Source organism: Pseudorca crassidens, chromosome 20, assembly GCF_039906515.1.
Source record: "Pseudorca crassidens isolate mPseCra1 chromosome 20, mPseCra1.hap1, whole genome shotgun sequence".
Lineage (NCBI taxonomy): Eukaryota > Metazoa > Chordata > Mammalia > Artiodactyla > Delphinidae > Pseudorca > Pseudorca crassidens.
This window is the reverse complement of record NC_090315.1, coordinates 27,133,835-27,278,013: the sequence shown is the minus strand read 5'-3', so window position 1 is coordinate 27,278,013 and position 144,179 is coordinate 27,133,835. Positions and strand designations below refer to the sequence as shown.

Below are 144,179 nucleotides of genomic sequence, written 5' to 3'. Positions count from 1 at the left end.
CTCTGTATCCAGTGAGTCATAGAGCCCTGAGTTTTCTACTGTCTGGTTATCTCAAATCTGGTGTTGCTTCTGTCTCTCACTCATTTTCACATGTACGTTCAGTCCTTCTCTTTTACTTTCTAAGTGTCTATCTGCTTTTGGTCTCTGCCTCCTCCCTTCAGTTTTTCCCACTGCCATTTAAGGGAGCTTTCTAACATAGGTGACTTAAGGCCTTCAGTGTAAAGTCCCAAGTTCCTTGACATAGAGATAGTAAGTACACAGACCCTTCTGGAGCTGGCTTTTGTTACTTTCCTGTCATTTTCAACTGTGTACTTGCAAGTGCCTGTGTGCACCATATTTTGTCTTCCAACTAAGTAAGCTCTGTAATCTCAGCCTAGACATCACTTAGCTGAGGCACTCTTCCTGGATCTCCCCACCTTGAATTGGATGTCATCTTTCCGTGTTCCCATAGCACTTTCTGCTTGGCCCTACTACAACCATATCCTCCTGAGCTATGATTTTTCTCTACTACTTTGCTTCCGCAGGTATAGACCGCAGTCTCTATGAGGACTTTGCCTTGATCACCCTTGTTGGTCTAGAGTTTAGCACTGTTGCTGGCGTGTAGTTGGTGCTCAGTAAATATTTATTGAATGACTGATACCTTCTCAGTGTTCAATTATGCTCTTCTAGCCTTATCCTCCAGCATTTCTTCTTTGCCATATCTGGTTAAACTGGATTCTTTTTGTTTCTTGAACATTCAACACACTTAAACACCTCTGTGCCTTTGCTCATGATTGTACTTGATCTCTCGCTACTTTGGGCACATGACTTAACCTCTCCAAGCCTTAGTTTCCACTAGCATGTGAACAGCTATGAAGCATATTGCTGCTCCTTGCTCTATGTCCTAAAGCTAGAGTAGCAGTGTAGCTCAGTGGTTAAGAGCCAGATCTGGATGTGTCTCTTGCCTCTATCACTTACTAGTGTGTTTATGATTTTAAGCTCAATGAGAGCAGAGACACTGCCTAAAAGCAGGGACACTTGCATTTAAAAGCACATTACTTAACACAGAGAAAGTGCTTAAATAATTTTAAAAATTAGTTATTTAATTTCTCTATTACCACTTACATTCTAGTAAGGGAGAAAAGAATTACAAATTGTGATATGTACTGTAAAGGAGTAAAGAGTAGTGGTGGGAGGGAGACTTGCTGTGAGAAGTGGTGATATTCAAGCTACCTTAAAAGGATAAGGAGCTAGTCCTTTGAAGGAGAGAAGGGAGAACATCTCAGATTGAAGGAGCAGCGGAGGTGAAGGCCCTGAGGCAGGAGTGAACATGGACTGTTCCAGGAACTGAGATAAGAGAGTGTTTCTGGAGCAAATGGATGAGGGGGAGAGATAGGCAAGGATCAGATCCTGCAGAGTCAAAGTAAGGAATGTGAATTTAAGTGTACTGAGAAGGCATCAAAAGATTTTAATTAAATTAGTAACATAATCTGCTTTTAACTTTTAAGATTGCTTTAGCTGTTTGGAGAATAATTGGTTAGAAGGCCATTTCTTTGATCAGGAAGTACCGTAGTTGATTATAACCTGGATTAAGGTGGTGGCTGTGAAGATGAAGAGAAGTGGATGGATTTGAGATGTATTTTGGGGACAGAATTAACAGGGCTTGCTGATGGATTAGATATGAGAGGTGAGGGAAGGAAAGAATTAGGTTGTTTCTGGCATGAGTAATTGTGTGGATCATGGTGCTATTTACCAAGAATGGAAACACTAGAGGGGGCGGGGGGTGGTGGTACAGATAGCAATAAAACTCAGAAAATGGAAGGATAGCAAATAAACTCAAAGTTCTGATATGTTGGATTTAAGATATCTATGAGACATCCAGAATGATCCAGTGAGGCAGAAGGAATATCACAGAAGCCAGATGGGAGATAGTAGAGCATGTTCGGGTGTTAGGAAATGGTCCAGTAGAAAAAGAGGGAGACATTGATGTGAGAAAGGGATAATAGAAGGAGTATGAAGTCTGAGAAGGTGACAGGACACTGCCCAAGGGCCTGGGTCACTTCTTCCATTCTAAGGGGAGGAAAAGGAAGTGGTAAGTCAGCATTTGATGGCTTCTGTTGTATTTTCTAAACGAAGTATGGGTGAAGCCATCGGTTGAGTATTTATAGTTAGTGATTACTGTACTATGGTGGGTTAAAGACATAGTAGAGAGACATATATTGAGAAACTGAGCAGAGGGGAGGAGAGAAGAGATTCTGTGATGTGTTACCAGCTATGACACCTGATACTTATTGTTCTCAGGAGATTCTAGAATACCTAGAGCAATAGTGTTACTTCCCCCCCCTCAGTGTAAACTTTTTTGATGAAGTGTAGGATAACTACATATAGAAAAGTGCTCAAATATTAAGGATACAGCTTGATGCATTTTCACACACTATCATGACCAGCTCCCATGTGTCCTGTTACTTTTATTTTGATTTTTGGGTGTGTGTGTGTGTGTGTAAATCTTCAGGAACTCTAGACTGAATGATATATCAATAGATAATACAGTCCATTTGGGGGTCAATTTATTCTCTAGGTTTGAGCCACAGTGACCAAAATGATATTGGCAAAGACCTTTTATTAGGTTTGAGGTTGGCCAGTCATGTTGAACTTACTTGTGGCTTTTGATTTTATTTTGAATAGTAGGGGATTGGGAGCACATGGAACTAGAAAGAGAAGTGGAGGAAAAAATCTTTGGAGAACTAATTTATATTTATAAAGCAGATATTGCCAGTGAGAAATAGTCTCTTAGAAAATTAGAAAAATTTAATGCCAGTCTTGAATTTTATAGGAAGTATTATACTGTACTTGTTATAGTTATTATTGTCATGTTGACAGGCTTAGGTAGTAATGGTTGATACAGTGAAATTAAATACACTGTACACTACATTTTTTACTTCAATTTTTGGTTTAAATGAAGTAATCTAATTGTTAAAAACTTGCTTTTTCCCCCTTTGTGTTTTACCTTTTAGCTCCTTTGAACTCAGCTGAAGTTGAGTTGTGGCTTTTTTGTTTGTTTTTGTTTTGTCAGAGTCCCTGATTTAGTTTTGTTAGGGACAGCTTTGGATATGTTGTTAATACAGATAGTTCTGAGTTAATCTCTGTAGACTGTGTTCTTTTGATTTTGCTTGGAGAGGTGAGCAGATAAATTTTGTCTTAGAATTAACTTTTAAAATGCTAAATTTAGGTATTTTTTATAAGTATAAACTAAAATATATACATATTTGAAATATGTGGGTTTTAAAAAATGTGAATAAGCTGTTTTTTAAATAATTTTTTCCCTATAAGTAAGTATTCATCTATTTGAGGCATTTTAAGAAAAAAACTAAGAAAAAAAGAATGCAGTAGGCAAAATCAACTCTTGATCTCTCAGTGTTTAAATCTGTGTATGAAGTCACTAGCAATTCATTAGCAGGAAAGTGTGGGGACACAAAATATGCACTAAAATTTAATTATTATTAATCACCAAAGTAATATAAATGTTTTATGGAACATTTGAGAAATGCATACAGAAATGCAGCCCCCACCTTCCTCATGATTGTTCATAATGTGATAATTGAAAAGTAACCATTGTAGACATTTTGGTGTAGTTTCTAGTCTGTGTGTTCCACATTTTTTTGAGACAGCCATAGACATTTTAAAGTCCGTTTCTTTGATCTGACTTAAATCCTTGTAGATATTTTCCCATTAATGATTACCACTTGTCAGTAACTATACATGTTTGAACTGCATAATTCCAAATGATGAAGTTTGTGCTTATAGTCTATATCCTTCTGTTCTTGATATTTTGTGTACTTGTAGTTCGGTGGTCCCATCTCTGTTCTCTGTGATTTCTGGTTCTAAACTTGACCTCCTTTCCCCCTTCTCTAAACCCTTACCTTAAGTCTTTAAACCACATTCTGCAATTCGGATGCCCTTCTGGTTTCTTTTCTGTCCCGTTACATGGTATGTACACACATGAGTACATATATAAAAATAGACAGCTATGTCAATGTCCATATTTACTTAATTCTTTTTTTCTCTTTTAACATAAATGGGATTGTAATATATCCTGTGGGCTTGTTTTTTTTCTCCACCTGTTTAAACAGTTTGATTCTTATATGTTAGTAGTTATGAGTCTATCTTTTTTAAAAGAAAAAAAAGGCAGCATCGTGTTCTGTTGTATGGACCATAATTTAATCACTTTCTTAAGCTAGGGCTGTTTTCAGTTTATTTGCTCTTACAAACGGGACTGCTGTAGGCATCCATATGTATACAGCTTTGCCAATGTGTAAATCATTGGATAGACTCTTGGAAGAGAAACTACTGGGTCAAAGAGTATTCAAACTTTATATTTTGAAACAAGCTGCCAAATCTTATTAGAAGCCTTCACAGTGGACATTTCCAACAGTGTAGGAAAGTCTGTTTCTACACATCTTATGTAATACTTGGAATCAAATCTTTGAAAACAAATTTATAATTTTTTAAGTAATGCATGCAGTTTGTGACAGTTCTCACATCAAGTTTTTGAATTTCTTTTTCTTTTAGTCTAAAGAGTTTTACATGTACAATAATTAAAAATCAAATATTTCACTAGGCTTATTTTTTAAAGAAAAACTCCCTGCCCCTACTCCTCTCCATGATCTAGGGGATGTAAATAATGTTTTGAAACCTTGCATCGTTATTCTGCCCTCAATACTTTTAGGATGATTTGGTTGGGCACAGAATTTCTAGAATGTTAATTAATCGTTTTCTTTGTGGATTTTAAAAAGTATTGCTCTGTTGCATCTAGCTTTGGATATTACTGCTCAAAAGTCCAAAGCTCTTTTGCCTTCTAATTTATTTATTCATCTAACAAATATTTATTGAACCTGTACTGTGTGTCAGGCATTGTTTTAAATGTTTGGGACACATCATTGAACCAGACAGATTCCCGTTTTCCAGGTGGTGAGGGGGGCTACAACAACAAACATAATAAGTAAATTGTATAGCCTGATAGAAGGTCATCCATTTTACTGACAACAACAGAATAGAAATGGAGGAGGGGAAGGGAAGAGGAAGAGAGGTAGAATGGGCAAGGATTAGGAGGAGGGGTCAGTGGGCACAGTGCTGGGCACTGTTTTAAATAGAGGGAACAGGGTAGGCCTCATTGAGAAGGTAATATGCAAGCAAAGATTAGAAGAAGGTGAAAGAGTTAGTCATATGGGTGTCCCTGAGAAAAGTATTTTAAGGTAGAGGCCCAAAGGAGCAACCTAGCCTTATGGAACAAGGAGGCTAGTACAGTGAGTGAGGGAGAAAGAGGTAGGAGATAAAGTCAAAAGAGTAATGGGACACATCATCATATTGTGTAGGGCCTTATAGGCTGTTGTAGGATTTATCTATTACCTGCACATGGGAGATTTTAATGGATTTTTTTGATTGCTGTGCTTGGAATCCGCGGGTGGGGTGGGAAACAAGGGTGGAAGCAAGGAGACTGGTTAGAAGGATATTGCAGTAATCCAGTTGAGAGATAATGAGGCATAGACTATATAATAGTAGTAGAGGTAGTGAGGAGTGGTTGGATTCTGGATATAGTTTTCAAGGAGGTACAGTAAGATTTCCTGGTGGTTTTAGATACAGGATGTGTAGAGAAGAATCAAGGATGACATGAAGGCTTAAGGCTTTTGGACTGAGTATCTGGAAGCATGGAGTTTCCATCAAGTGAGGGGAAGGCTATTGGTTGAGTAGTCTGGGAGAAGGTAAGGAATTCAGTTTTGGCCACCCCGCTGTAGGAATGTCTAGGAGGGTGTACACATCTGGGGTTTAAGACACATCTGGAGGGTTTTTGGATATAAAAATCTTGAAGTCCGTGGCAGTATCAGTGGAATTTTAAAAATACAAGAGTGAATGAGATCACCAAAGTGGGCCATGGACAACTCCCAAATTCAAGACTTTGGGGAGAAGAGCAGGAATCACTACCAGGCAGGAGCCAGTGATCTGATCAAATCTGTCAGATGTTGGTGACAGCTCAAAACTTACAAATTAAATACAAACAAAACTACAAAACCAGTAAAATTCAAATTATACTAATTATGAAAGTATTGAATACTGCCTGCTAAATTGAAGTCTTGAAACAACATGAGTTATGGAATTGACTATTATGCTGTAAGTTCTTTTTGAGTTGAGCACACCAAAATTATCCCATATGTTGTGGTCACCAGATGATGCATTTTCTTACCAATGTGTAAGTGCTTCAGTGAAAACCATGATGTCATTTGGGCTTCACTTCACACAAATGCATCATTTATATATTAGGTCCCCCTCTGTATTTCTCTTTAGCCTCCCATAATTAGAGTACTGTAGTACCAACTTGGAGCTAGTGTGACCATAAATGTAAATAGGAACATTCATTTACATGGCTAACAGGTGGATTCAGATGATTCAGAATGTGCTAATGCTGTTTTTTAGATGATTAAACACAGGAAAATAAAACAAATTTTTGTAGAGAAATGTGGCACCCACCCCGAGAACAGAATCTTAGTTTGAGGAAAATTAGAGTCTAAGTTAATTCGTGTGTTATATCCTTATTTGAAATAACTAAAATGATTTGGTTAGAATTTCAGATGCGATGCTTATGAAGACACAGATTATAACTCCTTCAAAGGAATATAATTTCTTTTGAATAAGGCTCCATGAATTTTTTAATATGGCATTTCCCCCTATAAATTCCATTATTTTTCTGCAGTAGTAGTAAAGAGCTATCAATATCAGTGTATTGATATTAAGACTCTGGTGTGACTTTTTACCTCATTTCTTTAATTTCTTCGTCTCAAGCAATGTGTTCTTTTCTGTTTAGCTTAGTTATCACCAACTCTTCATAGGTTACTACCAATTTAGATATGCTTAAAATTTTTGTTCTCTGTATTTATGTGTGTATTTATTTATCGTTATTTGTCAGGAAAAATGGGAAGATGAATGTTACATTGCAGAACTGGGTACAAGATATTTTATGAGGAAGATTTAAAAAGCATAGCTTAACATCAAGATGGAGCAAAAGAGCAAAGATCTACTGGAATGTGTGACAATTTTACATCCTAAGAGAATATAAAACATAATCAGGGTAGTGAACAGTTGTATTCAAACTTGGACATGTAACTAAGTGAATAGTATTTGGCTGCTTTTATCTAGACACTGTAAGCTTTGGTTATATCGCAGTAGTGACTGTGTTGTAATCATGACTGACATGGTTTCAGTAATTTCAAGTGAATTCCCCAAAATTCTATTTAGTGATATGTGGTAGGACATAAAAAAGTTGAGAGCCTATTTTTGACCCTCTTCCTGCTTCTTTTACTCTTTTTTTTTTTTTTTTTGGCCGCACCATGTGGCATGTGGGATCTTAGTTCCCCAACCAGGGATTGAACCTGCACCCCGTGCAGTGGAAGTGTGGAGTCTTAACCACTGGACCGCCAGGGAAGTCCCCTGCTTCTTATATATTTCTCTGCTCTTACCTCTCTTCTCGATTCTTTGCTTTGATTTAATGTCTAATGGTTTAATGGCTGTTAGATTATACCACTTTGATACAAAAAATTTCAAAAAGCAACTTACTTGCTATGACTACAGTTTTAACTTAAAGAATTTAGGGGACTTTTTTTTTTTTGGTCAATTTTTATAAACATTGAAGATTAGTTGGATGCTAAGTTGAATATTCTGTGCCAGAGTGAGAAGATTATACATACTTTTTTTTAGAGTTATTTGAAAGAAAATAAGATTCAGGAATGAAGCAGTCTGGCTCTGTTCTTATTACTTCTTAATTTTTCTGATCTTCAATTTCCTCATCTGCAAAATGGAGATACACCCTTCTTTATGAGTCTTAAATAAAGACTGTATATGAAGCTGCTGACATGAAGCCTTACAGGTTGGTAGATCCTCAGTTTGAAGCTTCTTTCAGAGCAAACTCTGTTATCTTTATCATGTTTCCGACAGTCCCAAGTTGAGGTTATGAAAATGAACACAGTACGTTGAAACAACAGTTTTCAGTAAAATCCTGTATAATCTGGGTCTTTTTTTTTTTTTTTTTTTTTTTTTGCGGTACGCGGGCCTCTCACTGCTGTGGCCTCTTCCGTTGCGGAGCACAGGCTCCGGACGCGCAGGCTCAGCGGCCATGGCTCACGGGCCCAGCTGCTCCGCGGCATGTGGGATCCTCCCAGACCGGGGCACGAACCTGTGTCCCCTGCATTGGCAGGCGGACTCTCAACCACTGCGCCACCAGGGAAGCCCTAATCTGGGTCTTTTTAATTTAGTGATTCCTTGCAGGGTTCCTAGTATGGCTCTGTAAACATCACTGAGTGTGTTGTTAATAATATACCAAATGTTCCCACATACTTGATCTCAGTTAAAGTCCAAAAATCTTGTTGTTAGTTTTATTGTTTCACAAATGAGCAACTTGAGACCCAGGATATTGTAGTTTTGCCCAATATCAAAGTAATTAATATAGGTATATGCATAGGTATATTCTTAAGGTAGGTTACCAGTGGTGCATTACTAAAAAATGAAACTACTACCTAGGAATGAATGGGTTTATGGAACTGTGATGTCACAAACAAATGTTTTGAAAACTTAGAGAATTGGTGTGAAAATATATTCAATTTTTTAGACTGTGTTTATGGTGATAAAATGATTAACTTCACCATATAGTGTTGTTATTATTTTTTAAAACAGACTTTATTTTTTTAGAGCAGTTTTAGATTCACAGCAGAAGTGAACAGAAGATACAGAGATTTCTTGTATTCACCCTGCCCCATCATTATCACCCAAAGTCCATGGTTTACATTAATGGTTCTCTCTTAGTGCTATATATTATATGAGTTCTGACAAATGTATAATGATATGTACCCACAACTGTAGCATACAGGATAGTTTCACTGCCCTAAAAATCCTTTGTGATCCACCTCTTCATCCCCTCCCTGCCCAGTCTCTGGCAAATACTGATCTTTTTACTGCCTCCATAGCTTTGCCTTTTCCAGCATGTCATATAGTTGGAATCATACAGTATGTAGCCTTTTCAGACTGGCTTCTTTCACTTAGCAGTATATATTTGTTTCCTTCATATGTTTTTGTGGCTTGATAGCTCATTTTTTAAAATTTCTGAATTATATTCCATTGTATGAATGTATCACAGTTTACCTCTTCACTATAGGAAGACATCTTAGTTGCTGCCACGTCTTGGGAATTATGAATAAAGCTGCTGTAAACATCTATGTGCAGGTTTTTGTGTGGACATAAGTTTCCAGCTCCTTTGGGTAAATACCGGGGAGCATGATTGCTGGATCTTATGGTAAGAATACGTTTAGTTTTGAATAAACTGCCTTCCAAGTGGCCGTACCATTTTGCATTTCCACCAGCAATGAATGAGAGTTCCCGTTGCTCCACATGTCCACCAGCATTTGCTGTTGTCAGTGTTCTGGATTTTGCCATTCTAAAAGGTGTGTGGTGATACCTTATTTTTGTTTTAATTTGTATTTCTCTGATGACAAATGATGTGGAGCACCTTTTCATATGCTCCTTTGCCATCTGTATATCTGATGAGGTGAGGTGTCTGTTAAGGTCTTTTGCCCGTTTTTTAATTGGCATGTTCGCTTTCTTGTTGAGTTTTAAGAGTTCTGTGCTGTATTTTGGATAATATAGTCCTTTATCAGATATGTCTTTTACAAACATTTTCTCCCAATCTTTGGTTTGTCTTCGCATTCTCCTGACTGTTGCAGAGCAGACATTTTTACTTTTAATCAAGTCCAGCTTATCAATTGATTCTTTCCTGGTTCATGCCTTTGGTGTTTCTGAAAAGTCATTGCCAAACCCAAGGTCATCTAGATCTTCTCCTGTGTTGTTATCTTCTAGGAGTTTTATAGTTTTGTATTTTACGTTTAGATCTGTGATCCATTTGAGTTAATTTTTGTGAAAGGTGTAAGATTTGTGTCTAGATTCCTTTTTTTTTTTGCATGTGGATACTCAGCTGTTCCAGCACCAATTGTTGAAGCCTCTCTTCATTGTGTTGCCTTTTGCTCCTTTGTCAAAGATAAGCATAGTGTGTTGTAAAATAGTGTTATTTAAAGTGAATTTTAAATCTTAGTTGTGAATTCACTCTCTTTAATGTTATAGCAAGTAACAGATATATTCTACCTTAGGGGTCATCAGGGATGAGTGAGTTGTGGTTGTATACATGTTATTTCTTTTATTTGGAATCTTTCATACTGTTGTACTTGATTTATTCATTCCTTCCAGAAATATTTGAGTACCTGGTCTGGGCTGGGTACTGTCCTAGGTGCTGGAGATAGAAGCGTGAGCAAAATAAACAAGGTCTATGCTGATGAAGTTTATATTGTAGTACAGAGCTCTTGAACCAGAAGTTAGTGGTTCAGGGATCCTGGGAGTTCTCAAGACCCTTTGAGGGTCAAAACTTTTTTTCACAATAATGAGACATGAGAGTAAAGTGAGGTTCCCAGAGGCTACATGACATGTGGTATCTTCACAGATTAATTGCAGAAGCAGATATTAAATATCCAACAGTATTTTTTATTGCATCAGATATTAAAAAGATTTGCAAAAAATATAAAACATAAACACTCTTCTCCCTATTATGGAAGATAGTTATTTTTCATAAACATTTTATGTAATAGATTTTTAATTGTTTTGTAAAAAATGTGATGGTAATTTTAACAAATATTTTTAAAGTTCTTGGCTTGAATTTCTAATATTGTAAATATTAATACATATAAACCACATTGACAAAATGCTCTTTTGGGGTCCTCAATAATTTTTTAAAACTTTAAAGCAGTAAAGACATTTTTTTCTTAAATGGCCAGATAGGTTTAGCTTTAGGAGTCATAGGATCAACTTTTTATTTAACTTCATCCTTGAAAGCAGTCACAGATAATATGTAAATGAATGGGCTTAACTATGTTCCAGTAAAACTACTTACAAAAACAGGCAAGTGATCTGTAGCTGTAGTTTGCCAGTTACTGGTGTAAAGGGTTCCTGGTACCAAAAAAGTTTGAGAATTGCTGTTATCAGTGAAAAGCTGGTATTGTGGAGAGAAAGACGGGCAGAAGACAGACAATAAGTAAGTTATTTAGTAAGAGAATTTCATATGGCAAGAGATAATATGAAGACAGTAAGAAGGGTGATCTGGCCTTTAGAAATAAAGTGATCAGGAAAGGCCCCTCTAAGGAGCTGACGTAAGGTAACTCTTATTTTTTCAGGTTTTATCTCCCATCTTTTTTTTTTTTAATCTCTCCTGGCTACATTGGATCTCTCTTGTGTTGGGAGCGAAAGCAAGACAGTTGAATCTTATTAAACTTAAATTCAGAAAAGGTTAATTTTTCAAGTTGAATTAGAAAATATCCAAAGCATATCTGCTTTGAAAGGATCTAGGAAATTATAACATATTGCCCAGATTAGAACACTGACCTACTTTATACGACATCTAGCAAGTTAACTTCTCTGTATCATTTTTCTCTTCTGAAAATGAGAGAGCTGGTTAAGATCTTTTCCAAGTCTAAAATTTTTCATAATGTCTGTTTGCCTAGGATGCCATTTGTCACCTCTTCTAAGTCCTCCTCGATAGATAGCTCCAACTTCCTTTTTTTTTCTTTTTTCTTAAAGTAGTTCTGTGATCTGAAATATTTATTTTGAAATCTATTTTCCTGTCTATAATGCAGGGGGTAAATGCTTAACCTGGAAGCTCATTGAGGACAATACCTGGTACATAAGTATGCTTATTAATAAATATTTGGGGCAGCTGTTTTAGTGAGAATGGAGGAAAGTCCCTCCTCTGCCTCAGTATTTAACTTGCTGACCCTGGAACCATTTAGGTTATAGCAGTAAGAATGAAACCAACCAACAATGAAGCTCCAATGAGGGACATGAAAACTTTAATAGAGGGGTTAAGGAAGTACAAGAGCAATGCAGTATGAATTTATGTGGCCATTCCAACTTCAGGGAAAGGAAGGGGAAGTAGCCGTTCCTGCCATCAAACTCTCTGTTCCCTTGTTGGAAATTGAGGATCTACATAATTAAATTCTTTAGCATACCAAGAGATAGGTAACTTTAGCAAAACCAAATTTATGAATTAGAATTTAATGAGTTCTCTTGGAATGCAGTGCAAAACAAAGATTGGAATTATGAGAAAAAAATATATAAGTGACTTGAAGATAGATCCAGGAGAGTCAGTATCAGGATTATGTGAAGAAAAGAACTGAGTAATGGTAAGAGTCGAAGAACAATTAGAAGAAAGGTCCACAAAGGTAAAAGACTTGAGTCTTGGGATTGAAAATACTCACCTCGTGTTTGGCAAGTGCTGATGGCATGTATCTAGATGTTTTGATGAAAATTTCTTCCAAAGATAAGAGTCTTAGAAGCTACCTGTCAGGGTAAAAAAGGTTACCTGCAAATGAATGAAAAAAAAATGACATTAGATTTTTCATCTACATAGTCACATGTCAGAAGACAGCAGAATTTATGTAGTTCTAGGGGTAAAGGGTGTGAACTAGAATTCTAAGCTTGTGCAAGAGCTTCAGATTGTTAAGACTGAGACTTAATTGCTTACATGCCCTTTCTGAAAACTTTTTTGAGGTACTATGGCCATACCAAAAAATGAATCATAATTAAGGATTCAAGGGGAAGAAAAAGATGGGTATTTGTCTTATGATATAGTTGTGAGAAATGAAATCAGAATGTTTGCAGTTAGGTTTAAATGATTGTTTTGACAAAAGTTTTGAAGTTTAGTACAGTCTTTATCCTGGCAGGTGGGAAAGGGAAAGTTTCACTATTAGCACATTAAATGACCTGCCTTGTTTTGGGAGATGTTAATACTTTTATTCTTGATGTTAATATAGATTCAATGTGAAATAAAAATAATAAGGATAATAGCTAGTAAAATAAAATTAGGATGTAGAATCATGCTTTCCAATAGGACTTTCTTCAGTGACAGGATATGGTGATACTATTTTGCATTCCCACCAGCAGAGTATGAGAGTTCCATCTCTTAGATGTGTCACAGGCATCTCACTTCTACTTTGCATTTCATCCATTATTACAGTTTGGTATCTAGCATAGTGCCTAATGGGTTCTGGTTAAGTATATGTTTTTTTTTTTACCAGGTGTAGAAGCCTCAAAATACAGTGTTAGGCATTAAAAAGCAAATGTACTTTGCTTTACACATTTAAGTTATGGTTTGCATTTTCCTCTCCGTTTACTGTCATCACCTTTGTTCAGACTTCTGGTTTTACAGGTCTTCTATCAGGTCTTTTGTCCTGGGCTTTCCCCACTTCAGATCATCCCTCTTACTGGACACATAACTCTGATTCTGTGGCTACAACGTCTTCTGAATTATCTTCAGGAAAATAGAGCTTTTAGGAAAATACTTTGTATAATTTTTTAAAATTCCTATTACTTTGGTGCAGTTCTGGAAACTAAAAATAGATGGCTTAATTTTTTTCTTGGCATTATGGTTTTATAACAAAGTTTGATTTTTAACTTTTGGCATTTTAAGCTGTTGAATTTTAAGGAGACTTGCCTTAGTTTTAATTTCGTCTGAGGTAGACAAACCATTAGGATGTGGACATCTTTGAGGGGGGCCATTATTTGCAGGCCGCAGTAACTTTAGTAAAAGGCAAGAAAGTGAAAAGCACAACATTGTTGTGTATTCATTTTAATCAGAGAAATTCTTCATCAGTCATTTATAATTTATAATAGGAAACAAAGTTTCCCCCATGAAATTGAGAATAAAAGTTTAAGACTACTTCTGTCATAAGTTTGTGAATGTGGCAAAGCAACGATTAAATACTCTGAAATTACTAAGGCAACATTAAAGGCTGATTCTAAAATGTTTTTATCTAAATTAAAATCTGTTTAAACTTTATACTAAACGGGGCCTGAGATGTAGGCTTTATTTTAGAAAGGGTAGGTAATAGTGCACTCTTGGTAAATTTTGGATTTTTGCTAACTTTGGATTCTATGGGCTTGTCTTAGTGTAATGTAGTTTTTGTGAAATTTTCCCTTGTAAAACCAGTTTAAATAAATGTTTTACCTAGTGGAGAAATTCTGTATTGTGCTAAAAATTAGTTAAATGGCAGTTGATCTTTGGTATACATTTTTGATAACCTTACAAGCTAAAGGCATCTTTTAGAGTATATATCTGGAACCCACAAGTTCTATGTCTCTAACTAATTGATGACCTCAGGCAAAACAAGTTAACTTTTGGAATTGTGTGAGTACGTAACATATTTTGGAATATGTACCACCTATGATATACATAACTTACCCGTCTCCCTTAATCCAGACAAAAGCCATGCAAGGCTGGAAATATTGTCCCAGTTTTACAGCTGAGCGGGTGGTGAAGACTGGGTTTGAATCCAAGTGTAGATGGCTCCAGAACACTCACATTTTTACTGTCCTGACTCACTTGTTGCGAGGTTTGTCCATATATTAATGGCTTTCAGATAGTGTTGTAAGGATCTGTATAGGTCCTTTGGAAGTTTGGGAAAAAATTTTTCTTTGGCTTGAGAAATCTGTCATCCCTTTTATTTGTTTTACACATTTAGACTCTGTCTTAATTCTGTTTGGAGTTTTTCCTGCCTAAAACATTTTAAGTCTCCTGCTGTAGAAACCTGAGACTTAACTGTTGAATAGAATGAATATGTATTAGAAAATAAAAACCTAGGTAATAGTAATTTATATTTGTCAGTGAACAGACTATTTTCAATTATATTTCTATTCCTAATATCAAAATGAGGTTGAGGTGACTGAACACACTATATAGGGTGGGTAAGTGATTAGAGTTAAGATTTTATGCTGAAAATGGGCAATCTACAATTTGCAGCATAGGGTTCACTCCCCACTACCAGCTCTTGCTGCCTTTAAAAGGCTGCCCTAAGCATGATGTAATGACAGGTTAAACCTCTGAATGCCTGAGCTGACGCAATGCAAATCTGAGGCCCTGGACTTTATTGGGGCAAGGGTAATGCTTGTTTAAAAACAAAACAAGCTACTCTGTTTAATAAGGCCGTTTAAGTTGGCTTTCCTAGAGTGGGAAGAGAATAAAATCTCAATTTGAAGGTTGAAGCAGTTTAATATGGTTATGTGTGTTTACTACTCTCACTGCGAAGTCTTCTCGAAGGGAGAAGGGGGAGTTTAAAACAAGGTGCGGTGAAAATGGGGAAGTGAGTTACAATTGAGGAAATAAGGTAGTTGACGCCCGATAAATAGTTATTGAACGAAGTAGGGAGAATGTTTTTACTGTATAAAAATCTAGCGTTCTCACGGTTAACCGAGAGAGTGTACTGCAGAGAAGAGTGCTTGTCTGGCCACGGATTTCCCATATATTCTGTGCAGATCTTGGGTTGAAACCAGCCGAAACCAACCGAAATTGCCTATATCTGACTGTTTGGGCCTACAGAAGCGGAGTGTTTCTACCTACTTGTAAGCTGGTGGAAATGCTGTGGCGTGTGCAGTGTCGCCAGGTTCGCGGGGATCTCGGGTTTATTCCGGCTGGGTGGCTGGTGGGAGTCGCGCGCTGCTTGTTTTAGAACCGCCCTAGGCTGAGTGGGGTGGAGCCTTAATCCCCGCCCGCCCGCGCGCCCCCCCCCCACCCCCGTGCGCCGCCCCGCCCTTCGCCCTCAGAGGCAGCCGCCGCCCTGAGCACAGCACAGTCTGAAACTCTGCGTGGAGCGGGCCCTCCCAGCTGCGGGCCGGACCCTGCAGCAGTAGCTCGAGCTGGCACCGAGACCGCAACTCTTCGTCCGGTCGCTTCCACGCACCCTACAGTCTTGTCCTTCACCGAGCTGGCTGGAGCCTAGCCGATGAATTTGGGGAAGATAGACTTCCGAGACAGACAGACGAAGGTTTAGGGCCCAGCAGAGGACAGCTCGGCAATGGCTCCCATTTTTGGAGACGCAGGCGAATTTGAGCTCATGGGGAGGTGTGGTCGGCTCCTCTTGAGACAGGATGGGGGCTTCAGTTCTCTGCCTCTGTAGCCAGTGCTTCTGAGGAGTATTGAATGCAGTGTATGGAGCAGGGCACGTGCCTTCCCTTCTTGAAAATTTGACCCGGGACATGTTTAGGAACAAAAGGTGTCCAGGACGGCCCTCTGTTGCAAGTCGTCTTTACTTCTGGGGGAAAGGCTATGAGCTGCCTGGCTTCTCATGACGGGGAAGCCTCCCTTACCTTTTCTGTACTCCTGGAGGGGCGTCTTGCTTACTTGTTTACCAGCATCTGGGACAAAGAAGAGAAAAGGTACTGCCATTAAGAGACTGGGTTGCTTAAACTGTGAAATGGGAAAGTTGTGTGAGCCAGTGGAATCTAAATGGATCAGGGAATGGCTGCACCATAATTGAGCTGGCAGTGATGTTTCCTTTGGTCAGCTGTGTACTTTTCTCAATTTAAATCAAACTTCAGGTTATGTCATGACTCCTGCAGAGTTGTCCAGACACTTGAGTCCTTGGTTCCTACTGCAGGGCTGTGTGTGGGTTGGGGTTCTTTCTCTCTTTGAAGATGGAGCTGGGTTCCACCTTCCGAGCTTTGGGAAGCTTTAGTAGCTGCTATCCTGCAATACTTCCATTCACAAGAAATAGACGCCACATTTTGCTTGTTTTCACACTTTGAATAGGAATTTAAGTTGTGCTTTCTACAATGTTGGAAAAATAATAATGTACACTGTAACATGAGCCTGAACTATTGATGATAAATGTATAACTATTTTGCTCGGTCAAGAAATTAAAACAGTAATACTTTTCTTGCTTAATAGTTACATTATGTTGAATACAAACTGAGTTTACTGCCTCTCGACGTGTGACTAGCTGTTTTGGTTTAGTGATTTGAAAGGCATTGGTGGCTTAGATTATTTTGTGTCCAAGGAACCACTTCCCAGTTATTATGTTGCTCTCTTAAATGAGCAGCATAAAATGGACCATGAAATAAACATACAGGATATTTTGGCAATGCTGATAAGCCCATTGTTTTACTAGTGATCTAAAACAAAATGCATGGATCATCATATGCACGAAGAATCTCCTCAGGGGAAACTGGATTACAGCAGAGTTCCTTTATAGTGCTTTTGTTGGGCTGGAATACCGGGGTTATAGAGGGCTTCAGTGATGAGAGTTGATTCCTGTTGTCCTAAATCCATGTGATGAGCCACATTATGATAGAATTCTGTGGTACTTTTGTTTCCCCTTGTACTTTAGAATATACCTTTAGTGACAGTGGAATTGATCTGTTTTGGCGTTTTTTTGTTTTTCTTTCACTCTCAGTCCCTATTTAAGGTGTCCATCCTTGAGCAATCTATGAGTAATAGAAGCCAAATTGCATTTATGTGGTCACATTGATAACAGCATTATTTTTCGAAGTTAAATTCTTTCCAACAGTAACAATTATAATTGAGAAAACATTAAATTTGAGGAGTTTAATTTTGTAGAAATATGGCTTATGGTTATTGGGAGTATACTCTTAGGACATCAGTAGACTGATTTTTTGGTCACCCCCAAGAAAGCGGCCCACTATATCCTAGCAAAGGTAGATTTCTGGGAAAAGGTGGCTTGTTTTATCTTTCATTTAGCTTAACAAGTTAGTTAATATTGTTGATCATTTCTTCCAGATGGCATTTATTAAATAATGTTTATCACTGTACTGATGAATGCTTCAGCAACACTGGTGAACTCTAGGGTACAAGGAGTTCTTTACCTGTTGGCTCTATCCCTCACCCCCAATGTTGTGTGAGTCTCTCTGATGCTTTTTATCTTTATTCTTTATTTATCTTTTCCTGACTCTCCTGCTTTGTAAATTATACCTGATTTATATTGTAGAATGGAAGTAGAGTAGAATGGTTTACTTTCTTTGAATACCAGACTCAAATCTTTTATTTGAGGATGGCCCTCCATTTCTCCTCCATACTTGCTCACTTTTGAAGGGGGCACAGATCAGTAGGAAACAAGGTTAATACCTAGCTGGTGTTAACATTCCATGCAGACGGATGATGGAATGGCAGTAGACCCTTCCCCTTGTAACCCCTTCCCTTTCCCAAATACACCTCTAGAGCAGATAACTGTTCACCATTAGGAGGAGTTAATCAGAGTGCCCTGGTGGTCCTTTGGATCACGTATATAACTCACTGGAGCTATCAACAGCTGCCTTAAGAATGAGGAAGAAATAGAATGAGTAGGGCAGGTGAACACAGAGAGGGAGGAGGAATTCCAGTCAAAACTGATTGCATTGAACTTAAACTACTTGTACAGTGTTCCTTAGTTGTTATGGTCCAGTTTCTATTTTAGCATTTATTCCATCCAAGGATGATTTTTTTTAACATTATTTTTAGAGAAAAGGAATTCTAAATGTGCTCTGGAACATTTTGAAAAGAGATTTTATCCAGTGTACAATGCACATACTTCAAGTAATTTATGTTTTTTTAAACCGTTTTCCTTTTTGCTTACAGTAAATTCTGCATGAAACTTAAGTATTTCTGGCATGTAAACATTATTTATATAAAACAAGTTATCGTTGTAATTATTTTTCTCCTGCCTCCTTTTATTTTTATTTATGTTTTTTATTACAGAAATGAGCCGTCAGACTGCAACAGCATTACCTACTGGAACCTCAAAGTGTACACCATCCCAGAGGGTACCTGCCCTGACTGGCACAACTGCGTCCAACAATGACTTGGCGAGTCTTTTTGAGTGTCCGGTCTGCTTTGACTATGTGTTACCACCCATTCTTCAGTGTCAGAGTGGCCATCTTGTTTGTAGCAACTGTCGCCCAAAGCTCACGTGTTGTCCAACATGCCGGGGCCCGTTGGGATCCATTCGCAACTTGGCTATGGAGAAGGTGGCCAATTCAGTACTTTTCCCTTGTAAATATGCCTCTTCTGGATGTGAAATAACTCTGCCACACACAGAAAAAGCAGACCACGAAGAGCTCTGTGAGTTTAGGCCTTATTCCTGTCCGTGCCCTGGTGCTTCCTGTAAATGGCAAGGCTCTTTGGATGCTGTAATGCCGCATCTGATGCATCAGCATAAGTCTATTACAACCCTACAGGGAGAGGATATAGTTTTCCTTGCTACAGACATTAATCTTCCTGGTGCTGTTGACTGGGTGATGATGCAGTCCTGTTTTGGCTTTCACTTCATGTTAGTCTTGGAGAAACAGGAAAAATACGATGGTCACCAGCAATTCTTTGCAATTGTACAGCTGATAGGAACACGCAAGCAAGCTGAAAATTTTGCTTATCGACTTGAGCTAAATGGTCATAGGCGGCGATTGACTTGGGAAGCCACTCCTCGATCTATTCATGAGGGAATTGCAACAGCCATTATGAATAGTGACTGCCTAGTCTTTGACACCAGCATTGCACAGCTTTTTGCAGAAAATGGCAATTTAGGCATCAATGTAACTATTTCCATGTGTTGAAATGGCAATCAAACATTTTCTGGCCAGTGTTTAAAACCGTTGCATTCAATTTCACAGAGAATAAGGCACCTGTCTGCCTACCAACCAGAAGCTTTTGGTAGGTGGAAGCTAGAAACAGGAAGGTAAATGAAAGGCTGTTAAATACAGGAAACAGTTGCATGTAGTAACACTAATATATTTAAAAATAAGTCAACAGTAAACCACTGAAAATAAAATATATATATATGTGTGTGTGTGTATATATATATATATATATATATATATACACACACACCCAAGATGGGCATCTTTTGTATTAAGAAAGGAAGCATTGTAAAATAATTCTGAATTTGTGTTTGTTGTAGATTGAGTGTACTGTTAAAAAATATTGGGTTCTTGTTTTTTTTGTTTTGTTTTTTTGTGTGTGTGCGTGAGTGTGTGTGTGTGTGTTTGGTTTTTTTTTTTCCTTTAACTGACAAGCCATGTTGAGTGGTCTTGGACCACTGCTTTTCCCCTATGTGAGTCAATACATAGTGCTGCTGTGTGTGTATATTTTTTTGTGTGTATTTGCTAATTTTTATTAATTCTAGTTTTTCATTAAATAAATTTGACTTTCTTTTCTGTAATTCAGGTTTTTCCTCACTTTTTTTTGTACCTTTTTAAAGTTAGTGTCTTTTTGATATGCATAATTGTTTATGGTAAAATTTATACATGTGTTCAATACATATTTTCTTTTTCCCCATTAATCAGTTCATTAGAAATATTTTAAATTCAACTATTTTGTGAAGATATGAGTTTCAGAAAGGAAAGGTAACATCGGAAGAATTATCAGAAGCTATTTAAAGCAGCTATAAAGTGATCTCTCTCTTTCTCTCTCTCTTCTCCAGTTGAGTCATACCTTCAAACTTATTCTTTGTAAGGTTAGGGAGTACTGATTTTTTTTTTTTTTTTAAATACTGGAAAAAAAAAAATCAGGCTCTCCCCCTCCCCCAGATACCTTGGACAAATCACACATGTTTAAAATTTGTTCTTGTATTTATTGGTTTTGCAAAAGAAGGCATCGTCTCACACAGTATTTGTAATTAAAAGCAAGTCATTTGTTTAAAAAGCAGTTTGCAAAAAAAATGTTTTTGGTCTTTTATAATTCTCATTAAAAGAATATCTGGCAAATTAAAAACTCTTACGTGTCTGCTTTAGCTCCAAGTTTGATTAAAATCCAAAGTTATTTTCCTGTTAAATTCTGTATTTTATAGCCAAAAGCAATGTACTATGTATTGTGAATTTTGGTAGATAGAGATCTGTTCTAAAGTACAGTAAAAGAATAGGTATATGGTCTCTGGCCTACACAGAATCTTGTTTTTTCCTTCCTTTTGCTTAGATTTTGATTCTCACAACTCTGTTAGGAGGCGAATTAGTTAAAATGCTGATCACTTTTCCCCCCTTTTTAACAACAAAAAAATGAGTTAGTATTTTATAGCCTTGTGGTTAAGAGCCTGGCTTCTACAGCCAGACTTCAGGGGCTACATGCCTATGCTAGCTGTAACTCTCACTAATCAGCTGTGTGATCTTGGGTTCCAGTTTACTAGTGTAAACTGAAATGAGGTTAATTATGGTAGCTACATCCAAGGGTTAAATGGGATGGATACAAGTTACCTAGGACCGTGCTCTGTACATAATAAGCTACCCCAACATGTTAGCTGCTATTAGTATACCTGTAACTAACACCATATAGTTAACTGATGTGAGTTAGCCTGAAGCACCTAGCAAGATTCTGAAATTGCCTTCTGATTGGCCATAGATCATTTTATTTTGTGTGGTTTTTATGGGTACCTTAAACATAGGAAGTCAGTTAAAAATAATTTGGACTTCCCCTTAACCCCCCCCCACCACTGCCCCAATTCTGGATAACAAAATTTACTTCTGTTAACCATTTTCAGGAAAGAAGGTTGTGTAGGGGCCCTGGTGGTGCAGTGGTTGAGAGTCTGCCTGCTGATGCAGGGGACACGGGTTCGTGCCCCGGTCTGGGAAGATCCCACATGCCGCGGAGCGGCTGGGCCCATGAGCCATGGCCACTGAGCCTGCACTTCTGGAGCCTGTGCTCCACAACGGGAGAGGCCACAACTGAGAGGCCCGCGTACGGCAAAAAAAAAAAAAAAAAAAAAAAAAGGTGGTTGTGTAGTTTCTTTCCTACATAGGCATTATTTTTTGAATTGGTTATAACTTGTGCTTGTGTGTAGCCATTTTTGTGGCGAAAGGGAACAGGGCAACCACCAATGTATATCCAGGTCTATTCCTATTAGCATGTGTGTTTAGAAAAGCAGTTTTTCCTCCTTATTTAGTATATTGAATATTTTTGTGGAGTTATATCATTTGTATTTAAAATATTTTAAAATGTTTCTTTGATTATAAAACATTTCTTTGATATATGTGTTCAATATATAGACTTTGGCACACACAGTAGAGTCTGTAGTATTATCCGTTCAGACGACTACAAACATTTTTGTTTTTCTAGTTCTTTGTGTATTTACATGTGTTTACACACATTTATTTTGAAATCATGTAATTTGGGATTGTGTAACTATGTAACTCCCTCGCACCCCTACACATAACATGATCATCTAAGCATTTAATAATCTTGGAAAAACATCATTTGGGGTAATTTTTGTGAAGATTGACTGTAGTTTTAGCCAGGTCCCCAGTGTTGGATATTTGCTTTGCCCAGTTTTTCCAGGTAAATTTTTTCGGCTAATTATAAATAGCCTGTGAACATTTCTATGTTATCTGGTTATATTCTTGGGGTTTTTTATTTTCTTTAAAGGTCTTGATACTTTTTTCATTGCTTTCTGGAGAGGTTTCAGTGGAAACTTACGGTAGCAGTGTGAAGGATTTTGCCTTTCATTGTAACCTCATGTTTTGCCAATTTATGCTTAAGATAGTAAATTTTGTGTGTTTGATAGGTAATAAGGTTGATATTTTAATATTTGTTAACTATATTTATTTGTCTTCAAATTTTTGGCCTATAGGGATGATGTGACCTAGAGCCATATTTCTTGGTCCATTTGAGATTTATGAGATCTAACTCTTGTTCTTAAATCATCTATATTTATAATCAATATTCTACTTTTTCCTATTGATGCCCCCACCCCTTCTGGTGTCTTGGTGTTTTCTTTCAGGGGATTATATAGGGTAGGGGTAGGGGATATTTTTTGTTCTTTTACATTCTTAAACTTGAATTCATCCTGTTGAACTGAATCATGAACCAGTTTAATATGCTAACGATTGTTGGGGAATTTTTTCTTTTGCTTTGAGTGATTTTTATTATAATATGTATAACTTTCTAATTTAAAAGGCCCACAATTTTACAAACTTTAAACTTAAGCGAAGCAAATGGCTATAGATGTTTTTGGCTCACCAAAAAATCTTAGTCATGTTCCCTGCTCGCCCCCCCAAGCTCAAGAGCTCTATATGCAGGAACATCTGCAATGATTCTACTAATGGAATTTTATTTCACTCAGGTTCCTGAGTGGAAAAAATTGGTAAGTAACCCAAACTGAAAAGCAAAACACTGCATCAGACTTAAACATACCTGGGGGCCAGGCCAGTCTGTGACTCGTGCATTAGACTAGAGTAAGATTAGAACACATAGGGTGAATTGAGTGTATGACCTACCAACTAGTACTGTAGTCACTTATGTAAGTTAAATAAGAAAGGTACAGATGGAACGTTTTGAAAATCTATAGATTGAATGCACTGCTAGAACCTTAAGTCATTCCCTTCCCCACCTACCTATTGTGCATATTCCAAACATAAGGATGATTTGGTGGCTTACTGCGTATGATCTTAAGCAAGTTGAGTCATTTACCAAAAGAAACTCACATTTTCCTAAAAACAGCATCATCCACCAAATTCAAGCATCTCCTAAAATGTAAAGTGTGGGCTGTAGGTTCTAACTGCCTGGGTTTGAATTCTGACCCTTTACCTACTAACTTTGACTTAACTTTGCTCGAAGTTCCTTCTCTGTAAAGGGTGTAGTTGTGTCTACCTCATAAGGGAATGAGGATGGCTAAGTGTGCTGTAAAGTGCTTATCCTTATGCCTGGCACTATAGCCTCATTGCTTGCCGAACCATTTTCCTTAACTTTATACAGCCTTAAGAATTTTCTTTGAAAATAATTTATTTTTCTTAGGCCTTTCTAAATTCTGAAAAGTAGAAACAGTGGTTTGAAGGAATACTTGGTTTTATAACAAAGTCACATTTTGACAAGCTTGCACTGTCACGTCAAGATTAGGATTTAGCCTAAAGGGTTTTAGTTCCTATTGCCTAGAAATGTACTGACAATATGTCAGAGCTGAACTTAATTAAAAAATTTTTAATATGAAAGATTTTTTATGAGGTCCAAGAATGTTAAATACATTCTTTAGCTCATTGATAGTACCTACCATACCTAATATGTTCCAAATAAGTGAATTTTCATAGCAAATAAAGCTTTTCCTACATTAAAAAAGAAACTTGATACAGCTGTTTAAAGACTTTTCAATAGCCATTCAGTGCACTTGCCTATTGTTTCCCTTCAGATCCTTTTAGTATTTCCTTCCTGTTCTGGTGCTTTAAAAATGTTTTTAGTAACTAATTTTCATTGCAGTATCCACTAAATGTTATTAAAACAAAAAAGCATAGCATTGGATCATAAATCATCAAATTGGATAATGACTGTACTTTTGTAGTCTTGACTTTTTAAGCTGCTGGATAAAGTTTTCATGAAGATGGGCACTCAAATACAGCGCATTTTGGCCAAAATAATGTGAGCTTGAACATGTTACACTTAATTAAAAAAACAAAAGTTCTTGATGTTTACATCTAATAAATAGTCCCAGACAAAATAAACTTTGGATTTGGAAGAATTGGCAAAATTAACATTCTTTGTGGCTTAGTGTCAAGTCCCCTTAATTATAGGAAGGTTTTTCTCATTTCAGTGGTCAATAAAAGGAAAATGCAAAGTCAGCCCACTCTGCCCTCAGCAGCTGGTTACCTCACAACATGGTAGACTTTGGTAAGGTTTAAATGTGGACCAGTCACCGAGTGCCGGGAGCTCCTCTTGGTAGACATGACTAGTCACTGTGTTCAGATGATGGGAATCAGAAACCTCTGCATTTCAAGCAGCCTCTGCAACTCAGATGGCACTGGAAATGGAAATGAATTTGCAACCCCGCTCTTCTTATGAAGAGGATCTGTGCTATGACCAGAATGCAAATCTTGACTGATGTCCCGGGAAGAAAAGGAGAGAAGGAAATTTTGTGTGTTTCACTCAGCACATAAATTTTACCTCCCCTTATTTAGAAAAATTCAGGTATGTTTAGTACACTTTAAATCCACTCATTTAGTCAGGAGACCTTAACAATGGTCCAAGATTTGTAGGCTGATGTTAAATAGGGTCACTCAACTCCGATGGCATCTTCCACTGTATACAGGTGATTAACAGCAGTAAATCTCTGACATGGTTTACAGTAAGGTTCAAACAGAAGGGGCAGAGCCAAGTAAACGTGTGCCTCAAGCAGTGTAAAATTTCTTGATTACCAAGGCACTTAAAGCTTTACATAGTTTTAATAAATACTTGAAGAGTTTTAAAAGCCCACATTAAAAGTGTGGAGAGCACTGGTTAAATACACAGATTCCCAAGCCCTCACCTATAGGCCTGCTGAATTGGAATTTTAAGTTAGTTAGCAGTTCCAAAAAACCTAGCTGACTGATTGATAGATGAGGGGTCTTTGGGAAACACTTTTACAAACAGTGCTAGAAAAAGATACTCAACCATTAGTCATCAGGGAAATGTAAGTCAAAACCATGAGTTGCTTCTTTAATGGCCTTTTTAGGATGGCCATTATCAATAATGAAAATAAGTGTTGGCAAGAATGTGGAGAAATTGGAACCTTTGTGTATTGCTGGTGGGAATGTCAAATGGTGTAGCTGTGTGGTGGGAAACATGGGTGGTTCCTCAAGTGTATTTCCAAAAGAATGAAAAACAGACTCAAAGAGATAGTTGTACGCTCATGTTCACAGCACAACAGCCTAGAGGTAGAAACAACAGATAAATGAATAAAATGTGGCATGTGCAGCAGTGGAATATTACTCAGTCTTAAAGAAAGGAAATTCTGATACATGCTGCAACATGGATAAATGATGACATGCTAAGTGAAACATGCCAGACACAGAAGGGCAGATATTCCACTTACATAAGGTACTTAGAATAGGCAAATTCATAGAGACAAGGTAAAATAGTGGCTACCAGGGTCTGGGGGATGGAGGAATGGGGAGTTACTTTTTATTGGATACAGAGTTTCAGTTTAAGATGAAAAGGTTTTGGATATAGCTAGTGGTGATGGTGGTACATTAGTGTAATTAACGACCCTGAATTACACACTTCTAAGTTAAAATGGTAAATTATTTTGCCACAAACTTAAAAAAACCAAAAACAATGCTAGAGAAATGAAGGTCATACTGCTAATTTCATATATGTATGGGTTTTCTCAGTCAGCTCCTTTAGTAAGGAAAGGCATGCTCAAAGCCAGAGGGCCCAGAAGATGCCCTACTACTGTTCACAGACCAGTACAAAACTGCATACTCAGGACTCTTGAGGAAGAATACAGATAACTCCCACTCTTCAAATGTGTGCTATGTTGCCACTGCTGGGTGGGACACGGCAGAGCAAGGTGGGTATGGATTAACTCCCTCTGGTTGCTGAAAACAAATTAACATCATAGTTTCTTCTACCTTGTAAGACAATCGTGCAGAAATGATAAAATCACAGTAGTGATAAGATAGTCAATGAAATGTTTTCCAAGCTCCCGGTGCTTGCTCTCTCCCACTGGCCACGGCCCTACGTCTGCACTTGTCCTCCCAGAACACATTCAGATTTTTACCGCCAGGTCTGAGCACAGTATTAGGGTAATTTGTATATCTCATTCTTATCCAAGAAATTCCGAAGTATCTTTACATATCTGTTGTTATATTTTGTAATATAAGATTCTGAAGTCCATTACTGGCTGGAATAATGATTAGAAATTGTTCCGTGTTATTTTATGTTGCATTCTAACTGTATCTTCACAGTAACACTGATGAGTACAATTATTTGCACTTTAAAGGTAAGGAAAACTAAGATACAGAAAGTTCAAATGCTAGTAAGTAGAAGAGCCTAACTTCATAGTTATCCATATCCTGGACTGAGTCACAGGAGAAGAGAGGCATGGAGAAAGGCTACCAGAACTGGGGATTGGCACAGGCAAACAAGCAACACAAGGGGAGGTGGCAGGAATCAGGATACCAAGTGTAGGGACCATCCCAGGATGGATGGCTGCCTCCCTCTGGGGACTGGACTTTTTTCTAAGATGACAGGCGTTCAGGGCCAGTATGTTTCTGTCATGTAGGCCAACACATGCCACTCTGCTGCTTCCCTCAGCAAAGGAAGGGTAGGATGTGTAGACCTCATCACAGAGTTTGCTTCACTTGAATATTTTCCGTAAAGACTAATAGTTGGCTATTATTTTCACCTTTGCCCAGTTCCCCTTCTGATTGCTTTCAGGGGCCAATAAAATCTACAGGTGAATCTGCTAAGGTAATGGTCTATACCAATGGTTCCTGACCTTGACTACACATCAGAATCATCTGGGTGGCTTAGTAAAGCAGATTGGGTCCCACCCCCAGAGTCTGATTCAAAAGGTCTGCTGGTGGGTTTTGAGAATTTACATGTCTAATAAGTTCTCAGGTAATACAGATGCTTCTGTTTGGAACCACAGGAGAACCACTGTTCCATAACTTTCCAGGGACAGTAATGAGCCCATTCAAGACAAGAATTCAATTCCGATTTAATCAATTTATTAAACTAACATTTCTGTAATAAACACTAGCCACCACTTGAGTCAGGTTTGTTACTGCTGAGATTAGACTCGCAAATTAGGGACATTTTGGTGGTGTGAATAAAATCATCCTGTCAGTACCTCTCGGCACCTTATAACTTAAAATTCTAAGAAGCTGAGATGTGGGCTTACAGTTTGCTATTTAAGAGGCCAGGTCTGGTGCTGACAGTAAAGCCACCATCAAAAGCTGCGTTAAGAACTTCATCCAGGCAGGTTGCTGTGACAAAAGTCAAATCCTGCCGGACATTGCCTGGGATTTCTTCAAGGTCTTTCTCATTCCTCTGAGGAATAATGACACGCTTCAGTCCCGCTCTGTGTGCTGCCAGCACTTTGTCTTTAATTCCACCTACCTGTAAGGAGAGAGGAACGTTATTAAGGTTTATGATCATCCTCAGGCTGTGGAAGAAACCCTGACCCACCTTTCTTTCACGCTATTTTAAAACATCCAAATCATCTTCCATTTTGCTAGAGCATGAGCTAGGAAAGCCACTAAAAAGGTTAACAGTAAATTCTTTACATTTCAATTAGTATTATATTAAATCCTTTTATTGGAAGATTCTAAATTTTTGACAGGTATGAGCACCTCTTCTGTCCGTGATTCTCTTTTATATTGTCAAGGTTAACATTTATATTCCTTTCTGTACTCACAACAATCTTGTTTATAGGCTGATTCTGAAAAAGCATTACATTATTTTGACCATAAATACCATTCCTACAGAGCTTAGTTGCATGCCAGGATTATTTTCTTCTGTACAGGTTTAAAGCAGTGACCTCTGTGCCGTGTGATGAAGAAAACATCTAGGCTCTTGTGGTGGTTTTAAAATATGTCTGAAATGGTCCCTTCAGAAGGTGGAGTCTAATTCCCCTCCCTTGAATGTGTGCCAGGCTTAGCGATTTACTTGTAAGAGTGCGGTGGAAGTGATGCTGTGTGACTTTCAAGGTTAAGTCACAAAAAATAAGAGCTTCTGCCTGGATCTCTCTTGGATCTCTTGCCCTGCAGGTAGCTCAGGTAGCCCAGGTGTCTGAGGTCACCCCAGCAGTCCGGCCAACCAGGACCAATCTGCAGTCACGTGAGTGAACCACGACAGAAGCAGATGCCCCGCCCCAGTCAGCCTTCAGATGACTGACTGCATCCAGGCTGGTATATGACTACATGATGAGAGACCCTGGGCCACAAGAGCCCAGCTAAGCCTCTCTTGAGTTCCTGCCCCACAGAAACTAAGAATAATAACTGCCGTTTTGGGGTGGTGTGTATGAGTAATAGATAACAGACACAAGTCTCAGTCACACCACCCGGAACACGTGACCCCTGGAGACAGCCCTCAGAAGCCTGCTCCCACCTGTGGCACCAGACTGGCTGGGCTCTAGGCCTTTCTGCACAGCGGCCATCCTACCACACTGTCACTCTCTTGCCAGGCTTTTCCTTTATGCTGCTGAACTACACTTTCAATGTAACTTCTTCAGAAAGAGTGTGAGATAAACGGATTCCCTGCACGTATGGAAATGTCTATCTTGCATTCACATTTGGTTGACGGTAAGGCTGTGTATACAAGACGATTTAAACCCATTTTCCCTCAGAGTCTTGAAGGTGCTGTGTATCTAGGGTCACGGATGAGAAAGCTTTTTCCTCCGTGATCTGAAAAGTCATGAGGATGCAATGCTTTTTCCTAGTTGGTACAGGCCCTTTCAATCTGAACATAGCCTTAAATTCTAGGAAATGCTCCATTATTTCCTTGACAATTTGTTCTCTTCCATTTTCTCTGTTTAGTTAGATGTTGGATTTGTCAGACTGTTTTTTCTATTATTTTTTTCTGAATAGTTCGTCGACCAATTCCTAAAACCGTTCTTTTAAATTCAAGAGCTTTGTCTTATCCTCTGTTCTTGAATTATGTTTTCTCCAGACTTAGCAGGTCTTTCTCTTAAATGCTGCTTTTCTCCATGTCTCCCATAATAGTTTAAAACTGAAGGCTTACTCAGAGCTGCTGTGGCTTCGCCTCTGCTGGGGGTAGGGAAGCCTTTTCCTGCGTGCAATTTGCACTGAGTGCGGGGACCTAGTGGAAGAACCATTTGTTCTATGGAGATTTCAACGAATCCCCTGGTTTTCATTTCCCACCCCCTTCCTTTTCTAATGGTCTGAACCTTCTGGCTCTGAGCCAGTGCTTTTCAACAGATTCCTGCTGGGAAGACTGTCTCTACCTCCAATTCTGTTACATCAGCTGGGGACACTTTTATCTTCTAGAAGTTGGCTGAACTATCAGCTGATGGCTCCCCACTCATTTTTTTTTTAACATCTTTATTGGAGTGTAATTGCTTTACAATGGTGTGTCCCCCCTCATTTTTTTAAAAAATATTTTTCATTTATTTATTTTTGGCTGCGTTGGGTCTTCGTTGCTGTGCGCGGGCTTTGTCTAGTTGCAGCGAGCGGGGGCTGCTCTTCATTGCGGTGCGCAGGCTTCTCATTGCAGTGGCTTCTCTTGTTGTGGAGCACGGGCTGTAGGTGTGCGGGCTTCAGTAGTTGTGGCACGCAGGCTCAGTAGTTGTGGCTCGCGGGCTCTAGAGCACAGGCTCAGTAGTTGTGGTGCACAGGCTTAGTTGCTCTGCGGCATGTGGGATCTTCCCAGACCAGGACTCAAACCCGTGTCCCCGTGCGTTGGCAGGCGGATTCCTAACCACTGCGCCACAGGGGAAGTCCTTCCCCCCTCATTTTTGACTGTTATGATTTATTCCCTTTATTCCTTGCTTAGCTTACCATTTTGAACTAGGAAACTAAAGAGTTTATGGTCAGTAAAGCACTTGCTCATTTCCTTTTAGCAGTACAGCTAGTATCAACCACTACTGTCACTAGAAATGCAGTAGTTCTGGGGTAAGGTAAAGAAAAGAGATCGACATTCCTATTGAGTATAGATATACAGTTATATCATAGTAAATAAGGTTTAGAATATGACTTTCTGGTTGAATTAAATTTAAAAAATCAGGGAACTGAGAGCATTTTTTGTGATCCTAATTGGTGATTCTATGACCTACTTTCACCATTACCTCATAAAATAAAGGCATTCTCATGATAAAGAACATTCCTTTTTTTCTCATTTTGCTATTGAACCCACCAGAACTTTATTGTAGTCTGGTACTGCTAACTAATGACTTAAACCTCTAAATGATCTCTCAAGTTCTATGCATTTTTCAGTGTTTTTATAAGTAGTTATGATATAGGCTGGAGCCCTAAAACCTCATATGTACAGAACTTTTTCAAAATTTAGCAATTAGGCATCGTTAGTCTTTACTACAATTTCCATTTTATACTACTTCTTTTCTATATATTTTTTTTATCAATCTATCAATTACAGTAATCTAAGTTATCTATAGGCGGATAGGAGGTCTCACAGGAATTCCAAAAGGTGAGAATTGGGCTTAAAGTTTAAAAATAGCTACCATCCTATTTTACACACATGCCATATATTTAACAATTCATTAACTAGAATAAAGCCTCAAATCTTCACCTGAACAGCTGATATTTCTGGTGACCAGACTGATATTTTTTACTGTAAGCAAGTCTTCTTTTTTAGTAGAAGGGAAAACATGGGGAAAATTGTCAGTTTTTCCTTTATTTGATCAAAATTTAAAAATCTGAATTACAGATATAAAAATTTAATATGTTTAAAACTAAGCTATTCATAGGAAGAAGGCAAACCACTATTAATTTAGATTTTAAAATACTATTAATAAAAATTTTAAATTAAAAAATTTAAAAACCATATAAATAGGTTTCTTCATACATACTGGAAGAACAAGACCTCGCAGTGTGATTTCACCAGTCATGGCTACATCTGAACACACCAGCCGCCCACTAAAAAGTGAGGCGAGACAGGTTGCTATGGTAACTCCAGCAGATGGTCCATCTTTTGTGACAGCTCCAGCTGGGAAGTGCAGATGGACATCTGTGTTCTCAAGAAGATCAAAACTTCCAGAAGCTTTAAAAAAGGAAAAAAGGATTTTGATGTAGAAAAATTAAACCTGTTTTTTCTCCGAAAAAAGAAAATCAAACAGATAAAAATGAATGTTTCGGGTAAACAGATCCTTCAAAATATTAATGGGCAGTATAAGTAAAGTGGGGGTCTGGAAGAACAGCTTCATTCTATTCCAAGTAGCAGGAAAAACAAAACAAACCCTTGGAGTCAGTTTCCAGCTCAGGTTCCAGTCAAACAGTCCTCAACTGGGAACTAGAATTTCCACGGGAATTCAAAAGCAAAGGTCTGTGCTTTAAGGGGTAACTGGATCTGTCTCTGAACTGTGGGATGCCTCCTGGGTCAGGATCCCAAGGCTCTCCTTTGCTGCAGCTGCACCCCCCGCCCCTACTCCCTGGGGTGGGTCGCTCACCATTGGTCAGATGGTATTTCTTGGCGTTGCTGCGGAGCCAGCTGATAGCCAGGTGGGCAGACTCCTTCATGACGTCCCCCAACTGGCCGGTCAGAGTTAACTGGCCTTCGCCATCCATCCGACTCGCCTCCACGAACATGATTTCCCCACCTAAGGGAGTCCAAGCCAAACCGATCGCCACTCCTGGTTGACTCAGACGCTCAGACACCTTGAGAGAAAGAAGGAAAATGATCGGTAAGGCCAACAAGAGCCAAATTCTTTTCAGGCTGACCTAATCACAAGCGCTGGCTCTTCCTCAGAGGGCTTAAGCTTAAGCTGCACCTCAAAGTACTTACTACTGCACATGACTTGGAGTCACATAGGGCTTTTTTGCCAAGACAGACTTTGGCATTTATCAGAAACAATTTTACCTTAAAGTATGTGTGAGCGACTTTTGATACTTAAGCACCACACCTAGTTACACATGCCCTAATTTTCAGGAACAAACGCAATCGTTTTATCTATCTCAATGCTTTTATTAGGCTGCATATGTAAAAACACTACAGCACCGAACTTCATTTTAGGCAATCATGAATTTGCTTCCGGAAGTAGAAACGCTCTTTTCAACGTACTTTTGAGAAGTGTTAGCTCCAGAGGCCAAGGTATATATTAAAACCCCTGGATCTTACTTCCCTGCCACTCATCTTTATTGCCGCAGAGACACTGTAAAATGCTACTTCACTATGTCCTGGATCCTTTCTGTGTGCTCGGAGGCCCACTGTGCTGCCTCACTTCCATATTAAACTGATTGTGTCACTCACTGGTGATTACAAGCCAATTAGGTTAACACATCCAAGTTATGAAAACATATCGAAAGTAACAGCTGAAAAACGGTTATGTTAACTTTTATCGCACATTCTGAGCCTCCAAATGTCTTATCGTAATAGAAGTTACCCATGTTAGAGGAACTGGGCACAATATGTCAACCCAGCACTAATGCAATCATGAGATTTTTCCACCAAGAGGTAACTTCCTCACTACAGAGCAGTAGAGTCTATAGCCTGAGTTTCTGGTTAAAGGGCTGCGTGGCTGATGCTTACTTTTCCAAGGGGCTTAGATGCTGAAAATCCTGATTTTAAATGGATGTGTGACATCCATTGAAGCTACTGGGCACTTATTTTTAGTAGTAAACATAAAAGCCTATTTTAAAGTTGGTTTTATATTTAAAATTTTAATTTCATATTTAATGATGTTAGAGACTGGGAAGGCCAGGTTGCATCGCTGGCTGAGCTGACACTGCACCACGGATTTCACCTTCCCTCAGCTTTGCATCTGCCCTGTTTTGTATCTATTTGAGGAAAAAGACACAAAAGATCAATATGCAAAAGATCAGTACTATTTAAGGAAAACACAAACAACTATTTATAAAAGTGTTCACAAGGCTTGTTCTTGCTAATATAAAATCAATTCTCTATACCTGAACGACATCTACTTTGGGTGGGAACTTGTCAGGGGTTCCTGTTTTTACTGCATGGCTCTTTTCTAGGACTGAACCAGTCCTAAAGAATTATCCTCAATATACTGAATCCTGTGCTAATTTAACAGAAAAAGCCATATAGCACAACTTCATTAGCTATAATGAGAACAATCCCTTTTAACAGCTAAATCCTCAAAACTCATTTTGTCAGAATAATACCAAACATGTCCCCAAAGAATCAGAAGTAGGATTCATGTTGATTACCACATTGCTTCAAGAAACCAAGCCAGTTTCCAACACTCTCCATCTGCCAGTGCTCTGGGTAAAAGTAACTGGTCCATTGTTCATTGAAAGGACAGGGGGTAGATAAGTACACGTGACCAAACCAAAACCATCCAGGCTCATAACCACTTTATTCTAACTTGACGGTAAGTGCTGAAATATTAACCTGAAGATGGGACCAGTGACAAATCTGTGTAACTCAACAACAACATACACGGGTGGGAGAACTGAGGGCAGGAGTTACTATCAAACCTAGAGTCTCATGATGAGGCTAATAGCAGTTATCTAAGAAGTAACGAATCTGTAATTCTTAGACTTGGAGTCATATTCTTCAAAGTCATGTGTTCTGAAATTGTAACAATTCTCTTAACAACCAAGCATCCAGTTTCTATGTATTTTTCCCTCGGAAATAATGAGTGCAAGTAAATATGAATTTAAAAGATAAGATATATGCTCTTTCTTCCTCCCGCATGCAGTTTCCCAGCCATCTTAAACCCTTTATACAGAACAATTTGTATTTTATAGACTTCCCTAACAAGTGATTCAATACAATAATTTCAAAACTATGTGTACCTACTGGTACTTTTCTACCAGTTTCTAATTCCATTACTGGTTTGTGGAATCATCAATTGTATTAGCCAAGACAAGCCTAGGCTTGATGCTTAGAACGTTTTTCCCTCTAAATGTCAAAGTGGAGCAGGAGTTTCTCAAGTTCACTTCTGTCATTCAATTTCCCTTGAAACTGGTGCTTCAAGTTTCCTTTATCTGTTAACTAAATCTTGTTCAAAGAAATGGTCATTTTCTTCTGTAATAATTCTATCAATCATGTAAATATGTAGACTGAGGAAGTGTTTAAAATATTTAATGAAAAACCTAATTAATAACAGGATATGTCTTATAAAGTATGACTGCATTCTGAACACTTCAATGATAGCAGTGTTTAAGGAGCATTTGAGCATCTAATCATTGCCAATTTCACACTGTTCTTTCCTCTCGATTAACTTAAAATAGTGATATTTAGTGATATTTGACTGAAATAGTAAATACGTACACTCTTTGTGACCCTTCCAAACCTAGACGAACACTTACAGTTTTAATACCTTGTTGTTTACTGCTGCAGCCATCAGAGGGACTAAGAGTTTTACCTTCATCCAAAGGTGCTTTACTGGCACCGGGAGCCTGGCCCCATCATGGATCACAGGGATGTCAAGTGAAAACCTCAGAGCGGTGACAGACTACCTACCTAACCGCATCAGATAAGGGGCCGCTTACCCCCCAGCACGGGGAGTGCAACAAGACCATCTAGCCAGTGCCTGTATCTACAGAGAGCCCTGCAGAGGCAAGGGTCCATGTCTGCGGAGTTGGGACAGGTGTCACAGGAGAGACTGAGCGGTCTTAAAATCTGCTGGGCAGAAAAAGGCCAGGAAGCCTTTTCGCAGCAGAGAGGCCAGCAGGTGCCAAGGACTCAAGACAGGAATAATATTGTGGGCCTTCTCGCCAGGGGCAGGCACAGTGCCTCGCAAAACCTGAGCTGTCAGATGGCTGCGGTATGTGTGCAGGTTCGTGCCTCAGTAACGCTTACACCACACGTTGTGTTTTCTATAGCTTGCACAGCATTTTTTATGCTCCCGCCAGGGTTGTCACCACGGCGGCTCTCCATCTGCCAACTTCTTTAAAGTCTCTGTAGGAATATTTGATTTTTCCAGTTGTGAACTTGTTTGCTTTGGAGGAGTGCCGCGGTCAGCCACCGTCACCTCTGGAAGCTGTGCGACACGGCCCCGGTCTGGCGCAGCACCGGCGCCGCTGAGAGCCAGCTGCTTGCAGGCCCTTCCAGTAAGGCCTTTCCTTGGTACAACTGGCTGGTGGTGGGCCAGGCTGAGTGCAGCATCGCTGCTGTCCTAACAGGGGCGTGGGGCACAGCAGGTCTGAATGGAGAGGGAGGAAGAAGGAATTTACTCCCATGACTCTTTGGGCATTTCGTTAGTGTTTATACACTTTGCTCGTTTCTAGCACCTGCTTTTATCTGTCTGCAAGGCAAGCACACTGATGGAATCTCCTGGAATTCACCGGTGGATGCATTCTATTCAGGATGTTTTTTAAAACCTGCATGTCTAGTCTCTTCTTCCCTTTATTACTATTTTTTCTAAGGGCAGTGACCTTCGCATAAGAACTTTTTGTCCACCACTGAGGCTTTCATACAAACTATGAATAGAGTCAGGAATACTCAGATGACACATTCTCAGGATTAGCAGACGACAAAACATAGACGCTCGTGGCTTGGATGACTGGTTTTCTGAGGCTGAAAATCAAATTTATCCTGGAAAGACTAGAGTTTATGTGTTTTTCTGATTGTGTGTCACCACATTTGTAGTCTATGAGATTGATTGTTACCCCCAGAGATATACAGGAACTCTATATGTTGGGTTTTTTTTGGGGGGGTGTCAACTGCAGGATTGTATTATATTTATATATCTAATTATGTATATATATCTAATATGCAGATAATATATGTGTGTGTGTATATATGTATCTCATAATGTGGAGGCTTCTCCTGGCTTCACTAGGATGAAAATGAAAATTATAAGATTCTCATCTCCCCTCAAAGAGGGTCATGTAATCAGTAAAAGTAACTGCAACCAAGTTTACCATTATTAATGGCAATCTCATAACTGACCAGATCAAATGAGACTCAATAGCTGCGTCCTTCCTAAGCCCTCCATGCCGGGACCCGGGCCTGCCTCTGAGGAGGTGTTCTGAGAAGCAGTCAGGGAGAATGAAGTCTCGGCTGCCCCAGACACCGGCACCTACCCCACCCTCTCCCACTCTCTCTCTCATAATGCAGGGAGATCTGTTATTTTTTAAAAGTGGGTGTTTAACTGATCTTGCTTCTTTAGGAAACTTTATTGTATTTGAAAAGGTGACTTATGATACTATTCCTAAATATGAAATCTAGACAAAGTTTCAGGAACTCATTTTTCAACCTGTTGAGAGAATTCTAAACGGATATAACACCAGTAAAAGTGTGCCTTCTTATCTTTCTTCCTGTTAGTTTGCTAGGTCAGTAACATTTTTGGTACTAATGTATTTTTGCAGACTCATCTTCAATGAAAATAAAGCACAGTAAGGGGTGGTATAGGTTATTAAAATTAAAGCAAATATAAAATTAGGGTTATAATAAAAATAATAGGGACTTTTACTTTTGTGACTGGGCATAGGTCTATTTGTTTTAAGGGTGTATGGTGGTTGCAGGAACTGGTATTTGTTTTTTTAGCACGTACCGGGCACTATGGTGGGTACCTTATATACATTAACTCACCAAATTCTAAAAACTATCTAAAACCTATATATAATCCCCCCATGAATCGGATGACGCCAGCACGGCCGAGGAGGCGGGGTTCATCACGCTGAGTGGCGTGCCTCTTCCTCCTAACCCCTGCTTATGGCAGCCGGCTTCCCATCTTCATTCTCTGCTCACTGCCTTCTATAGTCAAACCCACTCTCTCCTTCCTGACCACCCTGAGTCCCTCCATCACCCTGGGTTTCTTCAGGGAGTACCTGAGACCCGTGCAAGCTGGCTTCTCTGTCTCTAAGCACGCCCTTAACTCCAAAACCACGCTTCTCACCCTCATCCAGCCACCCTTTTCCCGGTCCTTATTGCCAACAGAAGCCATACGACCTTTGAAATCTGAATTTAACCACCCCCTTCCCTGACCGCCACTTTTTCATCCTTCTAGCTCACTTGTACTCAAGACCATCAACTCTACCTCCTTCACATTATACACCAGCTCTGTCCCAGCTTTACTGCTCTCCTTGTGCACGAATACTCCTCTGTTCCAGCATTATCATCTTTTCCGTGTAATTACTCAACACTCTCAGCCCCCTTTCTCCATCATACCCGCCACAGGGGACCCTCATCACAGACCAGCCCTTCCTTCACACCAGGGACCCCACCGCGCCGCACTACCCCAAAGACTCTGCTCCTGTGGTACCACCTCTCTCTCCAGCAACCTCAGTCTGACTCTCTCTACTGCACTATTCTGACCAGCAAACAGGCTGCCATTTGTAACCACTCTCCCTTTGACCTCCATCCTCCCTTCTAGCCACCTCACTTCTCTGCAGTCGTTCACAGCCATGCTTCTGAAAGAGCTGCCTACAAACTACTTCTACTTCCCCACCTTCCACTCCCTCTTCAACACACTCCCATCACTCCGTGTGAACCCACTCTGTCAAGGTCACCTACAACCTCCATGCTGTAGAATCCGGTACACAGACAGCAAACACATCTGCATGTTCCCCCTTCTTGAGACAGTCTCTGCCTTTGTTTTCATGGCGGCACAACATCCTTGTTTTGCTCTTACCTGACTGCCTGTTTCTTCTTAGTTTCTGTCTGTTTTGAGGGCTCCTCTTCCCCTACGTGACCCTAACTGTTCAGGGCCTGCTCCTAGGCTCCCTGCTCTTTACTCTGTATCCTTTTCCTTTGGTGATCTCAACATTCCCAGGACTTTAAAAATCCTCTGTTTTCTAACAACTCTATAATTTATATCTCCCATTCCAAAACAGAGTACTATAGTTGGTAAGAATGAAATGAAAATCTGAGGTAGAGCAGGTATGCCTTTTTGTTAAACTGCTGTACTTCAAGCAATTCTCTTTTAGCAGGAAAGGGCAGGAATTAGCTTGGCTGCAGGGTATTATAGGAGAGTGGAAAGAATACCGGACTTGAGTTGGCTGATCTGAGTTTAAAGATTGGCCTCACTAATTGCAACTTATGTGAATTTGCATGATTCATTTAATTTCCTTAAGCTCTTTCCCTGTGTGTAAAATGGACGACCCCTAGCACAGTGATGGACCTTGTGGACAACAAAGAAATGTTCCATAAATCTTAATTTCATGGATGCAAAAAGCTGTGGTTATATAATTTGGGGCTGATGGTCATTAGACCACTAAAGGTAGAGAAAGAAACCCCTGGCTCCAGGGTAAATTCTCTCAACTGTGGAAAATATGAACAAAATGTTCCAAACTCCCAGATACCAGACCTTCTATTCTAAGATGCTATTTATAGAAGGGAAAATGGCTACTGGATTCATACTGGTCAAAGTGTTCATATGTAATAGCTCAGATGCTACAAAGAAAATAAAATAGTTTTTGCAGTGATATCAAACAGAGCTATTAAGCAGTGTTTATAAAATTTCTCTTTTCTGTCCTTGGGCTCTTTCTCTGCCAAAGCTCCAAGAATGTCAGCAATGCTTCCAAACCTAACAGGAGCAGTCATGGCCGGGAGAGAAGGGTCTATGCAACAGAAGCACGCATCCATCTTTTGTTTTTATCAACTGCCCTGGTGTAAATTCCCAAAGAATGGCTGGCATGTACTGTTCTGGAAAGCCAAGAGAAAAGAGCCCGCCGGACATGCAGGAGCAGAACCTGTTTCTACTGTCACTCACAGAATCACTGGGTTCACTCGGAACAGGAAAGCAGCTTTGGCCCGCGTTCTCAACCAAAACAAGTTTTGCTCCACTTCTTTCAACACTTCAAAATTTAAATCCATCCACAGTATCTTAAGAATTCAAATAACCAAAATAATGTTTCTGATTCTATCGTTCAGGACCAGGTTTACTGCCAACAGTAAACGCGTTCTATTCTTGTAGCTGAGAGCTTTGCAGAATTAAATGACTAGCTCAGAGTTTAGGAAAATAAACAAGATGGGTTTGGGGGCTACTTCTCTTCTTCTCAGTTTTAAGACTTGAGGAAAATCATGTTTACTGGTAGTGATTTCAAATGCTGGATGGAGAGATTATCTTCTGCATAATTCACCAGATATTATCTTCTGAAAACCTTTTTTCCTTTACACAGACAAGGTGATAGTAAAGCTTCTGAAGAAAGATGCTAATAAGTTCAGTAGTAAAATACATACTCTTTCTAGTAAATGTCCCAGGAAAGCTCATATAAGCATCCTATAAAATATATCACAATACCTCAGCAGTCACAGCTTCCCTTGGTGATCTCAACATTCCCAGGACTTTAAAAATCCTCTATTTTCTAACAACCCTATAATTTATATCTCCCATTCCAAAACAGAGTACTATAGTTGGTAAGAATAGACCAACACCTATTTCTATCCAGCTCCCTTGACTCGGTCCTGCTCCCAAGGCCTTTATGGCTCCGCGTTCCGCTATGAGGGAGAATTACGGGAGAGAGATGGAAATAGGGCTGGGCTTGCATGTCGGTTTAACTCGAAAGGCACTAGTAATAACAATGAAAGAACAAATCCTGAAAGATGCCATCTGTTCTGCACTAGAGCAGCATGAAGCTAAAGCCAGGCTCATGTCTTCAGGTATTCTGTACTGGGTTGTTTCCCTCCCTCCTCCAAGTCTTTGATAGCACAAAGAAATACTTAATTAAAGCACATACAATAGGAATATATAGTTTCTAAGGAGGAAAGTCAGAGAAAGTCAGAGACACTGTTCTTAAAATGAAACTGGATGCAAAGAACAAGATCAGACTGGGTTTCCAAAAGAGGATCTGGCCAGGGCCTCTGGTGCTCTGCAAAAGCCACATTATCACATTAAGCACCAAAATTTAATACCATAGAGAACACAAGTTTCCAATCTTAAGACAAAATTCAGCCTCCCCAAATACCCAAGTCTACTTCTCCCCCAATCTATTAGGGAACCAACAGAGTAAACTGGTGGGTATCAACAAAGGAACGAGAATGATCACCTCCATTTCATACATCGGGGGCCCAAGGATATCTTTCAGAGCGTGGAAGTCAATCAAAATTGGCATTTCAGGTGGTAGGGCCAAGTCGGTAGTGTCACTGATAGATTCGGGTTTTGTATCTTCTACGATGTGTTCTCTGTAACCTAAGAGAGAAAATTTTATTTAAGAATTCTCAGAGATTTGCAGGTATGAAAATTCATTAGCAGTAAATATCAAACAGAAGCTCAGTGGACTTCCAACCGTTCAGTCACCTTTATACCTTTATTAAGGCACAAAAATTCACCTTGTGTACCTGTGGTACGCAACAGAAGAATTAGTCTTTCAAGAGCCCCCGAGGGGTGACACAATGCATTGCCCTGTTCATTTACTTTCACTTGTTTGTCCTCCATCTTCCCCCATTAAAGTGTAAGCCCCAGGAGGGCAGCAACCTTGCCTGTCTTCTTTCCAACCATTGTATTAAGCCAAGAGCAATGCCTGGCACTGTTCAACCGATGGCCTTTAGAGGCCAGATGCTCAAGTGTCAGATGCAATAGATTACCTTGTACCATTCTCTGTGAAATCAACACAACTCAAACTGTTCAATTCCCTCCTCAGAGGAGTTGCATCAGGTGTCCCATTTCCTGACAGCCACGTGAACTTGGAAATGACAGAACCCCTAGAAGCAATGCCTCTTGTGTAAACATATAGCTCAACTCCAAGGTTATTATTTTCCAATAAAAACGAATATAATTGTCATCACCAGGGTAAGATAATATGAAGCCTGGCTTGAAATCCCTATAATAATGGACTATTTTCTTTACCTGCCTAAGAGCCCTGGCTGCTGACATCTTGACGAAGGACTGACTCATTCTGGTTGAGATCAGACAACCAGGGAGCAGGAACCAACTGCCCTAGGACCACCGTTTCTACTGGTCTTTGTAATTCCAATCTGAGTAAAGAAAAATGTTACTTCAGTCTATAGCCAGAAACCTAAAATAAGCAGAGGTTTAAAAATGTAGGAAAGGGCTTCCCTGATGGCTCAGTGGTTGAGAGTCCGCCTGCCGATGCAGGGGATGCGGGTTCATGCCCCGGTCCGGGAAGATCCCTCATGCCGCGGAGCGGCTGGGCCCGTGAGCCATGGCCGCTGACCCTGCGCGTCCAGAGCCTGTGCTCCGCAATGGGAGAGGCCACAACAGTGAGAGGCCCGCGTACCGCAAAATAAATAAATAAATACAGGAAATATCTGGCTCTATTCATCTTCATTCCCTGCTTTTCTTTTCTTTTTGTTTTACCATAATTCTTCTAGTTCTTGTACTACCTCACAAAGTGCTTTAAAATATTTTTCTTTTATTGCTTTCTTTACATACACCCTTCCTTCTGGAAATGATTACTGTATATATTAATATACAACACATAATAATTACAAAGTCACCTAAACATTGTATATCCATCTGTATTTATTCTAGCTTTGCTATGATTCTTCTATTCTGATACCATGAAGTTAAAGGAATTGCTTTTCACTAACTCCTTTCTTTTCCAAAGTGATTACTGAATATGTTAAATCATATTAGACCTTAATTTTAGATTCCAACAATAATTGGACACATCCTAGGGTGTCCCCAAATGATCCCCGTGTCTCACGGCCTTGCTGTGACCTTCAGGGAAAGGGCTCTCTTGGCCTGCTCTCTTGCTGGGCCTTACAGGGCTCCTCTTCAAGACTGAATCACAAGTGAAAACAGACAACAGTTCAGACTTTTTGCCACTTGCTGGCTATTTGACTTTATGCAAAACAAACCTCTCAGTACCTATCTCTGCAGGATTCTTGTGAGAATTAAAGAGAAAACCCTTTGCAGACTGCAAAGTGTAATACACACACTGGGTCTTGAGTTATACATAATCTCATAGTCATACCTCTGTAATGTCACTTGATCTTTCAAAGTTCGGCTCAACCAGATTCTAGGAAGTCTTCCCTGATCTTTGCAACTTCTTACAGCACTTACTTATCTGTTTCACTAAACTGAGCAATTCCTGGGTTACTCAGTCGCGTGTAGGAGATCTTCTGTCTGCTGCTCTGTTTGCAGCAACGTCAGTGACCAACGGTGGGGAGGCACTTAAACCATCAGTTTAGCTACGCGTAGATCTCAGAGCGGAACAGAAAGTGTCATTGCTTAATTAAAATTAATGCACAGAGAAAAAGCGCACTACTGTCTACGGTTACCGTACACTAAAAATGAAGGGCTCTGAAACTCTAGCCAATGCATAGAAGAGGCTGTGACTTTCTTTAGCCTGTTGTGTTTTGTGACGGGCTTTTCTGAGATCTAACTACTGTTGCCAGCCTGGAATTCACTATCACGGGAGGAAGTAAAGCTGGATGGGTGAGAGCCAATCCACAATTATGTAACCACTGCTTTGGGATATCCCATCCCTTTCCAAGTGGAGGAGTGGGCTGGGGGTGTGGAGAGCTACTTCTAATGCATCTAGACCTTACAATGCAAAAGATGGCCATTCACTCCAGGCTCTAGGCACAGCAGCTGGGTGATGAAAACTGCAATAAACTTAGAACTAATCTGTGCTTCAAAATGTTCCATCGTGGAGCACAAGCCTAGAGAACTAAAGCTCATGTCAAGAAAATGGTGCCAGCTAATCAGGAAAGACAGGCTGGCACTGGATTTTAAGAACCATCCACTGCACCTTGGGTAACACAAAGCGAGAGCAAGAGAATGCTGGATTTTCAGAGAATACACGCTCTGATTCCTCATTAAACACCATCTCGCCAACATGCCATTCAAGGAATGAGGCCCAGGTTAGAGCTGAACCCTGAGGCCTCGCACAAGCTTTCAGTACTCAGCTCAGTACTCAGCTCTAGTGCCACGTTCTCTGTAGTCAGAAGGGATTGGCACCAAGAGAAGATAGTGGCAGAATCTCTGGGCCTCATTACGGGCCTTGCCCCAGATCATAACATTCACGCCAGGTGGACTTTTTAAGGCAAGGCAAACAAAAACAATTTAAAAAAGTTCAACCTCCCTATAGGACATGGACCCTGTCCCACAAATCCTTCCTGTTGGACCTGTACAGTTAACATTCTTCTTCTATGCCCTTATCTTGGGCTAAAACAGTGGTTCTTAAAAAATGGGTAATAGTCACATGAAAAAATGATTATTTCACTAAGAAGCAAAGAAGTTTAAATTATAAAAACAAGATACATTTTCTGGTTACAAAATTAAAGTAACCAGTAAAGAAGTTTTAAGAAATGACAAAGTTCAATGGAAAAGAGAGTGGAGAGATCTTCTCAAATACTATTGCTTATGAAAATATAAATTGATTCAATCTTTCTGGAAAGCCATTTGTCAATATACTGAAAGCCTCCTAAATAGTCATAATCTCACACCCAGTGATTCTACTGGGTTGGCCAAAAAGTTCCTTCGGCTTTTAAGTAAAAATAAAAGACACATTTTTCATTTTCACCAAGAATTTTATTAAATGACGTATTCACCGTTTTGTTCCACTACCTTCTGCCATTTTTCAGGCAACATCATAATTCCATCTTCCCAAAACATTTTATCTTTTTGAGCAAAGAACTGTTCCAGGTGCCTTTTACAGTCTTCCAGGGAACTGAAGTTTTTTCCATTACGAGGATTTTGTAAAGACTGAAATAAATGGAAATCCGAAGGTGTTATGTCTGGTGAATATGGTGGATGAATCAGAACTTCCCAGCCAAGCTGTAACAGTTTTTGCCTGGTCATGAAAGAAACATGTGGTCTTGCGTTATCCTGATGGAAGATTATGCATTTTCTGTTGACTAATTCCAGACACTTTTCTTCAAGTGCTGCTTTCAGTTGGTCTAACTGGGAGCAGTACTTGCTGGAATTAATCTTTTGGTTTTCTGGAAGGAGCTCATAATAGAGGACTCCCTTCCAATCCCACCATATACACAGCATCACCTTCTTTGAAGACCAGTCTTGGTGTGGTTGGTGGTGGCTCATTTCATTTGCCCCACGATCTCTTCCGTTCCACAGTATCCACTTTTCATCACCCATCACAATTTGTTTTAAAAATGGAACTTTTCATTACGTTTAAGTAGAGAATCGCATGAGGAAATACGGTAGAGAAGGTTTTTTTTCGCTTAACTTACATGGAACCCAAACATCAAAGCAATTAACATAACCAAGCTGGTGCAAATGATTTTCAACACTTGATTTGGATATTTTGAGTATACTGGCTACCTCCCACGTGGTATAACATCGACTGCTCTCAATTAATGTCTTGATTTCATCGCTATCAACTTCAATTGGTCCACCCGACCATGGAGCATCATCCAGTGAGAAATCTCCAGCACGGAACTTCACAAACCTCTTTTGATACGTTTGATCAGTCACAGCACCTTCTCCATACACTGCACAAATCTTTTTTTGCATTTCAGTTGTGTTTTTCCCTTTCTTGAAATAATAAAGCATAATGTGCCAACACTGTTGCTTTTCTTCTTCCATTTTCAATATTAAAGTGGCTACACAAAAATTCACCAGTTTTGATAAGCTTTTTTTAAAAATGCACGCTGATATGACAGTTGTCACAATACAGTCTAACAAAATTGCTTTGAATGAAGTTAAAGACAACTCAGCGCTACTAGAAGCATCTTACAGAAAATACCAAATGAACTTTTTGGCCAATCCAATATTTTGAAGGAACCTATCCTTAAGGGCATAACCAAAAGTTTAGACAAATGTTTAGACCACAAATATACTCACTGAAGCACTATCTGTAACAGCAAAAATTAGATCCATTGTAAATACGCAACATTAGGAACATGATTATGTAAACTGTGGTACAGCCACACATCTAATAAAATACTACACAGTCACTAAAGCTGTTTCCTAAGTGTTTTTTAAGTGATGCGAGAAAATCCTTTTGAAACAAGATCAAACGGAGGAAAGCGGGGGAGTATAAAATTTCATGTGCCATGATTTTTACTAATATGATATAAATGTATATGAGAATGAATGAAATGATATAGTCTAAAATTTTAACACAAGCTATTCCCTGAGTTTATGAGGTTAAGATTACACGATGAGATAGTCAATAAATAATAGTCTCCAATCCTGGCTCTGGCTTCCTGATTGGCCTTGAAAAAAGTTACTTTACCTCTTTGTATCTGGTTTTCCAATGAGTAAAATCATAATAATTATAGTAACCCTCAGAGTTGCTGGGAGAATTTGATAATGCTGAAAGCCTTACTATGCATAAATGAGGAAATGAATTATGTAGTTAGAGTAGTATTTAACACAGACTTCTAAGACTCACATGTCTTACTCCATAGCCCCTTTCACTAGAAGAAAACAAAATGCCCTCTGCACCCCAATCCCACCCAGGGCTCCACAGACAGGGCTTTGACCACAAGCACACAACTGCTGGGAATCACGTAAATTAAATATATTTAAGAAAAAGAAAAAGATACCAAGACTCAAGACTCTGCCCCATGTTTCTCAATGGTATTATCAGCTCGTTCTGAGTCTAATTCAGGACACAGCCAGGGTGGTCAGGGCATAGCCAAGGATCTTAACGGCATGAAGGTAGCAGATAAGCAAATAGCACCAGAGGCAGAACCTGCAAGGCACTCGCTCTGCCAGCATGACAAATGTGGACCCTGGCAAAGCAGGGATGAGACTCGGGGGGTACTCCCCAAGGGCCAAACCAGGCTCTATAGCTGATGTTGCCATGACAAAAGCTATGACAAAAGGATATTCTATAGCTACAAACTCCTCAGGGGAAGGGTCTGGCTTTCCCAAACCAGCTGTCACGAGGACATGATCAGGTGATCTTTTCCAGCCACTTTTCCTCTGTCAGAAGAACATGATTTACATGAAAGCAGGCCCAAGAGCCAAAGAATCACTGTGGGAAGCCGGGAGAAAGGAAGATCCTAAGAAGGGAGGACAGGAGGAAGAACAGAGGGGTGTAATACCTCAGGAAACTCCAGTAGCTTTCTTGTTTAAAAAAACATTTCTTACCTTTTGAACAAATCTTGCAGCAAATGGTGTCTTTGGGCAGGTGATCCAACCAAGGGAAAGTAGCAGAGGCCAGGAACAGGGTACTGACACCAAACAACCATTCCGCAGAATGTGGCAGAAACAAAAATCTCCCCAACCACAAACAGCCCCAGGTTATCTATAATCATCTTTACTCAGGACCGAACTTTTTAGGTATCACTTATTATTCTCTATATTCTACTTGACTTGAAGCATATGCTACACTCTCTAGACCACTCTCATGAGCTCAAAAGCTACATTTCGTGGTACTGCCATAAAAGGAACCCCTTCTTCTAGATTATTAAAGACGTGTACATCTTCACGAATAACAGTTTCTTTTTTAACTCCTTCGGGGTAGGTTTGGAGGAGAGGATAGGGTGTACAATACTGTTAACTGCAGCCAGCAATCGAATAACAGGGCCCAGAAACAGGGGGTTAATTCTCCAAAGGAACAGATATCAATACTACCTGTTCCTCTCATACTAATACAATGTCCCTGAGAACGTCTCAGATCTCATTCTGAGGCTTTAGCAGAATTCAGGTAGCATCAGAAATTCAAGAATAGGATGGAACCATGATATTACAGACAGTCTCAGGGTTCTGGACATCTGGCTAAGGGGACGTTTTGTCCCACCTAAAGTCCAGTCTAGAAAAGCTGCCTGTAGCTCAGAAGTTCCTTGACAAGGCAGCCAGGTGGTAAATTTAGAGATTAGATTATTTTTTTCCTGACTGAAAATAATCAACACATCTGGCACTACATACACGGATTCCCTTCTATGACTGCTGTCAGAAAAAACTGTGCAAGACTTGGAAATGAGCAAAACATAGATTACTGGGTATTGCCCTTCCAGGCTGTCTGTGTCTCAGTGCCTTTCAGCTATTTTCCTGTAAGCTGTAGGAAACTAATAGTAATACAAGTGATTCTTGTCCATAGAAATGAAAATGAATTTTGTCCTCTCCCTTTCTCAAGAAGCTGGTTTTGCAAATTAATTTCAGCATTCCTCATTGCCTATATAGATGTCTGCTTTCTGAATTCTCCGTGGAACCAGATCTTACTGGTTCTCTCATTAATTAATGAGTTCATTAAAATCTTTAACACATGTTCATTTTATACCTGTATAGTAGTGATGATTTTGCCATTAAAAATTATTATCCTTTAATACTGAACAAAAACACTGTTTCTAAAAAGTGACAAATTCTCCCAGTAGCCAACTCTTAACCACTAAGAGTAGCTGAAATGTTTAGATTAAAAAGCTTTAGGGCGGGGCTTCCCTGGTGGCGCAGTGGTTGGGAATCCGCCTGCCGATGCAGGTTCGTGCCCCGGTGCGGGAGGATCCCACGTGCCGCGGAGCGGCTGGGCCCGTGAGCCATGGCCGCTGGGCCTGCGCGTCCGGAGCCTGTGCTCCGCAATGGGAGAGGCCAGGACAGTGAGAGGCCCGCGTGCCACAAAAAAAAAAAAAAAAAAAAAGCTTTAGGGCCTCAGACAGATATCCAAATTGCTTTAGATACAAAAGCATGAAACTTCCCATTTTCAGTATTCCTGATTTTGGGTAGATCCTCAGAAATATCCAGGTGAGGTACAACTGATGCTCCTTATTTCCAAGAGGCCTTGGAGTCAGATGGCCTGGGTTTGTGGTCCATTTATTACAAGCTTGTATGATTTGGGGAAATTTCCTTAACCTCTTTTTTTTGGTAACTCTTTTTATTATGGTAAAATACATATAATATTGATCATTTTAGCCGTTTGAATTGTACAATTCCGTGGCATTAAATACATTCACAATGTTGTTGTAACCTTCACCGCTATCTATACCCCCAATTTTTTTTTTTTTGCGGTACGCGTGCCTCACTGTTGTGGCCTCTCCCGCTGCGGAGCACAGGCTCCGGATGCACAGGCTCAGTGGCCATGGCTCACGGGCCCAGCCGCTCCGCAGCATGTGGGATCTTCCCGGACCGGGGCACGAACCCGTGTCCCCTGCATCAGCAGGCGGACTCTCAACCACTGTGCCACCAGGGAAGCCCTTGCATTCTTAAATCTTAATAACATCTATGGACAAATGACAAATCACCAAAACACGTAATCATTACTTTGATTTGCCAAGAAACTATCAGGTCTTTAATACTGGCTTTGTCAAGTAAATATAAAGATTTTTAATAAATGAAAATTAAGTATGTGACAAAATTATTACCAAACGATTAAAATTTTTTCTTGAAAGTTGAATCCAATCACACTGGGCTCCTGCATCTTGAAGCAGCAGCAAAATGAAACTTACAGATTGGTTGAAGTATATTTGTGTGCAGGGCGTAGGACGTGTATTACTAGGTATATTAACAGGTAGTTGGCAGAGAGGTCGTGTATGAACCAATGAATGGGAATACTGTTTACATCTCAATTCCTCAGCATACATGGGTATGTAAACATGGATCCAGACCCCATTTAGGCATGAAGAGAGATTTGTATGGCTGCAGTTATAAAACTACTTTTTTTTAAAAAAAAAACCAAGTCTACTTTACAAATTTAGATGAGATGCTGAGGTTATAAGTGGCTTTGTTATTTCTTACAAGATAATAGAAGTATGTGGCTCAAAGCTAAATTGACTATAGATAAAAAGCATTTGAGAGCCTTCTCTCAGGAAGGCAGAAAGGGGAAAACAAAATATCTAAAAACAAATCAGAGAAACCTGAATATTTTCAACTATATAATTTGTCTGTCAGTTTCAGGTTAATCTTTTCCAAAAAAACATCTTCCCAGCCAGAGGAAGTGTGCTACACGCAACTGAGATTCAAGTTACTGACCCTGGCTGCCAAAGCATTTGTGCCTGCATATTTTCAATCTGTTTTTCTTTCTTTCTTTTTTTTTTTTTTAAATGAACTAGTTGTAATGGGGAAATCTGTGGATCAAATGCCCAGAAAAACCTTCATGCTAGCAATAAAATATTTTAAGTCCTTTCTGCCAATATTTTCTTTAATATTTTGGGGACGATAATACAACCTTAACATTACCAAATACATTTTCTTTCAAGTTTTACCTACTAAACATTTCTATATAATAACTGTTGAGATACAGATGGACATTAGGATTGTGAACCATTTCTCAATTTTAGTAATAGTTATCTATTCATAAAAATAAAGAACATCAAAAAAGGTATCTGGAAAACATTTGTTTTTCCATCTATTTACCTATTCAAATCAATTCTGAGATGTAAATAAATGACCATTTTATCTCGATTTACTAAAAGCAACTTTTAAAAGCTACAATATTTATAACAAATAAAATGAAGCTTTCAATGATCAAGTCAATGCCTCTACAGCACTTTAAAAACCATCATTTATCCCACATCTAAAAATTATTTGTTTATATATCTATCTCCCCCCGTGGACTACATACTTGCTAGAAGTTCTCTTTCATCTCCTTCCCAGAATCCAATCTAGAACCCGGCATACCATAAGTATTCAGTGACTGTTAGCTGACTCACTTACTGAATAAATTAGTATTATACAAAGGTCCAAGACATAGGACCCTAACTTTATACCAGACAAGAGAGCTTGTACCGTCTCCCACGGGTTTTTTTTGCATTAATAAATCTCATTTCCTGTGTTAGAGATTCAGAAAATAGTCTTGGAGAATTACTTGGATTAGCAGTTAAGATGCAGACACCATCTGTAGTGTTGTTGTTTTTTTTGTAGTATTTTTTAAAAGTATTGTTTTATCATCTTGTAACTTAAGGCTGGTTTTGATAATATATGTCAATGACACCCAAAGGCCACTGTATCTTCCTATATGATTCATTAAATGGAACAATGACTTTTTAGTTTTTAGACAATATTTGATTTTCCTGTTTCCAAATAGAGTTTAAATAACAAACGTTTGTCTCCTATCTTACGTAAGTAGGATTTTTCCTTTATTACAGCTTCCTTCCAGTCTACATAGGCAAACAAATCTCTTAAACCAGGCCAGTATTGAAGAGGGAACAAACAGTAAATCAGCATAAATGTAAGAACAGAATATCTTCATGATACCGGCAGTAGATACCAATATAACACTTTCATCTCAAACTTGAACACCACTTGATTTTAGATGTATGGACACAACATGCTGCCTAATATCCCTACAAATGCAAAGGATTTAGCATAGAAAGTCTTAAGCTAAATTTAATTAGATCTTGGTTTGCAAAATCCAATTAGCTGTAACAGAACCCTACAAACCCCCAAAGCTTTAGAATCAGCAAGCCAGGTAGGTGCCCTGGTACTAAAACTCTCTCTGAAGTCCATATTCCTTAACAGTTAACCTTAGTTGTTCCTCTGACTATTAGAAAATTTTATTTGTCCCGAGTCACTAATACAATCAAAGGAAAGATAAGCATGAACAGATGAAGCAAGACTTTAAATACTAAAAATGCAAAATGAATCAAAACTTGTTAGCCCTATCTGTGCAACCTGGGTCTTTAATAAGAACTCAGCTTAAGTTTGATGGATGGATACTCAACAGCACAAACTTAAATGCTGGCTTAGAAAAATCCTTCTGATAATAAAGCGTCTTAGATTGTGATGACTACTGAACTGCTACAAGCCTTTTAAATCAGTAAATTCTGTAAGGATGTGCAGAAATTCTCAAAGTTGCTGCTTAAAGATTAGGAAAATGTAGGCCAATTTAAATTCGGCCCCCATAACAACACTAAAACTGTGGCTCGTCACACTGTATTCAAAGACCTCTTAACATCAGACGTAGGCGTATCTTCAGAAACTAAAAATCTGACTTCTGAGTATTATTACAACAATTTAAAATAAACAGCCCAAGCATCTGGTCTGTGGTTTCTGGGTTCAGAGGCAAACATACAAATTACTCTCTCTTTTTTGTTCTAACTCTAGCCAGAAAGGAAGATATGGGATTTGGGTTAAAATGTTCGAGGATTTTTATATGTAACTGGAGCCAAGTAATAAGAAACGACTCAATTATCCTCACTTTATTAAAAACAGCTAACAAAGTTTTTATGTCCTCAAACAAAACAAAACAAGAACAATATCAACAAAATCCACATTAAAAGCTGACAAGTAAAGGTTGCTTCCATTGTTACTGAAGAATCATTCATTTGCTTGGGGGTCTTATTAAGCTTTTCTCCCCTGAAGGTCCAGCCAACAGAGTTATACAACTATTCTTAACTGTTCCTGCAGCACAGAAATTTCCACTCTCTGTTAACAACCCAAACCACAGGTCTTCTTTAAAACTCTAAACAAACTATTTCAATCTTCAGGAATGGGGGTTGTATTAATAGAAACGAAATGTATAATAACCTTCTTTAAAATAAGTAAAAAAAAAAAAATCTGTGAGAGCCAGCCTTCAAGATGGTCCCCAATGATCCCTGCTCCCATGGAGTGCCATCTCTCACAGGGTTGGTCTGTATGACGAACGGAATGTGGCAGAAGTGAGGATTATAAAAGCCTGCAGCTTCTGTCTTGGGCTCTCTGTTTCTCCCTTTTGCACAGCACACTCTCTGGGGAAGCCAACAGCCGTGTCCTGAGCCTAGGAAGAGGCCTAAGTGGAGAGAACCTCAACATCTGGCCAACAGTCAGCAAGGAACCTAGGTTGCTATGAGATATTGTGATTTTAAGAAGTGTTTCTCATCTGTATCTGCCCATCATCCAGGCTCACAGTTCCCAAAGCCTTTAGAATATCCTAAGTGTTGACAGTGATAAAGCTGTCTTTTGTTATGTGAATGAGGTGACTTTTAGGGGCACCTAGGATGGGTGCTGGTTGCCAGGAGATTAGAGGGTTGAAACTTTCTGTCCCACCCACTGGTATCTGGGGATGGGGGAAGGGTCTGAGGTTGAATCAGTCGCCACTGGCCAACAATCTAGTCAATCATGACTAAGTAACAAAGCCTCCATAAAACCCCCAAAGGACAGCTTTTTGGTCCATTTTTGGAGAGCTTCCCTGTGCCAGGGTGCCAGGCCCCAGGCTCCACGACGATGTGGGCTCCTTTGTTCCGAACCTCACCCTATGAAGCTGATGCGTATCCTTTAATATCCTTTTATAATAAATTGGTAATCTAGTGGGTAAAAGGGGGCATCTCCTGAGTTTGGTGACACGTTCTAGCAAATTAAGCCCAAGGAGGGGGTCGTGGGAAACTCCAATTTGAGCCAGTCAGTCCGAAGTACAGGGAATGACCCTGGTGTATGACCTGCCTCTAGTGGAGGGCAGTCTCGTGAGACTGAGTCCTTTGCCTGTGGAATCGGATGCTGTCTCTAGGTAGGTAAGTGTCAGAATTGAGTTGAATTCTTAGACACCCAGCTGGCATCCCAGAATTGCTTGCTGGTGTGGGGAAGCCTCCACATACACAGTGGAATTGGGTGGGTCTCGGAACCTTTTCAGCTAACAGCCATATCAGTGAGCCTGGAGGCAGATCCGCCCTGAGCTGAACCTCCAGTTGGCTGACAGCTTGACCAGAACCTCACAACTACCCAGCTAAACTGCTCCTGGATCCCTGACCCACAGACACAGTGAGATGATAAACGCTTGCTAACTGATTTACTAAGTTTTGGGGTAATCTGTTACACAGCATTGAATAATGTAAAATCCAATAGATAAAGGGAAGATCCTGCAACAGTTAGAAGACTGCTCCAAGAAGTCAAAGACAAAAGGATTTAGCAAAAAGTTACACAAAGCTCAGAGGTTACTTCCTGAAAACATTATATATAGTATTTTCCATTAAAATAAGAAATTCATGACATTAGACAAGAGAATGGATATGCTTCAGATTTGGCGATGACTAGTAGGAAAAAAAAAAAAGAGCTGAAAGGATCAAAACCACTTGTTTCTCCTGCAGGAACAGCTTCCTGTTTTGGTTACAAAGGATTCATGCTTAAAATAACCATCGTAAAGCATGCTGAGGGTCTGAGAAGTCAATGGCAGGAAGCCACAACAAAGAGCCCTGAATGCAGCCCGACAGAAGATGATTCCTCCGGAGAAAGGACCCAAGAAAGGCTAAGGAAAAAGCTACCCTAGCAAATGAGTGGCATGTAAAGTGAGGAAGGCCCATCAGAATGCGGCTCTCCTCTCAGCATCTGCCCCCCGCCCCACTCCAGCAATGAGCAGACTTGCTAAAGTGGCAGGCAGGATACCTCTCCTCCAGCCGGCATACTCTTGCTGACAGCCAAGAGTGTGGTGACCCAGGAAAATTAAGCTAATGAAGGAGGAGAATAGTGCTGTAAACTTTGAATATTTTATTTTGATGCATTTTTAACTGTGAAGTCTGGAAAGGATACACCAAAAATTAAGGATATTATATCTGCCTGTTTCCACTATATTAGGTTGATTTCACTGTCCTACATAAGGCAAACATATCAGAGAAACAATACATGTTGAAATGCAATTCAGTCAAACTGGGACCCAGACTGAGCTAGAGAAACTCCTAGAGTTAGATTTGTGGTCTAGCCAGCCCAATGTTTTGTGGCCAGTGGGGGCCCAGGGCATCTATCATGAGAGGATAGGCATGTTTTCACTGACATCAAATCCTAATGCTTGTGATTCATACCACCCAAGCACTTAGCCCTTTTTCCAATCTACAGCTTCTATTTTCTTATGGACTGGGAAGTAGACAGCTAACTTTATAAAGATGTGTCTGTTAACAGAGTCAAATAGGCAAGGCTTAGTGTTTATTGGGGAATTCTGTGAAGGGACTTATGAATCAAATCAGGGTCAAACCAGACAGCTGCTGAGAATCCTACTCAAGTAAGATTTTATAATAGTCAATCAAGTCACCCAAAGGTACGAAACAAAGGCTATAGAGACTGGTAATTCTTCATAGGCATTTTTTCTACCTCCTTTGTCTGTCGTCACTATTTCTATTCAACATCTTCCTGGAGGTCCCTGCTAGTTCATTAGGAAAGAACCGAAATAAAAGGTATAATGATCAGAAAGGAAAAAGTAAAAACTGACATTATTTGCATTTGTGATAACTGATGGTATGTGTAGAAAATCCAGAAGAGTCTACAGTAAGAATTAATAAGTCAATTTGGCAAGTTTGCTGGATACAAGTCAATGTAGTATTCCCATATACTAGCAACCAAAAAAACTAGAAAATTAAAAATACTATTTATAATGATACACACACATAACACACACATACAAGGATCAATTAACTAGGAATATATTCAATATCGAAAGAAAAATATGCAAAAGCTCACCACTGAAAACTATTAAAACACTTAAAAACATTTATTAAGACAAATAAATGAAGCTAGTCATGAACTTGAAGACTTGATAATATCAAATTGTCAATTCTCCCCAAACTAATTTACAGATTCAACGCAATCACAATCAAAATATCAGAAGGTGTTATTTATTTATTTACTTATTTATTGGTAGAGATTGACAAGCTGATTCTAAAATTAACACAGATATTTGACGGACCTACAATAGCCAAGGCAATCCTGGAGAAAAACAAACCTGGAGGATTTACACTATCAGGTATCAAGACTAAATGAGATGCAGTCGTTCTTGAAACCGTGTTTGATGCTGCCACTGGAAATTTCATCCAAAGTACCCACCCCCACTTACCATAAGTCAGCTAGTTTAATTGATTTTTCCTTTAAGTGTTTATCTAAGATCTCCATAACATAACCACATACATATTGCTTTAAGTGACATTTAAAAAGCTTATTCAAAATAACATCTAACACACTTCATGAATAACTGCTAAACCCGTTAATTTTGTCTCTTTCTTTCCTAAGCAATTTTTCAGGTGACTTCGATGACGACAGTTAAGAAACTAACATCTTGAGGTACATTAAGTTTAATGTAGCTTCTCCAATGAACACCGTATTTTTCAAAAATAATTGAGAGTGCTCCATATTCTGAGAAACTTTATAAAGATTGGTTATAAAGTGAATCTTTCTTTGCTGAGGATAATTTTTGATGAAAAAATCTCATTAGATATTAACTGGACATATATGGTACATGAGTGACTGAACAAATGGACATATGCCTAACGCTTTAGAGAGAAACATCCAAATCTGCAAAACTGAATACATGGAACATGTGTGTCCTTGGCTAAAGGCAGGCAAAAGCAGAATAAAACTTTAGCCGCAAACTTTTATCTTTCAACCTAATATCCCAGAAAGGAAAAGGGCAATTCAGAACACACTAATAACATACAGAAAAACATAGGCAGTGCTGCTTTTATGAAATAATTCCCATACTTTATAGGGAAGTGACCGAAACCATAAATATTCCTCCTCTAACACAAATCAATTGGAAATCTCACCCGCCTTCTAAACTCTGTTATTTGTTCTGACAGTTAAGACCCCACAAACACAAAGACAACTGTTCACAGACGAGTATTTCTGGGCCTACTCCAGAAAGTTTGTTCGATATGCTGAGGTTTCTGCCTGTCTTTAAAGCTTGTGGCCTGAAATTACTTTTCTTCCTGGCAGCAACTCTAGGTCCAGCAATACTTTTAACATTAAAAATAGCTCCCTCACTGCACTACTTGAAATTTCTAAAACAACTTCTATTTTAGACTCTAATTTTATGTAATTCATTTCTTAATGAGCAACTTTCAGTTACTAAGCTAGCTGCATTTGAACTTTGTGGCATGAGAACCCAATAGAGACTTTTTTTTGGTAGAAATTTTCCTTTTGGCTTGGTTGAGGTCATAAACATCAATTCAGGATACCTTATAATTATTTTACTAAAATCTGGAAGAGAGTCACCTACATACTCCAGGTTATCTTACAATGTAAGACCCAGCTTGGAGTCCATGTATCTCTAATAAGAACTACAATCAAAATCATCCTCTCAAGAGACAAGTACTTGTCCTAATTAGTTATTCATATGGGTGTCCTAGGTAATATCTTAACCACCCAAGTCTGCTTAACTATGTTATCTTTTACGATTTGTTCTGTGAATCATGGATTTAAAAAAAAAAAAAACAAATAAATGTTACCATGAAACACTGGATGTTCTCACACGGTTCACAAGCTGACCAAGTTCTTGAGTATTTCTGGGTTACCTTTAAATAGCTAATGTGGTCACAGACATTATTAGAAATATGCTAATGGATGTATATAAGCACTGTATAACTATGGAACGCTTCTCTTAACATCAAATCCCTCTGTATGTGTTATTATAAATTCCAAAATAAACTGTCTAAATCCTAAACACAATTTTCAAAATGTGTTAACCAGATAAACTCATTTCACTCTCTGCCTTTCTATTATATCACAGACAAGAACAAAAGGACACAGGCTCGGGTGCCAGAGGCCACAGTACGAAGGGAGGGTTCTAAGAATAAAAAGGGGAAACTCATGAGGATCTAGCCCTTATATTTAGAAAGGGAAAAAAGATTAAAAAAACATTAGTTCTACACTGTCACTGTCAGCTACACCGAGTGACACAATTCTTAATAGGCTATCACTCACCTAGGGTACTTTTTAAAAATTCAGATTTCTGAAAATGGTGGTCTGAACATGTGTTTATCTTTAAACTTCCTCTCCAAATCCTATTAAAATGATAAGAAACAAACAAACAAAAAGAATAAACCCACAAGAACAAAAAGAGTAAGAAAGAAGAAAAGAGATGCTGACAACATTTTGGATAAGTGCAAGTAGATGGGCAAGAAGTAATAAACACTTAGCAGGCTAGAAAATGTGGAAACTTTAATGTCTGTGAGGGTGGGGGTGCGGCGGTTATCCACAAAGGCTCAGGAATTTGAGGTACTCCTGAAAAGATGGGTGAGAAGTGGGACTAAAGACAACAAGTTTTTTCAGTCTCTGTAAGAAATAATTATGGGTTTAAGATCCCTCTCCTACTCCACATAACAAGGCCCCCCCCCCGCCCATTCAACAGAAGGTGGGAGGTTCACTCTCTGGAGAAATGAACCAGTGAGGTTCTAGGCACAGTGCGAGCAGGAGTGCAACACATGTGAGGAAGAGGAGGATTTGGGAAAGTCTACTCTTTGGATGATACTGTGGTTGAATGTACTGCGCTTAGCAATAGAAGGAGAAGCAGGGAAGATGTTTCACTGCATCTGTTCTACTGAGCTTACCACAAACTATATGGTTTGTGATTTGGTTCTTCAGCCATATTCATCAAAGTCCTTTCTAGAAAGACCTATGGAAATGGTAGAACATCTAATAAGTCTCTTTACTATGAAAGAGTAAAGAGATTCTCTACTGCTCAAGTCATGTGTGTGAAAGCAAATTTTGGCAACTACGCAGCAGCATGGCCTGGGGCAAGAAGTTAAGACATTTTAACTGGGCACCGAAGGAAATGTCCACATGTCATTAACTCGAGGAATAGACTCCTTCCCTTTTTTTCCTTGTCACCACCTCCACAATTCTTTTTCAAAGAAAAAATAGTTTAAATTACATCTTAAATGTGTATCTATCAAAGAAAATGTGTGAGAAAAATATTACACATGAAGCTATTCCAGAGAACAAAGATCTGCCCCTGCAGTACTTGGACAGCTTGGATTTTTTTTTTTCTCTTTTCTTTTTACTGTTGTAGCAACTTTCTATGCTATAAATATTGAATGACTTAACAATCTGGATCAGAAGGAAAAATGAGAACGCCAGAACCCAAACATAAAGTGTACCATCATTACAAAGCTGGAGAAAAAATATCCCTAAAGCATTAATACTAAGTATTATTCCTGCTCAAACTCTGTATTATTTGTAGAAAAGAATCCTCTTGATAAAATACATCAACCATTAAGTTTTACTTACTCACTGGATGCACTTACCAGTTGAGAAACATGTGCCATTGCTCCAAGGACCACCCCACACTATCCCTCCACATCCAACTTTTTTTGCCATTTACCCCTAGCCACCAAGCCTGTAGGCACCAGATCAAAGTCACAGACCTTCTCCCTCAGCCACATCAGGACGGTCCAACCTGGCCTCTCTGTGCTGTCCCTCTGCCACCTTCACAGCAACAGCTCGGCAAATGGCCCCCAGCTTCCTGTCCAGAGAGCGAACCCCTGCCTCTCTGGTGTACCTGTCATCAAAGAAAAATATTTTATTTTTGGCTAAACACCACCTGTAAAAATAGAAGTCATGTGATTAACAACTACCCTAAAGGAAGTGTACGTTTAAAAGTTTATTACAGTTTCTTGAGTACTAACTGCCTCACCTTTAAAAATTCTTCTGTATTCTTATTTCTTAAATATTCAGAGTATTTCCAGCTACAACTTTTCCTTTTATATAGAATATCTTGGACCATTACACTATACTTAAAAGTGAATTATTGGTTCTTCAATTTATAGCGCCAAAGTAAATTTAGCAGCACATAAAACATGATTTACTCCTTGATGATACGTGTAAGTGCTTTCTTAAAATCTGTCGATTTAAGAAAATTCTGATAAATTTATTATACATGAAACATTGCTGAAAGAATCAGAAAAATAATTTTTTTTCCAAACTAAAGCAAAAATAATTGGAGACAGAAATCTAGTCTTTACCTGGAACTGTGCTAATTACCTCTATTTAGTGTCTTTTCATTGTAGAGACTTCTAAAGAAAGAAATATGCTAATGATGCAAGCATTGTGATATAGTGGAAAAGGTTCTAAATGTGGTTAAGCAGAGCTGTCTTAAAAAACATACACGTTAGACTCAAATTCCATAAGCCACTTCATCATCCTTTATACAGTACAATCATTTTTGGCCACCCAGCTCTGGATGAGTTTGAATGGACAGCATCAGCTAGAGAATGCAGTTTTATCTGAAAAACTGGATTTGATTAGGCAGTCAGACATATATTCAAGACTCTGGGGAAGCAGATTTTTTAAGTTCTGAGAAAAGACAAATAAAATTCTTGGCTAAACACTCTAAAGTAAAAAACTAATTTCAATCAAAGGAATAGGAAGATAAAGGAATAAAGTCCATATTATACAAATGCATGTAATTTCACTAAGAAAGAAAATAGGGAGGCACGTTAAAAATAAACAAACCAACATGTAAAAACAAAAACAAAAACCCAATGTAGCTTCCTAGACAACTATTTGATGAGCTCAGATGAAAGGGTTTGGACAAAAGATGAAAGAGAAGGTCCTGAAGATGCTTACAGAGGGATGGTCTGAACATGCAGAAATGGTACCAGGAAGTTCAGAATGAACTGGAGCTTGCCAAAAATAATAAGGACGTCAACAACAACAACAAAAAACTTTTTTTAGGTTTGGAACAATCATGGGCTAGGAACTAATGCAGACAGTATAATATTAACAGCGACTGGAGGAACGTAGACACAACTGCTGGTTTGGTTTAGTAATTTTAAACCAAAAAAGGAAGAATCACCAGTGTCAAATAAGAATTGATTAATGTTTCCTAACCATGACTAGATGATCATGAAGACACTAATTTTCAGAGGACATAAAACTAACGTACTGGATGATAATCAAGATAAAAAAAAATCAATTTGCTGCAATGGTAGCTGAAACTAAAATGTATATTAAAATATACATAATTATAAACGTCTACATCTGGGCTTTAAAAAATTCAACCCTATAAAGATGGAATGAGATAGACCAAGTGCAGCAGAAATTCAAAGAACTAAAGGTGTTGGGTAACTATATGTGCAACAGGCAAGAGGATAACCTAAAAAAGCTAAGAATCTCGGGCTTCCCTGGTGGCACAGTGGTTGAGAGTCCGCCTGCCGATGCAGGGCACACGGGTTCGTGCCCCAGTCCGGGAGGATCCCACATGCTGCGGAGCGGCTGGGCCCGTAAGCCATGGCCGCTGAGCCTGCGCGTCTGGAGCCTGTGCTCCGCAACGGGAGAGGCCACAACAGTGAGAGGCCCACATACCGCAAAAAAAAAAAAAAAAAACCAAAACCAACCAAAAAAAAGCTAAGAATCTTGAGACAGTCATAAAATAATACAGTCAGAATAAGAAAATCAGTGGTCTTCTTAACACCGTGAACTATTTAGGCTATGTCTGAAACACTGAGTTCTGCTCTGGGTGTTTATTTTAAAAGAGACATTGACATCACAGAAATCTTTCAGAAGAAGACTAATCAGGAAGGTGAAAAGTCTTGAAAGTGGGTCAAGAGGAATGGTAAAGAGAATAGGACAGGAGATCAGCTCAGTGCTGTGTGACCACCTGGAGGGGTGGGATAGGGAGGGTGGGAGGGAGGGAGACACAAGAGGGAAGAGATATGGGAACATATGTATATGTATAACTGATTCACTTTGTTATAAAGCAGAAACTAACACACCATTGTAAAGCAATTATACCCCAATAAAGATGTAAAAAAAATTAAAAAAAAAAAAGAGAATAGGGATATTTAGCCTGAAGAAGAGAACATTTATGGGATGTGGACCTGACAGCATTTTTTTTTAATACCAGAAAGGCTGTACAAGGGAGGAATTAGATTCTAGGTGTACATATAGGGCAGAATGAGAAAACTATAGGGAGGTGAATATAAAAACTCTTTTATAACAATTATATTTACTCACCAAGGAGTGGTTTGCAGTAAGCACTGTAATTCAAGCAGTCTAGTTACCCTGGGAGGTAAGGAGGACTAGATGACTTCTAAGACTTCCTCCCCTCCTCCCAAACACTATGGGTCCATGACTACGACACAGGAAAAGATGAAAAACACACGAAAGATGAAAATCTATGTCCTAAGTTGGGTAACTCACTATATACCCAAAACTTGCCTGGAGTAGCAAATACCTGTGCTGTTTTTATAAAAATTAAAACTGCTCAGAGAAATTTCCTAATGTTCACAGCTTTTAATAGCTGATGTTTTGAGCTAACAAGTATATAAAAAAGAAATAATTCTCCAGGCAACAACTGGGAAATACAAATAGTGATTATTCTTTAAGTCATTAGTATTTAGCTCCAGATAAGCTATGAATGGATATTTTTCTCTATCACTCATATTTTACAGATGGGGAAGCTATCAAAAAGGTTAAGTGACTTGTTGAAAGTTACCCAAAGACATGAGAGGTATTATCTGGAATAATGATATTTTTGGAAGACTCTGGTGCAGAAATCACCTACTTTATTTCTCCTGGCATTATCCACACAATAAATCACAAGTTAAGAAAAGGAACTCCTAGGTCAGATTGAGTCTTACTTGTTTCATAAGTAAATTTAAACAGACTTCCAAATAGACTTCCTTAAGAAGGCTGGCTTAGATCAAAAAGCAGCCTGACTGGCCAAACTCTAAGTCAAAGTTCAAAACAGAGGGAGACTTCACTTCTTTTGAAAAAACAGTGGTTACTGGGAACGGGCTGCATGAGGAGTTCTGGCAGCCTGACACAATTTGCCAGATGATGCAACAGACCTGCAATACTGAGCCAGGAAAACTGTGAGAGGCTATTGTAGATAGAAGTTCTCAACAGGATATATTTTCCATTCAAACATGCAATCTATAAATCAGACTCAGCAATACTCAACTCAGATAATTTATGTGCTGCTTGCCATGGGCTTAACCACTTGGTAGCTAACTCAGGAAAATACCTTCTCTGTTGTTCTGGTGTTAATTCTGAAGATGAAAACACTAAGGATATTTTTAAAATCTCTCAAAGAGAAGAAAAGAAAATCTGAATAACTTAAAACTGATGTCTGAAAGTACCATCTCACTCTCAGGAGAATTCAAGTTTCAAGATCCTGGGACATAAAAGGTGTCTCAGTATTTTCCATGTTTTTGGTTGTTAAATTTATCAAATTAATCCCTTATACTGCAACAGTGGAAAAGTTGAAATTCTGGCTCAACTGAAGTCCTTAGTTATCTATGAAGATACTCTAAATGCCTTCCCTGTGAATTTCTGCCTAATACAGAGCCCTGTGTAAATCAATAGTTATGGAAATGCTTGCTGGGAATCTGCTGGAGAGAGAAAAATGGATGCTGTGAGTTGCCAGTGAAATAGGAATCTCGTTTTCAGATTTGAACATTATTGAAGCCTCAGGACGGCTGACTAACCTGGTGATGATGTCGAGAGTAGTAACCTGAGGGATCTGAATCTGCTGAGGAGTCAGCCCATGCTGTTCCAGTTGCTTTGGGATCAAGTGCCTGTGGGCAATCTCTATCTTTTCCTCTTGTGTATACCCTGGAAAAGAAGCGATTTTGCTTTGTGATTATTCACATTGCTTCCACAGTGCCATGCTTCATTAATAAATCCAACACAGATGCAATGGATCTTGGATTTAGAATGAATTTAAGTATGACTTCAACTAAGATTATAATCAGAATAAAGAAATTTAATCTCCAATCAATAATTGTTAAAATTTCCAACTTTTTCACAAACAAAATAAGCACTTACTAAGTAAGCACAGTGTTTGAAAAGTCTTCTGATTAATGATGTATCTCTCAAAGAAGAGAAAAAAATCTCAGTTTCATTAACTTAGAGATAATTACCTCCTTAACTCAAATGTGAGCTTTTATTATTTAATAGGAAAATAATACATCCCTTTTCTTTAGCATAATTTGACACATAATTGAAAAAACTGACAGCAGCAACAACAGAGACCTCAATTAAGACTTCAAGGGAAGAGCTGCAAAGGAGCTATTTCCTGAACTCCGACTATAAACTTTAGCAACAAACAAAACAGAAACTAAGACTTCCCTATAAAAGTTTTATTCCTTACATGTTGGAATTATACATATAATTTATATATTTAAAAGACTTCGTGGTCTTAGCTACTTAAAAGCCTCAACGAGTATAAATTTACTTTGTCTTTAAAACAAATGTCCCCCACAATAATTGCCCCTTTCCATTTAACAAGCAAAAATTAAAAAGATGAATTGACAAGGCATCTTTTGAGTAGAAAAAGGAAATTAAAAACATCAGAAATGCTAGAAGACAGGATAACCAAAACTGCAGAAGAAGGTGGCATCATATGTCCACCTCTGCAGCAGCTGCCCTGATTATTTCACTTCACGTTAGTAAATCTTATGGATTTTGATTTGGAGTTTCCAGGCAACTGGATCTCATTACTTATTTTAGTGTTATAAATAGGCACAAAGCAAGTTTAAAATTCTCCACCATATTTTAAAATTAAATACAGAGACCTGCAGGGTTCGCAAATAACTAAGAAATCCAATTATCATTTACTGGAGGGTGAAAATATATTTCAGTTTAATATGAAATATATATTTAGATTATACTCTATTTTTATTTTAAAAGATACCCACTGACATTTGATCTCTTCTAGGGAAAAATAATTCTGAGCAATTTAAATAAGGTGAAAACACTGGGATTTATTTAGTGTTAGTAACTAAAGGACTTTTTTTTACACACTCCAGTGAAGGAGAAGACATGGTTAAAAAAAAAAAAAAAGTATATAACTACTTGGCAGATTCAACTATAAAGAAGAAGAATTTAAAAGCACCCTGTACTTTTATATAAAAATGAGGCCAGCTGTAATAAAGAGAAAGTTTTAGGACGTATTTCTTAACAAGAATAAATGATTACTTTCCAAGAGATGGTAAAAACTTCAAAATCTGATAGACAGGAAGCTACACTGGGTATGTAAAGACCTATTTTTGTGTTTTAGACACTGACCTTAAAAAAAAGAAATTATTTTTATCTGTAATTTTAGAAATTGCTTCAAAGAAGAATATCTTGTTTTGCATAAAAATGATCATTCTTTTATGCTAAGTTAAAACCGAAAGTATTATGCTGTATACAATGTACATACACTCTTGTCTGTCATGGTTAAAACAAACAAAATTTTGTAGACTTTGAATCTACAATATATAAAAGCTGGTTTATATGCCAGATTCAGAACTTTTGAAGATCATACACTGGCAAATCAACTTTTTATTCAAAACTTCACAGCTTGACCAGTTTTAAAGAGTGATGCTCAGAAAAGCAAGAAATAGCTTTTTATTGATCAAAATCATTATTTAACAATCATTATTTAACAAAATAATGATTTTGTTTACAAATCAAGTACCTGGCACCTGAATGATCTCCATTCTGTCCAACAAAGCAGGTGGAATAGTAGCAGTGGTGTTGGCAGTAGCTATAAAAAGAACTTGGGAAAGGTCAAAGGCCACATTTAGATAATGATCTGTGAAGTTATGGTTTTGTTCAGGATCCAACACCTGTGGGAGAACAATAAACATTTAAACAGATTCAGTAGTTCCAAAAGAAAGCTGTATAAATTAAAACATGATATTTCTGCTCAATACAGTTAGTTTGGGAAATATGGGGCTAACACTAAAAACTAAACACTAAAACTAAAATTTTTTGAACATATGTAAGCACAAAGAAGCAAAAATTAGCCATTCAAGCTGTTCTCAAATCTACTAATGACTCACTGTGTGGCCATAAATAAGTTATCAATCCTGCAGAACAAGTTTCCCTCTTGGTAACACACCCCCTCTTACCTGCTATGGGAATATTAAGTAAATCTGTACAGCATCTTGAAATTCTTAGGTAACTGGTAAAATAATAATTAGTATATTCCTCCTCAAACATTATCAGAAAGTCTTTAACAGGTTTTTTTTTTTCTTTTGGTTGCATCACGGCATGTGGGATCTTAAGTTTCCTGACCAGGGATCAAACCCACGCCCCCTGAAGTGAAAGCGCGGAGTCCTAACCACTGGACCGCCAGGAAATTCCCCTAACAGTTTTTAAAAAAGTAAAACCTTTCTGTTTATAATAAGCAAAATATTACTATCTCTTAAAAATATTTTAGTTGGATAAATGAGATAATTTACCAATTAGGTTCTTAAAACGTTGAACAATTGTATGTTAAGGAGAATATATCTTCTTAGATTACTGTTCAAATGCTCCAAGTCATAGGCACTCGCAGTGAAGAGGCCTACACTGGACTTAAAAGAAGGCAATGAGTGGCTTCCACATGTTCTAACCTTCAATATATTACCACTTTCACTTAGACTAGGTTAGTATAGATATAAATAGGGTTGACATGCACAGGCAAGAAGGAAGCAAAATGACTAAAATACTTACCACTCACAATTTTATTATATAACTATCTTTTCCTTGCTTCTGATTCCCTTTCTAAAGTTTTACTTGTTTTTAAATATATCCACAAGTTAATTCGAAGCCCTTTACTCTTGAAAACTCTTGAATGTTTAACTTTTGTTAAACATTCATCGTTATTGGTAACTCAGTGTGTATCTAGAATACAATTCCTAGAAAGTTCTACTATTCATATTTTCACAAGACTTAATAATGTTTAATGTTATAAAAATGTTACTTTCAAGTCATCGAAGACAATTCTAATCATGTTCAGCATAAACTGGTTAAGTGTAATATTACTGTCTACCAACTACCTGAAAACTGTTTATCTATGTATGGCAATCTTAGTTAAACCCACTGTCTAGTTAAATAAAAATCTATCATTTAATGGCTATAATTAAATTTAATACATACATGTTGGATATGTTACTGTTCAAGTGAAGTAATTTTTTTTTTCCCTTAAAATTTTAAGACACTGAGGTTTTGGGACATCCCTGGTGGTGCAGTACTTAAGAATCTGCCTGCCAATGCAGGGGACACAGGTTCAAGCCCTGGTCCAGGAAGATCCCACAGGCCGTGGAGCAACTAAGCCCAGGGGCCACAACTACCAAGTGTGCGCTCTAGAGCCCGTGAGCCACAACTACTGAGCCTGCATGCCACAACTACTGAAGCCTGTGCACCTAGAGACTGTGCCCTGCAACAAAAGAAGCCACCTCAATAAGAAGCCCACGCACCGCAACGAAGAGTAGACCCCGCTCGCCACAGCTAGAGAAAGCTTGTGCACAGCAACAAAGACCCAACGCAGCCAAAAGTAAATAAATAAAAAATAAATGAATTCATAAAAAAAAAGACACTGAGGTTTTAAAAAGTAGAAAAATTAATAAAGCAAGGTTCCTGAGTTATGACTGAGGTCTTTTAAAGTGTATTACAGGATACCTAGGTTATGAGGACAGAAAATCAGTGATGCTCAATTTGCCTACCTCCATCTTTTGTTTAGGAAAATACAAAAAGATACGTAGAGTTTAAACAACATCAGAAATACTAATCATTAGTCTGCCAGATAAAAAGCATTTCTAGGAACCACTACTCAGATGAAACCTTAAGGTAAACTGGTGAGTTCATGGAGGGACAAGAATTACAGTCAGAACCTTCTAGCCATCAAACCTCCACTTTTCCCCCAAACTTCAGAGTCAGGGCTTCCATGGCCTTCCAACTCACCCACATAAAAGAGCAGATTCCAAGAATGACCAGAGCTGTTTTTTCTCTTCTCCTGATTAAAAGGTATTTCTACATAAACCCGAAACTATAATTCCTACCTACGGAGTATGACTAGGAACGGAAACAGCTGTGATATGACATTTTATTCTTAGGGACGTGAAGTCAGAGGTGGGATAAACTCTGGGAAGAGGTGTACGCTGAGAATTTTTCTTCAGTAAGTTTCTGGCAAAAGAAGAACTACAGATGTTTGTAGGCAATCCAGGAATATACTCCACTTATTACACATGACGTGGCAACTGTCATCTTTAAGTATGATAGTATGGTGATACTTTTTAAAAGTCTATATCTTTTAGGGATAGATGCTAAAATATTTATGAAAAGATATGATGTCTGGAATTTGATTCAAAATAAATAGGAGTGGGATGAGGGAGAATGGGTAGGAATAGATGAAATAAGATTGGTCATGAGATGGTAATTGTTAAAGGTAGGTTATAAGTTTTATGGTTCATTATCCTATTTTATCAACTTTTGTTATGGTTGATATTTTCCACAACAAAAAGTAAAAATAAATAAATAAAGTAAAATAAAGTAACTAAAATCAACTCTGGAAGCCACATACAAATACTATAGAAATTAAATCAGTGATGATGACAAAGTTGAGAAAAATGTCCAGAGCATAGCAGAAAAAGGCAGTAAAGCTATGTAGGGGAAATATATGGAAAAAATAAAGATATCTAATTCACAGATAATTGATATAACTAAAGAAGAGTCTCAGCAAGTGTAAAATCAGATATAATTAAAGAAATAACCAAGAAAATATTCTAGAAGACTCAACACTACAGATTGAAAAGCTTTAGACTCCTCGTGTGCAATAATAAATGACAGAATGTTAGGATAACAGCTACAGAATTTTCAAGCAAACTTATGACTACTTTAAAATGCTTTAAAAATATTTTATTACACAGAATACATGCCACAACACATAAGTTACAAAGGATAACAAAGTGAACATCTGTGAACCAACTACCCAATTGTGACTACATCTGTATTTTGTGTTTAGATCAGTGGTCACCAAAGTGGAATGTTTAGAATAACCCACCAAAGTGCAAGTAGAAAATATGAGTACATATATTCATCTTTATGTATCTATAAATACTAGAAAGAAATTGGTTTTTAAAATATTTAATATACAAAATGAAGTAATGCCCTTACTTGGAATACATGTTATACACATGAGATATTCATAGAGAAGAGTAGAAATCCTATAACATACCAGGCTGATGTGGGGCCCTCACTCATCTGCTTTAGATGTAATTATAGCACAACTGCAGTCCATGTGTGCCTGATTAACTGTTTTTACAGAATATAAATGGATGGATGAAGTGTTTAAAAAAATTCCTGCAAAGTATCATTAAAGATGTGAACAACAAGAAAATGATAAGAGTTGACACTTTTACTTCTGGAATAAGCTTTGATAGCCACATTATAAAGTAAAAACAATTATCTAATTAGAATACATTGTTTTCGCTAAAAATAATTACTTTACTTTAAAAAATTTATTCTGTGTGTGTTGTACATATAAATATCTAACATTAGTACAATGGTACATTTATGTTATGTTTATATTACATATTTATCCTTTGTTATGGATTGAACTATGTCCCCTCAATGTGACTATATTTGGAAATAGGGCCTTTAAGGAGGTAATCAAGGTTAAAAGAGGCCATAAAGGTGGGGCCCTTGTCCAATATGACTGGTGTCCTTATAAGAAGAAAGAGAGAGACCAGGGATGCATAAGCACAGAGAAAAGGTCATGCGAGGACACACTGAGAAGGCAGCCATCTGCAAGCCAAGGAGGAGACCTCAGGAGAAATCAAACCTGCCAACAACTTGATCTTGGACTTCTAGCTTTCAGAACAGTGAGAAAATACATTTGTTTGTTTTTTTAAGCCACCCAGTCTGTGGTATTTTTGTTATGGCAGCCTTAGCATTCTAATACACCCTTATTATATATGTATTTATATCATAGAGAGAGATATTTTCAAAAATTTTAACTGATGGAATATGTGAACAAAACATATGGGGATTACTGGTGCAGACAACAAAGAGACATTAGCAAATATAAAGGGCCTCAAAACATAACCTATAAACAAATCCTTAAAAAAAAGTAACCTGAAGATATATTCCATCTGAACAACAAATATATCAAAATAAAAGGAACAGAAGCAATGAAATCATTTAAGCCCAGAATTCAAACTAAATGTATGAGTACGCACTTTTAGAACGAGGGACTAAGGAAGTCGGAAAATCTGCTCCTCCATAAAAGCAATGAGAACTGGCAAATGTTGTCAAAATCAACTTTTTCAGTATTCTAGAAATTAACTTGCAACAAGCTGTTTATTCAGACTGTGCCCCGCTACAAAAGAAATCACCTCAATAAGAAGCCCATGCACCGCAACGTTTTCTTATTCAAGAAAAACAACTGAATCTCAGTAAATATAACAAGCTTTATGGTCTATTAACTTGCTTTACTCCCTCCTCTTCTCCCAAGTTCATGGTAGCCTTGAAAACTAATAGCCTCACAACCACAATAGCTGTGAAAACCAGTTGCCTAGCAACCCCTATAAGGGGCAGAATAAGATTAGAGCTCCCCAGAAGCCACATCCCCAGAGAATGTCACCCACCTGTCTGAAAGTTCCTTGGAAAGGCTCAATTCTCAGGATTTATCTTTATTTGACCTGACTCAGAGAACACTCTGTGTGAACAGCCCTACACTCAGGGCATTTGTCAAAAACAACCGATAGCAATTGTTTAACACTGCAGCTGCCTGAGGCACCGCTACCAGTTGGGACTAACAAGAGGCTGATCAAAAAACTTAAAGAAAAAAATCTGGGTGATGAGATATTCATAGAGGCTTTTGAAAAGCTCTGAAATATTCCTAGGAATCTAGGTTATATATATGTATAGGACTCTAAGTATGATCAGGAAAAATCTGAGAAAGGCTTCAAAGTTCACCTCTGGCAGACACTGAAGCTGTATAAAAGCAGGAAGCAAAGGCTAAGGTAGAGTTATAAACTCTGCCCAAAAGTGAAGCACAGAGCCCCTTGGAAAAGAGTGGGAGACCTATTGATTCAGGCACTTAAGGAAATCTCTGTCCTACCATTAGCTGACCACTAAACAAGCAGCAACTTCAGTGGCCACCCATGACAAAGAATACAGACTTTACAGAAAGAGACCAGGAAAAACACTGAAACAAACCAAATAACAACAACAACAACAAACCAACAAATCCTTGAGGGAGGGGGAAATCTAATTATATATTTAAAAATTATAACATTATATATGTTCGGTTTCAACAAAGAAATTATGAGACACATGAAGAAATACAAAACTATGGCCTAGGGGCTTCCCTGGTGGCGCAGTGGTTGAGAGTTCGCCTGCCGATGCAGGGGACACGGGTTCGTGCCCTGGTCCGGAAGGATCCCACATGCCGCGGAGCGGCTGGGCCCGTGCGCCATGGCCGCTGGGCCTGCGCGTCTGGAGCCTGTGCCCCGCAACGGGAGAGGCCACAACGGTGAGAGGCCCGCGTACCGCAAAAAAAAACCAAAAAACAAAACAAAAAAAAACTATGGCCTAAAATCAGTAAAAGAAAAAAAAAATAGTGAACAGAAATTGTCCCTGAAGAAGCCCAGATGTCAAACTTCTTAGACAAAGATTTAAAACCAGCTATTATATATATGTTCAAAAAAACTAATGCCACAACACGGATGAACTTTGAAGATATTATGTGAAGTGAAATAAACCAGTTACAAAAAGACAAGTACTGTATGATTCCACTTATATTAGATGAATAGATTAGTCAAACTTATAAAAACAGAAAGGGAAATGATAGTTGCCAGGCACTGAGGAAGGAAGAAATGGAGAGTTGCTGTTTCATGAGTATAGAGTTTTGTAAGACAGAAAAGTTCTAGAGATTGGTTACATAAAAATGTGAATAGGGCTTCCCTGGTGGCGCAGTGGTTGAGAGTCTGCCTGCCAATGCAGGGGACACGGGTTCGTGCCCCGGTCCGGGAGGATCCCACATGCCGTGGAGCGGCTAGGCTAGGCCCGTGAGCCATGGTCGCTGAGCCTGCGCTTCCAGAGCCTGTGCTCCGCAATGGGAGAGGCCACAGCAGTGAGAGGCCCGCGTAACGCAAAAAAAAAAAAAATGTGAATATACCTAACACCACTGAACTGTACACTTAAAATTGGTTAAGAGGACAAATTTTATGTTAAGTGTATTTTACTACAATTAAAAAATAAAACTAAAGGAAACCACATCTGAAGAACTACAAGAAACTATGAAAACAATGTTCTAACAGATAGAAAATATCAATAAAGAGACAGGAATCATAAAAAAAGCAAATAGAAATTTTAGGATTGAAAAATATAGTAACTTAAATGAAAAATTCACTAGATGGGCTAACTAGCAATTTTAGCTGGCAGAAGAAAGAATCAATGAACTTGAAGATAGGTCAATTGAGATTAATCAATCTGAGGAACAGAAAGAAAAAAGCAAAGAAATGAACAGTGCCACAGGGACCTACTGGACATTAGAAAACATTAATTGACACATCTAATAAGCTCAACAAACCCTAAGTAAACTCAGAGATTCATACCTACACTCATCATAGTCAAACTGTCAAAAGACAAAGACAAAGAATCTTAAAAGCAACAAGAGAAAATACTGTTTTCATTAAGTGCAAGGGACCCTCCATAAGATTAAGAACTGACTTTGCATTAGAAACCATGAGGATGGAAAGCAGTAAGAGGACATACTGAAAGAAAAAAAGACTCAACCAAGAACTGTATATCCAACAAAGCTATCTTTCAAAGATGAAGGAGAAATTAAGATATTCCCAGATTTAAAAAAAAAAAAAAAAACACTGAAACAATTTGTAGCTAGCAGACCACACTATAAGACATATTAAAAGCTGAAGTGAAAGGTCACTAAACTGTATCCAAACACACACAAAAAGAACACTAATAAAAGTAATTACATCAGTAAATATAAAAAACAGTATATGGGAAGGGGGAAGGGATAAATTAGGAGCTTGGGATTAACATACATACACTACTATATATAAAATAGATAACCAACAAGGACCTACTGTATAGCACAGGGAACTATATTCTATATTCTGCAACAACCTATATGGGAAAAGAATCTGAAAAAGAATGAATACATATACATGTATAATTGAATCACTATGCTGCACACCTGAAACACAACATTGTAAATCAACTGTACCCCAATAAAATTTTTTAAAAAGACAATATAATGCATTTTTGTTTGTGACTTTTATGTTCTCTTATCTGATTCAAAAAACTTCATTGAACGATAATTACTGCTGATCCTCATTATTCATGGATTTTATATTTGCAAATTCACCTACTTGCTAGAATTTATTTGTAACTCCAAAATTAATACTTGTAGTGCTTCTGCAGTCGTTTGCAGACATGGTATAGCACATCACCCAAGGTGCATATTTCCAGCTGAGGTCAAACATGATGCTCTGCCTTCTTATTTTAATTCTCATATTCTAAGCAAGGATCCTCCTTGCAGTCTATTTAGTTCCAGGTTTTCATTTTTGTGTTTTTTGTTAGTTATTCTGCTCTTTAAAAAGCCCCAAAGGCAGTGCTGAAGTGCTGTCTACTGTTCCTGTGAGCAAGAAGGCCGTGATGTGCCTTACGGAGAAAACACGTGTGTTAGATAGCTTCATTCAGGCGTGAGTTATAGGGTTATGGTCATGAGTTTAATGTTAATGAATCAACAATATATATTAAATATATAAATAAGGCAACTTTAAACAGAAACACAAATAAAACAAGGTTATGTACTGATTGATGACAAACTGGCTTGCAGGAAGCTAACCCTGTATTTCTTCAAGGAGCAATAATTCAGTATTTGCTACTTCAGTGTTTGCTGTAACTTTATAGAACATAACTACTGCAAATAATGAGAATCAACTATACACTACTGTGTTGATAAGCTTACAGTGTATAGAGATGTATTTTCTATGCGAAAAATGGTACAAAAGAGGGCTGAGGGAAGGAGGGCTTGTTGAAACTAAGTTTTTACATACTGTTTGCAATGATTAATTTCATGTGTCAACTTGGAGAGTGTTTTGGATGAAATTAATATTTACATCAGTGAACCTTGGGTAAGTTTGCCTCCATAATGTGGGTGGGCTTCATCCAAACAGCTGAAGGTCTGAAGAGAACAAAAAAACTGGCCTCCTTGAGCAAGAGGAAATTCTCCAGCAAACTGCCTTCAAACTTCGTCTACACTATCAGCTCTCCTTGGGTCTCAAGCCTGCTGGCCCACACTATAGATTCTGGACTTCCCAGCCTCCATAACTACATGAGTTAATTCCTTACAATAAATCTCTTTACATGAGTATATCTAGATATCTATCATATCTATAGATATACATGGATAGAGATAATCTATATATTATAAATAAATATATCTATATGTTCAATAACAGGTAAAACTGGGAAAAGATCAGCAAGGACACAGAAGACCTGAATAGTACTATCAACCAATTAGACATAACAAACACCTAGAGAGCAATCCATCCAACAGCAGCAGCAGTATACATATTCTTCACGAGTGCACATGCAAACATTCTCCAGGGTAGACCATAAGCAAGCCATTAAACAAATATCTATATTTCAAAAGGCTGAAATCATACAAGGTATAATCTTTGACCACCATGCAATAAAATTAGAAATGAATAATTTTTAAAAATTTGGAAATTCACAAAAATATGAAATTAACCCCTAAATTACAAGGGAAATCAAAAAGAAATCACAAGGGAAATTGGAAACCATTCCGAGATGAATAAAAACAAAAATATAAGTTACTAAAACTTATGAGATGCAGCTAAAGTAGTGCATATAAAGATATTGATAGCTGTAAATGCATATACTAAAGAAAATTCCAAATCAATAAACTAACCTTCCATCTTTAGAAAGCAGAAAAAGAACAAACTGAATACAAAGCAAGCAAAAGGAAGGATTAGAGAATAATCCTTAAATAAATGAAACTGTGACAAGAAAAACAATTGAGAAAAATCAACAAAAGAAAAGTTGGTTCTTTGAATAGTTCAATAAAATTGACAAACATTTAGCCATACTGAGTAAGGAAAACAAGGACATTCAACTTACTAAATCAGGAATGACACAGGTCACATTACTATCAACCTTACAGAAATAAAAAAGAAATGAGAGTATACTATAAACAAACTTGTATGCCAACAAATTTGATAATCTAAATGAAATGGGAAAATTTCTAGAAAGATATAAACTATTGAAAGTAATCTGTCAAAAAGTAATAGAAAATCTGAATAGATCTTGCCATTCCTATCCATCATTGTACTGGAGGTTCTAGCCAGGGCAATTGGGGGTCGGGGGGAAGCCATCCAGACTGGAAAAAAGTAAAAGTATCTCTATTTGCATATGACATGATCTTGTACATGGGAAAACTCTAAGGAATCTACTAAAAAAACCATTAGAACTAATAAACAAGTTCTGAAAGGTTGCAGAATACAAGACTGATATACAAAAATCAATTTGTATTTCTTTACATAAGCAATGAACAATTTGAAAAAGAATTGAAGAAAATAATTCAATTTATTTTCTTCAATAGTATCAAAAAGAATAAAACACTTACATTTAACAAAAGAATTGCAAGACATATACTCAAAAACCAAGTTGAAAGAAATTAAAGAAGATCTAAATAACAGAAGGACTCCCCGTTCATGGATTCAAAGAATTAATATTATTAATATGGCAATATCCCCCAAAGTGATCTACAGATTCAACAGAATCCCTATCAAAATTCTATTTAGCTTTTTTGTAGAAAGTGACAAGCTGATCTTAAAACTTGTATGGAAGTAAAAAGGACCCAGAAGGGCTAGGCAATCTTGCAAAAGAAGAACAAATCAGGAGGATTCACACTTCCCAATTTCAATAATTTTTACAAAATTACAGTAATCAAGATTGTGTGGTACTGGCATAAGGATAGAAATATGGATCAATGGTAGAGATGGAAGTCCAGAAATAAACCCTTACACTTATAGTCAACTGATTTTCCACAAGGGCAACATTACATGGAAAAAGAAGTCAACAAATGGTGCTTGTGACAACTGGATATCCACAAGCGAAAGAATGAGGCGGATCCTGACATCTCACACCACATACAGACATTAATTCAAAATGGATTATAGATCTAAATGTAAGAACTAAAACTGTAAAACTCTTATAAGAAAATGTAGGAGTAATCCTCATGACCTTGGATTAGGCAATGACTTCTTAGATATGACAATTAAAACCAAAATAACAAAAGAAAAATACATATAAATTAGACTTTATCAAAATTAAAACCATTTTGTGCCTCAAAGAACACCATCAAAAAAGTGAAAAGAAAGCCCACAAAACTGGTGAAAACATTTGCAAATGATGTATCTCACAAGGGATTTATATCCAGAATATATAAGGAACTCAACAAGAAAAAGACAAATACCCAATTAAAAATGTGCAAATCATTTAAATAGATATTTCTATAAAGAAGATATACAAATAGCCAATATACACATGAAACGATGCTCAATATTATTAGCAATTAGGGAAATGAAAATCAAACCACAATGAGCTATCACTTCACACATACTAAATCAAATGGATGGCTAAAATAAAAAAGACAGACAACAACAAGTGTTGATGAGGATGCAGAGAAACTGGAACCCTCATACACTGTTAGTGAGATAGTAAAATAGTGTAGCCACTTTGGAAAACAGTTTGTAAGTTTCTCAAAATGTTAAATACAGAATTTTCATATGATCCAGCAATTCTACTCCTAGTCATACACTGAGAACTGAAAACCTATGTTTACACAGAAACTTGTACATGCATGATCACAGCAACATTATTCAGAATTAACCAAAAGGTGGGAACCATCCAAACACCCATCAACCGCTCAATGATAAACAAAATATGGTATATATATTCATATAAGAGAATACTATTTAGCCATGAAAAGGAATGAAGTTCTGATGCACACAACATGGAGGAATCATGAAAACATTATGATAAGTGAAACAAGCTAGTCTCAAGAGGCCACATATTGTATGATTCTATTTATATGAAATATCCAAAACAGGCAAATCCGCTGAGACAGAAAGATGAGTGGTTTCCAGGGGCTTCTGGTGGTGGTGGGGTATGGAGAGTGGCTGCTAATGGTACATGGGCAAAGACAATGTTCCAAAATTAGATAATGTTCATGGCTGTACAACTTGTCAATATACTGAAAACCAGAGAATTGCGCATTTAAAGGGGTGAATCTTACGGTTTGTGAATTATATGTCAATAAATTTATTTAAAAAATAAAGGTGGGAAATATGTTTACAAAAAAGAATACAAAAACAAAACACTCTACACACTTATTAAAATGGCCAAAATCCAAAACACTGACAACACCAAATGGTGGTGAGGATGTGGAGAAACAAGAACTCTCATTCATTGCTGGTGGGAATGCAAAATGGTACAGACAACTTGGAAGACAGTTTGACAGTTTTTCACAAAACTAAACATGCTTTTACCTTATGACCCCAGCAATTGCACTCCCTAGTATTTACTCAAGTGAGCTGAAAACTTACGTCCACACAAAAACCTGCACACAAATGTTTACAGAAGCTTTATTCATAATTGTCAAAACCTAGAAATAATTAAGATGTCCTTCAATAAAAGGATAAACAAACTGTTGTACATCCATACAGTAGAATGTTATTCAGTGATAAAAAGAAATGAACTATCAAGCCAGAAAAAGACATGGAAGAATCTTAAATGAATACTACTAAGTGAAAGAAGCCAACCTGAAAAGGCTATATACTGTGTAATTCCAACTATATGACATTCCTGGAACAGAAAAAAATATGGAGACAGATCAGTGGTCGCCAGGGACTTGGCGAGAGGGAGGGAGGAATGAGTTAGTGGGGCACATGGGATTTTTAGGGCTATGAAACTATACTCTCTGATACTGTAATGGTGGATACATATCATTTACAGAGTCATCAAAACCCATACAATGTACAACACAAAGTGAACCCGATGTAAAGTATGGACTTAAGTTAAAATAATGTATTAATACTGACTCATCAATTTTAAGGGGAAACTGGGGGAGGGAGGGTGAGAGGTTATATGGGACTCTTTGTACTTTCCACTCAAATTGTACTGTAAACCTAAAACTGCTTTTTTTAAAGAAAGCTATTAATTTAAAAAAAGAAAGAATATAAAAGTTAAAAATAGTTTCTGATAAAGATTCATAATGTAAAAAAATTAAATCCTCTAAAGTAACTAGGTAGTGAGATGAGGAAGGGACAGATTACTGTGTATTAATTATTTCATTTTATACAAGGGAGGGACAATATATTTCATTTGTGGTGTTGATACTTAAGAGAAACAGAGATGTGTGATTTGTAACTGAAAGGTATCACAAGTAGTATTAAAAAAACAGAATACATGCCTTCTGATCTAACAAACTGTCCATACAGTTAATGATATAATTCAAAGGAAAAATACTAGGTCTCTTTTTTAAAAAGGGGACAGAAAACAACCAAACCACAGATGTCAAAAGTCCCAACATACCAGTTAGTACAATATTTGAAAAGCCTATTGAACATCCAGACTTCCAGGCAGAGTCAAAAGTAATCTAAAAATTGATTATATGAAATAGTAATAAAACATAATGAAACAAGAAGGTTAAAAATTCAAAAAAAGCTGTACCTGGTATACACTAATAAAAAGGAAGGATGAACTGCAAAAGTATTACCAGCCTAAGGAGAAACCAAGGTAAGAATGGAACAAAGAAAATGGCTGTACTAGATAGCAGGAAATGGACACAATGATGACATAAGAAATAAATACTATTAAAATGTAATTAAAAAATTAGAAATTATAAAGTGAAACTGACAGAAAAAAAACTGTCATGGCAAGTTTAATGCACTTCTGTATATCACAACATGCAGAAAAAATAAAGTTATAAACCTAGAGAATAGCAATCTCATAACACACATATATACTCTTGTTAAAATATTGCTGTATTCAGATATATATGTATACACACACACACACACACAAACTATGTTTCCTAGAATCTATGAAATATGTATAAAAATGTTCCTCACTAAACTCCAAAATTAAGAAATTATTTAAATTACATACTTAGACAATACATAAGTGGTAGACAGTACATTAGAAATTATTTAAGTTATATACTTAAATACATAATAAACATCAAAATTATAATATAATTATTATAATACAAAAACAGTGAAAGTGGAAGTCAAAATTTTAACTACAGGCAGCTTAGAATAGTAGGTTTACAATACAGACTGCCCGACACCCTCTACCAGATGATACCACAGGACCCTTCTTTGAAAATAGCGACTGGTCTAAGAGATAAGATTTACAGATCCTGAAATTTGGGGAACCCCACCCCCAACTTATCACTATCTGATGAAGCCCACCAGGTATCAAGCCTCACACGTGCACACAAAATGTTCAATAATCTTAATGTCACACCTTATATATATATAAAGAGACATCGAAGAATCACCAAAGATTGGAGGAAAGCCCTAACATAAAACACAGGGGCCAAACAAACAAAAAAGGTAGAGAGACAAGGTGATTAAAATTAATGAGTTTACTAGCAAAGTTGTAGGATACGAGGTTAATATACAAAATACAAATTGTACTCTTTCTTTATATTAGCAATTATCAAAAATTGAAATAAAAAATAGCATCAAGAAATAGGAAATAGTTTGGGATAAATTTGACAGAGTGCAAGATCTGTATGCTGAGAGTGAAAAAACATTGCTGAGAAAGTTAGGAAGACCTAAAAAAACCCCAGAGATATATCTGTTCACAGATGAGAAGAAACAATATTTTTGAGAAGAAACAATATTTTTAAGATGACAATTCTCCCCAAATGATCTACAGGTTCAAATGAAATGCCAATTAAAATCCTAGCAGAATCCCAGCAGGCTGCTTTGGAGCAATTGACAGATTCTAAAATTTATATGGAAATGCGAAGAACCTAGAATAGCTGAAAAATTTTTAGACAAGAAAAGCAAAGCTGGACAACTAACACTAAATGATTTCAAGACCTATTATAAAGCAACGTGATCAACTCAGTGTGGTATTGGCATAAACATAAATTAATGGAACAGTATAGGGAACTCAGAAATATAAAACCCACATTTGACAAAGATGTCTATGGCAATTCAATGGAGAAAAGATACTTTTTTTGACAAATAGTATTGGAACAATTAAATATCTATATGCAAAAAGAAAAGGAACCTTGATCCCTTACTATGCATCATATACAAAAATTCACTCAGCATGAATCATAGACTCAAATGTGAGAGCTAAAACTATGAAACTTGTAGAAGAAAACATAGGAGAAAATCCATGTGACCTTGGTTTAGTAAAGATTTCTTAATTACAACTCAAAAGAAACCATTAACAAAACTTTTTAAATTGGACTTTATAAAAAAACAAAAACTTTTGCTCTTCAACAAACACTGTCAATAAAATATTTGAAGAAAATATCTGAAAAATATGTACCTGACAAAGGAAATCTACGTAGAACACATAAGGAATTTTTACAACTCAACAATGAAAAGACAACTCAATTAAAAGCGAAAAGTAAAATTGGAATTTCACCAAAAGACACAAAGGATGGCCAATAATCACATGCAGAGATGCTCAACAAGTCATTAATTATTAGGGAAATGCAAACTAAAACCACAATGAGATGATACAACACACCCACCAGAATGACTAAAATTACAAAAACTTACCACATATCAATTATTGGCAATGATGTGGAGCAACTGGGACTCTTACACACTACTAGTAGAAATGGAAAACAGCATAACCATTTTGGAAAACAATCTGACAGTTCCTTAAAAAGTTAAATCTATACCTACCACTTTGCCCAAGCCATTCCACTCCTAGGTATTTATTTATCAAAAAGAAATAAAACTATATGTCCATACAAAGACTTGTATTAATACATGTGTATTCATAGCAGCTTTATTTGTAACAGCCAAAACTTGAAAAATCCAAACATCCATCAAAATATGAATGGATACACCATCTCTTGTTGCTTCCAAAGGTTTTTGTCTTTCAGCATTTTTACTACATTATGTATCTACAGATTTGTGTTTATCGTACATGAAATTCATTGAGCTTCCTGGTTGTGTAGATTTATGTTTTTCATCAAATTTGGGAAGTTTTCAACCATTATTTCTTTGAAAATTTTTTCTGATCCCATCTCCCTCTCCTGTCCTCTTCTGCACATACTGGTGTGCTTCACAGTATCCCACATTTCCCCAATGCTCTGTTCATTTTATTCATTTTTTAAATCTGTTCTTCAGATTGTATAATCTCTATCAATCTATCTTCAAATTCACTGGTTCTTTCTTCTATGAGTTCAAGACGACTGCTGATTCTCTCTATGAATTTTTCATTTCAGAAGTGGAATCACTATGTTCACTGTCTTGATTATTTGTATGGCTTCATAATTTATACATATGTCACAGTTTATCAAATTGTGCGTTTTAAATATACTCACTTTACTATATGTCAATTATACCACACCCTAGAGCTGTAAAAAAATTAATCAATAAAATATCTTTAAATAACAATTTGTTAAAAGGGTGAGCTGCTTCGGTTTAATGAGTGGCAATCAGCTGACATCTCAATCTGAAAGCCCATCTCCATTTGTGAATTAAACTGCCCAAGGCTAAGCATACATTTTGTAGAACATTCAAATGTTTTCATTTATTTCTGGCAAAACAGAATCATTAATATAAAGGCGATTCCTATATAATTTTTAAATACTGTCTATTCCTTGTGTAAAAAATAGGAATACATAACTTGCTAAATACTGGTAAAATATTTCCCTAAATGGACAGGATATTTTGAAAAGTGCTTGCTCCTGGAAACCTGGGATGTAGACACTAAACCCAATGCATTATTTCTCAATTCATTAGTCAAATTTCTATTTCTCAACTTATTTTTTCTCAATTTACCATTTACTGTCTACTTCTCTCAAGTTTCTTTTTTTTTATTTTCCTTTTTTACTAGTGAATCCAGTGTGTGGGGGGGTCCTTGTAGAGAAAGATGACAAGAGCCAGAACTTGGGCCACACGCTGGTCTGCTGATTCCCTGATATAGCATCCCTGAGATTGGCAGCAGAGGAAAAGAAACGCTTGGAGACTATCCAGTCACAAATTCATACCAATAATTATCCCAACTCATTCAAGGTTAGTTTTCATGTAAATTTAATCATGCAATCCAATCACCACCAAAGTCTAATACCAGGAATTTTAAATAGGATGGAAATGAGAAATAATAATTTTGGTTCAGAATATAGCTAAGGGCTGGAGGGCAGTGGATAGTCTGGTGGCAGCTGGTGCATGTATATGTGGGGGGTACGGTGGGTGGGTAATACAGGAAAGACAGAAAATGGAAGTGGGTATAAAAAGAAAAGAAAAAGGCTAACAAAGACATTAAGATATTTTTGTGTAATCTGCAACTATGCCTTGGGCACTGGTAAAAATGGTTGCTAACATTGAAAAGTAACGATTAACAAGTCTTAAGCTTCCCTAATTTAGCTTAGTTCATCTTTCATTGCAGTCTTTCCCCTAATTAGAGACGGCAGAGAGAAAAAGAAAGCAGAAAAATGGGTATGGGTCTTCACCTACTCTTCTCTCATAACATCACTATTTAAGGCATTTTTTACTCTTTTAGAGTTTCAGAATTTAAATTGTAAACATAGCATGTGATGAGATGAAAAATTAATATCATATCCTGGACTTCAAGTTTTTCATTTATAAAAGTTTAGAGCTGGATTTTCCTAAGTCTCTTTGACATTCTTTGACGATAGTTGTACATCTTAGAAGATAATATGTCTGTGGTATCTAAGTAGTAAATATACTACTTGATTTAATTACTAATTGGATCTAGTTTTTTTTTTAAACATTTTTATTGGAGTACAATTGCTTTACAATGATGTGTTAGTTTCTGCTTTATAACAAAGTGAATCAGCTATACATATATCCCCATATCTCCTCCCTCTTGCATCTCCCCCCCACCCTCACTATCCCACCCCTTTAAGTGGTCACAAAGCACCGAGCTGATCTCCCTGTGCTATGCAGCTGCTTCCCACTAGCTATCTATTACATTTGGTAGTGTATATATGTCCATGCCACTCTCTCACCCCCTCCCCATGTCCTCAAGTCCATTCTCTACATCTGCATCTTTATTCCTGTCCTGCCCCTAGGTTCTTCAGAACTTTTTCTCTTTTTCTTTTAGATTCCATATATATGTGTTAGCATAAGGTATTTGTTTTTCTGACTTACTTCACTCTGCATGACAGACTCTAGGTCCATCCACCTCACTACAAATAACTCAATTTCGTTTCATTTTATGGCTGAGTAACATTCCCATATAAGTGCCACAGGTTCTTTACCCATTTATCTGTCGATGGACACTTAGGTTGCTTCCATGTCCTGGCTATTGTAAATAGAGCTGCAGTGAACATTGTGGTACGTGACTCTTTTTGAATTATGGTTTTCTCAGGGTATATGCCCAGCAGTGGGACTGCTGGGTCATATGGTAGTTCTATTTTTAGTTTTTTAAGAAACCTCCATACTGTTTTCCATAGTGGCTGTATCAATTTACTCTCCGACCAACAGTACAAGAGGGTTCCCTTTTCTCCACACCCTTTCCGGCATTTATTGTTGTAGATTTTTTGATGATGGCCATTCTGACCGGTGTGAGATAATACCTCGTAGTTTTGGTTTGCATTTCTCTAATGATTAGTGATATTGAGCATTCTTTCACGTGTTTGTTAGCAATCTGTATATCTTCTTTGGAGAAATGTCTATTTAGGTCTTCTGCCCATTTTGGGGTTGGGTTGCTTGTTTTTTTGATATTGAGCTGCATGAACTGCTTGTAAATTTTGGAGATTAATCCTTTGTCAGTTGCTTCATTTGCAAATATTTTCTCCCATTCTGAGGGTTGTCTTTTCATCTTGTTTATGTTTTCCTTTGCTGTGCAAAAGCTTTTAAGTTTCATTAGGTCCCATTTATTTTTTTTTTTTAATTCCATTTCTCTAGGAGGTGAGTCAAAAACAGAGTGTTCTGCCTATGTTTTCCTCTAAGAGTTTTATAGTGTCTGACCTTACATTTAGGTCTTTAATCCATTTTGAGATTATTTTTGTGTATGGTGTTAGGGAGTGTTCTAATTTCTTTTGTTCTTTTACATGTAGCTGTCCAGTTTTCCCAGCACCACTTTTTGAAGAGGCTGTCTTTTCTCCATTGTATATTCTTGCCTCCTTTATCAAACATAGGTGACCATATGTGCGTGGGTTTATCTCTGGGTTTTCTATTCTGTTCCATTGATCTATATTTCTGTTTCTGTGCCAGTACCATACTGTCTTGATTACTGTAGCTTTGTAGTATAGTCTGAAGTCTGGGAGCTTGATTCCTCCAGCTCCATTTTTCTTTCCCAAGATTGCTTTGGCTATTTGGGGTCTTTTGTGTTTCCATACAAATTGTGAAATTTTTAGTTCTAGTTCTATTTTTTGCTCTAGTTTGTTTGGTCTGGTGGGTTTTTACCTTGCTCCTTCATCTGTGTGTTTTTCTGTCTTCTCATTTTGCTTAACTTACTATGTTTGGGGTCTTCTTTTCGCAGTTTGCAGGTTCATCGTTCCTGTTGTTTTTGGTGTCTGCCCCCAGTGGCTAAGGTTGGTTCAGTGGGTTGTGTAGGCTTCCTGGTGGAGGGGACTGTTGTCTGTGTTCTTGTGGATGAGGCTGTGTCTTTCTGGTGGGCAGGTCCACGTCAGGTGGTGTGTTTTGGGGTGTCTGTGGACTTATTATGATTTTAGGCAGCCTCTCTGCTAATGGGTGGGGTTGTGTTCCTGTCTTGCTAGTTGTTTGGCATAGGGTGTCCAGCACTGGAGCTTGCTGGTCGTTGAGTGGAGCTGGGTCTTAGCATTGAGATGGAGATCTCTGGGAGAGCTTTCACTGTTTTATATTACATGGAGCCGGGAGGTCTCTGGTGGACCAATGTCCTGAACTCAGCTCTCCCACCTCAGAAGCACAGGCCTGACACCCGGCCAGAGCATGAAGACCCTGTCAGCCACACGGCTCAGAAGAAAGGGAGAAAGAAAGAAAGAAAAGAAAAGAAAAGAAAAGAAAAGAAAAGAAAAGAAAAGAAAAGAAAGGAAAAGAAAAGAAAGGAAAAGAAAAGAAAAGAAAAGGAAAGAAAAGAAAGAAAAGGAAAGAAAGTAAGAAAGGAAGGAAGGAAGGAAGGAAGGAAGAAAGAAAATAAAGTTTTTAAAATAAATTATTAAAATTAAAAAGTAATTAAAAAAAAGAAAGAAGAGAGCAACCAAACCCAACCCAAAAACAAAGCCACCAGTGATAACAACTAAAAACTATACTAATAAAAAAAAAGACAGAACCCTAGGACAAATGGTAAAAGCAAAGCTATACAGACAAAATCACACAAAGAAGCATACACACCCACAAAAAGAGAAAAGGGAAAAAATATATATATATCGATATATCAGAAAAAAAGAAGAGAGCAACCAAATCAATAAACAAATCTACCAATGATACTAAACTCTAAATACTAAGCTAAGATAAACATGAGACCAAAAACAAATTAGATGCAGAAAGCAAACCCCAAGTCTACAGTTGCTCCACAGTCCACCGCCTCAATTTTGGGATGATTTGTTGTCTATTCAGGTATTCCACAAATGCTGGGTACATCAAGTTGATTGTGGAGATTTAATCCGCTGCTCCTGAGGCTGCTGGGAGAGATTTCCCTTTCTCTTCTTTGTTCGCACAGCTCCTGGGGTTCAGCTTTGGATTTGGCCCCGCCTCTGCATGTAGGTCGCCTGAGGGTGTCTGTTTTTCGCTCAGAGAGGACGGGGTTAAAGTAGCAGCTGATTCGTGGGTTCTGGTTCATTCAGGCAGGGGGAGGGAGGGGTAGGGAATGCGGGGAGAGGCCAGTGCAATGTGGCAACAGCCTGAGGCGTGCTGTGTGTTTGCCCGGGGACGTTGTCCCTGGATCACGGGACCCTGACAGTGGTGGGCCACAAGTGACCTGTGTTTTCACACGGGCTTCTTGGTGGCCGCAGCAGCAGCCTTAGCGTCTCATGCCCGTCTCTGGTGTCTGCGCTGATAGCCGCGGCTCGCGCCCGTCTCTGGAGCTCATTTAGGTGGTGCTCTGAATCCCCTCTCCTCACGCACCCTGAAACAATGTCCTCTTGCCTCTTAGACAGTTCCAGACTTTTTCCCGGACTCCCTCCTGGCTAGCTGTGGCGCACTAGACCCCTTCAGGCTGTGTTCACACAGCCAACCCCAGTCCTCTCCCTGGTATCTGACCTCCAAAGCCCGAGCCTCAGCTCCCAGCCTCGGCCCACCCCGGCAGGTGAGCAGACAAGCCTCTTGGGCTGGTTAGTGCTGGTTGGTACCGATCCTCTGTGTGGGAATCTCTCCACTTTGCCCTCTGCACCCCTGTTGCTGCGCTCTCCTCCGTGGTTCCGAAGCTTCCCTGCCTCCACCCCCCATCTCCACCAGTGAAGAGGCTTCCTAGTGTGTGGAAACTTTTCCTCCTTCACAGCTCCCTCCCAGAGGTGTAGGTCCTGTCCCTATTCTTTTGTCTCTGTTTATTCTTTTTTCTTTTGCCCTACCCAGGTACGTGGGGAGTTTCTTGCCTTTTGGGAGGTCTGAGGTCTTCTGCCAGTGCTCAGTAAGTGTTCTGTAGGAGTTGTTCCACATGTAGATGTACTTCTGATGTATTTGTGGGGAGGAAGGTGAACTCCACACCTTACTCCTCCACCATCTTGAAGGACTCAACTGGATCTAATTCTAATTAAGAACTTCAGTTGTTTTTTTTCGTTTTTTAATAAATTTTATTTATTTATGGCTGCATTGGGTCATTGTTGCTGCATGTGTGCTTTCTGTAATTGCCACGAGCGGGGGCTACTCTTTGTTGCAGTGCGCGGGCTTCTCATCGCGGTGGCTTCTCGTGTTGCGGAGCACAGGCTCTAGGCACGCAGGCTTCAGTAGTTGTGGTGCATGGGCTCAGCAGTTGTGGCTCGCAATCTCTAGAGTGCAGGCTCAGTAGTTGTGGCACACGGGCTTAGCTGCTCCGCGCCATGTGGGATCTTCCTGAACCAGGGCTCGAACCCATGTCCCCTGCATTGGCAGGTGGATTCCCAACCAGTGCGCCACCAGGGAAGTCCCCAACAACTTCAGTTTTAAATAAAGAAGTTTGGACTTCCCTGGTGGCTCAGTTCTAATATTAGAACTGTAATATTATTGCCTATATAGAAAATTTGGTGTAGTATCCATGTATTTTATTTGCCCATTCACACAAAAGTGTATTTCAGAAATGCACTTATATGTAACGAACAGTCTGAATCTTGAATTAATTATAAATATGATAATAATCTAGCTGATAAAACTTCCATAATTTTGAGTCTAATAATTACATAAAAGGACTTTCCTTGCATCTAATATTTTAACACTATTCAACAACAGACTTGCCTGAATTCTACTACCAACATTTGTTTATCAAGTAGTTAGATCTAGTTTTATATTCTTCCAATAAATTTTCAAAAGAGGTATCTAGGGGCTTCCCTCGTGGCGCAGTGGTTGACAGTCCGCCTGCCGATGCAGGGGACACGGGTTCGTGCCCCGGTCCGGGAAGATCCCACGTGCCGCAGAGCGGCTAGGCCTGTGAGCCATGGCCGCTGACCCTGCGTGTCCAGAACCTGTGCGTCCAGAGCCTGTGTTCCGCAACGGGAGAGGCCACAACAGTGAGAGGCCTGCGAACCGCCCCCCCCGCCCCCAAAAAAAGAGGTATCTAAATTTTAAGTAAATATTTCTATGCTGACAACAGTATGCTGGAAATACATTCTGTTTTATATAAGCAACAATTCCATGGAAGCTCAAGGAAATCAGCATATTCTTCATGAGTAACATGAAGGCAAGAAGAATCTACAGGCAGAACAAGTTTATTTTCTAATTTATTCAGAGTAACCACTCTATATCTACTATTATGTTCTTCATATCCAGTACATATTCTCTTAATACAAGTTAGCTGTAAAATAAAAATAATCTTGTATGAGTAAATTTTATAAATAATGTCTAAACGTCAATTTTGAAAAAGTAGGTTTTCTATATGGAAAGATAAAAAACACATGCTCTTGAATATTCCAGACTCTCAGTAATATTCTACTTTAAATACAAGGTGTTGAGTAATTGAATTTATTCATTTTTTTCATTCAGGGGGATCTACTGGTATTGGAAAATTTGAAGTGGCTTTCAAAACAAACACAAAAGAAATGTCAGTGGATATTAAATTAAAATATTATCTGTAGAGTGATTTACAGTTTACAGAGTGCTTTTATATATATTCTTATTTGCTTCAATAACCTGTGAGGTATGAGAGGTTTTTACCCAGGATTCGGGCAGGCAGGGAGAAGGAGGAGGTCAGGGACCCAGACACTCGGTTCTTCCAAATCTACATCTTGCTTCACAGATACCACAGTCTATAAGGAACTGATGCCATTCGTCACTAAACATCAGAGATAAGCATGTGGCCCAGGGTGGCATTTACTTTGAGGTATCATTTGAGGCTTTTGTACTTTTAGTTTGGAAATTGCCAGAAGAGTGAATACCAAGTTCTACGGCAGGTAAGAAAATATCAATATATCAGCTGCTTGTTATCAAAGATCAATTTAATTCAACAAATATTACTGAATCACCACAAAGCACTAGGTGAACATTTGAAATATACAGTCAAACAAACATACAGGGGGCTTAATCATCTTCTCCTACTACTTGTGAAGCTGTCTTTGGTGGACTTGTTTCAAGACTCCTACATATAGTCTGTTGGGAAATCTAACTATCAGGAAATTATTCTTCAGTTCTTTTCAACAGGGTAACAGTAAGTGTCTAACGGGAGAATCTGTCAGATTATCTGAAAAGTGCCCCAATTAAACTAAACTGCATGTCCAAAGTTAACAACTAAGAAACCACTAAAATCTTAAATAATGTTCACTATTTTATCATTCAGAGTACTGATTAGTAAACCAGTTACTGAGCCAGAAGAGAACTGTCTTCAAATAAAAACAAGCAAAACCAAACCAAATCAAACTCTTATCTCCAAGCCCTGGGGCTTTTAAAGTAGGGTAACTGTACTTTTTATTGTCCGAAGAGGACCCACTTCTAAGACTAAAAGAGAGTGCAATTAATAATTAGGCATAAACTGGGACTGTCCATGCAAAACAGAATGTATGGTCTCCCTGTTCATAAGACACATGTCCCAGTCCATCCTGTTCTAAGAAGATTACAAAAACAGAAAAACAGGAAGCCAGAGGGAACTCAAAGCAAGGAAATAAACAAGAAAAAACCTTTTACAAAGCAAGTTTTCCCTCGGTTTTACAAATCAGTTTGAATATTAATAATATTTTACTTAAACCAGGGTAAAGAGTGGGGGCAGAGGTGGCAAAATAAGGAGGACTGGTTAAAGTAAATTTATGAAGCAGTCAGGCACACCAGATCCCTTCCCCTATCCCAGCAAAGTACTGGGATTTTCTTAAGAACATAAAGCAGTGGTTCCCTGTGCAGGTGACACTGGGCACAGCTGAGTAGAGTACATACTATACTGAAAACAACAGTTCAGGTGAATGCATATATCCAGGATGCTGAATGCTTGGTTCCTAGAATGTTGGCAGCCAGGCCTTCATTCTCAAGCCAAGAGACTTTTAAAGAGTCTTCTCTGAGAAATCTGACCAGCCTCAACAGAAAGACCTAAAGTTATTGACACAGAAGGTTCCTCAATGAAATGTATTAGTCAGATAACCCTACTGTGAAAATTGTAATCAATAAGCCCCCTCTCATATGTTCATAGCTTCCAATCAGCTTTTTCATGTCTCACTATTAAATATGAACACACAAAAACTGCCAGACATCTAATGAAAGACTCTAATATAAAAGACAGAGGCCAGAAAAAATATATAATGAATAGATAAATGCAGCTTTGGAGCAAAGAAAGGAAAAAGATTTTTTTTTAATCTATTAGTATTTTTCTCACAGAGACAAAAGAACATTTTACAACTATGTAACAAGAGCAAGGTAGTATAAAAAGAACATGCAGAGAAGTTAAAAAAAGGGGTTCTTTGAAATGACAAACTCATAGAAGGATTAAAAGATAAAGCTGAGGAACTCTTCACAGAAAGTAGAACAAAAAATAAAAAAGATGAGTAATAGGAGAGATAAGAAAATTAAAGATCTAACATCAAATTAACAGGAGTTCCCCAAAAATGGTGAAGAAATCATCAACAAAAGGATTCAAGAAAATTTTACAGAAATAAAAGGAGAGGATTTTCCAATACAAAGAACCTTCAAAGCATCAGCAAAAATGTAAAAAGACCCATGCCAGGGCAGATTATTGTAAATTTTCAGAACACTGGGATAAACAGGAGATCTGAAAAGTTTTCAGAGAGTAAAACAAGTCACAAAAGACTTAGTCTCATCAATAGCAACACTGAAAGCTGGAAAACAATGGAGAAATGTCTTTAAAATTTTGCAGGAAAATTATTTCCACCTGGAATTCTATACCCAGTCAAGCTACCAATCAAGTATGAGAGAAACATAAAGACATTTTCAGATATGCAAAGTTGAACAACGTTTACATGCAAGCTTTCTCAGGAAGCTACTGGGAGACTAATACCAGGAAAATGAGAGAATAAACCAAGAAAGAGGAAGACGTGGAATACGGAAAACAGGAAACCCAATGTGGGTGGAGGTGAAGGGAGATCCTCAGACCACAGCTCTGTGCCTAGTGTGGGAACAACCAGTTCAGATTAGAGGCTTAGAGAAGACAAAACCAATAAAACACAAAGGGTCTGGAAGTCTCCCAATGAAAATTAGACAGTTGGTGAAAGTGAACAAAAGAAACAAGATGATTATTAACTCTAAAAACATGTTTAAAAACACAGAAAAACAAAAAAGACAGAAAAAGCAAAGTGATCATAGTTCACCACATGGCTCAGCTGTGAAAAGCACTTATATAACTATAATAGTATAAATACTCAACAATGACTTAACAAAATCAGGATAAAATTTATATTGCGAGATTGGGGATATAAAAATGATATAGTAGGGGTAGAAGGAAGCAAGCAAGCAAAATCATCTCCTATAGATAGGAATCTATAATGCCAAAAACTCTAAAATCAAGAAAGCAGTACAGCCATGATCTCTAGAAAATGGACTAATCAACTAAAAGTCAGAGGATCAAAGTGCAGAAGAGGAAATAAGGCACCCCAGGGAGGAGACGTGCTTGCTGTTTTTTGTAACAATCTTATAGAACAACTGGTCTCTAAACAATAAATATGCATAAAATTTTTCTTAAACTACTTGATAAAAACAAAGAAGGAAATGAGGGGAATTATTAGAAAAAGAAAAAAGAAAATCTCTATGACATTTTAATTTAAATATCAAATGGCTTCAGGTTTCAGTTTGTATCAAAGTGTTTTTCCCATGGTTAAACCCACATCAATGTATATGTTCCCTAAATATGACTATCTACTCTCACCCACCCATACTCTTCCAGTGTGATTACAGACAGGGAATTTCCTAAATCTTACCTCAAGCAGAGCTGCTGCAGGATCACCCTGTAGACTTTTTCCTAGTTTGTCCACCTCATCTAACAGGAACACTGGATTGTTCACCCCAACAGTCTTCAAGCCATTGATTATCCGGCCAGGCATGCTGCCAACATAGGTGCGTCTGCGGAAGGCGAATAGTAGATTAGCAACAGGGAGATGGCAGAGCAGTATCACTCAGAAATCGAAACTCTGGACTGGGAAACAGTCATTTAGTTATCACAGGAATATAGCAAAGAGATACTGTAAATTTTAAAAGCCCTGTGATACATCAAAGAGTTACGAGATTCAATTCTTATCTTATTTTCTATTGAATTCTGGCTGTAAATTACCCATGATATTAGAAACACTGTATCTAATTTTTGCCACTTAGTGAAACTGAAAAAAATTATCCTTAAATCACATAGTTATGATTCTTACTCTTTGAGATTCTAAAACTTCCAAAGAGTCCTATGAATTTAATTCCCACATTTTTCTTAGTTTTTCTGGGCACCTCCCTGGCACTTACCAAACCCCAACATAACTACCTTCTTACAAACTGAAATGGCTGACTCAGAACTGGCTAAAACATCATCACCATCTTCATAAAGGAAATCAGAATTGGTTCAAAGGACCACTCAAAATGTAGGCCTCTCCCCAAAAAAAGAAAGAAAAATTCCAACTTTTTTATATTCAGAAGGAATAATTTGTTATTCACTGTAGTAAGAGGACCTGGGGCCAACAGTATTTATATCAAAATTCCATTAATTCTGGCCTTTTGAATAAAACTGTGTTCACCCTATATACACTGATTGGCATAACCAAGCTCAGCCAGACATTAGGTCATGCATTCAAATGTTAGAGGCTGCTTTAACATATCTCAACAAGAATCATCTACATAATTGACAAATGCACAACGTGACATGAAATAAAAATATGCTTGTCAAACTGAAAAAAGTGCCTTTTCTACAAAGCCAGCAAAACTTTATTTTAAGCAGCAGTTTACTAATTTTAGTTACAACCTTGCTGCCTAAGCCATGAGCAAATCAAATGCTGTTTGTGAACAGGCATAAAAGGGTGAATGCCTGCAAGAAACAAACCAAGGGCAAGTGGAACAGCGGCCGTATCTCATGATCTGCACAAAGCCAGCTCACGGAGCAGTTCTGCCACATGACTGGTATAAAGTAGGACAGAGTAAACAGTGACCTTTGAAAAGACAAGAAAGCCTTAAAAATATCGTGGGAATGCCTTTCATCTTGGGGAGTGATCAAGGCCCTGGAACCAGATACAGTAAATACTGTCAACTTATAATAAGGAGTTAGCACACTTCAAGATTTCAGAACAGGATATAGGAACGACAAGACTCACGATTAATAAATTCTCTGAAATTCTCTCTCTAGAGAACTTACAGATTTGTCAGCCTTCTGTGAATAAGCAGGGAAGGGAAATTAAAAACAAAACAAAAAAACCTCAAAGCCTCTAAGGGTCATTCCTTAAAAGAAAGGGCATTAATTTATTTTCCCTTACTGCTTTTGATAGGCAGATTTCAAAAACAGGTACTTGCAATTCTAGACCTAAAGTCATGGAGAGAAAATAATATTCTAGGCAGCTGCCCTTTCTAAAGAAGAAGCGGAAATCTAGGTACTAGTCACAGTATACAAACAACTCCTCCTAAACTTTCTACTGCTTCCCAGAACCTAGAGAATAAGGTCCAAATTCCTTTGTCTGGAATTCAAGGCTCTTCACAATCCAGTCCCCACCAGCTTTCCTAACTTGCTGCCCTTATGCTCTTGCTTCATCCACAATAAAGGTCCTATTAATAGCCCTTACGCTTTTTTATCTTTGTTAATATGGTGACTTCCTGCCCTTAATACTCTCCCCACCTAGGTAAATCCCAGAAATTCTACCAAACTTTTCCTGACCACCCCTCACAAAGTGATCTTTCCAATACTGTAATGTCTGCAACATTTACTGGCCCTACAATTTGCCTGATTCATACTTACAACCTAGGTTTTATCCATGGGTACCAAGCATATTGCCTCCACTAAAGAGTCAGTGAGCATTCTGAGGACAGAAAGTAGGTCTAAATACAGATTAGATGCCACATATAGAGTTGTAAGATTGTTCCCCAAACAAAAGTTTGTTTCTCCTATTTGTTTAAGGACAACAGATCAACAATGATAGCACCCAAAGTATCTTTCTATCACCATTGTTAAGGTCATATAAGTCTCTGAGTACTGCTTTGCATAAATAACATGACCCAAGCCTCAGTTTCCTCATCTGCTAAAATGGGGATAGTAACAGTGCCAACCTGATGGATTATATGAGATCACGAGAGAACATAATAGGTAAAGCACAAAGCACAGTACGTGGCACATGGTAAGCTTTCAAAAGATGTTAATTATAATTGTTATTAGTAATAGCTACTTAAAGTCAACTTCTAATTTCCTAGAAAAAATACAAAAGCAGAAATCAATACACCTAAATTTGGATCCCATTTCAATCTCTGTCTCATGGAAGCAACTCTTTTTTTTTCAATTAATTTTTTTTTTTTTTTTTGGCTGCGTTGGATCTTTGTTGCTGTGCGCCCGGCATTGCGGTGCGTGGGCTTCTCATTTTGCGGAGGATGGGCCCTAGGCGCGCGGGCTTCAGTAGCTCAGTAGTTGTGGCGCACGGGCTTAGTTGCTCTGCTATGCATGTGGTATCTTCCCAGACCAGGGCTCGAACCCATGTCCCCTGCATTGGCAGACAGATTCTTAACTACTGCGCCACCAGGTAAGTTCCAGAAGCAACTCTTATAAATGTCTTTTCATAGTGAAACCAAGCCCCCCAAACCAAGTTCTCTTACCGAGTTTATGATTAATCTCTCTATCCAAAACTTTACTCCTTTTCTTATCCCCTCTGACCTCAATCCTGCCAACACTGGTCAACCAGAGTCGGATGACTGAAATTGCTGTTGTCAATAACATTGTTAATGTACTGAAATCACTGTTATAGATCTTATCATTAACATACAAACTCAGGTTATTTCTCCAGGGCAAGATGAGCCAGGGACTACCTGGCCAGAGAATTGTAAACCAGAGACATCCTGACTCCTGAAACTATGATTAGGAAATGTCACAAGATAATTAACCCCAGCCTTTTTGTTCTTTGCCTTTTAAAAAAACCCTCAGTCAAAGATCAACTGGAATTGGATCTGGGGTTTGTCTCCCATGCGTTTGCTTGGCGCCCTGCAATAAACCCTTCCTTTGCTACAAACCCACTGTCAGAGCTCAGCTTTCTGTGCTGTGAGCAAACGAGCCCTTTGCTCAGTTACAACAGCAACAAGTGTGCTCAATGCCTCCAGAGTTCCTTAATCACAGGTGACGTCCTCAAATGTGTACCACTAGTCTAGATGTCAAACCAAGACAACTATTATCAGAGCCTGTAAGCTACTGAAAATATCTATAATGTGCTTGTCTTTTGCCACAAAGTATGCGTAACAGGCAATTCACTAACTGAAGTTACAGAATAAACTTTGAATAAATCTTTGGAATATGAATCCGACGGTGAAAAATGTAGCAACACACAAATGAAAATGTTCTCTTTCAACATCACTCAACAAACACAAACATTTAAAAGAACAAATTAGCATACCAAAATATCCTACTGAGAAACTACATTAAGTAGGAAATAAATGAAACTAGTATTCTTTTACAAACTATAACTTTTTTGAGGGCAAAATACTGTCTTTTCTATGTTCTTCCTTGTGATACAACATCTAGAAAGCAATGTAGCACAATATAGGAAAGTCTGCAAAGAATGTATCATTTTAATTACTTATTATTCAGCCTGAATACGTAATTACCTAGGAGTTTTTCTTAAAGTACACAAGTGAACTAAATAACATATGGATTCATAAGTATAATTATTACAGGCAGTTCACAGGTTTATCAGGACAATTCAACTAGTGTATAAGATACACAAAAACAAAAGTGTCTATACAGTTCAAAATTTTAATTTACAAGATCAGCATTTTTAATTTTCCAAAAAGTAGTCTGTGTTATACTTCAAAAAACAACTACACAAAATTACAATATCATCTATTTACAGCTCTATGGTAACCAACTATTTTACTACTCTGCATCATCCCTAGATATATTCAAATCTAATGTAATCCAAGAAGCTGGTCATTCTGTCACTGCCAAGGATATCAGGATAAATGTCAGGAATAAGGGGTGTTTTACTCACCTCTTTTCCAGCATGTAGAGAGGGGGAAAAGCAGGCATTTACCATCAATTTTTTCATGCCTATCCAATTAAGGAGCTCTTATGGGCTATAACACAAACTATTAAAGTGATATTTACAAACAATCTGTAATATAAAAAGTTTATGTTACAATGCTAAGTGGAAAGGGTAGGATAATTCTGTTGCTTTAAAAAAAATGGCAAAAGCTGCCCAATGAAAAGTTGGGCAGGAAATAAAATGTTAAAGGTGATTACCTTTGTATGGTAGAAAAACATGAGAATTTTTTTCCTTTTATTTTTCTAATTTTCTACCAAGGGTGTACATATATACCTCTCAAGTTGGCAAAAGTAATAAACCTAAAAGAGATCCTAATGATTTCTTTTTAAAAAAGAAAAAGTCTTTAAGGAACTAAAAATAGTCTTTAATATAGCATGTCTAAACAAATCAAATTGTTCTTACAGCAGTCATTCCTAAATCATTTGCATGGATGTGCTCATCTAAAGGACTGCATGACTTCCAACACGTTTTAATCCTACTTGAACTCACGCAGCACTTAGAGAGCACTTACCACGTTTGGCACTGTGCTTGGCAGCACAGACTGATACAGAGGAGTATAAGACATGTGAAAACGCCTACCCTACAGAGCTCCTACTTTTAATATATCTATGTTTTACCTCTATAGGAATATATTAGAAATGCCAGAGGCCTGTATTATTTGATCACTGAAGAGCACAATAGACAGTACGTAGTCAGTTCAGAGGAGAATAGGATCATCACTGACTGCACTTATCTTAATGGAGGAAGCCTTGGGCTGGGGCCTCAAGATAACCTGAAAGTTCTTCGGAGGCAAAGAAGAGCTGCAGGGCTTCCCTGGTGGCGCAGTGGTTGAGAGTCCGCCTGCCGATGCAGGGCACGCAGGTTCGTGCCCCGGTCCGGGAAGATCCCACATGCCGCGGAGCGGCTGGGCCCATGAGCCATGGCAGCTGAGCCTGCGCGTCCGGAGCCTGTGCTCCGCAACGGGAGAGGTCACGGCAGTGAGAGGCCCGCGTACCGCAAAAAAAAAAAAAAAGAAGAGCTGCATACAAATATAGGTTATAAAGGAGGCTAGTGAGCAAACCGTAACATGTCTGGCATACCATGCTAAAAATATTTTAAAGGCTTGCTGCTTCAGGTATTTTTCCCTAATAATGAAACAGCAAATTTATTTAAAACATCATTATTTCAGGTTACATATGAAAATTTATCAATGTGGAAAGAAAAGTTCATTTTTCTTCTCATCTTGTTTAAGAATTGAGCCAAGAATTCCTTACAATGATAGAACTTTATCATCTGAACAAACAGCTGGTCAGTGACTTCCAGTTACTCTCAACAATAACTTGAGAAATATCGCAACAGTAGTATATTTCACTGAGGAACAGCTAATGAAAAAAGATCCTTATAGAAACATGATTTCAAAAAACTTCATCCTAAAAGAAGTCACTTTATACTTAATGTCTATGAACTGATTTAAATTATTTAAATATAATATTTAAATATAAAAATGTAAGTCATAAAAACTGATAGATGGGAAGAGAGATTCTATGGCTTATAAAAGTAGACAGAAAAATCCCAATGGAGATAATGAGAAATGTTAAATTGAAAAAAATGCATTAGTTAATATGGAGCATAAACATGACTATTCTTCCTCTTATCCACTTAAAATAATATGAACCAAAACAATGGGCCAATATTTAGTCAGATCACTATATTTTCCCAGTTTAAGATTTAAATGTAAACCAAGTCTTTTTTTTTCTTCCCCATCTTTCACCTCATTATCGTTTTAACTCTAAAAGACATATCTTAGGTTGTTTTAAAAATAAATTCCTAACTTATTAGCACCTTACTCCACATAAACAGGTACTTCTACCAAAAGGCTGGAGCTCCATGCATGGGAAAATGGGGAAAGTGAGTGACAGAATCGAGAATAAGCAAGGAAGATAACAGAACGCAGCTCTGTTTTTCCTTGGCTATTTTAAGGCTGCAGAACAGTGGTGCCTACTCACAAGCTGGGGAAAAACAAAACTCTGCATGAACTCTACTTGTGGGCATGTGACCGGTACTTAAATGCCAAGACCTGGGTGTTCCCAAATGCCCACACACTCCACCCCGTGGCTGTGCTATAATCCTCTGCCGTTCTTTCCCCTCCTATCACCTCCTCCAACCCGCAACTCTGACACAAGCGCATACTCTGCTCTCAACCCCCTCCCCTTAACCACCACACCCCACGCTCCACCTGCTTCCAAACAGGTTTTCAAACAGAAATTTTCACCAGGCTTTGATAATTCAGTGGGTAGCTGGGTAATAAGTCCCCAGTAGCACAAGGGCAGATGGCTCTAGTGTTTAGTGAAACATCTGGTACAGGGATGGCTAGTGAGTACATGCTTACCAGCAAGGTGTATCAAAAATCAGGCTTAGTAGAATGAGTCATAGACAAACCCACAAACCTTTTATTTGGCAACAATCATAACCTCAATTCCCACCACACATTTCTTTTTTTTTTTTTTTTTTTTTTGCGGTACGCGGGTCCCTCACTGTTGTGGCCTCTCCCGTTGCAGACCACAGGCTCCGGACGCGCAGGCTCAGCGGCCATGGCTCACGGGCCTAGTTGCTCCGTGTCATGTGGGATCTTCCTGGACCGGGGCATGAACCCGTGTCCCCTGCATCGGCAGGCGGACTCTCAACCACTGCGCCACCAGGGAAGTCCCACACATTTCTAAAAAGCTTATATTTACACATATTTTAGGAAAATACACAAGCTCCTTTCACAAAAGACTCATAAAGAAAATAAATTCTCATTTTCTTTAGGTTCAATCCTCTTAACAATAGTCACACACAGGAAAGGATACTCACTTGAAAAAAGAGAACAAATTTTAGGTCTATCAGTTTCAGTAAAGATTGAAAACAGAGATCTGTTTAAACCCAACAATGCTCATAAGAAGTGGTGGGGATTATGACATTACATACTGCCTACCAGCAGGCATCATAAAAAAACATTTTCCACAATTCTGCCACATAAATTAAATAATAATGCCCAAAACAGGATATTTTAGGTACAATTTAAGAATCAGATTGAATTTTATAAAAAGTCATATTGAAGCTTATAAATCTAAACTTGTCCTCCTGAGAATTGAGAATTAAAATAATAATGAAATCTAATTTTTATTGAATGCACAGGGTGTGCTGGGCACTAAGCACTCTCCAAGCCTTACTGAATAATCAATACCAATGTAGGAAGAAATAAGGACAAATACCTACATGTCATGTGCCCATGACATTAATTTCACATGACAGTAACTCCACAAACTCACTCTCTAAATTCCATCAAATATCACACAATACTGTGCCACAGATAATAAAAGGAAGAAATAAACTAAGACAACTCTGAGTGCAGGAATCAAGTCTCTTGCATGCAGAACACCTCCCTAAAGCTCTGTAGCATAAATCAGAAGATTTAGGTCCTAGATCTAGCTTCTCCAGGATGGGCCCACGATGCCAATTTCTTTACAAAAGCAAACTACAGCCTCTAGTGGCACATGTGAGAATAAGAAAGTCTAGGCAACAAAAACATGATTTGAAATTGCCAGAAAAACTGACCCAAATCAATTCCCTGACCTAATTTGCAGTCCTCATTGCTTATTTACTAAAATCTTGGAATGCTTTTTCTTCAATGCGTAAGAATTGTAAATAAGCAAATAAAAGAGAATAAAAAGAACCATTTTTCATGAAAAAGTTTCTGAAATAGTTTCCCATCCCTGCCTAAGGATTCCATGAATAAGGCAAATGGAAAATAAGATGTTATAAAAGCATCGTATTCTTTTCTTTTCCCCACAATCCAAGTTTAATCCATATTCACCAAACTGTAAATATGCATTTAAATTACCCTTGGCCACTGGCAGTTGTTCACTGCTTGCACTGGCCTGCCTGCCAAAGCCCCCACTTATAACCTGCAATGCTTTTACAACTTTAAGATTGAGTTTATGATCTTGAGGTTAGAAGTTTTATCTTCAGTTTAATTACTTTCTACTCAAAGTTACATGCCTTCTTTCAAAAAAATTGTTTTAACTGAGATATAATTGACATATTACATTATATTAGTCTCAGGTATACAACATCATATTCTTTTAATCAGTTCATAATTTCTACATTTTTAAATGTTCTACATTTTTAAATGTTCCTTAACACATAAGCTATAGGTATGTTTTCTCACAACTTGCAACTATGAAACAGAGGTTCATGCTTTCCCAAAGCATCTTCCGATATGAGCCACCGAGAACAAAACAACGAACATAACATGCAAATCTCATTCTAATAATGTCAGATTAATCAGAGACACAGTTCTTACAGTTTAATGTATTTTTATAGAAAGGGTATCAAAAATGCAAAGCCTTTATTATCTTTTCTCCTTATTATTCATACTCACACTGCAACCCAGCCTCCTTGAAAGAAAGTTTAAAATGCAAACATAATAAATTTGTTATCAAAGATTTCTTACCTCCTCCTACTTGCCTGCTATTGCACTTATTCCTTAAACTCTAAAAGTTATGGGTCATTATTTATGAAATGCTATTGGGCCAAAATAAATATAAAAATATAATATTTAATTATAACTAATTTATAATTGCATTCAAATGAGATTCCAGGAAAGCTGAGGCACAGACGCCACCCCACCCCCACATCCACCGTCACACAGACATCAAGGTTAGTTTGGGTATACCCTGACGGTAGAGGCTTTAGACTAGCAGGTAAGTACCATAAATGTCCTTTCCATTCAAGGTAACACAAAGAGGCCTTTAAGAAAAAGATATACATTATGCCTTGGCTTTTGGTGGTGCTGGGGAGGGGGGGGTGGCTCTAGACAAATGAAAAGGAAGGAAATCAGAGATTAAACCGAGAAGTATTCTACCTATGTCCTCGAATGTCAGATTGATCACACACGCCTCCAAGTGCGATCCTGTGGAACTCTCGGCCCAGAGTCTTGGCCACTGATCTTCCCACGCTTGTTTTACCAACGCCAGGAGGGCCGACAAAGCACAGAATGGGGCCCTTCAGGTTGTTTTTCAGCTGTCTGACAGCCAAGTATTCCAGCACTCTTTTCTTCAATTTTTCCATGGCATAATGGTCATTATCCAGAAGAATCCGAGCTGCTCGAATGTCCAGACGGTCTGTCAAGCAACCCAACAGAAACAATCTGAGCATGTGGAATTTTTCAATGGGAGAACTCCTTTCCAGGCTGGTAAGAGTCAAAATAGTTTTTTGAAAAAAGATGTGACAAGAACAGGCTTGGTTTCTTCTAAATGAGTCTTCAGGGAGACCCGGACTTGGTTTTCTTGCTTAAAAAGATTTAGTACTTACAGAAATAGTAGACACTACATAATTAAAAACTCAAGGAGTTAATACTCATTTCATTTGGAATGATTTTCTAGATACACATTTCTATGGAGACATAATTTCTACATATTCTATTTGTGCTGGCATTTGTTCTTTTTTTTTAAGTGTTTTTTTCTTATTACAATTAGTTATATATGCTCATTCCAGAAAACCCTATGACACTAATAAAAGGAGAAGGAAATAGTCACCCATAATTTCATTTCTCCCCTAGAGAACATCACTACCTTCACTTCAGTACGTATTATTCCAGATTCTGTGTGTGAGGGGGTGAGTGTGTGTGTGTATGCGTGCACACACGCTTACATACCTATTTTTCAAACTAAGATTATATGGGTCTTCAAGTTTTGTAAAATGTTTTTTCACTTATTACAGACATCTTTCAGTGTCAAATGTATTGTTCAGTAACAGTTTAGTGGGTACATATTATTCCATTACTTAATTATCCACACTCATTTAACTAATTCCCTATTGCTGAGCATTTAGGTTATCCACAAATCTTTACAGTTATAAAGCATGCTTCACTGTGCATCCCTGTAACTAAATCTCCACATATATCTGTAATTATTTCCTTCAGCTAATCTTCTAAAACAGAAGGGCTGGGTCAAAAAGAAAATTAAGTCAAAAAAAAATTAAGACATAAAGAACTGCCTAAGTTCTATCCATTAAAGTCTCACCAGAAATGTATGAATTAGGCCCTGTTTCTAGAGCCAAGCTTTCATTAGGTTTACTGATGTGCTTCAGGCTCTGAAATAATCACAGATTAAACACTAGGTCATGGAAGCCAAAAGGAATTCATCAGCTGGGTGGCAGCTAGAGGATAATCCACAGCCACAATACTGACAGTGAAGAAGAAAATGGAAGAGAGAAAAACACACACAAGTCCACTCTTTCAATCAGTTATTTGGAACCCGTTATATATTTTTCCTACAAGAAAAAAAAAAAATGCCTTAAATGGTAGTTTGGTTCCCAAGCTAGTCTACAAAAACCCAGGTAAGCTGTAATGTATGTAATTTAATTATAGTACTATTCATTTTAGTCACAGTCCTGGCTGAGTGATTTGGAAAGGGAAGAATAAAATTTCTTTCCCTTTCCTGGCTTCAGAAGCCAACCAATGAATATATGAATAAATGAAATGTGGAAAGTTTCCTGTTTCATGATGCTAACCCTAACACTAAAACCTACCATAGTAAACAAACAAACAAACAAACACACTTCAGACCAATTCCATTTTGCACAGCTCTAAATATTAAAATGCTTGTAAATCAAATCTATTCAAAGAGTAATCTACTAAGTCCCAGTGGGATTTATTTTAGTTATGCAAAGATGGTTCAATATTCAGTTATCAACATATTTATTATATCATCATGTCCAAGGAGAAACACCTTCCATCAAAATGTCATTTTGTACCTAAAAAGGCACTTGTTGTACGCAACATCCATTCCTAATTAACATTTAGTAAACTAAGAATAGACTTCTATGTACTTTAGGAAAAAATGAAAATAGTGAAGGAATTTCTTCTAATATGCCACGTAAAGACAATTTTAAAAGTTCTTTCAAACTTTTAAGGAAAGATAATTTCCATGTTACGTACTGTTGTATATCTTTTCTATACAGGATGTATCTTTTCTGAATATTATTTTTAATGATTCAGAATGTGTGTTTCCTATTATGAATAATACCTGTGATTAAACATAAAAAATTTAAAACTTACATGAACATATATTTTTCTATTTACAATTAGAAGATTGAAATGGCATCTACTGGCTCCCTCCATTCAAGATGGAAAATCAAACTTATTTCCTCCAACTCGTTCCTCTCTGCTTTCCTTTCTGCTTTTGATAATCTCTACTTAGGTAAGCTTCCCTTTACAAGAATTATGAAAGACATTTTCACAGTTTTATGATCTTACTCATAACTATTTAGACCTAAGTCTATATAGTACTGGTTTAGAAGCTCAACATGACTACTTCTGTACCACAATTTACCTATCTTCAGTTCTCCACTGAAATGATGAACAATGAGAAGTGTTTTCGTGATGGGTACATGAGTGCTATGTGTCTCTAATGCTGACCACATCCAGCAGAAACTCTCTGAGCTGTAAAGGAAAAAAAAAAAAAGCTTTGCCTTGTTTTCATATTTTCTTGGCTATTTCAGTGAAGAATGGGAGCTAGCACTCTGCATTCAAATAAACATTTTGCCCTCAACTCTCCACAATTACATTGTATGAACCTGACAAAAATTCCTAGCTACTAATTAATTTCACTTTACAAATAGGACAAGTGGGAAGGGGAGGAAGCCAAGAGCAATTTACTAGGCTACTAATAGTAAATAATAAAACCTGCAATTTTAATATTCTCAGGCCATTATACTATATACACCCTGCATTTCTCTTAAGTCATCAGTTAAAATAAATCCTGAAGCACAGAAAAACATTACCAAAAGAACACCAAAATTTCAAAACAAGACCCCTGGTGTTACCAAGTTACCTAGATGTGCTGCTTCACATTGTGCGCTAGCCCTACTGTCAACAGAGAAAATAACAGGGTTTGGAAATTACCACCACTCCATCAATGACACAAAAAAATACCTATCAAACACACACCAAAATGGAAGATGTTTCATTTCACACAGATGAAATGAAATCAGAGCAGTTAAACACGTAAAGTTTACTTTTTTTTTTTTTTTCTTTGCTGTAGTAGGCCTCTCACTGTTGTGGCCCTCTCCCGTTGTGGAGCACAGGCTCCGGACGCGCAGGCTCAGCGGCCATGGCTCACGGGCCCAGCCGCTCCGCGGCATGTGGGATCTTCCCGGAACGGGGCACAAACCCGTGTCCCCTGCATCGGCAGGCGGACTCTCAACCACTGCGCCACCAGGGAAGCCCAAACATGTAAAGTTTAAATGTAACTTTCTTTCCCAGGTCTAAACTAACAGGGAGCAGGACCCTCTCCAAATCTCACAGAATAGGACCACTTCACTTAAAAGTAGGCAATGGAGTGTGAGGAGTTAACTGAAGCGATCTGAACCAAAATGTATTTCCTAACAGCCCAGCTAGATCCAGACAGACATCAGAACTCAAACTGACCAAGTGACAACTAGGGGCTAATTCAATGGGAATGCATGCTCCCCTGCATTTATCTTACTACGGCATTTCTAGAAAATTTTGAATTAAGAATGAAACTAAGAAATTCAGCTTCAGTTTTTCTGGTAAAACAACGTCAACTAGAGGGCAATATTCTGTCATGAATGTAAACATGAAATAAATTAAGAAATAAATTTACCGACATAGTCCACAGCAGCTGTATATACAGTTGCCAAAAAACTACATGTCCAACAACAGGTAAATGGATAAATCAACTACTGATATATGCAGTAACATGGATGAGCTTTAAAATAATTATGCTGAGTGACGGAACCAATAAAAGGGGGGGCACATACTATATCATTCCATTTATATATAAAATTTTAGCCACACACATTAATGTGTTAAGTGAGCCTATCAAAAAAAACCTAATTAATATAGGGTTGTTTTAACCTTAACACTGCCCCAGCATAGTTAACACAAATATGCTTCATTCTGGGCCCTCTTTGAGACAAAAATAATTTTTTTGAATGCTCAATACCAGACAGCATGGTCCTCTGTAGATTAACCGAAAAGTATTTTTTTTTTAGAAAAGTATTTTTTAATATTAAAAATTCAACATCCTGAAATCTAGTATGTATATCATACCTCATGTGGGGCATAAACGTGCATTTTAGGGCTAATGCTTCAAAATTTCTAGCATTGTTTTAAATGTAAGAGTTTTATTAGCCAGGATAATATATCTGTTCAATTTTCAAAAGTCAACCATACAGCTATACTTATGCCAAAAGTAGTTCAGGCAATCAACCCCCTGCTGAACTCAACAAACCTTGTATGTAAACTTGACAAAAGAGTGTCCAATAACAGACATAAATTCAAATAAAATGATTCTGAAGATTCTGAAAGACGATTGAGTATATTCTTACCCCAAGAGAAAATACATAACAAATACATAAGAAAACTGGTATAAAATGCTCCTGATAGGTAGAAAAATTCTACTGAAGGATAGAGAGATGAAAAGAATTTAAACTCTTTAAATAAGTTCTAGTGGGAGAAAAACAAACTTCCAAATGGTAAAACTGTTCCACTGTTATCCTGCCTTTATATGTAATTATTTCCTTTAGAAAACATAAAAGATGTACTGTCTCTAGTACTGAGTTGGCACTTACTGCCAACTACCTCAAAACTGTTTTGTTTTCCTATGTTCCTGACAAAGAGCACATAAATATAAAAGTTTATTGTCTGACTATTGGTATTGAGAAACACATTTTTCACCAATTACAGAAAATCTTACTTTCTCCAAAATTAGGCGAAAGGTACTTCCATGAAGCACCTTCTTTTCCTTTTCATCCTAAAACCTACATGACACAAGTTTGGTCTCTAAATAGTTTACATCATGAACTACTATAACAGGAAGTCTATGGGGAGTATTTCAACAGAATTTGCTTGAGCTTCCTGAGTGACAATCGGACCGCAAAAAAAGGTGTTACTTTGTTTGCTCACCAGTTGTACTTTTGTTCCAGGGAAGTTCCACCATAAGTTCTAAATAATTTCTAGTCAGAGCATATTCTGGCATCGACTGAGGCATTTTTTTGAGCCTGTGTGGAAAGAATACATAGCAAATCTGTTCAAGAACATAGAAAAATTCTGTAAAACAGAAAACCCAAGTATATCTCCCTTTCATGGCCAGATATATCATGCATTTTTGGCTAAACAAATCTGAAAAAAGTTTTAAAAATCTAGTTAATAAAATGATTATTTTGTTTTAAACAGATACTTGCAAACTGGTGGGGAACACTATATGTGATTCTATCCTTGAAATATGGCCTTATCAGTATCAGTATCTCACAGGGAGGGTCTAAGTCACACTTACCCATGATTTACTTAAGTGCCTAATCATGCATAATACAATAATTACATATTGTTTTGTATCAGAGATGAAGTCAGCTCACCAGATATTTAATAAAAAAATGCAACTTCCAAAATATATGCAGTGCGTAATAAGGTGTTCTGCACACAACAGATGTTCCGCATTTATTAACTAATATCAGAGTCGATATAAAATATGCCTCAACAACATTTATATTCTTAACTGTGAACCTCAGAAGTCAAACCTTCAGTTACCGAGCAATCAGTTAGGTTGATTACAATTCACTCATAAAAGAAAATGCAATATAGTTACAACGTTACAAGTATGGAAAGGAAAAATGGGTTTTCTATTTAACCCTGAGATTATCCAGAAAATGTAATCAATCCATGTACCCTATCCTGTCATCAAGGTTCCCCTGTACTTTATCTTGTACAAAGAGGAAGTGACAGTCCCTACCCTCTAGAGTTTATAATCTAAGGAAGAAAATAGTAACTGAATAAACATTATTTCTAAGCAAAATATGGTCTTTGTTTTTGGCTGCATTGGGCCTTCATTGCTGCGCGTGGGCTTTCTCTAGTTGTGGTGAGCCGGGGCTACTCTTTGTTATGGTGCGGTGTGTGCGCTTCTCACTGTGGTGGCTTCTCTTGTTGCGGAGCACAGGCTCTAGGCGCACGGGCTTCAGCAGTTGTGGCTCGCAGGCTCTAGAGCACAGGCTCAGTAGTTGTGGCGCACGGGCTTAGTTGCTCCGCGGCATGTGGCATCTTCCCAGACCAGGGCTCGGACCTGTGTCCCCTGCATTGGCAGGCGTATTCTTAACCACTGCGCCACCAGGGAAGCCCAAAATATGGTCTTAAGACTGTGAAAAGGAATACTACCTAACACCATACACAAAAATATACTCCAAATGGATTAAAGACTTAAATGTAAGACCAGACACTATAAAACTCTTACAGGAAAACAGGAAAAACACTCTTCGACATAAACCACAGCAAGATCTTTTTTGACTCACCTCCTAGAGTAACAGAAATAAAAACAGAAATAAACAAATGGGACATAAACTTAAAAGCTTTTGCACAGCAAAGGAAACCATAAACAAGACAAAAAGACAACCCTCAGAATGGGAGAAAATATTTCCAAATGAAACAGACAAAGGATTAATCTCCAAAATCTACAAACAGCTCATGGAGCTCAATATCAAAAAAACAAACAATCCAGTTAAAAAATGGGCAGAAGACCTAAATAGACATTTTACCAAAGAAGACACAGATGGCCAAGAGGCACATGAAAAGATGCTCAACATCACTAATTATTAGAGAAATGCAAATCAAAACTACAATGAGGTGTCACCTCACACCAGCCAGAATGGCCATCATCAAAAAATCTAGAAACAATAAATGCTGGAAAGGGTGTGGTGAAAAGGGAACCCTTCTGCACTGTTGGTGGGAGTGTAAACTGATACAACCACTATGGAAAACAGTATGGAGGTTCCTTAAAAAACTAAAAATAGAACTACCATATGACCCAGCAATCCCACTACTGGGCATATACCCTGAGAAAACCATAACTCAAAAAGACACATGTACCACAATATTCACTGCAGCACTATCTACAGTAGCTAGGACATGGAACCAACCTAAATGTCCATCGACAGATGAATGGATAAAGAAGATGTGGCACATATATACAATGGAATATTACTCAGCCATAAAATGAAACAATAAAATTGAGTTATTTGTACTGAGGTGGATGGACCTAGTGTCTATCATACGGAGTGAAGTAAGTGAGAAAGAGAAAAACAAATACCTTATGCTAACGCATATATATGAAATCTAAAAAAATGGTACTGATGAGCCTAGTTGCAGGGCAGGAATAAAGAGGTAGACATAGAGAATGGACCTGAGGACACAGGGTGGGAGAGGGAACCTGGGGTGAAGTGAGAGTAGCATCGACATATATACACTACCGAACGTAAAATAGTTGGCTGGTGGGAAGCAGCATCACAGCACAGGGAGATCAGCTCGGTGCTTTGTGATGACCTAGAGGGGTGGGATAGGGAGGATGGGAGGGGGGCTCAAGAGGGAGGGGATGGGGGGACTTGTGTATGCATATGGCTGATTCACTTTGTTGTACAACAGAAACTAACACAGTATTGTGAAGCAATTATACTCCAATAAAGATTTATTTAAAAAAAAGACTATGAAAAGGCAGTTGCAATAGTGGTCATGTTTGATAGCATACAGTAGGTGGAAGAGTTGTATCATTTATACTCAGCATTTGAGGAAAAGACTAGTGAAAGTGGTGTTAATTCAGGAGTATTAAGAACATTTTGAGAATCAGATTCTGGTGGAAGAATGAAGAGGAAAAAGCACTCCACAGATCACAGCTATAACCTGAGAATTAGGAAAGCCATAAAGATAAGAAATATAACAGTTGACAACGGAAAGGTAAGATGAATAGAGTGGTCCACGACTATACTAAACTTAAGAAAAGGAGAAAGATCAAAGAATATGAAACAAATGACTCAGCTTTGTAATGCAAATTGGCAGATTCATTTCCATGAGCAACAATTTTTAACGTTAATAAGCAAAATGAAAATACTAGTGAACGAACAGCTTCTACAATTTACCTTTTTATCTCTTTGACGCAGACTTTGTGGGCCTGGTCTGGCATACTGGATGTTCGTATTTTTTTCTCTAGCATGACAATGTCATCATTGTCTTCATCCTCATCCTCATCTTCTAAAGTACCTGGGATGTGTGTAATCCTCCTGATAGGGCGTATTGCTATAACCTAAAGCATAAAGTAGAGAAGTAAAACCACATGTCAAAATAAATTGGAAACGAAGTATCCAGCTAGACATATACATTTTTATGGCTAGAGTCTAAATCTTTAGGAACTAAAGTTCAGAAAAAGTAGGACGCACATGCACATATGGAGGGAGCAGGATTTAAAAAGCAGACCAAGATAAGGTGGACATGATTCTTCCATATATGCTAACACTACCAGCATGAGACAAAAAAAAAAAAAAAGCAAGGAACTGGCTACTAGAAATAATTAAAACATCTAAGAATTGTCTTTTCTTGAGCTACTACTGCAGCCACTATTTCTTGATAAACTTATGACCACTTAACCATTTGGCAACTGAATAAATTCCATTTTGCCCCCTACACTACAAAGTTTCTCTCTAACATCTTTAATCTTTCCACCATTGCTTCTATTGTTTGTCGTCAACAGACAGAAAAGTCCTCCTCCTTTCAAAATATTTTATCTTACCTCCGTTCCCTTCCAGTTATACATTATTTAATTCCCTTGTGATATTCTGCTTTTCCAACAAGAGGCTTTAACCACCACTTCCCCCTTCCTACCAATTACTTAGTAATTTGTACTTTGTACTTTGGTTTTTGTCTCCATTGTGCTGAAATCGTTCTTTGAAATCCAACAACATTCTCCTTTGCCAAGTCAAATGGTCTTATTTAAGTTCTCTTTCTCCATGACTCTCTATCATATTTTAAAACTACCTGCTCTTTTGAAATTCTCAACTCATTAATATCATGAATCAACTCTAGCCATTACTGGAGCAAAATGGTGTACTGGTATTGAATTTACACTTGATCTTAGCCAAAAGGCCAAGAAGCAATGGTATTGAATTTAAATGTCTCGGAATTTATTTTTTAACCTATGAAATTACCTATTTAATACATTCAAATATATAAAGTTAAAAACATAAAACAGTAAAAAAAAAAGTTATTTTATAAAAACAGAAATATTAAATACATACTTTTATTCTCGCATTAAGTCATTAGCAAACAAAATTAATAAAATATTTTAAAGTATGAAAAGCTAAAAATAAAATATTTAAGTGAGATTTTATAAAAGCACATCAATTATTTCATTGCTGAGACAAAAGTACTGCTTCATGCAATTTTTCCCCAGCCGCTAAAAGAGAACTTTGAACTCTTCGGGGAATAGGCAAGGAGACAGTTTTAGGCAAACTCCAAAAATTGTCCTCTGATTCCTACATTTTCAAGTAACAGTTGCTTGTTTGATAATTTTCTGGAGCAACTTTCTTTTTAAGCAATGGTAATATTAGTTGCTAGCAAGCTGTAAGTTTTCTGTCTCCCAATGCAGAGTGTACACTGGCTTGTCCTTTTGCACAAAATAAATAACTGAGTTGATCTGATCTCAAGCAGATTTCTGGTGTTTGCTTTCAATGGCATGGTATTCTAGAACACCAACCACCAGATGAGCTACTCCCATCTCTCTCATTCTCAGCCTACTTTCCTGCTCCTTCTTTAGTCCCACCAGGGAGGAATCCTTCCCGTCTGCTCTTCTGTCTCCACAATGTCTTCTCTTCAATGGAGGAACGCTTCTGTGCTGATGACCATCAAATCTGTAACATTATTCTCAACCTTCCACTGAATCTCCAACAGCCTTCTGGTTCTCCAACAGCTTTCTTAGAACCATCATCACTCTTGTCCACATCAAATATGTTTTCCTGATCCTAACTCTGCCCACACATAACAACAGTAAAACCAACAGCTCAAAGTAGTCTTCAGACAGATCGCATCTTCCATACAAATACACAAATCAATAGAGAAGTGAAGGATTATTTGATAATGGTGTTAGGTCAAATAAAAAGGGAAAAAATATAACTGCTATCGTTACCTTATTAACAGGGCAAAATAAAATACATATAGGTTAAAAAGTTAAATACTTTTTAAAAATCAACAAAAGGAAAACTAAAAGGAAAGTGGATATTATCAAATCCCAAGAGGATAGAGGACTCTAAGCTTAGAAGAAGGGAAAAGACTAACAGTTTATATATGAAAATTGAAACTTTTATAAGTTAAAACAAAAAACTTTTATAAGTTAAAAAAAAAAAGTCAGCCAAAAAACTTTAAAAAGTAAAAACAATTAAATTTTTAAGAAAGCCAAATTATGGCACAACACACTGACACAGTCCTTTTAGGAAACAATTCTGTGGTATGTTCTTAATACTGTATACAATGAAAAAAAGTCATACTCAAAAGACACTCATCGTGGTTATTTGCCAATTTTTAAAATACTGAAAACATCACACAATGTTTGGCAGAAAGAAAAATGGCTTAGTAAACTATCCCTTTCAATGATTACCAAAACAAAAACAAAAAATGAGAAAATGTCTACATGCTTAAAAGGAAAAAAAAAAGATCCAGACAAGGAGAAGTAGCAGGGGGAAACAAACTAAAATTCAAAATTGTATCAGTAACTTGAGTGTAAGAGACAATGAACTTGTTTCTTCTTGTTCCTTTCTTTATTTATTCCCCCATGTTTTTTCTTCAAAAAAAAAAAAAAAAACCCTGAATCTCACATCACACAAAAACAACTAGGAACCTGAAGAAATGGATTAAAAGAAGCATTTACCCGCTTATCATCATCTTGCTTGTGTTTTCTGGTTTTCTGAAGTAATTTCAGGCCTTCGATTTGTCTGACAAGCAGTGGTATGGTCATCTTGAACCGTTCCTCCAGACTCACAGCATCTAAAATCTGAGGAAATGTATAGCATCTCTCTCTCAGAAACACATGCTCCAAAAACAAGGCAGTCAAGACTCATGACTTAAATTGAGTAGAAAAGACAATTCTATCAATATTCACAGCTACACTATGGTTAACACAACCAAATTATCAGCAAGGTAATCTGACACAAATATCAGAATCCTAAAAAAAACAAGAATAGGGCTTCCCTGGTGGCACAGTGCTTGAGAGTCCACCTGCCAATGCAGGGGAAACAGGTTCGTGCCCTGGTCCGGGAAGACCCCACATGCTGCGGAGCGGCTGGGCCCGTGAGCCATGGCCGCTGAGCCTGCGCGTCCGGAGCCTGTGCTCCTCAACGGGAGAGGCCACAGCAGTGAGAGGCCCGCGTACCGCAAAAAAAAAAAAAAAACACAAGAATAAAAATACCTTGAGTTTCCATTTAAAGATGAAGCCTTATGTATTGTTCCAAGAGCAAGAACAAAACACATTTTATGTCAACTCTTTCTGGGAATTATTCTCTTAAAGCCCAGTCTACATATTAGGTCTATACAAACTTTAGGTTCAAAATATTAAATTTTTACATACACAAGAGACTAGGAGCACTTTTAACCAACCTCCACTAACAATTTGTCTGAGTGACTAATACTCTCTGGTCCTTCAGTAAAATACCCTTGCTAAGCCTACAGCCAGGTCACTCTCTAGAGCTCCTGCCTTCTCTGCTCCTACCAGCTGAACCGAATTCTTGTATTTAAACCCAGCCTGTCTGCATTAGTTGCACTTGCTAGTATAATTGTTAGACTGAAGTATTAAATAAACTGGGGATTTATTTAATAAATAAGGAGGGTTGTTTCAATGAAAACTAACTTTAATGTTCTACGAAGATTCAATAAAGCAGACTGCTTAAAAGTACTACAAAAATAAATGTGCAAGAAAACTTTTATAGTTTGCAGGAAAGACATTCAAATCTAAGAGTCCGCACTTGGATTATTTTTCAAGTATCTTAGAAACTCATTTCACTTTAAATAAAAAAACCTGAAAATCACAAAAAATCATAAATATCGCATCATAGGGGTGGTTAACGTAAGAAACCTGAAGAATTCTAAAAAAGCAGGCCTATACACAAGGGAAAGGTCACAGCTCCACACTTTTAAAAGTAGTGAGACATGGGCTTCCCTGGTGGCATAGTGGTTGAGAGTCCGCCTGCCGATGCAGGGGACACGGGTTCGTGCCCCAGTCCGGGAGGATCCCACATGCCGCGGAGCGGCTAGGCCCGTGAGCCATGGCCGCTGAGCCTGCGCGTCTGGAGCCTGTACTCCGCAACGGGAGAGGCCGCAACAGTGAGAGGCCCGCGTACCGTAAAAAAAAAAAAAGTAGTGAGACAAAGCATATTTACATATTTAAGTTAAATTAAATATTTAGCTTTTTTATTATTCTAGCTTTAACTTTTTCCACAAATTGACAGACTACCAGTACTGATAATGCAAATACAAGAACTGCCTAAGTATACAAAAATGTAAAGCAATCACTGTAAAAGTCAACTTAAGCCTCGTAAAAGCATCTTAACTACTTGAGTCTCCAGTATCTTACCTGAAAGTCAAAACTTACTATCTAGATCTCAATAGGAAGTGACAAAGCAACGTGGCATTCCAGAGTGGAACACTGTTACCTGGAGCTTCTCTTTGTTGCTTGTTCGGATAATTGATGTCAGAATGTCTGGTAAAGCTTCCCTCGGAAGACTATCTAAAAGACGTCTCAATTTAGCAACTGCGGGGACAGACATATCCAACATTTCAACCAACTACAAGGGAAAAAAAAGTCTTTTTAATGAAATATGGCATTATTTGTGAATTAAAAAAATCAAATTGTCATAGAGGTTTAATGTTTTGGCCTCAGGGAAAGTCTTTGTTTCTGAAAAATCACTGATTATTAGAGTTCAGGCATTTTTACAGGACTCAGAGGAAAAGAGAAGTACTTTTAAAATGTCAATCAGAATGAAAAGCAAAAATGGTTCAGAAAGTGGATAAGGGCTTCCCTGATGGCGCAGTGGTTAAGAGTCCGCCTGCCAATGCCGGGGACACGGGTTCGTGCCCCGGTCCGGAAAGATCCCACATGCCGCGGAACGGCTGGGCCCGTGAGCCATGGCCGCTGAACCTGTGCGTCCAGAGCCTGTGCTCCGCAACGGGAGAGGCCACAACAGTGAGAGGCCCGCATACCGCAAAAAAAAAAAAAAAAAAGTGGATAATACTAATGTTTATAAAAGGCTTTGTAAATTTGTGATTTTATTTTACTTTGGAAAAAAATTAAAATTTATAGAAAAATTGCAATAGTACAAGAAACTCCTTCCCCTAATATCCTTCCCCTAAATTCACCAATTGTTAACATTTTGTTACATCTGCTTTCTCTCTCCCCAACTCTATACACACACACACACACACACACACACACACACTATTACTGCTGAATGTTTTACAGTAAATCACAGACATCATGACCCTTGTTCTTAAGAACCAAGGCATTCTCTTACACAATCAGTGTAATTGGCAAATTCTGGAAATTTACCATGGTTGATGCTATTATATTAACCAATCGGTAGCTGAAATACTGTTTTTCAGAAGAACACTGGATTAACTAGAATCTGAGCACTGACTGAATGATTTTTTAAAAAACAACTTCCAGGGTATAGCCTGGAGTTAAGACAGATTAAGCTCAAGGCAACCTTTCAGTAACTGTGATAGTCACTGGGGCTACTGACAAAGTTTCCCTTTCCTTTTCACCTCATGGTAGGGCTGCTCTATCTCACCTTTGAATACAGATGTACATGGCTATGGGTCCTGCCTTGAACCATGAAACATGAGGGGAAGTGACAGTTCCTTCTGGGCAGAAGCATCAAAAGCCACTGAGAGCTCTGCCACATTTCCTTTTCCTTCCTCAGCAATAACGGAAGCACGTTTTGAAATGAATCTCCAACCCACTGGGGTCCCGAGGTGACTCTAATTGCTAGATCACCACACTCGCTGGTTTGGGGCATGAAGTGTGAGTGAGAAATACACCTTTGTCACGCTATGTGACTGAGATTCTGGAGTACTTAACACAGCAAAACTAACTTAACACCACACTGACTAACACAGATGATGTACCAAATCCTCATACAGTCACTCTAATGAGATTTCATATGCCAGAAATAAGCAAACCTCTCTAAAAGCACTGTAACTTTGGAACCTATCTGTTACCTGCCTAGAGTCAAAAGAATTAAAGCATAATTATGATGACGCTGTCCAGGTGGGAGAAGTAGATAATAAAATTGGAAAACTCTTTCTCCTAAAGTCATTCTAAGAAAATAAAACAGTACTTCAAGTACTGTTAAAACAGTACTTCATTCTCCAAGTACTTATTGAGTACAAACTATCTGTCAGACACAATAAAGGGCTCAGTGTAACATGGTTAAAGCAGGGATGAATTCAAGTTTGGTAGGGAAAAGAGACCTACAAGACAAATTTCAATACAGCGTGATAAGCATTATATTAAAAGGGATGTTTAAGCGATTGTGGATACGCATGCAAAGGAGCACTAACAGCCTATAGGAGTTGGGAAAGCATAAGTCAAGTCTGAAAATTCAGAGGAGAAGCACTCTTAGCAGACAGAACAGAAGGTAAAATCACAGAGACATGAAATAACAAGATGTGAAGCTCTCTGACATACAGTGTGGCTAGAACTCTGGGTATAAATGGAAGTAACTAGAGTTGCGAAGGGCCTTAACGTTATACCAAGAAATGTGAACTTTACCCTAGAGCCGTTAAAGTCTTCTACTCAGGGGAGAGGCATACCCAAAGCTTCTTTAGAAAGGATTAATGAATAGGTGGGTGACAAAGAGAAGCAGCTAGAAGGAAACCGAAAGCTCCTGAAGAAGTCTACTGCTGAGGGCTGTAGAAGAAGATGTAGAGGGGATGGAAGAAAAGCATTAGCTGGAAACAATCCTGATGTCTAAGAAGAGAAATGATAAAATTATGATATCCCAACTCAATGGAATTCATAAAAGTACTTAATACGAAAGTTAGATATAGATAAGAAAACAAAACATAAGACTGAATAGGAACCAAGACAAGAAGACAAGCAAAAATAAAATTGGATGCATGATGGCAGTAAATAGTGGTGATGTTTCTCTCTAAAAATCCCTTTAATGTCATTACAGAATCTTTACATATTTAAATTTTTGTTGTTGATTGATAGTGGAGAGAAGTAAAGAACAAGAGAAAGAAGCTATAAAGCTATGCCCAACATAAGAACGGAGACTCAGGGAGGATTACTCAGGAAAAGGAAGACAAATTCTATTTTCCACTCTATTTTCTTCACTCCTGAACAGTACATTCACTTACTCTGGTTCTCAAACTGAAGTCTCTTTCAGCCCCCACAGCAGCTGTAGTGCCAAATTTTCTATTTTTCTATTGTTGTTCACCACACTAGCAATGTGTAGCTTCAAATGCCACATCAGGTACAAATACCATAGGCTATGAACACCTGCCTATGCACGCCTAATGTGTGCTTCCCTCCCAGAATTCTAGAGGATCAAGGTTTCAGCCATACTTGAAACCATGGGCTTAATCTTCCATACCACTCACAGTGTGATCCTGACTTCTGAACCAACATAACATATAATTTGATGCCTAGATAGTCTAGTGACAAATAGCTTCTGTACAGTATTTTAATGTTTAAGATTATTTAGGTTTAATAACTACCTGGTTTGGAGACACTGGAAATTATAAGGAAAACTCTAGAAATACTCTTTGGAAAAAGTTTAGGAAGGGTTGGCTAGTATGTCCTAGAATGATTTAGGTACAATCCCAGACAAAAGCAGTTTGAAATCAATGTACTATAATATACTGAGAAATCATTTAAACATATACTGCCCGAAAACTTCACCACTCAACAAATTCATCACATCTTAGGGCAACAAAGAAACCGAAGAGGGTTTTAAGGAAAAACTAAAAGCAACTCACTTGTACTGCATATTTGTAAAACTGTTCCGATAGTTCTCCTAGCTCCTCCCTAGTCTTACAGGTGTTGGGAAACTCCTCCAGCCAGTCCAGCTGTTCCACTTTGGCAACAGGATATGGCTTCTCTTTTACGACCTGTACGATCTGGAAGCGGCACAGGCCCGTAATCAGCAAAGTATAGTGGGGCTTGGGCCAGTTACTGCCCACAACCTGGACCGCCAGTGCAGCTGTCCCAATCCTGAAAAACACAGAACATCAGTATTACAAATGCTCAATATGGCAGAAGAGAAACTTACCTCAAGAATAAAGACGCAGACGTAGAGAATAGACTTGAGGACACAGGGAGGGGGAAGGGTAAGCTGGGATGAAGTGAGAGAGTGAAAACGACATATATACACTACCAAATGTAAAATAGATAGCTAGTGGGAAGCAGCGGCACAGCACAGGGAGATCAGCTCGGTGCTTTGTGACCACCTAGAGGGGTGGGATAGGGAGGGTGGGAGGGAGACACAAGAGGGAGGGGATATAGGGATATGTGTATACATATAGCTGATTCACTTTGTTGTACAGCAGAAACTAACACAACATTGTAAAGCAATTATACTTCAATAAAGATGTTAAAAAAAAAAAAGAAACCTCAAAAGGGTTGCCTTTTCTGAGAAATTCATTAAAAACCAAAGAACGTCCCAAGTGCAAATGAATTATTTCTCTATTTAACTTAGCATCCAGTACAAGTCCCTACCATCTGATACGGGGCCGTCTCATTCTAATTAGCCATTCAAAAATTAGGTAGAAATTCCTAAACATCTGGATTATTTAAGCATAGAAACATGAGTAAATGCAGCTGAGATTTATACAGGAATTAATTTTGCCCGCTGGGAATGAGGCAATCTTACACCAGAATATATATGAGCATTTTAGACAGATTTAAACAGCGTGATGTAAACCAATCTAAGAAATCTCCTTCTGATACCAGTTTTGCTACTAACACCAAGCCAGGTTTTTTACATAATCAATCTATAAAACTGCCATCAGATCTGGGAATTAACACGTATGTCCTTGAATTTTGAATTTCTCAATCTGGGGCTAAATATCAGAGGCCACACTTTCATGGACTGAGGAGAGTTAGTCACAGACCTACATCTCAGGAAGACGTCAACCTAGTTCTGTTTAAGTGGTAATCACCTCACCTAACACGAGCTGAAAATGTTATACTTTAAGTCTTAGCTCCATATCACGCAATTCTGACCAAGTCACATATAAACTAATTCACAGAAAGAAAGCTTCATCCAAACTAAGCTGAAGTGATACGAAACAGAAAGATCAATGTTCAGAGGACACTTCCAGATCCCAAACTACCATTATAGTTTCTCCCCTCAGGCACAGGAAAGCTTGTAATTTCAGAAAGAAACTAAAATCAAAGTGACCAGAGCTCTCAACACCCTGGGACCATGGTGACATTGGAATACTACACTTACCCGTCTCAAACATACTGATGGCACAGACAGTATGTGCATATTTTAGTGAGCTTGCTCACTTCTAGATGCAGTTAATTCTTGATTAGTTCCTCGTAAATGATTCATTCTGTAGATTGTCTGTACCTTCAGCTTCCCACCACCACTCAGTTTATTCTGAGCCATGCATATAATTTCCTGAACACCCTTCCAGGCATATCACGTGGATAAAACTCGATTTAAACAAGAACTTAAACCAAAAAATTAGGAAGATAATTTGGTGGAGAGAAAAAACATCATGTACTTTAAAAACCTGAAATGATCTGGCAATCATCTTATTGAGTTATTTGTGTCGTGGCTGCTTTTCTTCAGTCACTAATCAAACAGTAGGTTCTATCTCCCATTCCCTTAAAACCAACTCCGACTGCCTGAAAGAGTTAGCCATACCTAAATTGATTAGAGACCAACGAAGACTATAATTCACTGCAGATGACAACCACCAATGCTTACACAATGCAGGAACAGTTTACAGTTCTATATACAAGAAACATTAACAGACAAGAAACCAGGTTCCTGGTCTAAGGGGTTTACAAACCAGAAGCCAAGGAGAAACCAGAGAGAGATGAGACAAATCCAAACTTCCATATTAGGAAACAAATTTAATTATTTGGGGTATGTCACTGATTAAAGGTAAGACTAAAAGTGAGTTTTCTAACAAAGCAAATAAAATAGTTTTCCTAACTGTGAAAGGAAGATGTTCCAAACTGGAAAGAGATTAAGTTGGATTTATACTATGCTTTTCCTCCTAATAAAAAAAATATATATAGGGCTTCCCTGGTGGCGCAGTAGTTGAGAGTCCGCCTGCCGATGCAGGGGACACGGGTTCGTGCCCCGGTCCAGGAAGATCCCACATGCCGCAGAGCGGCTGGGCCCGTGAGCCATGGCTGCTGAGCCTGCACGTCCAGAGCCTGTGCTCTGCAACGGGAGAGGCCACAACAGTGAGAGGGCCGCGTACCGGAAAAAAAAAAAAAAAAATATATATATATATATATATATATATATATATACACACATATATATATAAAGGTTTTAAATATGTTAATTATTTCTTGCTTTAAATCACTTATAGTTGACAACATACCTAAAAAAATAAAAGGGTACATAAAAAGAATGTACCCTTTTTAAAGGAAAAAACAATGATGTGTGAAATAATTAGATGGCTAGAAACAAACTACCTAGTGAAAGACATTTGGGGTAAAAGCTCTGGAAAGAAAGACGACGTTTAATGTTATTTTAGACAAGTTGCATTGCATGTTGGGCTCTAGGTTTTACATATAAAAATAGGTAAACAAAATATTCAATTAATCTAATACTTTCCTTCTAACTATGATCCATATGATACAGAGGCTTTATATCAACTCAGTCATCTTTCAAAATATCCTAGTTCTTCTATTACTATGCACTTTATTAGGCATGACCAAAAGCAACAATTTGATTTTGCAACAGATCCGCATTTATTCGTACCCAAATGTGTAGTGCTTTTTCCATTTAGGTTGTAGCTCTGTAAATCTACACCTTAATTACTGTGGTATTTTACAGTTCAAAGAATTTCTGAAATTCCTGAGAACTACTCTCAGAGTTGTAAAATATTATTTTAACCCAAAGTCTGACAACAATGGATAAGATCTGTATAATTTGGAAACTGACTTAGATAATATAAGTTTTTGAGAACCATCAAACTACAGTGGTGGGAAAATCTAAAAGCAGCACTACTGCAAAAAGCAGTTTTCCAAGATGAGGATAGCTGTGGTCTATTTGCCAACCACTTGCTTTTTTCTCTTCTTTCGTTTTTTCTTTACTTTAAAGCCCTCCATTTTTCTTGGAATCCTTAATCTTCCAAATCTTTTTTCCAAATAATGCTACTTCAGTTCTGCCCATATTAAAAGAAAGAATATGGGGTCTTCCCACTCCTTCCCCCAACCTCCATTTGTGAAATCTACACTTAAAACTACCTATGTGGGCAATGGTAAAACCATTAACATACAGGGTTATTGCACTGCAGTTTACAAAAGGCTTTCATAGGTATTATTTCATTACACACCACCGTTCACCTCTGTGAGGAAGGTAGCACTTTATTAAAAATGAGTAATTCAGATTCAAAAAGGGTAAACAGGTTAGTTATCCATGATTACACGGATATTAAATAGCAATAGGGGAGCTGAATTAGGTTTTATGACAAATTATACTCTTTTCCCACCACAATGGACAATATGATTTGTACTTATAAGAAGTATAAAAATAAACACTATTAACATAGCTTCTAAATAGCTGAGATACTGCAAGGCACAGCTATTATTTAATATCTAATGTTTACATCTTAACAACACTTAAGGAAGAGAAGTATTTCCACCAAAGCTCTGGAAGCAAAAGTTACACACTTCTGGGAAAGGACCACTGAAACATCTTTTTGGTTTTGACTTGGTGTCACCCAATTTATCTTCCTGAATATCTGATGATTTTGAGCAAAATGTATCATCATTGTTAATAAAGATTTAGAAACAAGGAAAGAGTCTATTAGGATAGTCCCAAATTCTACCAGAGATGAGGCTTCTGTGACTACAGGGTTTTTGATTTTCACTCCTTTCTTGAAAGTTCATTTCTGAATTTAAGAAACGCAACTTCCAGACAGACCTTCCTTAAAAAGAGTAAATGCAGGGCTTCCCTGGTGGCGCAGTGGTTGAGAGTCCGCCTGCCGATGCAGGGGACACGGGTTCCTGCCCGGTCCGGGAAGATCCCACATGCCGCGGAGTGGCTGGGCCCGGGAGCCATGGCCGCTGAGCCTGCGCGTCCTCCACAACGGGAGAGGCCACAACAGTGAGAGACCCACATACCACCAAAAAAAAAAAAAAAGAGTAAATGCAGACTTAGGAACATCTAAGTAGAGCTATTCATTACATACTTGCTAATATAAAAGACTAAATTTTAAAATCTTAGTGTTATCAGATTTCTTGAATGCTGAAGAGTGCTAATAGATACAAATAACAGTAACACATGGAGAGAGGCTTGGCAAATTATGAAACTGTGTATCTGCTCTATATAAATCATTCATTTTTTGTCAGACAAATGCCAATGAAACTAATTTGGGGTCCTAGAGATGAAGTACACAGAAAATGAAGAGGGACTGAGCATTCAGCACTATGAGGAAATGAAGGCAGGTGCCCTGAAGAATGGAAGGCTGGGAGAAGACTGCAGGGCAATCTTGAAATGCATGAAAGGACAGTGCATAAGGAATGCTAATTATCCATTTGCACTAAGAAAACAATGGGTCACTGAGGAGCCACTAAAAAGACAGTTCAGTGAAGCAGGGTGGTCTGAGGTGGCATGGGAACCAAATTCTAGACTGTGGGGATATTATCCAAAGCTCTTCCTGTGTTAGGCGACATGCCTGCACACTGACGTGCAGATAGGGACTGTGCTGTTCAAAACGGTAAAGGAATTGGTTCAGGTAAGTCAACACCTGGCCCTGCCACTTTGTATGACAAGGAACCCAGGGGAACAAATTACTTCTGCTGCTCCCTGAAGACTGAGGCATTGTCACCTGGATGGTCTAAAGGAAACTAGGGACAGAAAGAGAGCCCTCACCGTCCCTCTGATGTCCTACTACCACCTGGAAAAGCAGGTAACTGGGAAAGGACAGATTTGCGTATCGCAACAGAAATAACATTATAGATAACGCAGTACTTGTACTATTAAAGCTCTTTTAGGGACTTCCCTGGTGGTCCAGTGGTTAAGACTCCCCGCTTCCACTGCAAGGGGGTGTGGGCCAAAATAAAATAAAATGGTTACTTTAAAAAAAGCTCTTTTAACTTTTTAAAGTAAGAGCATTTAAAGGTGATATTAGAGAAAAAAGACATTGGAACCTAATACTAAGGAATGCAATGCAAACTTTCTACAGACTTTTCAAGTAGCAAATAATATTTCTAGGATAACGAGATGGTCTGCTGGGTCCTCATAATGCTGAAGTTCTATGAAGAATTTTCTATGTATGTTTTCTAACTTAAATGATTAAATTTTAACACTGCTATTCATTTAAAACAAAGGCAGCAATATGAACAGCAAGGACCAGATTACCCATCATCTGATATTAGTGATTACTTCCAAGCAGAAGAATTTAGTTGTTTTGGAGGAATTTACATAAAAGAAATTAAAAACCCTCCAAAATCTTGCCAGAATCATACCAACAAATAGTCACTCAAACCTGAAACATGACTAATCTACTTTCGAAATTCACAGTGTACCCATGGGTAATCAGCAGAACTAAAACAAAACAGCTTATCTTGAGCACTCTTGCCTCAACAGGCAACTAAGTACCTGGGCACAGGAAGCAAAAAATTAGGGGAGAAATAAACAAAGGCTAAAGGAGTGGGGTCATATGTAGGGAAACCAAAATCCAACACAATTTGTCACAGTTTACTGAAACTCGAAAAGTACCCAATTCCACTCAAGCAAGAAGCAAAGTATATCAGATGGAAACCAAAATGTTTTCCATGCTTGAGAAAAGCGAGGCTTTTGCAATGTGGACCAACAATGGACTGCTATGGTTTTTTTGGTTTTGTTTTGTTCTGTAAGAGGAGGGGAGGAGAACCAAATCTCCTTTGAGAATTTTAACAAAGCTATGGACTCTCCTTTAAAAGGAGAGTGTATAATCACAAGATTTTGGACAAAAATAAGAGATTCCTAACTCTCCCCAAAACCACTGAGAGTCAGGCTACACCTTATTTTAAAAAAGGATAACTGTAGGTGAACGAGGGAGGAGCTCTAAGTTGAAAATACCTCAAGAAGAGTTAAGGAAAGGAGGCAGGGGCTTGGGAGGCTTGAAGATAATGGCATTTGTTGAGAGCATGCTGCGTACCAGTGCTGTCTGGTAGAAATATAACCTGAACCACATATGTAATTTTAGTAGCCACATTAGAAAATAAGACAAGTGAAATGCTAATATTTTACTTAATTCCAACATTTAATCTATATAAAATTTATCAACAACACATTTTTCATACTAAATTTTCAAAATCTAGTGTGTAGTGTACACTTATAGCACATTTAGGGTGACCAACCACCCTGGTTTGTCTGGAACTAAGGGTTTTCCTGGGATATAGGACTTTCAGGGCTGAAACCAGGACAGTCCCTGGCAAACCGGGACAACTGGTCACTCTAATACTACCATCTCAATTTGGACAAGCCACATTTCAAGTGCTCTGTAGCTAGTGGCTACAGTACTGGTCAGTGCAACCATTTATCCAGCCTGGCGCAAAACAGACCACACATGTGATTTCACTTCATCTTCATAACACACGTAAAAGACGGATGCTGCTAGTTTCCAAATTACAGCTGAAGAGAGAAATAAGCACAGGTTCAATCTGTCACCCAAAGTCACACAACTAGGGCCACGGTGTAGGGGAATCCAGTGGTAAGCTTGGGGCCTAAGAAACGTTACGATATGAGAAGACATGAGAAGATAGGAAAGTTCTAGAAAGGGAGAAAAGGGACAATGTGAACAAGGAAGGCCCTTTAGGAAGGAAAACAGAAGCAGTGAGGGGAAGAGAGAAGGCAGGGGGCGGGGGAGGCAGGGAGTGTGTTAGACAGGCACCCCCAAATTAATAAGGAAATGGTGCAATTTAGGATGGGACGGGAAAAGAGAAAACGTGAAGCAGCAAAGTATCTCCGTTAAGAGGACAAAAGAGGTGGGAAAGAAGTTAAAGAAGGAAGACAGGAGTGGGGGAAGGCAAGAGAGAAAGGAAAAGAAAGAGGGGGGCCTGGAAGGTTAAGAGCACCGGCCTAGGAGTCTGAAGACCCGGGGGGCGGGAAAGGAAATTCCCATCAGATGCTGAGCAGCTAATCGTGCAGCTTTCACGACTCCGTGAGTCATCTCATTTAACGGTCACGAGGCATTCCTCTGTCACCCCCGTCTGGCGCGTGAGTCGTCTGAAGAGGCGGAACACCGCCGCGGGGCCCCCCGAGCCCCACGCCCCGAGGCCGGGCCGGGTCTCGGGAGGAGGCCGCGCCGCCGCCGCTGCCGCTGAGCCGCCCAGCCTACCTGTGCAGCGGCGGCAGGTCCTGCGCGTCGCTGGCTGGGTCGGGAGTGTTGGGGATGACGCCCAGGATGGTGCTCTGCAGCGACGTGCCCTTGAGCAGGCGGCTCCGCACCAGCTGCAGATTGCGGGCCGAGTCCACGCTGGTGCGCATGGTGGAGCCCGGCAGCAGCACGCCCTCGTGCGTGAGCAGAAGCGGGAGGCGGCTGGGGATCTGGATGGGGCTCAGGGATGACATGGCGACGGCCCTCCGCGCCGGGAGAGTCCCCGGGAGCCCGACAGCCGGCTTCGCGCGGCCTACAAGGCAACTACCAACCCTCACACCCCTGCGCGCCGCCGCTTCCGGCTCCGCGCTCCCGCCGGCCCCCGGGCTCGGCCGCCGCCCCGCGCCGTACACACGCGAAGAGATGCGCACTCCACCCGCCGGGGCGACCCCTGCCTCCCGGCCCCGCTACTCCGCTTTCTGCAGAGGCTCCCACAGAGCAGAGCTGTATGCCCAAGGATGATCCCATGTAAATTGTGTCCACTTGAAATGTTTGCACCTTTCTATTCGAATTGATTTTAGATGTACAAAAATATAGTAGGGAGTTTTCATGTACCTGTCACCCAGCTTCCCCTGTAATCATCTTACACAATCATCCTTCAACTATTAAAAACCAGGCAACTAACACTCCTGTTATCTAATCTTTAGACTTCCACAAATTTTGCGTTTTCTCACAAACGTCCTTTTTTCTGGTCCACGATCCCACTTTTCATTTAGTTGTGCTGTCTCCTCAATCTTTCTTTTCTTTTTTTCTTCAAAGCTTTGCAACTTTTAAAACGTATTGATCCCTTAATTTGTAGAATGTCCCTCAATTTGGGTTTATCTGATGTTCTCTCAAGATCAACATTATACATTTTTGTCAGGAAGACCACAGAAGTGATGTGCCTTAGTGATACATGATGGTGAAATGTCTTACCAATGATGATTTTGACAGTGATTCCTTGGTGAAGGTATAATAGTATCTGCTAGGTTTCTCCACTTTAAGGTACTATTTTTCTCATTATAAGTAGTAAGTATGTGTAGGGAGTTAAGTCTACATTTATTAATTGAAATCTGTAAGAAAAAGCTGCCCCATCTCGCTTCCCAATAATTGAATAATTTACTTTTTATGTTAGTATGGACTTGTGGGTATTCCGTTTTTTATGGGCTATCATGCAATATTATCATGTATATCATTGCTTGAATTTTTTCAGATTTGGCCCTTGGGAGCTCCTTCACATTGGAATTTGACTTGGGTTTGGCTGTAGTTTGCAGATGGAATTTTTTCCCCAAATATGAAGTCCAGCAATGCTGTCAGAATCCAGGAGGGAATTGAAAGTCTAGTCAAGACAACATGCATTTGTTGAGGGCCTGCTGAGTGCAAGGCCCTGGTCTGATTGTGGAGGGTAGAGAGCGGAACAGAAGGCAAGGTCCTACCCTCAAGCACCTCTTGGCCAGAGGGACAGACCCATAGACAGCTGAGTCTGATACAGTGCAGCAGGTAAGGGAAAGGAGAAGGCAGGTGTCCTAGCTGCTGTGCTGGAGACAGAAATTCAGGAACTCGGAGTCTCTGGCCTAATGCTCTTTCTCTGACGTGATCCCACCTTTTATTCATTCTCTAAACAACCATTTTTTGTACGCCTACTATGTACTGGATATTACTTTAGGTGCTGGGGATACATCAGTGAACACAGCAGACAAGGTTCCTGCTTTCATGGAGCTAACATTCTAGGGGGAGAAGCAGAAAATAAGCAAGGAAAATCCTTTTAGATGGCGATACGCCCTTTACATGGTCAGAGCAGACCTCACTGAAGAGCTGAGCCCCGTACTGCAGCCATGCAGAGGCCGTGGGGTGGGTGCAAAGGCGGGTGCTATTTCGGGCAGAAGCAGCAATGATTGCAAAGACTTTGTGGCTGGAATGAATTTAGGATGTTTGAGGAGACTGCTCCTGGAATTTGCTGAGGTGGGGCCTGCTGAGGGAAGCAGGAGAGAAGAGGGAGGGGAGGCTATAGGGGACCTTATAAGGAGTGAAGAGTTGGGGTAAGGAGTCTGCTAAGGAGTTTGGGTCTTACTCTAAACCCTATGCAAGCCATAGGCAGTTTCAGGTTGTGGAATAATTTTTCAGGCTTATGTTTTCAAAAGGTCATATTGGCTGCTGTGTGGAGAATGGAATGCAAGGTTTTAAGGTCAGACACGGGGAGGCCAGTTAGGAGGTAGCTGAGATTGTCCAGGCAAGAGGTGATGAGGCTCAGACTAGAAGCAGTGGATTCAAGCCATGTTTGAATGTAGCTTCAACAGAGCACGCTGATGGATTGGACATGACGAGTGAAGGAGAAACAGTCATCAAGGATGTTCCCTAGACCAGGGCCCTAGCCGCTAGGGCCTAGAGAGCAGTTGGGCTGGTAGCAGGAGATCCTAGATCCAATCAGCAAGCTCTGGATCACCTCTCTGGATGGGGCTGAGTACCTCACCCCCTGATAGACTCTAGGGGTAAAAAATATAAGATTAAAAAATGCATGGCCCAGCTCCCCAAGAGCTTACCTTTTCACCAAGACCTCCCCAAGGACAAGGGGGAAAGGCCCCATTTTTTGAAGAACTTCAAAAACCATCTTATAAACCTTGTGGTATATTTTTTGATCATGTTTAATGCTTTTAACATACACTCTCCCCAACAACAACAAGCAATGTGAGTGTCTAGTCACATAATAATAGCTGGATTTATTTTTAAATACGAATTCCTTCTGCACCGTAGAAGGTGTGGTATGGGACCGGGTCCACGTTTAAGTTGCTTGCTTTATGAACACCTTCTTTCTATCCCATCAGTCTATCTCTGTGATGGGGTGCCAGCCCACTTGGGAAAGCATCAAGAATCTAAGTGTGAGCTCTTAAGCAACCGTGTGGCTCTCCTGGTTCCTACTTTAACCAGCCCTACATCTACTTCCTTCATTGATCCACCAAATACTTATTCTGCATCTGCTATGTGCTAGGCAGTAATCTAGATTCACGGATGCATAAGCGAAACAGACAGACAAGGCCCCTGGTGTCAAAGGGCTTACAGTCTAGTGAGGTAGGCAGAAAATAAGTAAGCCCCCAAAGAAATGACAATTTCAGGAAGTGATAAGTAAAGGAAATCTAATAGGAAAATCTGTAGAAGGTGCTAGAGACAGGAGGACAAGATGAGGGAGGGAGGTCTGGGAAGGTGACCCTGCAGAAGTGGTGTTTGAGCTGAAACCTCCATGACAAGAAAGGCCAGGCTCTGCAGGGAGTTCGGAGGACAGTGTTCTCAGCAGAGGTTAGGACTCAGACAAAGACCAAGATGGGAAGGAGCTTCCCAGTTTCTAGAACAGAGAAGACCAGGCTCTGGGCTGTAGGGATTCAGCAGTCAACAAGACGGCCACGGCCAGCGAGGGGCTCCAGGAGCTCTGATAACCAGCCCCTGGATAGCTACCCAGCTACCCAGGGAAGGCAAGGGATCCGTCTAATCATCTCAGCTTCTTCAGGCCTGGCTCTCCAGCCCTCTGCCCCTCGCCATGGGCACCTCCCCTACCCTCTGGTGCCCCTTCTGGCCTTGGACACTAGACCCTGCTGGGAAAGTGGTAAGAACAATGAGGAAATAAATCAGCTCCTCCAAAAAAGTTACCTCTCTCCAAGGGCCCCCCTCCTGTACACAGGCTGTTTCCCCATATGCCAATGGCCCGTGTCTAAACTAATCATGACTTTGGTCCCCTGGGGATCAGGGAGCACAGGGCTGGAAGCATCTGTTTCCTCTCTGGTTTACTCCCAGTCCTGTCCTGGCCCCCGGCCTGACCACAGTGATGAGCTTGCCCCTAATTAGAATGAAGAAACATCAGCTCTATCTTCTTGAGGAAGGGAACTTTTCTAGGATGCCAAAGAAAACTCTGGAGGGAATTCCCCCAGCCATTCAAGGAAGCGGAAGTGGGCCTCATAGACATGGAAGGCAGCTCAAGCCAATATGTGGCTGAGTTCCAGTTATGTTGAGATGAGCAATTTGTGTTCTGCAAGCATATCCAATACACACATTTGCATTCCCTTCATTTTCATTTGCTTTACTTTTCCCTGTTGCTAGTTTCCTGGATGACTTCTGTATTTCTACAAGGACTCATGTCTTTAAAACTCTCATTGTATCTCTTTGCAGGTGTGTATAAATAAACCAGTTGGCAAATCATACTATAACTGAAAGGTGAGAAAAAATCTAATTTCTGTATTTGTTCTCTAAGAATCAGGTCTTCCTCATGAGCCACTACTTGCTGGTTAATTAGCAGAACATAAATGTTTAGGCTTACCATTTTAAGATGCTAGTTCATAAGAACAAACTGTCAAATTTTCAGGAATTTTGAGAACCCAGTTGTTAAACACAAACATTAAAATTAAATTATATAGACTTACAATTAATAATATCAAAGGCAAAGGTAATACTCAAAAATCTGTCATTTCCTAATTATTTCACTACATTTTACTATTCATACTTCTGAGGTTATTTACATCTACCGTACTTGTATCCTGGAGATAACCGTACAGTGATTTCGTGATGCGCCTCTCTTCCCAACATGTTGGTAGCTTGAAATCATCCAGGATGGGAATATTTACACCACAAAAATCAGCAAAGACTACAAATCTGGGCTTGTTTTATTATTTTATTGATTGTCTAGACTTAAGAAATAAATTCAGGACGTGTTAATAATGCAGATTAACAAGTGTGTGGTGCTTGTAGCCATTACATTGTGAAGAGCACAAAAAACGAGAAAATATTCTTTCAGTATTTGAAAACTCTTCAGCAAAGAGACTCATTAACACAAACCAAAATGTCAAGTAACAATTATGTTGGAACTACACCAATTGGAACCACAGGTTAGTTACCGATACACACGTTTACCAGCACACTACTGAGACCGAGGACACAGCCCCTTGCCAGGGTGCATGACTAGCAATCTAGAATTTGCTGCCTCCCCTCCCCCTCCCCATTACCTCCACTGAGAACCTTTGTGTAGTGAATAAACTGCACACCAGTACACCATGGTCCTACCCCAGGGCCTCCTTCCATTGAATCATGCCAATTTCGCTTTAATGTGTCTGTGTCCTAGGCTGGTTCATAGCAGCCAGAAACTGGACTCTTCCCACAGTCTTAAACAAGAAATATGTGACAGCCTCTCTTCCCTGACATCCCTCCTTTTCTTTTTAATTTTCCATCACCCCTGAAAGGTCCACTGCTACCATCACAGTTGTACAGTTGCCCCTCAGTTCAGAGGGGGAATTGGTTCCAGGCCCGCTGTGTATACAAAGATCCAAGGATGCTGTAGTCCCTTATATAAAATGGTGTAGTATTTGCATATAATCTAAGAACATCCTTCCATATACTTTAAGTCATCTCTAGATTACTTATAATACCTAATAAAATGTAAATACTATGTAAATAGCTGTAAATGTAATGCTATGTAAATAGTTTCCTGTGCCAGTTGAAGTTTACCTTTTTGGAACATTCTGGTTTTTGGGGGTTGTTTTTTCCGAATGTTATCTATCGTCAGTTTGTTGAATCCTGATAGCGGAACGTGTGGGTACGGAGGGCCAACTGTATACCTTATGGCCTGGTGCCATGGCTGGGGAGTCTATCTTTTTTTTTTTTTTTTTTGCGGTACGCAGGCCTTTCACTGTTGTGGCCTCTCCCGTAGCGGAGCACAGGCTCCGGACGCGCAGGCTCAGCGGCCATGGCTCACAGGCCCAGCCGCTCCGCGGCATGTGGGATCTTCCCAGACCGGGGCATGAACCCGTGTCCCCTGCATCGGGAGGCGGACTCTCAACCACTGCGCCACCAGGGAAGCCCAGGAGTCTATCTTGTAGGCTCTATAGGAGAATTCCGGAAACTGAGTTCACGAGATTTGGGTGTGATTTGCTAAAAGGAAGTGAGATGGGAAGGAATGGAATAAAGGAATTTAGAGAATCTTCTTCCAAGAGAATAGGCTAGTCTTTAGGTCTGTTTACTTGAAGCAGAATCCAATACTTGAATGTCAAAAGCTGTATCTGAACACCAGGACTGACTACATAATTTGCAGGACCCAGTACAAAATGAAATTGTGGGACTCCTTGTTCAAATTATGAAGAATTTCATGATGGTGACGGACAGAGCATTAAACCAAGCCTGGAGCCCTTCTGAGTACGGGGCCCTGTGAGACACCCATCATACCCCATGATGCCAGCCCTGTTGTACATTTTCTTTCTCTTTCTATTCCTTCAGAAATATTACTAATTACCACCCCGCTCCTGCCCCAGGCACATGGATGTTCTGGGAGTGAATCAGATATTCACAAAGGCAAAATGAAAAGCAAATTAATATATTTTTTAGTTATTTAAAATTCCTAAATTGTACCCAGATCCACTCCCTTGAGTCTGTGAAAACCAAGTCAGAGAATGGCAAAATCACATTTCTTTCATTTATTTATTCATCCATTCACCACTTATTTATTGAGCGCATGCTCTCCTCCTAGGAGATCCCTAGGCCCCAGAGATTTAATAGTGAGCAAAGTGGACATGTCTCTGCCCTCGTGAGGATCTCTGTTTAGTGCAGGAAATGAACTCTAAAAAATCAGTGATTCACCTAAATGGACAATTACAAACTGGGATAAAAGAAGAAGCATGGTTTTAGGAGCAGGCCTTGAATATATTAAGAAGATTGACCTGGCCCAAGGATGTGGGTTGGGAATGGGTGGTTTGAGGTTTCCCTAGGTGATCTTGGGCTGAGACCCAAGTAGATGTTTAAAGAGAGGGACCCAAGCCCATTCCCAGCCGAAGGAAGAGCAGGTGCTGTGACAACAGCCCCCAGTATACTCGCTGCTGGGTGATAGCCCCCCTCTCCTGGCTGCTTAGGGCTCTATCTAATCTGCTCCTACCTGTTGCCTTTTCAGATTCTCTGATTCTGGGAAACAAAGAATTGGCAGGACATCTGAAAATGACCAGAAGGAAGATATACTGGGTCGCCAGGTCTTCTGGTAACCTTGTGAATCTCGGCTTGGATATAGATGATGACATGGTTTCAGGACTTAAGCTATGTAAGTAGATCTCCTTTGCATCAAAACACCAGGAAACTGAGTTGACAGGATATTCTCAATGGTCATAAACTAGGTCAAAGAATTTTGTCCTATATTTATTCAACTTTGATTTTTTTTTAATGGAACGCTGGCTTCCATAATTAGATGAATCATAATCTTTGGTCATGATACACATTCATGGCTCATACATCTGTCTGCCACTATCCCTCTCTATCTCTGTCTGTCTCTCTATCACACACCTATTTATCTATGTATTTACCTATAATAATATAATAAGTACCAATAAACTCATCACCAACTCACCAGCTCCTACCCTAACAATCACATCTAGCTACTGGTCTTCCACCCATCCCATTTCCCAACTCTCCCTGCCTGAAGTAACCACTATTCTGAATCTCTTCCCATAGATCCCTTGCTGTGCTTTCAAGAGAGTGTTATTTATTCTATATGAAGTCCTAGAAATGATATATCTTTTTCATTTTAGTTGTTTCCCACTTTGTCAAAAGGGTAACATGTAATGTCTTCAGATTAACTTTTTTACTTCTTGATTACTTTTTAGTAGTTTACCCTCAGAGGGTGACTTGGTCTTGCATTCTGTGGATGACTAAAAATAGCACCCTTTCTTCTTGTCTAGAGTGTTTATCGACAGATAAAAGCCCAGGAGGTGGAGTGACACCCCCTCAGAGTCACCCAGCTGACGTGGAGCAGAACCAGAGCTGGGACCTGGTTGTTCTGACTCTCAGCCCATTGCTCATTCCCTGCCTGGCAACCTTTCTTTTATTTATTTTTATTGAGATATAATTGGCATAAAACATCATATTAGTTTCAGAGGTACAATGTAATGATTTGCTGTTTGTATATATTATGAAAGGGTCACCACAGTATCCATCACCACACATAGTTCAAATATTTTTTTTCTTGTGAGGAATTTTAAGATCTACTCTCTTAGCAGCTTTCGAATGTGCAATGCAGTGTTATTAACTATAGTCACCACGCTGTGCATCACATCCCCATGACTTATAACTGGATGTTTGTACTTTTGACCACCTTCATCCATTTTGCCTATCCTCCCCGCCCCACCCCCCAGCTCTGGCACCCAGCATTCAGGCTTTTTGTTTCGCTGTTGGTTGGGTAGATGTTTTTTTATTTTACATATAAGTGAGATTATACAGTATTTGTCTTTCTCTATCTGACTCTGGCAGCCGTTCTCTAGAAGGCTGGATGTGGAAAGATCCACCCTCCTTGGGTGGCTGGTCCCTCACTCCCTCAGGACAGTATTTGTGAAGTCTGAAACTGATGGCCTTTTGTTTTTTCTTTCCCAAGAAAACTTTCTCTCTTGAAGACAGCCCCTGGAGCCAGCAGGTGAGGGAGCCTGAGGCACCAGAGATGGGGAAGTACGATGCTGCCTGGAGAACCATGATTCCCTTCCGTCCGAAGCCAAAGTGAGTCCTGAAGGGGGACTGAGGGTTGGTACCCTCCAGGGCAGTGATCCTCAGAGCCTCACACCTGGACCCCTCCCAAAGGCTACATAATCATGTCCCAACACCGTCCTGTCACGCACCACAGCCAAACACCTCCTGTGAAGCCTGAGGCACATCAGGGAAGCACAGCCAGCACCTTCATTCATTCATTCAGTCAACAAGGATTCCTTGAGCACCTACACATGCCAGGCACTGTGCCAGACGGTGGGGTGATAACAGTGAGCGAGACAGACAGGATCCTTGCCCGTCACCAACCTCATGTTGGGAAGAATGACAGTAAGCTCATAGGCTCGAAGATAAACACGTGATTACAGCTGCTTGAGGAAGGTGCTGTGAAGAAATATGGGGCATGAGAGACAAGGGAACAGCGACAATGTGATGGGTTCCAAGTGATACTGAAGCTGAGACCTGGAGGATGAACAAGAATTTACTAGGCAAGAGTGAGGGAAGGATGACCTGGGCAGAGGGAACAGCACGTGCAAAGGCCCAGCCTTGCGGTGGAAGGAACACAGTGATGTATGTGTCCAGGAATTGAGAAGGAGGCCAGTGTCTCTAGAGAGTCCTGTGTGATAGTGGGTGTGGCACGAGATGGAGCTGTAGGCAGAGGGCAGGCTCTGGGGGACCATGTGTACCCCACAGGCCACATTAAGTACATTCGTCTTCATTCTGAGAGAAATGGGCAGCCATTGAAAGGGCCGTTTAAGGGTAACATGCCCTATGATGTTACCCTTAAACTTGAGTTTAAGAAATTCATGGAGCCTTCTCTAACAAACCATAGTTTAAAGTAACCATCACCAAATGACTTTCTGATTTATACACCCATGGTTTCAGGGCCCCCCACAGATTCACGCACACGTTCATTTATGCATCATATATTGACAGGACCATGACACTTCTAGTCTGATTCCTCAGCGTTTCATCACCAGGAGCCTGTTTCATATTTACAGATCCCTCTTCCCTCCCCCATTTTAGCTGTCAAACAAACTGCACTGGTATTCCTATTTTTTAAATCTGAGCTTCTATCAATACTACCTAGGTTGTTACCCACCGAATGCATCTTATCTCCACCAGCACGAAGAACCTTGGTGCTTGAGTTTACCTGGGCAGCCTTATCTTGGAGTGACAGTGTTTCTGCTGGGCCTTTGGAATATCGGCGCCAGCTCATCAGTTCTGGCCCTATTCTTGTGATCACAGATGGCCCCATACATCTGCTGCAATGTCTCATCTTCCCATCAGTCCTTCTCTCTCCAGCATCTCTGGCAAAGGCATGGCCAGCATTGCCCAGAATGTACAACCATGGCTACTGACGGGCTGGGAGGATGTAAAAGGCCAGAACATGGAGAAAAGAGGCCATAGCCAAAAACAAAGAACATCCCACGAGTTTTGCATTTTTGGCTTCATGTCTTTCTCCCCAAATGTTTTTTAAAATATTGAGTTTTCTTCATATTAAATTATTTAGCATTAAAGGCAATTTTGAAAAAAGAAGTAGAAATTGGCACTTCGCTGGTGGTCCAGCGGTTAAGACTCCACACTTCCAATGCAGGGGGTTTGGGTTGGATCCCTGCTCAGGGAACTAGATCCCACATGCCACAAGGTGCAGCCAAAAAAAAAAAAAAAAAAGTAGAAATTGCGCACGATCTCAACACCCTAATCCAATCATTATTTCTGTATTTGTGAATCATTCCCAGAGATTACGACCTTATCATTCTTATTTACTTTTCTTCATTTTTATTGTTTTTGTGGAAGTTATATAAGTAAAACAGAAAACTTAAAACAATGAGAATCTCTTTTCCTGTTTCTTTGCCAATTCTAATCCCTACTTCAAACACTATTAATGATTTGATTTAAATTGTCATACAATTTGACATATATTGTATGTAAAATAGATATATATATATTGTTTTGTCTGCCTTCCCTTATTTTTTCCTTTTTTATATAAGTAAAAACATACTAAATAAATTTCTTCATCTGCAAGTGGCTTTTTTTTCTTGCTTAATATTCTTAGAGCTCTTTCCATGTTCTACATGTAGATCATCTCTATTTTTAGGCCCTTCTGCATTGTTTTCTACGCTACGGTACAAGATGTACCATACTGGTTTTCTTTCTTTTTAAATCATTCCTCTATCGATGGGTGTTTTGTTGTTTCTAGTTTTTAACTATCACAAATAATAGTCATGAAAAAAAATCCTTTTTTGTATATCCAAATGACCACACTGTGGTTTTTACATAGTTACCACTCATCCCTTCCAAATCTTGCCCTTGACTTAATTGTCTACCTCTGGCGCCTACATCCTAGTGTGACCACATTGCCTGTGACTTCTCTGCTAGGTTTCCTGCGCCCAAGCCCCTGGATGATGCTGGCCTGTTCTCTTACCTAACGCTGTCATGGTTCAGCCCAGTCATGATCCAAGGTTTACGGAAACGCTTAGATGAGAACACCAGCTGTCAGTACATGATGACAGTACACGATGCCTCAGCCCCAAATGCCCAAAGGTAAAGTCACGTTGGTTAAGCCAGTGGGGTTGGTTAAAGACACGTCTTGGTGGATGGTGACCAGAGTTGCTTAAACGTGTGTGTTTAGGGGTGGTCCATCCTCAGACAGCCAAAATATATCAGTTCTTCCTTTGTAGCATGAGGCCGCACTCTAGTCTGGAGGTTCTTAATCTGGAGTTAAGAAATAATTTACATATTTTATATGTATGGGCTAGAGCTCTTTTTTTGGAACAAGAATTCGCATCTTTTATCAGGTTTGCCTGGGGGCCCAGGGCTCTGAGAAGTTAGAAATTACTGCTTCTTGTCCCTTTTGCCTTTTTTTTGTGGATCAAGCATTTATCTGTGTCACTGATGATTAAATTTTGGTGAGTGGCCCAGGTTCTTAATCCTCGAGCCACCACTAACTAGTTGTGGGATTAAATTTCCTGTACCACCCACCTTACAAGGTGATAGGAAGATCATATGGGGGAAAATGAGTGATTTGAAATGTCCTGTACTCCTGTTACTACCTCTAGCTGCTTATGAGATACCCCAGGTGTAGATGGCATTTTCCAAATGTGTTCCAGGAAATGGTGGTCCCCTCAGAGCCTCCCTGAAAAGAGCATTCAGTGGTCAGGGAGCTTGTGAACTGTTGCATGCTGTCTCCAGGTCTCAGAGATTTATAAAGAAAATCAGTGTAGTGAAGACACTGAGAATACAGAAACTGGTTAAACTTTGACCCATTGCTTCTCAGACTTACTCGGGGAAAAAAAAAAGAAAAGTTTCCAGGGAGCACCTTTTGGATAATGTCAGATACTGGTCGGAATCTCACCTTTTACCAGCTATGATGTCAGATGAGTTACTTACCCTCTCAGGGTCCTGTGTTTTTATATATAAAATAGTAAATTATAAAAAATTAAACTCATGGTCCTTCATAGGATTGTTGTAAGAATCAAGAGGTAATAGATTCAGTGTAAAGCACGTAGGAAAATGCCAGATGCATAACAGGCAATCAGTTAAATGTTAGCTTGCTTGTTCTTCCCTAACCATTGTGAGGACAAGAGCTCCTGTTTTGTTGTTTTTTTTTTTTTGCGGTATGCGGGCCTCTCGCTGTTGTGGCCTCTCCCGTTGCGGAGCACAGGCTCCCGACGCGCAGGCTCAGTGGCCATGGCTCACGGGCCCAGCTGCTCCGTGGCATGTGGGATCCTCCCAGACTGGGGCACGAACCCGTGTCCCCTGCATTGGCAGGCGGACTCTCAACCACTGCACCACCAGGGAAGCCCAAGATCTCCTGATATACTTCCCTTCACTTCCTGTTCACTGATGCTGCCTTTTGAATTCTATAACTCACAAGGCCTGACTGCCAACACTTTTGCAATCACTCCATTTTTTGGATGTTTCTTTGGAAAGGTAATTATCCATGCATTCACACTTTTAGAGGGGTTTCTTTCTATATGTTCTCCATTTAACAGGTGGTGTTCTGGGGTGTGTCTTCCCTAATCCTTCAAAAGGGCTTTGGATTCTATAAGGACATGCTGACAAACTGTCACCATCATCACTGCCACCGCTCTCGGCAGCATCACCATTAGCACCACCATCACCTTCATCCTTAGGACCCTCATAATTCTTCACATTTTTATTGTTCTACAATTACAGAGCATTTCCCCATCCATTGTCTTCTTTGACCATCACAATAGGGTTATGAAATAAACAGGGCAGATATTATTTTCCCCAACTTACAAGTGAAGAACCAGGATGAAGAGAAATGAAATGATGTTCCCTGAATCACATAGCTAATGAATGGAGGAGGTGAAATTTGAAACCAAGTCTCTTGAATCTAAGTCTAATAATCATGGCCAGAAATTGATAGAGTTGCTAGGAAAGCTGTGGGCAGGCTACGGAAAACTTGGATTTGTTTAGTCAAAGTATCAATAGAAACAACTCTAGAGCTTGTTGTCTCTGTGGATTGTGTTATGTGTGGGGTTAGGGCTGGAATGAGGAGATGTGGCTCCACGGTCTGTCCTGAGTAATATCATCTACAAGCAATAGAAGTCTCCAACACAGACAGGTGTCCGGGGGGACATTTTTGCTTTGCTGAGCTAGGGCCCAGGCTGTTCAAGTTATCTGGTCCACATAGGTGGACATGGGATGGTGTAGTTTTCATTACTCAGGAAGAAAGAAGAGGCCTGGAGTTTTGATTGCAGGTGAAAGAAAGTCGGACAGAAAGATTTTCATGGTATTGGTTCCCTTCTGGTTTTAGGCTAGGCATGAGTAGGCATGGCTGGAGGGTAAAGAGTAGAAAGGGCTAGAACTGCTTGCCATGAGAGACTTGGTGAGATTCTGGGCAGAGAATGAGACCCAGATGCTGACAGAGCTGTTTGAGAACATGCAAAAACAGTGCTGCTGCCAGGCCCTGGCAGCAAAGGGTGGCCAAACAAGGGAGGCTGTTCTGTCCACCGTGCTCTCACAGTCTAAGGAGTAGCACCTTCCGGGAGCATCTGGAGTCCCTTGGCGTAGTCCTTGATGTTCTCATCATGGGCAGTGGTGACCGCTTTCCAGACAGTGGAACCGGACATAGGGGCGCAGGAGCCAGGAAGTCCAAGGGCCGATGCCAGCACGGTGCCTGCAGCTGACAGATTGCATTGCAGATGCATGGGAGGCATCCAAGGGCCAGATTAAGATGCTGGAAGCCTTGAATATCACAATGACTATTGTCCAGTCCCCTGTTTCTGCCTCAAATATAATTCAAAATAGAAAAGAAGTGTAAGAAAGTCAACATAATTTTAATTTTTTTCACGATAAGTTCTTTGATGCTTTTCTGGAAGAAAATGAAATGTTTTGAAACCCAAACGAAATGTTTTTGGTGTTTCTGTTTGGCTGGTGTAGCACAAACCTCCCAGGCATCATTAGCTTGGGATGTCAAAATAAGGATACAGTTTTGGTTGGATGATCCAACACTGGGGCACCCTTTTGGGGACTTTGAAATAAATGAGGGCACTTTTTGGAGGTCAGAGTTCTGGGTTTTATTAATCTTAATTTGCGTATAAAATGGAAGAGTGACATTATTCAAAGCCTTAGGCGGTTTCCTCAATCTACTGTATTTCAGGGTAACAAAATAGTTGATGAGGGAAAGTTACTTTTTACAGAAAAAATTCGAGCTACTAAATAGAAAAGGAATGACAGAATTAGACAAATCACAATTTTGCCAGTCCTGTTGGAAGTGGAAGTGGATGTAGGCAACGATCATCAGTGATGGGGAACTGGGCAATGAATGAATCAGGCTGACACACCTTAACTCACTGATCAAGCTTAACATAACTAAAAGTGGGACAGCAGACGTTGTACGTCTTCTGATGTGATGCAAAAGGACATACACTACATCACCTATTAAGTATTTTTGCCAGCTGACTTGAATTCTGAATTTTATTAAGCCTCTAGATCTAACTAGCAGTTTAATAGGAAATACAGGGAATAGAAATTTATGTTAGACAGACCCACAGGGATGCAATCAGTCAAATCCAGAATGTGGAAAACTCTACAGGATAAATAACTCGGTTTCTTTGACAAGTAAATGGCAGAAAATGCAGAGGAAGGGTAACTGTTACAGATTAAAGTGAGATGCAAGAGGCCTATCAGATTTGTCTTTTAACTGCGATGAGTGGACCCTATTTGGATCTTGATTTAGGCAAACCAACTGTAAGAACATATTTTTGAAATAATTAGAGAAAGTTGGATTAAATGCCATTAAGGAATTATTCTTACTATGTTATTAATATACAACTATTAATTAATAGTTACTAATAATGAATAGTTATTAATTCATAACTATTGTTATTATGGTTACTATGAGGTTTTTTAAAGCTTTATCTGGAAGAGATACACACTGAAGAATTTATAGATGAAATGATATCTCTTGGATTTGCTTGAAATATTCTAGCAGAAAAAGAAAAAAGTGGAGGGGAGGAGAGATGAAATAAAAATGTCAAATGTTGATAATTCTTAAAGCTGGGGAATGCATATCTGGGGAGATACCCTATATTGTTCTCTCTATTTGTGTTATGTTTGATTATTTCTGTGCCCAAGACCCTAGACTAGCAAGAACTAGGACAATTGGGTGACACATACAAAGAGATTTCATTTGCCTCAATTTTCCTCTTTTCAAGGCTTCGTCTCCTTTGGGAAGAAGAAGTCTCAAGGCATGGAATTGACAAAGCTTCAATGCTTCGAGTGATGCTGCGATTCCAGGACTGCTGCTTCTCTGCCGCGAGTGTTCTGGGGCCAGTAAGTGGCAGGCTTGGGGAGGTTTCGGGACTCCAGGCCTTGGAGGTTAGCATGTTGAAATCCATGCCAAGAATTGGGGATGCCTTTGTCTCTCAGCTGCTGCTCAGAAAATGAAGACTTTCTGGGGACAGTGGAGCTAGTAGTAGTTAGAAGTGTGAATTCTGCAGCCACTGCTTGGGTTCTAACCTTAGTTCTGCCACTTAATTTCTGGGTGACTTTGGGCAATTTGTTTACCTCCTCTGTGCCTTGGTTTCCTCGTGAACCCCATGACACTCTCAGCCGTAGTCCTCATAGAAACCCTCACATGTGAAATGGAGAGCCCGAAATTACCTGCCTCATAGGATGACATTAAATGAGTTAAGCATATAAAACACTTAGAACTCGGCCCAGCTCAGTATACACGAGCTGCTTTGAGAAATGGCTGAGCAGCTCTGGGCATGTAGGTCTCCTCCATGTACCATGGTTGGGATGAATGGGCTCACTATTTCCTATCAGCTCCTCAGCCCAAGATTCTCACTGCAGACAGTGAGTCTGGCTGTCCCAGCTGGGGTCACGTGCTCACCTGTTGGCCAGCAGTGGAGCATTTTGATTGACAATCCAGCCTAGACTGCGTGCATTGGGGCAGGCGAGAGTCTCCCCAGAAGAAAACTGAGGCGCTGTTATCAGCTCAGGGAAGGATGGAGGTAAGTTAGGAGGAAGCAACAGCTGACACAGAGATAAGTGACTTGGGTGACAGTTAGTGTGCTGCATATTCTCCATTTGTCCTTCCAGATCCACTCTCCACCTTTCTCTGCACCGCCCTCTGCACCTTTATGGATCACATCAATGGGGTCCCCCTGCTTCTGGCTTCTGGTTGGATTGGACCAGTGGGAAATTCTAACGGGAGGCTGGAGGGAAGGAGAAAGTGAGGGCAAGATATTTATTGCTCTGACTGCCTCCCTTCCTGTCACTGGACGTTGGTGACCAGATCCGAAAATGAGGGGGCCTTTCTGTATGACCTTCTCCTTCTGGGTTTCAGTAACCTCACCCTGTCTCCTCCCCTTAGTTCCCTGCTGTTGCTAGCTCCAGGGTGCTTCTCCATCCCTGTTGAATTTCCTCAGTTCTGCCCACACCTTTGTAAATAGTCTTGTTATTAACTCCTGAATTACCCCATTTGTTTTTGTCCTCTGTTTCCTGTCGGGACTGATGCTGAAACTGCCTCCGTGCACCAGTGCCAAATTGAATCTCGGAGACAGAATTTTGGGAGAAGTAGAAAAGAAGAGCTTTATTGCTTTGCAAGGCAAAGGGGGACACAGTGGGCTAATGCCCTCAAAACTGGGTGTCCCTTTTGGGGGGGATTTGGTGAGGAGTTTTATAGCAATGGTTCAAGGGCGAGGTTGCTGACAAGGATCAGGGTATGTGCAGGGCCTGCATTCCTTTAATCTGGCCTCAGGTGGTATCCTGATGAGCTCCTGTGGTTCTCAAAGTTGTCAAACTGTGACCTTCTCTCTGGAATGAAGAATGCTTCATCAAGTAGCTAACATCTTCCATTTATTGGGGGTTTTAGTTCTGCAGAAGAGCTCAAAGATATTGTTGTGTGTATCCCTTGAGGCAGAACAAGGACCCTGCCCCAAGGCTGCACTATTGTTTCTTGGCTGTTCCTCCCTTGTCTCCACATCCCCTCCCTTCCCTGATTAGCAACTGTTTGAACTCGCCCTTTGGAACTCAGGGAAGGTCATGGAGGCTGAAGCCTATTTCCTACAAACAAGAAACGGGGGACACAGAAAGGCTTCTGTGTCCAGGAGTCCCACAGGATCCTGCTTGGTTTTAGGACCAGCTATGAGGTGGTGGGGCTGGGATTCTGATCTGGGTCAGTTGAACTCCTAAGCCTACTCTGACTGGACTGCAACCTTCTGGAGTGCAGGATTAGGACTGAGTTAGTTGTGACCGTTCAATAAGCCCCCTCCCTTGACTTGAGGACCTCACACATGGTGCATATTGGGTTGGTGTTGCCTGAAAGCAGGCTTGGGAAGTCTGAATGATCCAAACTCCTTTTTCCTTTCAGATGCTGGTTATACCAAAGATCCTGGAATATACTGAAGAATGGTTGGGCAACATTCCCTATGGAGTAGGGCTTTGCTTTCCCCTTTTTCTCACCGAGTGTCTGAAGTCTCTGAGCATGTGCTTATGCTGGGTCATCAACCAGCACACTGGCAACAGGTTTCGTACAGCTGTCTTCCCCTTTGCCTTTGAGAAGCTGATACAATTGAAGTCTTTAACACACATCACCATGGGAGAGGTAAGTGATGAGGCTGCATGTGGAGGTGAGTTGGTAATTTCCTCCTTCTCCTGGAGACATCACTTTCCTGGAGGCCAAGGGAGGGAGAAGAGGGAGTTAGGAGAGAAGGAAGAAAGAGAAAGGAAATCATTCCCAGGGTGAATGTTGATAACCATCAACAATTGCCTCTGGGGTCGTAAGAGCAGTTCAACAACAACCCAGGGGGATGCCAGTTGTATTCAGAACCTTAGAGAGGATTTATCCATCCATTCAACAAATAGTTCCTGAGGCCTACTCTGGGCCAGGCCCTGTTCTAGGCCCTGGGGATACAGCAGTGAACCAAAAGGCACAAATCCTGAGTAGAGGCACAACATAAAGCATATCCCCTAAAGACAACCTGGGGAAGAAGGTATGGGAGGACTTGGTAGCTCAGGGAAATCTAGGGAAAAGCGAGCAGAGATAAACCCTCTTAGTATTAATTTTCTTATCTGCAGAGGAGGAATACTTACAGGCCTGGTTATTGTTATTGTCTGGGGCTCCCTTACAGCATAACACAGACAAACAATGGCAGAGATTGAAGAAAGATATGACCAACTGTGGCCCAGACTCATGGGGGGGATATTGGAATTTTCTATATTTAATTTTACTTTCCCTATTTTTCTTCTGCTTACCAATTTCCTTGAGGAGCATGGATTACTTTTATATTGAAACACACATTTTAATTTTTGGAAAACTCAGGACTGCTTTGGCTCTTTACCCTCAAGCCAAACTCCTTTGTGATCTGGCATCAGCAACTTTGCAGCCTCATCTCCTTCTGTGTCCCCTCCTCTAGTCCTAGGTTGGCTTCCACCCTCCCAGCCTGGTGGGGCTAAACCTACAGTCCCTAGATAGACCAGACATGTCCATCCCCTGGCAGCTTTGCTCACATCACTGCCCCTGCCCTTTTAAAGTTCTGTTCATCCTTCAAGGCCCAGCTGAGACGTCCTCTCCTTCATGATAGTGTCTCTAGATCCCACCCTCTGCCCCCACTCCCCACCAAGCACAAATCTGGCTGTTCCACTCAAATGAGCCCCCTTCAAAGGCACGAACCATTTCAGATTCACTACTCTATCCCTGGAAAAGCCCAGAATCCAAATTACACAGGACAATGTCCAAAATAATGTGTGCTGTATTAACCATTGCCACCAAGTAGATGATTTTTCTAATTCAAATGCTTACAAATGTAAGATATTTATTGTTATCATCATTATTGTTATTCTTCACCATTTTATTAGTTCTGTGATCTTAGGCAACTTGTTCAGCCGCTCTGGAGCTGTGGGATAATAATAGGGCCAGTCTTATAGAATTGTTGTCTCATAGGATAAAATGAGTTAGTATTTACATGTAAAGTATGTGGAAGGGAGCCGGTGATTCATGTGTTAAATGGTATCCTTAATTTCTGTTAGGGCTTAAGCAGGAGGCTGCCCTGTCCTCCTGCACTTGACTGGAGTTAAAGGACTCACAGCAGCCCTTCTCCCTGTTCATCTCAGCAGAGTCATCACAGAAACTGCTAACTTCCTCTGAGCCATTGTCCCAGGGGCTTTACTTAGCTCAGTTGGTCCTCTGACGACCCTCTTATGCGGTAGTTTCCTTTATTGTTCGCATTGTCACAGAGGTGGAAACTGAGGCCAGGAAAGGGTATGAAACTTGTACAAGTCACATGATTGGTAAGCAGCAGAGCCTGGCTGCAAATTCCAGGCTCTGAACCAGTGCCCTCACTTGTCTCGCTGAGGAGACTTTCTGCACCGAGGCCAACCCTGGCTCCTTTTCTGTTTGCCTCTGTTCTAGGTCCCTACTGTATGTGAGGCCCAATTTCCCCAAACATCTTCACAGAAGCAGAAAACAACATGACCCATTTGGAACTGGAGATGGAAGTAGTTGCTCATATGAGGATTTCTAGAGAGCTGCCCCCATAAATTTTTTTTTTTTTTTTTTTTTTTTTTTTTTTTGTGGTACGCGCGCCTCTCACTAATGTGGCCTCTCCCATTGCGGAGCACAGGCTCCAGACGCACAGGCTCAGCGGCCATGGCTCACAGGCCCAACTGCTCCGCGGCATGTGGGATCTTCCCAGACTAGGGCACGAACCCGCATCCCCTGCATCGGCAGGCGGACTCTCAACCACTAAGCCACCAGGGAAGCCCTCCCATAAATTTTATATTAAAATTAATTTTGAAAACACCTGAATACATTCTTCTTGGAAAAAAAAAATAGTATAGATGACCCCCTACACCTCCTCACCCCCCTTATGCCTGGAGGTGACTACCATCACCTTCCAAACTTTTTAAAGTACATTTAGGTACACATGCAAGTTACCCATAGAAAACATATTGTATTTGTGTGCGTGTTTTTCCATAAATGATACTGCATTTTACATAGTGTTCTGCAACCTGGTTTTACCAATAGAAAATGTAGAATATAGATTTTGGGGTGAGATTTTTACATCAATATTATCCAATACTTCTTGGACGCTTTAACCTTTCCCCAACAATGGACATTTAGGGTGTTTCTGGGTTTGCTGCGATAAGCAGTGCTGCAATGAACATCCTTGTATATGTGCTTCCTCCAGCACAGGAGAATGTTTCTCAACAGAGAAATGAAACTGGCAGGTCATGGGGTTTGTGCAATCATTAATTTTAAAAGATACTGTTAAATTGCCCTCCAGAGTGTCTCTACCAAGTTATGTCCCTCAACACTAACAGTTTTTTTTTTTATTTTGCGGTACACGGGCCTCTCACTGTGGTGGCCTCTCCCGTTGCGGAGCACAGGCTCCGGACGCGCAGGCTCAGCGGCCATGGCTCACGGGCCCAGCCGCTCCGCGGCATGTGGGATCTTCCTGGACCTGGGCACAAACCCGTGTCCCCTGCATTAGCAGGTGGACTCTCAACCACTGCGCCACTGGGGAAGCCCCAGGTGTACATTTTAATTAACTTAATGCATGTGAGAACTTCACTGGTCACGCGGGTGTGCTGGTCGCTGACCTCAGATGCACGATTCTGTATCTTCACAACCTTTCTGGCCAGGAATATCTGCAGTCGGGATGCAGCAAGAGCATCTTTTATAAGGGCAGGAAAGTGTGGCCTGGCATTAGTGTGGCAACTAAGAGTACTTCCAAAGGTAAACTCCAGTTGTGGACTGAATACCTGGGTCTAATCCTGCACTGTTTGAACCCATTGTGACTCTCAGTTCCGGGTCTCTACTGAAGGGTTCCAATGGAAGCCTCTCCACGCCATCATGCCTTGGGCACCTGCCTCACACATCCTGGGGTGGGGGGTGGGAGGCGTTCTCTTCTGGATCCCAAGCTAAGCCATGACTAACTAAACAGAAATACGACTCCTCTGCCTCTGGGAGCCCTAAACTCTCTACCAATTACAATCACCTTTTTCCAAAAAAATTTTATTGAAGTACAGTTGACTTACAATGCTGTGTTAATTTCTCTGCACAGCAAAGTGACTCAGTTATAGATATATATGTATATTCTTTTTCATATTCTTTTCCATTATGGTTTGTCATAGGATATTGAATATATAGTGTTCTGTGCTGTACAGGAGGACTACAATCACCTTTTGATCAGAATACCTGAGCTGAGGGAGGAAAACACTCCATTTCAATAATTCAGAGCACACAAATCCAAGAGTCACTTCCTGTTTTGCCCAATTTTATTTCAGCTGAATCGTGGGCAGCAAATTTGCTTCCTTTCCCCCATTATACTGTGCCAATGTTAAATGTTATCTGTTTTATTATATCAGCACATTCTGGGTAGAAGAGAAGGAACCAAAATCTTACACAGAGGATGGCTACTGAGGAAAGTCTGTGAAGCAGATAACCATCACAGAA

At 39.2% G+C, this 144,179-nt stretch overlaps 2 protein-coding genes across 9 annotated transcripts in view; one reads left to right on the top strand and one right to left on the bottom strand.

Annotated features, from left to right (window-relative positions):
* The window catches only part of SIAH1 (siah E3 ubiquitin protein ligase 1), a 25,214-nt gene extending 4,627 nt beyond the window's left edge, over positions 1 to 20,587 (top strand). For 3 of the 7 annotated variants that reach the window (XM_067718753.1, XM_067718755.1, XM_067718754.1), the window contains exons 2-3: positions 17,627 to 17,744; positions 18,581 to 20,587. In XM_067718753.1, coding sequence (XP_067574854.1) covers positions 18,583 to 19,431 — 849 coding nt within the window. In that variant the 5' untranslated portion in view covers positions 17,627 to 17,744; positions 18,581 to 18,582 and the 3' untranslated portion in view covers positions 19,432 to 20,587. Of the gene's footprint in view, positions 1 to 15,658; positions 16,267 to 17,626; positions 17,745 to 18,580 lie in introns of those variants that run through there. The other 4 variants (XM_067718751.1, XM_067718756.1, XM_067718752.1 and 1 more) reach the window with 3 other exon arrangements.
* Positions 20,588 to 27,262: 6,675 nt separating this feature from the next.
* Positions 27,263 to 123,073, bottom strand: LONP2 (lon peptidase 2, peroxisomal). 2 transcript variants are annotated; one of them, XM_067718747.1, is made up of 15 exons: positions 122,738 to 123,073; positions 115,193 to 115,427; positions 111,865 to 111,996; positions 110,088 to 110,210; positions 107,311 to 107,474; positions 104,318 to 104,412; positions 99,251 to 99,509; positions 90,085 to 90,226; positions 64,048 to 64,198; positions 62,072 to 62,198; positions 58,007 to 58,140; positions 40,147 to 40,289; positions 31,695 to 31,902; positions 31,098 to 31,288; positions 27,263 to 27,670 (listed from the first exon to the last, which is right to left on the bottom strand). In XM_067718747.1, exons 1-15 carry the CDS (start codon positions 122,968 to 122,970, stop codon positions 27,449 to 27,451), a joined length of 2,559 nt encoding a protein of 852 aa, XP_067574848.1. In that variant the 5' UTR covers positions 122,971 to 123,073; the 3' UTR covers positions 27,263 to 27,448. The 2 variants fall into 2 exon arrangements, with proteins under 2 accessions (XP_067574848.1, XP_067574849.1); XM_067718748.1 differs by lacking the exon at positions 111,865 to 111,996.
* Positions 123,074 to 144,179: the final 21,106 nt, after the last annotated feature.

Coding starts and splice junctions, on each gene's coding strand:
- LONP2 (XM_067718747.1), bottom strand. CDS start 122,970: ATGTCATCCCTGAGCCCCATCCAGATCCCCAGCCGCCTCCCGCTTCTG. Junction 62,199..64,047: donor GGAGATCATTCAGGTGCCAG/GTACTTGATTTG, acceptor CTTCTTTTCCAG/GGTATACACAAGAGGAAAAG. Junction 31,289..31,694: donor GAAATACCATCTGACCAATG/GTGAGCGACCCA, acceptor CCTTTTTTAAAG/CTTCTGGAAGTTTTGATCTT.